This window comes from Medicago truncatula, chromosome 4 (assembly GCF_003473485.1).
Source record: "Medicago truncatula cultivar Jemalong A17 chromosome 4, MtrunA17r5.0-ANR, whole genome shotgun sequence".
NCBI lineage: Eukaryota > Viridiplantae > Streptophyta > Magnoliopsida > Fabales > Fabaceae > Medicago > Medicago truncatula.
Window position 1 is genome coordinate 31,510,936 of NC_053045.1, and position 122,652 is coordinate 31,633,587.

The 122,652-nt window shown below is 32.3% G+C and overlaps 12 protein-coding genes, 1 long non-coding RNA gene, 1 other non-coding gene and 1 pseudogene across 18 annotated transcripts; 6 read left to right on the forward strand and 9 right to left on the reverse strand.

Moving 5' to 3' along the window:
• The first annotated feature begins 299 nt into the window (after positions 1–299).
• Positions 300–4,599, forward strand: LOC11408748 (protein UPSTREAM OF FLC). 3 transcript variants are annotated; one of them, XM_024782859.2, is made up of 6 exons: positions 300–431; positions 523–740; positions 882–951; positions 1,034–1,864; positions 4,058–4,242; positions 4,280–4,599. In XM_024782859.2, the coding sequence occupies exons 2-5, from the start codon at positions 542–544 to the stop codon at positions 4,224–4,226; spliced, it is 1,269 nt and encodes a 422-aa protein (XP_024638627.1). In that variant the 5' UTR covers positions 300–431; positions 523–541; the 3' UTR covers positions 4,227–4,242; positions 4,280–4,599. The 3 variants fall into 3 exon arrangements, with proteins under 3 accessions (XP_024638627.1, XP_003606621.1, XP_013456080.1); XM_003606573.4 differs by having other exon boundaries at positions 4,058–4,599; XM_013600626.3 differs by having other exon boundaries at positions 4,061–4,599.
• Positions 4,600–16,120: 11,521 nt separating this feature from the next.
• LOC11410178 (uncharacterized) lies at positions 16,121–20,824 on the forward strand. Its single transcript, XM_003606574.4, has 6 exons — positions 16,121–16,308; positions 16,565–16,654; positions 18,679–19,707; positions 19,785–19,850; positions 19,955–20,153; positions 20,285–20,824. The coding sequence occupies exons 2-6, from the start codon at positions 16,652–16,654 to the stop codon at positions 20,347–20,349; spliced, it is 1,362 nt and encodes a 453-aa protein (XP_003606622.2). The 5' UTR covers positions 16,121–16,308; positions 16,565–16,651; the 3' UTR covers positions 20,350–20,824.
• A 1,633-nt stretch (positions 20,825–22,457) lies between these two features.
• Positions 22,458–26,912, reverse strand: LOC11412245 (ras-related protein RABE1c). Of its 2 annotated transcripts, XM_024782860.2 has the most exons (9): positions 26,700–26,912; positions 26,370–26,486; positions 25,255–25,327; positions 25,070–25,170; positions 24,860–24,925; positions 24,641–24,738; positions 24,205–24,267; positions 24,032–24,124; positions 22,458–22,825 (listed from the first exon to the last, which is right to left on the reverse strand). In XM_024782860.2, the coding sequence occupies exons 2-9, from the start codon at positions 26,440–26,442 to the stop codon at positions 22,748–22,750; spliced, it is 645 nt and encodes a 214-aa protein (XP_024638628.1). In that variant the 5' UTR covers positions 26,443–26,486; positions 26,700–26,912; the 3' UTR covers positions 22,458–22,747. The 2 variants fall into 2 exon arrangements, with proteins under 2 accessions (XP_024638628.1, XP_039689405.1); XM_039833471.1 differs by lacking the exon at positions 26,700–26,912 and having other exon boundaries at positions 26,370–26,632.
• Positions 26,913–35,783: 8,871 nt separating this feature from the next.
• Positions 35,784–36,403, reverse strand: LOC11412435 (acidic endochitinase-like; annotated as a pseudogene).
• A 5,065-nt stretch (positions 36,404–41,468) lies between these two features.
• On the forward strand, positions 41,469–42,190 carry LOC11426605 (probable histone H2B.1). Its single transcript, XM_003606579.4, has one exon. It carries the CDS (start codon positions 41,554–41,556, stop codon positions 41,998–42,000), a length of 447 nt encoding a protein of 148 aa, XP_003606627.1. The 5' UTR covers positions 41,469–41,553; the 3' UTR covers positions 42,001–42,190.
• Positions 42,191–47,998: 5,808 nt separating this feature from the next.
• Positions 47,999–55,906, reverse strand: LOC11416780 (probable histone H2B.1). The gene is made up of 2 exons (XM_003606581.4): positions 55,798–55,906; positions 47,999–48,632 (listed from the first exon to the last, which is right to left on the reverse strand). The coding sequence occupies exons 1-2, from the start codon at positions 55,807–55,809 to the stop codon at positions 48,198–48,200; spliced, it is 447 nt and encodes a 148-aa protein (XP_003606629.1). The 5' UTR covers positions 55,810–55,906; the 3' UTR covers positions 47,999–48,197.
• A 6,932-nt stretch (positions 55,907–62,838) lies between these two features.
• On the reverse strand, positions 62,839–63,545 carry LOC11417443 (probable histone H2A.3). The gene has a single exon (XM_003606596.4). The coding sequence runs from the start codon at positions 63,454–63,456 to the stop codon at positions 63,010–63,012; it is 447 nt and encodes a 148-aa protein (XP_003606644.3). The 5' UTR covers positions 63,457–63,545; the 3' UTR covers positions 62,839–63,009.
• Positions 63,546–86,152: 22,607 nt separating this feature from the next.
• LOC11407627 (histone H2A) lies at positions 86,153–86,509 on the reverse strand. The gene has a single exon (XM_039832747.1). The coding sequence runs from the start codon at positions 86,492–86,494 to the stop codon at positions 86,153–86,155; it is 342 nt and encodes a 113-aa protein (XP_039688681.1). The 5' UTR covers positions 86,495–86,509.
• Positions 86,510–87,390: 881 nt separating this feature from the next.
• On the reverse strand, positions 87,391–88,012 carry LOC11419991 (probable histone H2A.2). Its single transcript, XM_003606586.4, has one exon. It carries the CDS (start codon positions 87,931–87,933, stop codon positions 87,496–87,498), a length of 438 nt encoding a protein of 145 aa, XP_003606634.2. The 5' UTR covers positions 87,934–88,012; the 3' UTR covers positions 87,391–87,495.
• A 4,826-nt stretch (positions 88,013–92,838) lies between these two features.
• Positions 92,839–93,550, reverse strand: LOC25492478 (probable histone H2B.1). The gene has a single exon (XM_013600627.3). It carries the CDS (start codon positions 93,461–93,463, stop codon positions 93,017–93,019), a length of 447 nt encoding a protein of 148 aa, XP_013456081.2. The 5' UTR covers positions 93,464–93,550; the 3' UTR covers positions 92,839–93,016.
• Positions 93,551–98,328: 4,778 nt separating this feature from the next.
• Positions 98,329–98,402, reverse strand: TRNAV-AAC (transfer RNA valine (anticodon AAC)). The gene has a single exon. It is a non-coding gene; the product is annotated as a tRNA-Val (tRNA).
• A 77-nt stretch (positions 98,403–98,479) lies between these two features.
• On the forward strand, positions 98,480–102,339 carry LOC25492480 (THO complex subunit 4A). The gene is made up of 5 exons (XM_024782155.2): positions 98,480–98,792; positions 98,897–99,055; positions 100,855–100,923; positions 101,011–101,192; positions 101,852–102,339. Exons 1-5 carry the CDS (start codon positions 98,619–98,621, stop codon positions 102,057–102,059), a joined length of 792 nt encoding a protein of 263 aa, XP_024637923.1. The 5' UTR covers positions 98,480–98,618; the 3' UTR covers positions 102,060–102,339.
• A 3,796-nt stretch (positions 102,340–106,135) lies between these two features.
• LOC11437600 (glycine-rich RNA-binding protein 2, mitochondrial) lies at positions 106,136–107,300 on the forward strand. The gene is made up of 4 exons (XM_003606607.4): positions 106,136–106,312; positions 106,441–106,509; positions 106,592–106,698; positions 106,988–107,300. Exons 1-4 carry the CDS (start codon positions 106,198–106,200, stop codon positions 107,033–107,035), a joined length of 339 nt encoding a protein of 112 aa, XP_003606655.1. The 5' UTR covers positions 106,136–106,197; the 3' UTR covers positions 107,036–107,300.
• Positions 107,301–108,025: 725 nt separating this feature from the next.
• Positions 108,026–112,807, reverse strand: LOC11410183 (uncharacterized). Of its 2 annotated transcripts, none has more exons than XR_003011555.2 (11): positions 112,367–112,807; positions 112,201–112,285; positions 111,265–111,461; positions 110,449–110,531; positions 110,007–110,052; positions 109,829–109,885; positions 109,643–109,697; positions 109,458–109,558; positions 109,271–109,354; positions 109,058–109,191; positions 108,026–108,594 (listed from the first exon to the last, which is right to left on the reverse strand). XR_003011555.2 is itself a non-coding variant. In XM_003606609.4 (11 exons), exons 1-11 carry the CDS (start codon positions 112,445–112,447, stop codon positions 108,421–108,423), a joined length of 1,077 nt encoding a protein of 358 aa, XP_003606657.1. In that variant the 5' UTR covers positions 112,448–112,804; the 3' UTR covers positions 108,026–108,420. The 2 variants fall into 2 exon arrangements, 1 of the variants encoding a protein (XP_003606657.1); XM_003606609.4 differs by having other exon boundaries at positions 109,291–109,354; positions 112,367–112,804.
• Positions 112,808–120,667: 7,860 nt separating this feature from the next.
• Positions 120,668–121,349, forward strand: LOC112421415 (uncharacterized). The gene is made up of 2 exons (XR_003011742.2): positions 120,668–120,776; positions 120,881–121,349. It is a non-coding gene; the product is annotated as an uncharacterized lncRNA (long non-coding RNA).
• Positions 121,350–122,652: the final 1,303 nt, after the last annotated feature.

The window sequence follows — 122,652 nt, forward strand, 5'->3', positions numbered from 1 at the left end:
TCAAAATATTAAATTTTTATAATTTTTTATTTTAGATAATTAAAGATATTAACTTTCAAAGTTGTGCATTAACATATGTAAAATAGTTGAATGTAACATATATTTTGAAACGGATAGAGTATTAAATAAAACGGTAAAAGAGATAATAACGAAACTAAAACATAAATTTTATATAAAAAATAAATAAATGTTTAAACTTTAAAACATTAAATACAGAGAATTTCTAATAAAATATTTATATTTTTAGCATATTAAGGGTGCAACTTAACATTCAAATATTTAAAAGGTTCTTTTTCCTTATAAATACAGTTGAAAATCTAATTCAACATTTTCAACTCTAACAAACCAAGTAAAGTAACCATCGAACCAACCCCTGTTCTCTCTTTCTGCACTTAAACGCTCATTCGTTTCTCTGTTTTCCCGCTGCTTCGGTACATCGCTTTCTTTCTCATTAATTACAACATTTTACTTACATGTAGTAGTAACTCACTCACTTTACTCTCTGTTCCTCTCACAATTCAGGTTTTTTCAAAGAAGAGAAATGTCGGTGACTTCAAGCTCTAGAGGAAGACCAGGTACCAGAGAAACTAGCCCAGAGAGAACCAAAGTTTGGACTGAACCCAAACCCAAAACACCCAGAAAAGTCTCTGTAGTTTACTACCTCTCACGTAATGGCCACCTTGAACACCCCCATTTCATGGAAGTCCCTCTCTCTTCACCCCATGGTCTCTACCTCAAAGGTACGTACTCTCACTCATCTCTTTTAGCTGTGTCAGTACCGTGTTTATAGACACCGGTTAATGTCTTGCATAAGTTCAATTTATTTGATATGCTGAGTTTTGTTGTTGAGCAAAAAAAAAATTAATAACTCTCCATTTCAGATGTAATCATTCGTTTGAACCTTCTCCGTGGGAAAGGAATGCCAACTATGTACTCCTGGTCCTCTAAACGGTACCGTTTTACACAAACAACTCTTAAATTCAAATTCTTTTTATTACTATTATTATTGATTATTGATGATGAAAAATTGCAGGAGTTACAAGAACGGTTTCGTTTGGCACGATTTAACAGAGAGCGATTTCATCTACCCAACGCAAGGGCATGACTACATTCTCAAAGGATCTGAGATTCTCGAACATGAAACCACCGCTCGACCACCGTTGGAGGAAGAATCTGATTCTCCGGTGGTGATTACACGGCGGCGCAACCAGTCATGGAGCTCCATCGACTTAAATGAGTATCGAGTTTATAAGTCCGAGCCGTTGGGTGAAAACATCGCCGCCGACGCGTCGACGCAGACGGAGGAGAAACGGAGACGGAGAAGAGTTCTGAGGGAAGAAGATGAAGAACAAGAAGAAGAAGAAAAAGAGAAGAATGATGAAATTGAAAACGAAGGTGAAACAGAGAATCAAAATCAGAGTACGGAGCTAAGCAGGGAAGAGATTTCACCTCCGCCGTCAGATTCAAGTCCAGAAACACTGGGAACATTAATGAAAGTAGATGGACGGCTGGGATTACGATCTGTTCCTAAAGAGAATCCAACGGTTGAGAGTTGTCCAAGTGGAAGGATGAGAGCTTCATCGGTACTGTTGCAGTTGTTATCGTGCGGTGCAGTGTCTTTCAAGGAAGGGAGTGGGGCCAGTTCTGGTAAAGATCAACGGTTCTCGTTGGTTGGGCACTATAAGTCTAGACTACCCCGGGGAGGAGGAAATCATGTGGGAAAAGAAGTGGGGACATTGGTGGAAATTCCGGATTTGAATAGGGTAAGATTGGAAGATAAAGAGTACTTCAGTGGGAGTTTGATTGAAACCAAAAAAGTTGAAGCTCCTGCTTTCAAGAGGTCCTCTTCTTACAATGCAGATAGGTATGTGTCATAATGAATTAAACACTTTTTTTTCTTGCAAAATTTGTTTACACTGATGTGTGCATGTTTGATATCGCGATGAATTTGTTAAAATAATTGTTGTTGAACGTCTAGAGTAGAGTTCTTACAAAATTGGAGTGGTTTATTTGTCAAATTCGTTGTAAGTGTATGTTTGGTATCAATGTGAATTGATATAATCATGGTGAATTATCGCGATACCAAGCATGTTTGGGCTAGGTTAAAGGGTAATGCTTTATGAATATTTAATATTGGTTTAAACACACTATTCACCCCCTTAAGTTTGTAAAAATAGCGATTTTGATAGCAAAAGCGACCCCATATTTAGGGAAATATGTTCTTTTGACCCTTTAACATAAGGAAAATATGCTTTTTAGTCTCTTATCTTTACAAAAAGTTGCGATTATGACCCCTTTTTTGGGACACATTGCGTCTTCTCAATAACTTTGTAATGTTTAAAACCAAAATCGCAATTTTTTAAAAATTAAGGTGTCAAAAAATGCACTTAGCTTTGATATTTTGTAGTAATATTAAATGCTATTGTTTATCTAAATAGAGATATTATAATGTTGATACATGTGATGCACATCGTTGAAATCCTTTTGTGGAATAAAGTTTGTGCTGTCTAGTAATTAGCAACATTGGAGACTGTAGACATTGACATTCATACATCATTAGTTTCATTGAAGTTGCATAGATTCAATAAAAATATTGTGGCTAAGCATATGTTTATGTTTCTAAGACGTTGAAAGCATCTTGAGATTGAAGATCATATAAAAAATGTTGTTGGAGTTGAATATACTTTATTCTACATAAATATTATATATTGTAGGTCAGATCATAGGTTTAAGATTAACATATTGTATAATATAGTTTTGTGGGTCAGATTAGTATGTGTCTTTAGAACACAAGTTAGCATGACTCTTACTTTAATCTCTTTAGTCGAGCTCAATAGATGTCACTGCTAGTTATGTTTGGATTGATAGTTTTGAATGGCTAAGTATTCATTTTGGTGTATTAAACCTTTAAAAAAAATGAAAAACATAATGTGATAGATGATAGTATAATAACTCTTGTGACATTTTTAATTCATTGTTAGAAAAAATTTATACACAATCTTTCATCCAAACATCCTTTGAAACAGACATTCAGAAATTGTCCTAATTTAGAACATATCTATATTGGGGAATCAGATCTTTACATATAATATAAAAAATGCTGAACAGGAAGGGTTCCCACTTAGCTTCCCCTGTGTCCGGAAGTTGTCCATTCTTCTTCTTGTTCATTATGATGCCTCCTCTCTTCCTTCTTTTATTTGGCTGACAGTAATGACTCAAGGGTTATTATCATTTTTATTTTAGGCCTTTATTTTAATATACATAAAGTTGCCTTTCCATTGAATCTGAAATTTGTTTAATTTACACAAAGGAGAAGCTAGCAGCTACGGATAATTGTTTTTCTGTAACACAATAATGCTGATACATCCTGGTCCCAATATGAATGGTGAATAAATTATATACCTCTAAATTTAGGAGAGACTGAATTTGCTGCAGCATGCTATAAGCGATCTCAGCCATTAATTTTAGATTGGATGGATTAGATTACACAATTAGCTTCACACAGTTAACTGATTTTGGCCGTTGATTCAGATCCGACGACCAAGATGCAGTAACTGTGTCCGATCCAAATCCTAAATTGAGTTGACGGTGTAACTATTGTCATTGATTCCTTCCCTTTTACTTTGGCCCCAGTTAGTATTTGTCAGGTGATGTATGTAGGGTCCAATTTAAAGCATCCAAAGACTTCATTCATTTTCCATAAATTAACTTGACAGTTTGCCTCCCTATAAGTACAAATCAGTGGGAACTGGATGAATAAAAAAAGGAATTTCGGTCGGGGCAATGATTTCTTCAAATCTTCAATACATTTCATTTCAGATATTTCACTATGGACTTTGTTCTGTTTGCCTTTTAATACTACCATTTAATCAATCATGTGCTTGCAATTTGGCATATATTATATAAACAACTTGAATTGTTTGGTATCGTCTGACAAAATGTAATTATATGAGACGATGAAATATTATTCATGTGATTATGTCAGGGACATAAGTTGGATCAATAATGTGATTTAGTCTAACGTGTGGATCTGCATATGGTGTCCTCTTCTTTGCAGCAGTTCCCGGTTGCAGATCATGGAGCATGAAGGAGATATGGTGCGAGCAAAGTGCATACCAAGGAAATCCAAGACACTGCTAACGAAGAAAGAAGAAGGTACTTCAAGTTCCATGGATAGTGTTAGCCGTAGCCAACATGGAAGCAAAAGATTTGAGGGACAACAATAAGTTGAATAAGAAACTATGTCAAATTAGCAATGGAAGGTTGTTTTGTAGCTTACTGTCTAGAAGGGATTAAATGCTAAAAGAAGTGAAATTAGTGTGATGTATAATATTGACAGAGATAGGGTAAGTACTAATTAAGTAGGGGTAGTATTTCCACCTAGAGCTTTACAATTTGCAAGTCACAGGCACAGAACTATGGACAGATACATTAAGCAAGGATTATCATGTGATTAAAATACTAGTTTGTAGATCTTGTCCATTTTGATCTTTAGGTTTTGGCCAAAAGTCAGTGCCTGTAACGGTTGTTTTTTGTTTTCTTTCTTGGCTTTCTTGTGCCGGTGATAATTGCCTTTAGTGTATTATTTATTAGTGTTCATGGATAGTCTCAAAAGCTAAAGCACTGTGGTAGTAGTAGTATTTAACAATCAAATGTCTTGACCACGGTATGATAAACTAGTAATTTCTTTTTAATCAATAATAGACTTTTTCACTCTTTCTTTGACTTTGAAAGATATGAAATATGTTAAAGTGGTAATTTCTTTTTAATTTATTATAGACTATTTCACTGTTATTCTTTGACTTTGAAAGATGAGAAATGAGATTTGTTTAGATATTAATCAATTTATTTTCATCTGATCAGGAAATAAAAGTATTGAATTGAATGAGTTTTTCGGTAACACTAATATATTCCTATCCACTGACACTCTTAGTTGGGTCTGAGCAAATGTTTTTCTCATATGCCTACATTAATCAATTGCTTAACAAGTTGCATGCTTCCAAATTAGTCTAGTTTGATTCCTCTTTTGTAAACTGAAAAGTTTCTGTAGCCGTTTTTCTGGGTTTATTCGCAAATAAAACATAATATAATTTTCAGTTGTTCTAGTACATTTGTTTTCTATCATCAAAGTTATCTTAATGGTTTCAAGAATTGATTTAAGGTTTTGATTTTCATCCTTTGGTATGTGTTTGGTTTTGCTGTGGCGGAAATTGATTTTGATTATTAAAATAGTTCCGGCAACTATTTTTACAAGATGCTTAGAAATTGATTTTTTTTACTGTTTGGTTTTGCCGGAAGCATCTTGTAAAAAAACAGTAGAGTCAGAGTACATTAAAAAATGTAGAGACAGAAAAGAGACTGAAGTGAGTTGTGCAAGAGACAAATCTTAGGGAAAAGAGAGAGATGGAGGTGAAAGAAAAGAATAGAGAAAATGAGTTATCTAACTACCAACCAAAATATTTAAGGAAGAATTGATTTGACGCTCTATATGAAAGCTAGGATTTGAAACTTCTCATGGAATTGATTCTAAAAGAATGAATCGGTTTTATAAAAGAGAACCAAAATCCTACAAAATGAAGAAACCACGTTGAAGGGTGGGAGATGTGCGACTGTTGGCAGAAAACGCCAAACCAAACCGGCACTTAACATAGAACCAATCTTCCAACGCTTTTATTTTAGTGATAGTGAGAGAAAATTTATTTGCCTAGTGAATGCCATTTCAATTTTCAGTCCTTCCAGAATGATAATCCAAACTATATATTAATCTGATAGTTTTTTGTTATACTCAAATCTTACTTTTAGAAGTAAAGTTTTGAAAAATAAGAAAAGCTTTTACAGGAAACCTACATGAGAGCATGAAACTTCTCTCTTCGTTGTGTTACAGACTTGCAGTCACAACAATTTTTCTATATTCTTCCTTACATTGGTTAAATGATTTGTAACACTTCGCTCAAAGAGAAATTGTTACCAAACACCATTAGTAATTTCATAATTCAATAGTTTGGCAGGTTATCAGCGGTGTCCTTCTAAGAATTTAGATTACTTGCAATCTACGTTTTTTATCTGGAAAAATATATTTAAGCACATATGTTTACTTTTTAAGCAAGAAAATGATTACAAAATCTGCACATTTATATTCACCAATGGCAACACAATTTATGTGTTTATGTGATCAAGTAACTGTGACATTGACTAGACTATGATATCATGATTTATTGGTCCCCACTACTGGTGATTCATTTGATTGGGCTGTAACTACTACTACTCAACTGAAATGTCCTTATGAAAATGAATGCAATCACATCCAAATTTGAAAAATTGAAGGTCTCCCCAATTGTTTTGTTGTAATTGGCCTTGGAATCTTCCATTACTGTGTGACAAGATTATGAGAAAAATTACGGTATGGTCTTGCATCATGCAGGCAGTAGTGGATCCTATTGGGGAAAATTTTCACGACCTTAGTCCTTAGATGAGAACACGCTACAAAGCCAAGAGCATAATTTAAGAGGTGGCATTTTGTAACCTTGATGCTGGCACATATGACACTAAAGCTAAATTGGAGATCTATAGAATCATTCAGGGATCAAATTAATGTGGGGTTCTGACAAACACAAGCAAGGATTATTCGTGTGTGTTGCTTAGTATTATTTTATTTTACTTTTTAAACAAAAGTTTAAGGTGGGAGAATGGGGTTCTAGTTCAAGAGAGTAAAGACCTTAATGTTGTTTATAAAACACTTGTAAAGAGATTTGCATTTAAATCTCTCCAAAGACACTGCCAATTACTTATGTTAATTTTTAATGTAAAATAATTTTTTATAGCAATGATATTTTTACACACTTACTTTTCATACACCTATTCAACACCTCATTTTATCTATATATTTCTTTCTATCATGTTAACAATATATCACATCTATCACATATATCACATCATTCTTTTTATCTCTTTCTCGCTTAAGGTGTTAAATGCTTTTGGGAGTACACCAATCGTTTTCCAAACTAAAATATCATCGTACTCTCATTTATTGTTAATTTTTTGGTACATCATTTATTATTTATTTATCATATCCTTTTTTTTTTAACCCTTTGGTTTCCATGGAAGGAAGTCTGGTAATCCGGAGTTTGACCATAAGATAATTTGTAGTTTTTGAGTGAACAGTCCTTTTTTTTTTTTTTTTGACAAAGATTTAGTCCTTTTCTTTTCCCCCCACTCTTGATACATGCAATTTTTTAAGGAAACTTCAATTTATGAACAAATCACACAATACTTTATGGTATTGACATTTCTTATTATTTTGAACAATGTCATTGTAAATTTTCATTTATGAGTTTTATATTTAGGAAAATGTTAACGAGTGTTTCGGGATACTCTTTAAGGGTCATAAACAGTAATTTTTTATGAAAACTTCTTATAATAATACTTGTATCTTGATAAAATAAAAATAAATTTAAAATATACATATTTGAAAACTCAGTTTTGAATTTTTTTGAAGATTGTTGTTGAAGAACAATGATTCACAAATATCCAAATATGTCTAGTATTTGTTGTTATAATAAAAATAAATATTGACTAAATAAACCAACAAAAAGTAATAACTTTTTTACATTTAAAGCAATAAACTTCTTTTATTGAAAATATACATATTTGAACATGGCTGTTTAAGAATAATGATTTACAAATATCCAAATATGTCGATTAATTGTTGTTGTAATAAAAATAAATATTGACTAATTAAACCTAGTAAAGTAAAAAAAAAAAATTACATTTAAAACAATAAACTTCTTTTATTGAATACTTGATTAAGAAAAATCTTGTTTTCAATCTCAAATTCAAATTGAGTCACCTGATCACCTTCACCAACTATATAAGAACGTTATATGTTACTTTTTATTCACACAAAACAAAAACAACTTCTATTTCTATCTCTTTCTCATTTAGGTTTTAGTTTGTTATTGTATAACAATGCGCCTACGCTAAGGAACATTGATTACAAAGAAGGAGACGAAGTGGAAGTATGCAGCAAAGAAGGGTTTGTTGGTTTGTACTACGAACCACGATTGTTTCATGCCTTAAGAATGAAAAAATATATTACAATTGTGGTTTTCCTCTAAAGGGAAAATCTCACTAGGAAAACTCATATATTTTCATTCTCAAGGCACGAAACAATCGTGGCTTTGTAGTACGAACCTACAAATATTTCTTCTTTGCTACATACTTCAACTTTGTCTACTTCTTTGTAATCAACTTCCTTACCATAGGCGCATTGTTACACAAGAAAAAGTTATACACATGTTGTATTGTGGCCGTTGTAGGTTATTGGTGTATGTTGATCCTACTTGGTTTAAATATTGTAGAGGAAACGACGTTGTTGAAATGATTGGAATTCACAAAAGAGATGTTCTTAAAATTAGTAGGAGAATTAGACTTCGACTACGTCATCATAGATATCAATGATATCTTACGGCATCGTCCTATTTGGAAACAATAATTATGCTAATCACATCAAGATAAGCTCCAATTTTAACGACAATGTTGTTCTCAAGTAATGTGTGTCGCTAATCAAGTTGAATGTTATTTAGCAAAATTTGCAATTTCTTCCAACTATGATTATGTTTGGATTTAGGAGATTCCATATTGTAATTCCGAGGTTGTAGCATTTGATATATTGTTGGAATCTCTTTAAGGAATATTTGCATATAAATAAATAGTTGAATACTTGATACTTTATTTCCAATTCAAAAATAACTGCATTTCATATTCAAAAATAAATACAAAATCGGATAATTATAAATCATTATTGAGTTTAACCCCCTACATATGAGGTTATTATTAGGGGTCCCCCATTCATAGGAGAAAATTGGCATCCCTATATAGGGTTGTATCTAAGTTCCTGATTAATTTAAGAGTTGTGTTATTTGAACATCCATATATGTGACAACTTTTGTGACAACCAAAATCTTACAAAGGAAATGAGGTAGTGGCACAAAAACCAAAGCAATAGAGAGATAAAGTAAAAAGATAATGTGAGTAAGAGAGAGAAAGTTGTCACAAAAGTTGTAAAAAATGGTTGTTCAAATATCATTTCTCTTAATCTAATACGCGAACAAATTTGAAACAAAATGTTAGAATTACCGTGTTAAATGACTATTTTTTTAACATTTGGAGAAATTTTACCTATTTGTATATATATATTTTTTTTCAATAGATTCTTTCAACTTTATGTAATATCATTCGAGACATATCCGAATATTAAATATGGGTACATCTCCTTTTTAGTGCATATTTTAACATTTTAAATTATATATGATTAAGTGAAAACTTTTATGCTATTGAAATTTCTTATTATTTTGAACAATGTCATTGGAAATTTACAATAATCAATATTATATTTATACTTGTATAATAATAAAATTAAAATAAAAATAAAAACAAATTATAGATTACATATTTAGTTTTGAAAATCTTTGAAGATTGTAGTTAAAGAATAATGATTTACAAACATTCAAATATGTATAATATTTGTTGTTATAATAAAAACAAATATTGACTAAATAAATCAGGAAAAGTAATATTTTTATTACATTTAAAACAATAAATTTCTTTTATTGAATACCTGATTAAAGAAAATCTCATTTTAAATGTCATATTCAAACTAAGTTACTTGATCACCTCAACCAACTATATAAGTTATGTGTTACTTTGTATTGAAACAAAATTCAAATACACAACTTCATTTTATATCTCTCTTTCTCATTTAAGCTCTAGCTTGTTCTTGTGTAATAGTGCGCTGCAGTAAGGAACATTGATTACAAAGGAGATAAAGTGAAAGTATGCAACGATAAAGAAAGAGTTATTGGTTTGTACTAGGAAGCCACGATTGTTTCATGCCTTGAGAATGAAAAATATTTGACAATTGTGATTTTCCTCTAGAGTGAAAATCACACTAGGAAAAATCATATTTTTTAACATTCTCATTGCATGAAACAATCGTGCTTTCAAAGTATGATCCTCTAAACCCTTCTTCGTTGCTGCAAATTTCAATTTTGTTTCTTACTATGCAATTGATGTTCCTTATTGTTGTTGCATTGTTACACAAAAACAAGTTAGATGCATATGGTGTTGCGGTCGTTGTAGGTTGTTGATAGGGATGAGAACAAGTCAGCTTTGATAGGTCTGAGCCTGGCCTACGATTTTTTTTGCAAACTTGAGCTTGGTCTATGACCTTTCATAGGCCTATTTTTATGGCTTCGCCGAACCTATTTAAAAGTCTGGTCTGAAAGTCTATTTAAAGGCCTACTTCATATTAAAATCATTAAACATTCAATTTTGTCTACTTCTAAATAGGCCAAATTGGCCTTAAAGCCTATTTCATCGTAAGACATGTCTATTGCTATAAGGCCTTAAAAAGCCTATTTCACTATAAGGCCTCAAAGCCTATTTAAAAAGTTCATAATTTGAGTTTTTTTCTTGATTTTTATTCTAATATAAATAAAATTTTAATAATATGCATAAATAGGCTGACCTATCAGGCTTCATAGATTTTTTTTTTGATAGCCTAAGCATGCTCTATTTACTTAAATATGCTTTTTCAAAAGCCCAAGTTTGACCTTTTTCGTAAACAAGTCAGATCAGGCTTAAACAGGCTAGGCCGTAGGCCCTTGTAGACCGACCTAACTTATTCCCAATAGTAGTTGTTGATGTATGTTGAACCTACTTAATTCAAGTCTAAATGGATACAATAAAATAAATACTTGGATATCATATTAGTGCAATCAGGTTCATCAATCACAAACTACAAATGGGGTGATATCAATGGGGTCCCCACTCATGAGAGAAAACTAACATCCCTATATAAGATTGTGCATAAATTCACGACAATATAATAATCGAACATATTTGAAACAAAATGTTAGAATTTCCATGGTTAAATAATATTTGTTTTTAATATTTGAAGCAAACCTAATTGTATATTTTTTTTCTCTCTATAGATTCTCTCAAATGGATGTAATGTCATCCGAGATAATATGGATACCTCTCATTATTAGTGCTACTTTAGCTTTTGAAATTATATATGATTAAAAGACCCACGCCATACACGGGTTGACGTTACCAAAATAAATATATTTTCTTGTAAGAAAATTATATTGAGAGTTTCTTACTTGTAGATATAAATATGTAATTTATTATATATTTATTAAAACATAATTATTGAGAGAGTAATCCTTTTCTTATCCCCCACTATTGATCCATGCAGGTTTTGAAGGAAACTTGAATTTGATGAATAAATTAAAATACACTTTATGATGTTGACATTTCTTATTATTTTGAACAATGGCATCAAAAATTTGATGAATAAATAAATATATATTTCTTATTGTATTTGTATCATGATAAAATAAAAATATGTAACCAAAAAAAATAAAAATAAATAAATAAATTATAAAATATAAATATTTGAAAACATGAATTCGAAAATCTTTAAAGATTGTTGTTAAAGAATGATGATTTACAAATATCTAAATATGTCTAGTATTTGTTGTTTTAATAAATACAAATATTGAATAAATAAACCAAGAAAAGTAATATTTTTTTACATTTAAAACAATAATTTCTTTTATTTTTTGAAAGAAAATAAAAGAAATTATTTTCAATGTAAAACTCAAACTGAGTCACTTGATGACCTCAGTCAACTACTTCCTCCATTCCTTGATATATGTTGATTTTGGAAGAAAAAAGTTGTTTCACTTTACATGTCGTTTTGATAGTTTAAGGTTATGTTTTGGCAATTTTATCCTTGTCTTCCATTAATAATATTTCAGATTTTCCATAAAATAATTACACTCTCAAGTAGTAGTAACAAATGAAAACATTGAAAAAAAATTAAATATGCAATTGGTCTCTGCAAATAAGGCTCGTTTGACTTTTGGTCTTTACGATTTTTTATTTAAAATGACCCATACGAAATATTCTATCTTTTAAGAAAGTCCACAAACACGCTTTTGAGGTGATTTGGCAGTGTTTTGGACATGTGGTAGTTACTGATTATTCAACTTTTGCCACGTGGCGCTGACATAGCTTTTTAGTTATTTAAAAAAAACATTCTAAAAATTTTGAAAATTATTTTTGAAAATAAAAATATGAAAAATATTCATATTATTTAATTTTCAAAAATTGAAATTATATAATCTAGAAATTTTGAAAAAAATCTTAAAATATACTTTTGAAAGTTAAAATTAATTTTTTTGAAAAACAATCTGAAAATTATATATTCAAAAAATTTCGAAAATACTGACAATTACATTTTTTAACATTATAATTTTTCATATTATATAATTTAAAAAATATTTCATATTTTAATTTTAAAAAATTAATATTATGATTTTAAAAAACTATATAATTTTTCAAACCCTCGCCATAGTGTTAGGATCTACTAGAGTTCCCATCTGCTTCAGTTTTCCTTTGTGTTTAACCGATATATGTGATTCCCCTTAAAAAAGGTGACAAAATGTGATGGAAAAGAAAGGGAGAAAAAAGAATCAGTCGTTGAGAAGAAGAGGAACGTTGTTCTGATTTTTCTTTTTTAATTTGAGCCGAAGAATTTTATTTAGCCATGTGTCACACATCGACAAAACAAAATGGAAAACTGGAGCAGATCTAAACTCATATGTTATGCAATGTTCCTACCAATTTTTTTAAGCAAAAAGAAAATAGTTTAAATAAAAATAAAAGTATAAGACCGGGGACGTAAACCAAATCCAGTGAGATCAAACAAAAGTATAATAACAACTCATAAGAGGGCAATACAATAAGTGACAATCTACACTTTTTAGAACCAACCCTAATGGGTAAAAAAAGAGATTGAAAACCCAGCAATGCCATGTAACGCCCTCTTTAATTATTTGATTATTTTAATGAGTTTAGAATATACTTATATGATTTGTATGATTTATATGATTTATTTTGATGAGTGGTATTTTTTTATGTTATATGTTGGTATTTATTAGTATAATATATATATGATTTGTTGTAGAAATATATATAATTTGTTATAGAAATATATATGATTTGTTGTAGAAATATATGTTATTTGTTGTAGAAGTATATATAATTTGTTGTAGAAATATATGATTATTTAGTGTGGAAACATATATATGTTATAGAGATATATTTGTTATTTGTTATAGAAATATTATATATATATATATATATATATATATATATATATATATATATATATATATATTAGAATAGAATATTAAGATTTGGATATAAGAGAAAAATAAGCAGGTTAAAGATTTTTATAAATAGGAGAGACCTAGTTTAGAGAAAACATAACGTACGATCAATTTTTGGAGAAAAGGGAGAAAAAGCCAAGAGAAGAGAGAGAGATCTAGGAAGCTGCGATTTTTATATTCTAAGATAAGGGTGAGACTAACTTTGCAATTCTATTAAGTCTATGAATCAACGGTTACATTTAACATGAATTATGATGAGTTTAAGAGGAATCGGAAATTAGGTCAAATTGATAGAATTGATGATTAAACGGTGAAAACTTGTTAGAATGACGTAGAAATTGTTCCTAGACCTTAGATAATGTTTATGATGAATTTTGGAATCGAGATTAGGCTTAAAACCATGAGAGTTGATGATTTTTAGGTGAAACTGCACTTCTGCTCGTAGCGACATTCATCGCTCGCCTCCCGAGCTATGATCCTCGCCACGGCGAGTGATGAACTTCATCGCTCGCCACGCGAGTAACCTTTCCCCGCCTCGCGAGTTGCACGTTGCAGCTCGCCATGGCGAACACCTGAACTCGCCACGGCGAGCAGAGGCTCTCGCCTCGCGGGTGACCCAGAAACAGAGTGACTTGTTAGATTTTGCAACCTTTGTTGCACGAGTTGTTGAGGATTAAACCTTTGGGTAGCATTAAGACTTAATGAAGAGGTTAACTATAATCTCTGAAGCTTTTTAAGATCTGTTGTTGTTGATTATGATGTGATATAATGTTTTATGCATTACTTGAGAATTATTTGAATATTTAAGATGTTGTTGAATTGCAATTGATATATTTATGTCATGCTGATTTTGTATACTGCCTATGTTGCTGTTGTTATTTAACTAAGCTGCATGAGTCGTTCTAAGTTGTTGAAGATGTTCCAAATTATTGGATTAATATAAGAGGTTGTCGAGTTAAGTTGTTTAAGAGGTCGAGTCCATGCATTAGCATTCATTGTTGGGGGCTTGATGCCCTGGAGCTTTGTACTCACCACGTTGGAGCATTAGCTCAAAATAGCGATTGGGGCTTGATGCCCTGGAAGTATAATAATACTCAAATAGCGATTGGGGCTTGATGCCCCGTATTGGTACCACATTTATATAAGAGGTCTAAGTTGCATAGTCGAGTTGGAGTCGCATTTATCGAGTCAAAGATGTTTAAGTTACCAAGTTGTTGAAGCTGTGATTCTTTATATGAACTATTAAAGATGTGATATACGATATATTAATGTCTATGATGAATATTATGATGATTTTAGGTTGTTAAATATAATTGTTGAATTATATGCTTAATATTATTGTTTTGTGAAATCTCATCCCTTCTGCTTGGAAATGTTGATCTTCGTATGAGTAACTTGCAGGTAACCAAGAATAGTTGATGTCGCGTGAGCTTTCTCTCTCGTGTGTCTTAGGTGCTCTGATACGTAATGGGATGAGAACTTTGTTATTGCTTTTCTATTCCTTATGTATTGTTTTTGAAGATTTATGACTATGTTTAGATTGGATTTTTATGAGACATTTATGAAGAGGCCTTCGTGCCAAAGACTGTTTTAGTTATTGAATAAATTCCGCTGCGAAGTATTAAAGATTTTGTTATTGAATTTTAAAAGATAAATAGTTATTTATTCAGTTTATGATTTTAAGAAAAGAATGTGACATTCCGTTTATATGAATACTCTGATTAATTAAATGAAATTTTTACGTTGGGAAAACGGGGTGTTACACGCCACACTTAGATCGAACTCAACAACGCCACACTTAGATCAAACTCAAAAGGTAAACGATGACAATTTGAAAAGAAACTAACCGCGGGGGCGGCGCCGACGATGGTTTTAAGAGACCAAATATGGATCAAAACTGAGAAGGCCCGTATTGAAATCGAATTTTTCAGAAACCGAACAAGAACAAATATGGAAGCATGAACCACCATTGGAACGACACAATGAACCAACAAACAAATCTTGAATGAAGCCACGCCAGTCACCACAAGGCGGCGCCGGAAAGAACCAAACTTGTACCTAAACATACATGTTTTACGGTGAACAAACGAGATGACAAAGCTGCAACTAATTGTACCGCCAATGTAATTTGAATTAATATCCCTACTGTCTCAACGAGCTCAAACATCTGCATTTATAAGATATAACAACAACAATCAAATCTATCGTTATTATTAAAATACAACCTAAAGATCTCGCGAATGAGGTCATAAAAGTTGGAATATCATTTTATCTCTTTTACAGAGCTTCTTTCGGACAATTTTTCTTAAGCGAAATTCATTAAGAACAGACACATAATTCATTAAATTTCATTTCTGTATCCAATATAGGTTTGTCTAACTGATAAAGACCAAATAAACTTCTACAAAGATCTGAGTTCGAGTCTCACTATTGACGTGATAACCTCGTATATGGTAATACAACACCATAGTTTTGGTAAATTACATCATCTAACTCGTCTAAAACTTCTTTTTTTTTTTAGGAAACTCGTCTAAACTTTTTATCATCATCAAAATAAAAAATTCAATTTATGTGGACATTTCTTCTAAATCTCCATGCAGTAATAGTTTCTCCAATACCAACCAGCTAGTCCCGTGAGCATAGCTTGGTAGGACAATGTATTATTATATGTAGGATCGGGGTTCGAACCCCCAGACACCCCACTTATTCACCTTACAAAGTGAATTCTAGCCATTAGGCTACGTGACAAAAAAAAAAAAAAAAAAAAAAAAAAAATCACCAACCAATTACTTCTCCGGAAAACGGAGGGCTCAGATTCATCAAAGAAACACACGTGTAAATGATCGAGAAACCCAACCACGAGATTTCCTCAATTGAGGTTCATATCCTATTACCACCTAGATGAGGAAAAAATCGAGTGCTCCTCACATACCCTATTCCTCTCTCTTTCGTTCTGCTTTCTCCGCCGTCGTAAAAATCTCCGGTTAGGGTTCCGATCATCTCCGATGGTACAGATCGTGTAACCTTCCCGCTTCTATAATGCTATCAATTTTTTTCACCATTTTCTAAGGTAACCGCTTACTGACAATTCTTGAGCTCAAATATTAGCTATTATAATATTGAATTTTTAATTTTTATTTGAATTATATGAATTTTGTTTGGTGTATTCAATTTCATTGCTTGGTATGTAGTATCAGATTTTTTCTTGTTTATAATAAGTATAATAATATTAATCTAATGTGACCACTAATTCATTCTTCTTAATTACTTAATTTATATAATTAATTTAATTTTTCGCTTTTTCCTATGTTGTTTCGTTTTTGCAGGACCTTAGAAAGTTTATAACTTGAAGTGAAGAACAAATCTACAGTGGATTTTTCGGGAATATTTTTCACCTGCAAAAGTTGAATCAAATGGTATTTAAATATTTGTAGTTATGTCAGTTAGTTACTGTTTTGTTCGCTCTTTTTGTTGATTATGTGTATTGTACTTCCTGTGTTTCTCTATGATGAGCTAAATCTCTACAGCAAATAGGTCAAAGTCAATATTGTTAGTTATGTTAAGAGTGTAGACCCAATTCGGCCCTTCACAATTTTCTTGTAGCCCAATTCGGGTCTCTGACAACAAATAAACCCAAATTAGTCTCTGACATTTTAATAATGGAGACAAATTAGTTCCTATGTCAGAGGACTAATTTGGGTTTATTTTTTGTCATGGACTGAATTGGTCTGCGAAAAAATTGTGAGGGACCGAAGTGGGTCTTCACTCTTGTGTTAATGTTAATATGTTGGGCTATGTTTGTTATCTGAAATTGGAATCGAGGAGCTCATGAATATGATGCTTCATTTTTTCCTTTTGGGGCAGTGTTGAGAATTAGGCGGTTATAAAGTATAGGCGAGACAAAAGTTAGATGGGGCATTCACATTCTACGATTTAATTTTGAGGATTTTTTAGAGTAAAATTTGAGGGATCTCAATCGTTGGTGAGGAAATCAACCGTTGATATGATAACACACATGTATACGTAGAACAAACTATAGATTTGTATCCAAACCCTTGACTTTCTGATTGACAGTTGGTATCATTCACTTCTTCTTCTTCTTCTAAATTAGACCCTTTACTTTAGAGGAGTCAAATGCATATCATTAAGGGTATGACAGGCTTCATGTAATTGGATAAAATATATATTATAAATTCTAAATCATTAAGATATTATGCTTCTGTTTGGATAAACAATTTAAACAAGGGCTTAAAGGAAAATGGATTGTGAGAAAAGAAAGGATTTACATCAAAAGCTAATTTAAATGAGCTAGTTAGGAAGCGTATGAATTTCTTAATTGATGAGGAGGCTCAAATTTGAGGGATAAATCATAGGTGATATATTTAAATCATTTTAATCCCTTTTTTAGATTTAATGTTTAGTGTTATTGGCTTGGGACCTGGGAGTGTGCTCCTCCTCAAGGTCTCAGGTTCGATTCTCTCTAGTGCCAATTTGAGGGGGCTAGTTTAGCTTCTTCAAAAAAAAAAATGTTTAGTCTACGAGATTTTAGCAACTTGTAATCAACCTAGTTGTGTGACACAATCAAACCTTAAGTTTATCTTCTTTTCTGCTTCTTTTTCTATCTATTAAATTGTCACAGTCATATGTCATTTGGCATACATTATTAGATTTTTATCAGATTTTCATCTGTGCTCTTGCATCAACCACATTAGACCATGCAAAAGAGCACTTCACCCACGTCAAGGGTGAACAAAGTTCTAATACTAGTTTTGTTTTTGAAATTCTAATACTAGTGGAAATGTAATAGAAGCATGTAAGAGAAAAGAAAAGGGGGTTTCATCCACATCAAGGGTGTACAAAGTTCTAATACTAGTTTTGTTTTTGAAATTCTAATACTGTTAGAAATGTAATAGAAGCGTGGAAGAGAAAATAAAAGGGGCAGGTAACGTTCTACCATACAACTAGGATTCAATAGGTTGAGACTCTGGAATTTACCAAAGGAAATGTGGAAAATCATATAACCAAAATGAATGAGTTTTATCCCATTTTATACTCACCAAACCAAACCCTTCTTCTATAGCCCATAGGGCATTATGGAACTTGAGGGAGCAATCATTGAGGACTTCACCTATCCAAATTAGTAAGGTAACCCAAGAACATCTAAAAAAAGAATCACTTGTGAAATTCACGCAATGGTTTAATTTTAATTAACCCCTCCTCCCCTTGTATTTTATACAATGCAATAATAGGTCGCCCTTCCCCCCTATACTCTGCCATGTCGGGAAACTTATAGCACCAAGTTGCTTTTTTTTTTTTTTTTAAAAAATTATCCTCCTTTATCCTATGTCAGTTGGAATGATTAAATGAAATAAAGAAATAAACTTATTTTAGATGTACTATTGTATATGAAGCATTGTTGATTTATTTACTTTTCTTGCAGTCTTTACAAAACAAGGGATTCTGGATGGTCAAAGGATCTGGGCATGTTAGTGACAGAGAGCCGGCATTTGATAATCCTTCCAAAATTGAACCAAAACGACCTCATCAATGGTTAATTGATGCAACTGAAGGGGATTTTTTGCCAAACAAGAAGCAAGCAATAGAAGATGCAAATGAAAGATCTAGTTCAGGATTTTCAAATGTAAATTTTACTCCATGGGAGAACAATCACAATTTTCATTCAGACCCAAGCCACCAAAATCAATTAATTGATCGATTATTTGGGTCTGAAACCAGGCCTGTCAATTTCACTGAAAAAAATACCTACGTTTCGGGCGATGGTTCTGATGTGAGATCAAAGATGATCGCCAATCATTATGGAGATGGTGCATCTTTTGGCTTGTCTATATCTCATTCTACTGAAGATTCTGAACCATGTATGAATTTTGGGGGAATCAAGAAAGTCAAAGTAAATCAGGTTAATCCTAGTGATGTGCAAGCTCCAGAGCAACATAATTTTGACAGGCAGAGTACGGGTGATCTACATCATGTCTATCATGGGGAAGTTGAGACGAGATCTGGATCAATAGGACTTGCCTATGGCAGTGGGGATGCCCGTATCAGACCGTTTGGCACCCCTTATGGCAAAGTAGATAACACAGTCCTATCCATTGCTGAATCTTATAATAAAGACGAGACTAATATAATTTCTTTTGGTGGGTTCCCAGATGAACGGGGTGTTATCTCTGTGGGCAGGGCTGCCACAGACTATGAACAGTTATATAATCAATCATCAGTTCATGTGTCAACAACAGCTCATGAGAAAGAGTTGGAGGCATCAAATTCTGATGTAGTTGCAAGTACTCCTTTGGTGACAACAAAAAAACCTGAATCTGTGTCCAAGAATAAACAAGATATCAAATCAACAAGGAAAGAATCTCCAAACACCTTCCCTACTAATGTCAGGAGCTTGATATCTACTGGTATGCTAGATGGTGTTCCTGTGAAGTATGTCTCGGTGGCGCGGGAGGTAAATTTTGGTCTTTGTTGTCGATTTTTTCAATTTGAAAATGCTCCTTTATAAGTTATGTTCCTTTATGGATGCAGGAACTTCGTGGAATTATAAAAGGAACTACCTATCTTTGTGGGTGTCAGTCATGTAACTATGCCAAGGTTAGTAATCCATTGGTATACACTCTAACCAAACACCTTAATAATGGTTTTCAAATTTTTTATAACCTGTAGATTACCTATTGATTGGTGTTTTATATTATTAGGGTCTGAATGCTTTCGAGTTTGAAAAGCATGCTGGTTGCAAATCAAAACATCCAAACAATCACATTTATTTTGAGAATGGGAAGACCATTTATCAAATAGTACAGGAATTGAGGAGTACCCCTGAAAGTTCATTGTTTGACACAATCCAAACAATTTTTGGTGCACCAATAAATCAGAAAGCATTTCGCATTTGGAAAGGTAAAGAAATTCCCAACCTTTTTAAGCATAAACAGACTAACGGCTGCATAGGAAATGTTGAATTTTATTGTTTGGGCTTTGTTTGGTATGTCATTAATCCCCTTTTTGTAACTCTTGCCAATGGTCTTCAGAATCATTTCAAGCAGCAACACGCGAGCTTCAACGGATTTATGGAAATGAAAAACGTAACCTCTAAGTCCCCACCGTCTTTGCGCAAACTTAACTTAGGTTAGGTTCTAGTGTGAATAGAAAGATACATCAGTTTTCAGTATTTTTCATGTATCTTTGTTTAGCTCTGTGACTTTTGGTGCATTGTGTAACTTGTTGGTTTCACTCAAAAGATTGGAAGCTTTATGTAACTTATGTCCAAATCATTGGGATTGGGTGCTTTTACTGGCAGAATTGTCTAGCATAGTCTCTAGAAAGTATATTCTTGGGTGATTAAAGGAGCAAGACTTGTTAATTTTGGGGCACTGGACTCGGCTTGTTAAGTGTCCTGTAACATTTTTATTTGTCTTCAAATACACAAGAAAACTCAGTTGAATATTTTTATAGTTCCTCATGGGTTGATGGATTATGGAGAGGATTGTAAATAATTTCCGTTTGCTTGTGCATGTATTCATTGGCAAATGCTGATTTTACGAATAAAATGTTAAAACGAAATGCAAGAATTATATTGACTGGTTAGTATGAACAACTTCGCCAAAGTTTGCTTTGACAGTGTTCGGATAGTAGACACAATTCTTCATTTTGTGACCTGTGGAGTGTGGTAGTTTTGGTTAGCGTAGCACGCTCATTCTTTTATTTAGGATGAAAATTAGTAGGTCATGATGAATGTTCACAAGACCTTTTTAATTACAATAATTTATAATGAATGTTTTTATTTTTGGAAAGAGGGAATATACAAGAGTTTAGATAAAGGTACAATTTAACCAAAGAACATTAAAAAAAAAAAAAACAAGAAGAAGAAGCCAAAAACTACCAAGAGGTCAATCCACCAAAGATTAAGTTCATAAAAAATATTTTCTGCTTGGCTTTAATATGCAACCAAACGTGGATTTTCACGCGGTCAATGGTTTGAGATGAGGACATTCCTTGCAACCAAATAATGTTATTATGATCAGACCAAATCATCCAAGCGCAAGCTAGCCAAATGACTCGGAAACAATCACGGAGTTCCTTTTTAAAAGAAAAAGGGCCAATAAATTGTTGAGCATGGAGGACGAGATTATTTGACAAAGCACTAGATGAGCCTAACCAGTTCAAAATACTGTACCCAACACTCCCAGAAAAAGCGCAATCAAAGAGTAAGTAGTTTTGGGAGCTTTCTTATACTCCACAACCATGAAGAGAAGAAGAGGACTCTGCATTGATGATGCCCCTCTGAATGAAGTTGGTCTTTGTAGAAAGCTGATTTTGAATTAGTCTCCAGGAGAAAAGGGAAACCTTAAAGGAGTGTGATTGTTCCAAATCAAATTTTATAGGGGCAAATGACCATCTAACACATTCTGAGAGAGCAAATGACATGCTCCTTTAACAGAGAGGTCTCATTGTGATCAAGCCAAACCCTGCCTAAAACACTTTCTTGCAAAAGAATGTTAAAAAGCAAGCAGCATAACTCTGATAACAATTTTTCCTACCAAGCAAAAAGGTTTTCTTCTGCAACACCACCCTCCACCATTACCCGCCCAATCAGATCTAAATAGATCCGCCCCTGAAATTTGTTTATCTAAAGACAAATTAAATAAGATTTTGATCTCAAAAGAAAAAACCATATTGCAACCAAGGATTATGTTGTTTCAACGTTGACTCGCCACTACCTAATATCATGAAAGGAAAGTCATCAAACCAAAAGTTCTACTTAACCCTATGCCTTTTTTGATAAACTGCAAATTTCTCCACCAAATAGAAACTTTCCTGCCACCAGATTGCACCAAGTCAATCTGTACACAACATTTGTAATCCATTTATAATGGATGTTGAATAGTGCAGCTTAGAATCTACAAGCATTCATAGTTTCAATGACAATAACATGTTCATTTTTCTTACACGCGTTGTGTTAAATGTCCATCTTATTGTTCTTGCTTCCCAAAAGAATTTCAACATGATTTTTTCCAAGCCAAAAATGTGAGCTCTGAACAAACGTGCAGCCTCAATGTGTTTTTATGACTTTTCCAAACATCCAATAATATTTCGAAACAAGTTGAGTTACGACGCATAGTTAGTAGCTTATGGGTTGCATGTATATAATCTTTTAGTTTTGAAGTATCAATATTCATCACCGCATAGCCAATCAACAGAAGGTGCAATATTGAAATGTGTATGATGAATAACTCACCACTACACGCCATTGATAAGCAAGTTTATACAGTGAAAAAAATGGGTCCGTCCTAATCCCAATCAAACAGAGGTAGTTAGACATTCATTCACTACAATCACATTCAGTTTTTTGATTCAATATAAATCCAAAACTACTTATCACGCACAAAATTAATAAATAATGCCACATTGAAAACGTTGAGCACAAGTCAGCATCATGATTATCATACAAGTAATTTCTTCAATAATGTTGCCACCAACTTGTAAAAGTGTCCTCAACCACAGCAAGCAGATTTTTGTGCAGCCTGTCCAGACCCCGTTGCAGAGTCTTGGTTGATTTTGATGGTTGTTGGCTGCAATAAAAAGTATCACAAAACATTAGGATCGTGAGAAAGGGAGTATATTACGATCATCGTATTTATCTATGTAGGAATATCGTATCGTGTAAATAAGGATAATAGTATCTTCTATATGTATATATATAGGAGTTTGCTAACTTACTCCCACCCAAAAACATGAGGTGGGGTTTAGAATGAGAAAGGAGAGTTGTTTCCCACCATGGGAAAGTTAATTTTATCCATTCGATCAAATGAAGAACACACTCTTATCATACTCCATCAATACTAGATTAATTTTTACACTATCTTCCACCCTCTCTCTTCCATGTCCCCACTCACCTACCACCACCATCACCACCATCACCACCACCACCACCACCAAATAAAAACATCTGCTTCCATCATTCTCTGTTCTTACGCAGCCATCATCACCATAAACATCACAAACTCATAAACCAACAACATCAACAACTTGTTAACTCAAATAGAATTATTCATTCCTTGAAACCCCAATTTTTTTTTTAAACCCATAACCATTTGTTCACCCAATCCCTCTATTCCTCGTTTATATTAAACCATGACTGATATGTTCATCTTTAGTCCTTCACTATTATCATCACACTAATTCGAAATCTATGATATGATGCAATAAAAGTCCAGATGATCTGATGTTGGCTTATGCACATTATATATATATATATATATATATATATATATATATATATATATATATATATATATATATATATATATATGGGGTTTGCTAGGATACACCCACTGGTTTTTATTAAGGTGTGTTTTAGCAAAGATATAACTAAAAAGTTGTTAAATACACCTTAAGGTGAATGTTGCTAAAACACACCTAAAAAATAAGTGGGTGTATGTTAGCAACTCCTATAGGCATTTGCTAGGATACACCCACTTATTTTTTAGAAGGTGCGTTTTAACAAGTTATAACTAAAGGTGTAGCTTGCTAAAACACTCCCACATAAAAACTGGTGGGTATGTTCTAGCAAATCCCTATATATATATATATATATATTGTGTAATTATTGCTTTGATTTTGATCCGATATAATATCGACTCTGTATTTCGAACACACGGTTTTGCCCTATGTCTTTCCATTTTTCTCTCATTCAACAGGAGAGAAGAGGTTTGGTGACATGAAATGAAACTATGATGGGTTAAACACATGAAACAGATGAAAGATTATCAAAATACCTCTGCCTTGTTGTCAGTGTCAGCAAGCCTTTGTTTTATGTCTCTTGCTATGGAAAAAAAAACTTCCTCCACATTTAGATTTGTCTTTGCACTCTGCAATTGAGCATTTTCATGAGCATAACAACATAGAAGTTCAGAGAGTTTCCACATTTTCAGGTAAATACACCACTTACAGTTTCGAAGAATTTGATTCCATACTCATCAGCCAGTGCTTGGCCTTTGGAAGTTGGCACAGCCTAAAAAGAAAGGTAAAAGTACATAAAATATACAATCACGAACATCACAAATCTGACACACACACACACACACACACACAAATATACAAGAGAGGAAGCTCGCATTTGTTATTTATCAATTGATGGCACCAAATCAGAACTCAACCCTCTTCGAACCTCCCCGTCCGTCAACAAAAATGTTTAGTTCACTCACAGCAACATGGTTTCTTAAACATCCTTAACGATGCAACTCAACCTTCCAGTAAATTTGCATAACGACTATGATAGTAAATTTGACAACTGTGAAGGTTGATTTACAAAGGAGGGGAAACGAAAAAAGGGAGGAAAAGAAACATAAAGCAGCATTAAAACATTGCCAACAAAGTTTGCATACCCTTTTGCTTTCGTCCATATCTGCTTTGTTCCCTACCAGTATTTTGTTAACATTATCCGAAGCATGTTGCTCAATGTTGCGAATCCAATTCCTGATATCTGTAATAATTAGAAGCTAGGTGAATACTCCCATGGAAAAAAGAAAAAAAAAACATTGAAATTTTAAGAGTTTTGCACAGATCAGCAGATTTCAAACTAAAGTAACAGAAAGGAACATTACTGTTAAATGATGCTTCATCAGTAACATCATAGACCAGCAATATGCCCATGGCACCACGATAGTAAGCTGCAAAAAACAAATATTTTAGGAAAGTATAGCAAGTGTCGTAATCCAGATGCCAACAGCCAAACAGCGTGTTTCAATGTGTCGATGCAATATTACTAAAATTATTAATAACAAAAGAAAATCTATGAGGATCATAAACCTTACCTGTTGTAATTGTCCGGAACCGTTCCTGTCCTGCAGTATCCCAAATTTGGAGCTTGATCCGTTTGCCATCAAGTTCAATGGTTCTTATCTTAAAATCAATACTGCATTAAGGTACGAGTGTGATATTAGAGAAATCTTATGTAAACAAAACTAAACAGTTTTACTTCTAAACCATAAAATCATACCCAATAGTTGTGATGAAACTGGTAGTGAAGGAACCATCAGAAAAACGCAAAAGAAGACAACTTTTTCCAACACCTGCGAAGAACAATAACAAAATAAGTTTATAATTTATATTAATGGTAAATCCAAGTATGTTCCACACAAAAGCAACACAGTTATTCAAAAATGGCTACCAAAAGACATAATTTTGTAAACCAAGGTATCTCTGCGTGCAACTGCAGAGACACTAACCACTCGGGGTAATTGAGATCAACTAAAGGGGCTGACATCCCACAACATACTTTTTTATATACCCACTAGTCATGGATCGAACCCTGACCAAATGGTTAAGAGACCCAAACATCTATCCTTGTGTCATACTCATACCATACCATATCATGTTTGATATCAAAATACTTTGTAAAACATCAACCGAAACTAGAACATATACAAGAAAACAAAGCACAAGAACATCATGTAGAAGCAACTGGACCGCTTAAGGCCTAATTTTGTGTATTAAACAAATAAATTGTGGGTGATAGATTATTGAGATGCTATGGAGCACGGACACCGAACACGACACTGACTCGCCGATACGGATGATAATTTAAAAAAAATGATATAATTTAGTGTAATCATAGGTGTCATGTCGGTGTCGGACACCAATGTGTGATGCGTGTCCGACAAGGGACATGCCTAATCAGAGGAGTGTCCGTGCTTCATAGTTGAGATGTTATAGTATACACAGTTATAAGCTAAGGGAATGTCATATTCTCTTTATTGTAAACATCAACTATACATAATACATCTTACTTTGTCAATATTTGAGGTTACTGCAATTGTAATGAATAGATCACATAAAAGGTTAATCTAAGCATAATCACACAAACACAAATTTGTGAAGCAATGCAACCTCTTCATACCATAATTAACATTACAATAACACAAACAACGATTCAAAGAATGGGTCAAACTAGATCATGAAAAGATAAAACCTTTCACAATTCAAACCAAATCCCAAATCAAAAACAAGGCCAAAATCTATCACTAATCTCTTTATGTAACATTTATTTTACCCTAGTTTATATTATTATTATTATATGGTAAAAAATACATAGAAGGGGAAAAAATTATTTACCGCTATCGCCGATCAAGAGAAGCTTAATGAGGTAATCGTAATCGGCACGAGCCCTTGCCGGTGGAGCAGCCATCAAAACGAGAAATGAATCTGTTGAAAATGGTGTTTTTTTTTTCTCTGTGAAAAAATTGAAAATGCAAATATGGTGAGAGAAAGAGAGAGAAACGGATCTCCTCCAAAAATTTCACAAGTAGAGGAACATGGAGATTTTAGAGAGAGAAAATAACGGTGCTTATTTTTGTTTTTTCTTAATTATTTTATTTTTTTGAAAAATTAATAAAAAAATGATGAAATTAATAAAAGAGAAGGACAGGGAGAGAGGATTACAACCTTGTACTGTACTTTGAAGCTGCCTCTCCTATAATTGTGGTATATATTATGCAATACTCTTCACTCTCTCTCTCTTCTTTCTCTCTCTAAAATATTTATTGTTCCTCCGCATATGTGCAAGTGAATGCCAGCAATTCCCCCTCTTATGCAGCCAGCCAGATACAGACTTACAATATTCTTTCCTCTATCTATGCTATTTTTTCTTCTTCTAGGGATGGTTTAAAAAGTAGGCTCGGACTTGGTTAAGACACTAGTTTATTGGGTTATTGGTTAAATTGCATGACTACATTAGATTAAATCAGATAACGGGATTACATAAATCGTCTTTATATTAGGTTTGCATATGTATTAAATCAAATTGAGCCGATCCATTTACATAGATGAAAGTATGTTTGTCTATTTTTCTTTTCTATATCTAAATGTTTATATCATTTTTTTTATTGTGCAAACACGTGTTTATCAATTGCGATAGTAGCAAGACTAATATAAAAATTGAGAATCATTAATATAATGACAAGAGACGTTAGATAAAGCACAAACACAACATTATTGCTCTCTAAAGGAGCAGTAAGGGTGAATTATGTATGTACTTGCTCTCTAAAGAAGCGGTTATAGTGAATTATGTATGTACTGATGATACTTAACTAGAGAGAAAGTCGTAAACATAACCAAAATGATGAGACTATTGCCTAGGGATCACTCGTGATGGTAACCCGACCTAAATGATTGGAGATCTCAAAAAATAAGTTCAATGGTTAATAGCAAGTCATGAAGTGATATAAGATGAACATGCTTTAATAAATTAGAGAAACATGACTTCGAAAGCAATAAGAGGACGAGGTAATAGAAACTCTTAATGAGATATAGGATCGACGTGCCTAGTTATATGAGTACTCTTGATAGACCCACCTATGCAAATGTGAAACTAGGATCGGCTCCTATGGAATTTTAAGTCGGAATTCGTATAGCGTTTGTTAAACTAAGATAGACGAGCAAGACCATCAAAGCGCAACCTTTAGAGTACACATTAGAAAAAAGTTGTGTGTGAATTCTATGTTAGAGATAGAGTTTAAGATTACGAGTCACTCTTGTTGAAGCTGAATTTTACTCGTAATGCAAATGTTCAAGTCGTAGGACACATGTGCTTATGCACAATCATATAAAAACGTTTGATATTACAATTGAAACACTACTTTTAAGTTTAAGCGGGATTGTTGGAACTTTAGTTGAAATTGGAGGGAGAATTACGAGTAAATACCAAGTCTTAAGACTTTAAACTAGAGTGCGTGAAATGAAAAAAATAGTGGAAGTCTTACATGGGAAAATTAGCATAAATTAGTAGTGTTTACCTAACAGAAGTGAGATTTTAATGATGTGTCATTAGGGGTACCCAATTTTGTGAATGGAAGTGAATGCACACAAAAATTAATTACAACACGCGTGATGACTGGGACGTTGTATGTCTGGGCTTGGGCTTGACTAAATCGTAATTTTTAGGAACCTGAAAAATAAAGAAATCTATTATCTCTTGTGTGTGTTTGTTTTACTCTTCAAGTTTTGTCAGTTTTTTGCGCCCCAGGTTTCGCTTGACTTAACCAAGCCGGTTTCTCCTCCCCCAAGTTTAGTTTGGCTTCTTCCCCATAAAGGGCTCCACACAAATCATAACTCACACCAAATAATTCTATTGAGTTGTTGAAAACTTTTTCTCTTTTCTCTCACTTTCTGCTCGATGCATTTCTGAGACACTTTCTCCCCTTTCTTTATTGTCCATTCGAAATTAAGAGTGTTTTTAAGACCACAGACCCGTTGAAATAAAAAGCGTAGTCCTTTCGATATATTACGTCCTTTTGAAATAAAGAGTATTTTTAAGACCATAATCACTTTTATGGTATAATGTCCCTTCATAATTAAAAATTGTCTTAAAAGTATATTCTTTTTTGATATTTTATACCCTTGAAAAAGTTAAAGGTTAGAAAGGTAGTAACACCATATGTTAGTGGTCGATCTACCATAATAGAGTGATCACGGTACCACATTCGAGCGATTTCAATGTTAAATTTGAATGTTCTGAGTACCGTATTGAAAGTGTATTTCTAGAATGGATCTTACAATGTTGTAGGACACCGAGGGAGTTATAACTAAGTTGTGTTGTCATGAGGATGTCGTGATTGATAGTCTTCTTACATAATTTTAAATAGTACAACAAAATGTTATAAAGAAATTGATATGATCGTGACTCAACCTAATAATAATTTCAGCGATTAAAAAATATTTTTTAAAGTATGTTTTGAAAATCCAAAAACAACAATTACCACTATGCTAGCATGTTAAGTGTAGTGTAATATGTTTGATTTTGTAAATATAAATATTGTTATGATATTGACTTCTTTTAAGACCATCTACAATGGCCTATTGAAAATGAGAGAAGAGGAAAGAGGTGATGAAAGTATTAAACATGTTGAAAATCTGTGCCGAGGGACACGTGGTGCTTCCTGATTGACTGCTTGGATTTTTATCTTCTTAATTATTTGGACTCAATTATTTCATTGCAAATAATTTTTTATTTTTTATTTATTTTTACCAAAATTTGTGATTTTTTTTCTCTACAAATAGAGACTTGGATCATTTGATTTGGACACAGAAAAAAAAACCAAAATTTTCACTCTCTTAATCTTATTATTAGAGTTTCTTTTGAAGTTTTAGTCTTTGTTTACAAAAAAAACCAAATTTATTTTACAAAATTTTGTTTTTCCAAAAAAACTAAAAAATAAATAGTTAATTGTATTATTTTAATTTAATTATAATCGATAATTTTAGGTAATTATAAAAACAAAAATATAAAATTAAATAAGAATAGGAAATAAAAGGAGGTGGGGTTGAGTGTTGAATGAAAAAAACCATTGGAGAGGTAACAATTGAATGAGTATTGAATTATGAGAGAGAAAATAATGTGGAGTGTTGGGAATTGAAAAAGTGAGTGTTGAAAGGTATTAAATTTTTTTTACCATTGGGGATGGTCTAAGACTTACTTGATGTCTTAATGCATGTGCAACTTATTTTAAAATAATACTACCTCCGTCCCTAAATATAGGAGCCTTTTGCTAAAATTACGGAGATTAAGAAAATTTGTTGTAGTATTAAATTTGTATAAAATTACTATTGTTTTTACAATTTTATCCTTAAGAGAGAGAGTTGATTTATGTTTTAAATATAATATTTATTGTTGATTGAAGAAAAAAATGCAAAATAAATAAGGGTATGTTGGTAAAGAAATAATTAATGTACTTGGAAATATCAAAGGAGATTTATAAAAAGGGACAAATTATTTTTTCAAAAAGGTCTTATAATTAGAGACGGATGTAGTATTAATTATCTTCGCTACTGTTACATATTCACTGTGAAATTATTTTAACTTGAAATTGCAGAAAAAGGAAAATTATTCCACCATGTCACGAAATTAATTAAGTATTATTGCTTGGGCAATTTATATGGTACACTCAATAAAATTGAGTGTACCGGTACACCCATATATTAAATGAATAGTTTAATGAGTTATTTTTTTTAGAAAATATATATTTTCTATTGGTTACAATTAGAATAATTATATTTTATTTCTCAAAAGTGTCGGCAAATCAAAATTCAATTTTTTTTTAAATTTTTAATACCCATAATAGTGAATATTGATTATTTTTTTAGATAAAATGTTAAAATATTAGTATGATTCTTATAAAGGACGAAATGACGTTTTTTCTTATAAAATAATATTTTCTAAAATATAAAAGTTGATAAATATCTCTTTATTACAGAAAAATGATCGATAACTTATTGATTTATGAAATAGATGTACCAGTACACTTTAATTTAAGGGTGTATCATAGAAACTCCCTATTACTTGTATGGAGAATACTCTTTTGAAGAATCATCATTGTAAGCACATTTTATTGATGATTTTGTAATAAAAAATAATTTGAATCATAATGATTACATGATTGGAAGTATTAAGGCTTTTCTTTAATATTGATGATGACTATTTTCTACTTATGAGGAATAAAAAAAACTTTACATTTGATTAGCTCATTTGATAGGGATATCACATTTTAATATAAATCTGATGATGTAGGCAGGTTATAGATCTCTCTCATTCAATCAAGTTTATTTCCGTGCATACTAGTAATGATCACATTTTTTCCCTAAATTTGTATCCATGTGGCTAGCGTGTCGAACATTAAATATGGATATCTTATATATTCCTTAAAAAAAAAAAGGATATCTTATGTATGATATTCAAATATTAGTTCACCATGTTATAAAAGCCTAACTCTTCTGCTAGACTTGATCTTTATTGGTAAATTTGTTCAATACTTATTTGTCATTTATCATGAATAATCATCACAGAATTTTATATGGGTCATGCTAACTTGTGCCACAAGTTAAGGAACTGAAAAAAGAATTAGAAATAAATTTTAAATTGAAAAGATAAATGTTTAAACTTTAGGTGTTAGCATTTCCCTTAAACTATTAAGAAATAAAAACTTATTTTATATTTTATCTTTAATTTCTTAACTGGACACAAGTAAAAAATGCATGTTTATATACGTTTTTTTTCAAGGTGAGTATGTTAGAAATTACGACAATCCTATGTAATTTTTCAAAAATTACACTTTATAACTTTTGTAAAATTACGGTGGATCACTGTGACCAATCATGTCGACTAAGATATCATACATACCTTTTGTCCTTCTTGAAATTGATCCTCCTTCTAATAAATGCAAGATGAATGATTTTTTGGACCAGGCACAAGAATGAATTATATATACGTTTGATACAAATGATAACGAAAGGTAATGTTTTTTTTTTTTTTTGAATAAATAACGAAAGGTAATGTTAAAAATAGAAAAAAGGATACACCTATCTATAGGGGTGGGCAAAAATAACCAAAAATCAATTCGAACCGGTTAACCGAACCGAACCGTATCAGAATTAACTGAACCATTTAACCAATTCTTGAACCGAACCATTATTTTGATAACAATTCATTAACCGAACTGAACCGTTAGTAACCACAATTATCCGAACCAAACCGAACCATTAGCCTTATCTATTTTAAAAACAACTTATTCAAAACAACTTATTTTAAAACAGCTTATTTTATGCAAAACAACTTATTTTAAAAAACAGATTATTTTAAAAAAAAGCTTATTCAAAACAACTTATTATAAAAACAACTTATTATAAAAAACAGCTTATATTTAAAACAGCTTATTATATAATGTTTCAAAACTTAATGATTATTATGAAATGTGTCATTTTGTATGTCAATTTGATTAGCATTATAATGTGCAGTTGCAGTAATTGTAGAATTTAAAGATTATGTACCATAAGTGTTGCAAATAGGTCATTTAACCGTAAAAATATATCGTTGAACTAAAAAAATTATTCTTAGTAAAGTTACAAATACAAATTTTTTGTAATGATCATCGAATTATAAAATTCTTTCCGTGCATTAAAGCATTGCTCACGCCCGTTAAATTTATTTTGCTGCTTCACAAGCTAAACTTTGAGTATAAGCTAATTAGCTTTGTCATGATCTGCATCTGTAGTTTTCACTTTTTAGATAAGAAGCCGCTGCAAACATCACTAGTTAAAACCGTCAAAATATTTGTTATGAGTTTAAATTGCACCACTGTGCTAGATTCAACTAAATATTGTTCCAAACTAAGTAGTTTTTAAAATAAGTTGTTTTTTAAAATAAGCTGTTTTCACAAAATAAGTTGTTTTGTATAAAATAAGCTGGTTTGAATAAGCTGTTTTTTAAAAAGAGATCGTAATAAGCTGGTTTTCATAAAATAAACTTTTTTGAATAAGATGTTTTTTATAATAAGTTGTTTTGCAAAAATAAGCTGTTTTTAAAAATAAGCTGTTTTAAAATAAGCTGTTTTTTTAGAGAAGTTTTGCATAAAATAAGCCGTTTTTTTTTAAAAGAGATATTAATAAGTTGTTTTGCATAAGATAAGTTGTTTTGAAGAAATAAACTATTCTAGATTTTAATTTTAATTTGTTATTTTTTTTAATAAAAGTGGTTTTATTCATTGGATAAAAAATATTTATTTTGGTTCGGTTTGGTTCGGTTAATAGGTAAGCAAATGGTTAACCGAACCATAACTTAGGTTCAGTTTGGTTACTTCTAAACTTTAAACGGTTCGGTTCAGTTTTCCCGAACCATTTTATCAATTTGATTCAGTTCGGTTCGGTTTTGATGGTTAATCGAACCATGCCCACCCCTACCTATCTACGCTATCAACTTCATATCTTCTCATCCACCACTATTTTCATATACTTTTTGTACAATTGCACATTTGATGAAAATTGTACTCTCTTAATAATCTCCACGGCAAAGGAGACTTGAGATAAGCATTTATTGTTACAAATGCATACTAACTCAACAATTCCCAAATAAATAATGTGTGTTTTAGAAGAAAGAATAATTGTTAGCATGTTATTAGTACAAAGTTTCTAATGTGTTGTTCAACAGTGATTAATCTTTATCAAAGAATCTCTGGTATAAGGTGAATTCTCATCTTCAAGCCAAATTTTCTCCATTGAGCAAGAGATTAAAGTCATGACTACTTGCTTAAAAGGTCTTAATCTCTTATCATTTTTATCATTTGAATCAATTCATTGTTGGTTTCGGTTCCAAAATTCTACAATGTATAATTAATGGTGACTTTTTTTGTGATGCGTTGTCATCAATTTTATTTTTTTTATACGGTCAGCATACTAATGTTATATGATATGTACAAATGTTTAATTAATACAAGCTTTATCAACTGGTTAATTCAATGTTCTCCTGTTCGTTAATTTTAACTTCACCTTACCAAAAAAAGAAAGTTGCTAAAATTCAAAGCCACGTATATTCCCACTTAATATCCAACTGTATGCTGTCTCTTGGGCCATATCTTATCTATATTAATTAATTATATCAAAACAGGTAGCTAGTTTGGACATGTTAGCTGCCAACTTGCACCTCTTTACAAGAAAAAGTGTATAAAAATAAATAAAAAATTCAACTGATTGTGCAAAAGGTGAAAATATGTTAAAGAGATGTATTATTGTCCACAAAAGTTTTCTAAATCTTTTAAGAGATTTTCGAGTCAGGTTAAGTGAGGATAAAAATTTCTCCACTTTTCTAATGTTAATTTAGTTATGTTAACATGTTCATGCTTTATCCATCCAGTGTATAATTCTTAATATTTTATTACTAGTTTGGATTATCATATTGGGAGAAGGGTGCATTTTCGTTGAACACTTGTATAAAAATGTGCAATTGTTACTCACGTGCTCTCTTAATAGGTTTTTGCTATCAGATAAATACACAGGCGACCTAATTGTTACTCAATGGTATCCTTAACCGATCATAGCTCAATTCTTCTGTGTGACAAAATGTTTAACTAGGACCCAAAACCTTTCAGAAGGGGTTATGGAGGAGCTTGAGGTCTAAGAGAGGTTGGACATCATCTCATCTTTGCGCCAGAGATCTCGAATTAATTGGTTGACATAAGGGGACGCAAACACAAAATTCTTTCATGGAAGTGTTGCAAGCGGGAAAAGGTCTAATGAAATCCTTTATATAGAATCGAATGGATCGCTAATTGATGTTGGGGAGGAGATCAAAGAAGATATTTTCTTTCATTTCCCAAAATAGTAGTTTCGGGCTAGCCAAAGAAAGAGGTCATCCGTTAAATATTTTAATTTCAATAGAATTCAAAAAGTTGAGACTGAAGACTTAATAAGGGGTCTCTCCGAAGAGGAAATTAAGCAAGTTACTTAGGCCCTGATGGTGACTTTCGGTTTTTTAAAGAACTTCCAGGAAAACTTAATGGGTGAGTTTTTTTATTCATGTTGGAATTCCATGAGAATGAGAGTTTGGATAAATAATACATCCATAGCTCTAATTCCATAAAGAGATAATCCTATAAAATTGAATGATTTTAGGCCTATATCCTTAGTGGGATGTATGTAAAAGGTGCTATATAAGGTTTTGAGAAATATGCTTAGGAAAGTTATGGATAAATTAATTGCGGGAGTTCGGTCGACTTTCATCCAAGGCCGTGAAATCGTTGATGGAGTGTTAATAGAAAACAAAGTGGTGGACGAGGCAAGGTTGAAAGGAGAAATCATATTATTCAAGATAGATTTCGAGAAAGTATATGGTTCAGCCGATGGGGCTGGGCTTCTTGGAAATTGTCATGGAGAAAATGAGCTTTCTGATAGAGTAGATAGTATGGATCCTTGAGAGTATTCATTCATTCACTCTTATATAATATCAAAGCAATCAAAGCGATTTTGAAATTATTTGAATTGATATATGGTTTAAAGGTTAACTTCCATAGAATTTTTTTTGATAGACATCGATGTCAATAATTGGTTGGTGGACGTTGCATGTAAAATTAGGAGCATTCCTTTCCAATATATGGGTCTCTTGGTTCATATTTTTTTTCTCCTTTTCAAGAATTCAGCTGTTAAAGTATATGTCGTTTGATCGACTGATATATCATCTTCAAAATCCTTTTTGTCAATGATGGAAACTGAGTGTGGACATTTCCCTCAACCATAACTATTCACACAGTTTGGTTCCACGTTAACGTCCTTTGTTTTTGCCACATCTAAGTTCTACCCTCTTAAAAAATACTGATTTTTGTTCACATTCAATAAATTGGACTCAATTTTTGGTCAAGTGCAAAAGTTAGTCAAGTTTCATTGGTAAATTAATAATTGATTAATGAGTAAATAGACAATTACCCCCGTGGAATTGTAAGTTTAGTCAGTTACACTCTTAATAATAACAAAACTTCAATTACCTCTTGAAATTGCACAACGTTAATCAATTTACCCCCTTTGTCAAATTCTTCTGTTAGTCAGCATGACGTTTTGCAATATCTCTTGAAGTTTTGCACTTACGTACAAAATGTCTCCCGAACTTGAAAATTTATATATTTTTTTATCCTTAACTCAAAAGATATTAACGGCAAACAATTTCGGGGGGTAATTATCTATTTCCTCGAATAAATATTGATGACCAAACCATTAACTTTGCAGTCCACTTTGTACATCATTGAATCTATCCCGAATCATAACTCCCCCATATTTAGAAAAACTCTTAATAGCTCGAAGAACTTGAGAGATAAAAACATCAGAAGGAATAAAACCACCACTTGGAGCAGAAGCAGCATTTACAGAAACACATAAAAAAAACTTGTTTAGCTTGACTTGAAGTCCATTGATTTCAAGCATTAACAAGATTGTTAGTGTTTCCATTTGAGTATTGACATTGAGGATTATTATAAAAATGAACCTAAACATAATCTAATAAACCAGTATTAATAGCTGAATCCAAATAAGCATAAGAGTAAGGACATTGTGGCGCTGCAAATAAATAAACTTTGTGGTGCTTTTGCAAGTTCATCCCAATATTGACCATCACCAACTTCAATATCAAAAACAAGTTGATGCCTTTGCTTTGACAAGTTTGGATATCTTTACTAAAGTTTCTGCAGCCATTTGTGGATGGATCACAATGGCCTGCAAGGTTTAGTTGTGATTTTGGCCATTGCCAAAGTGGATAGAAAAGCTATGTTTATAAATTGGTAGTTGTTTGTGCTACAAGTCTCTGCTAAGGAGCCTTCATTTCCATTTTGGCCTTCATGGATAAGAAAGAAAAAAAAAAAATTAAGTTCGGGTGGTATTTTGCACACAAGTGCAAAATTTTAGGGGGGTATTTGCAAAATGTCATGTTGACTAACAGAAGAATTTAACGGAGGGGGTAAATTGATCAACATTGTGCAATTTTAGGGGGTAATTGAAATTTTGTTAATGTCGGGAGGGTAATTGACGAAAACTTACAATTTCAAATGATAATTGCTTATTTACTCATTGATTAATTGGTAAAATATTTTCAAATCATAAGTCCGACCATATTTCATAGACTTAATTTGTCCTTTCTATATGCTTAACAAACTTTTTTTTTTACTCAATGTTTAACACACATTCTTAATTATGATTAACACGGTTTTTCTAAAAATTATGATTATCCAACTGATGCATATCATGTGCCATTGGACATCAACTAACTAGTTCCACGAACCCATGAACCTATCCTGTTTGGCAAAGAGACTTAGAGGGGCCATTTTGTCGTCTTTCCCATCTAAAATCCAAGTTCCGTATAGGTTCAAACTTATAAGTTATAAGAGAGCATGGTGACATAATAAAGACTTAAATCCAAGACCATATAAACATTATTGTTTTATAAAAAAAAAATTAGGAGACAGCTGCATTATGTAGGCAATATAATAAAAAAAAATGAGAGTAAAGAAGTTCATTGGTGAGATTTTTTTTTTGTTACAATGTAACGAGACAAAAGAAAAAGAAAAAAGAGAGAGATAGTCGAAATTAAGTTCCAAACTTATCTTTAGGATGAGAGATTCCATGCCAGACGGAGGACAATTCCAGTGAATATAACACCTAGCATATGATTCTTCATTAGCCATAAAATTTGCACATATGTTTTGTTCCCTAAGAACATGCACCAATGTTGATTGACACATGAAGGATAGGAGTGAAAAGAATATATTTTTATAATTCAAATTAAACTATTTTTATGATTTAACGATTATGATTGATTGACAATATAAAAACTATTTAAACTAACAATATATATATATATAAATCAAACTTTTTTTTTGAGGGGATATAAATCAAACTTATGTAATTATATTGATTAATTAATTATGTTAATAATTCATAAAAAAGATGCCAAAGGCATATATGTCGAAAGAATGGGCCATCAAGTTAATGCTCAAAGTATATGCCAAAGAAGATCCTCTGTCTTTGCCCCACCCACCCAAAAGAAACACACACCTTCACCTTTATAGTTCAGAAAACCCTCCTTCTTTTCTTCCCTTTGAAGGCTCATCTATTCATAGCTTTTGTACTATATTTTTTCTATTGAAAGTTTCATATGGAAATTCGGATGGAAGCAAGAGCATGCAGCTGTGAGATTAACGATGTTGCTGATGATGAAGATGAAGACACAAATTCATGATAATCATCCAATGATAATTGCAAGTTGATTAACTTGCTTGATCATTTGGGCAACTGAACATCCTTTGGCAGTAACACTATTACAAGATCCTTGCTCCTCTACACCTTTATTTTTACGAGAAATATTTTTAAAATATTTCATACATGTTTAGATTTACGATGAGATTGACAGAATCACCAATGTGATGGTGATTTTGTCAAACTCACAACTGATCCAAACGTACACATGTATGCAGTTCCATGAAACAATATTATACATGTTATTTGGTGGTTGCTTACTATAGTTTTAAATTTTTGTTATGATGAGTGTCTTATTGTACACCATTTTGCATTGTTTTAGTCACTTTTTGTTGTTTTTCTTTTCATGTAATAATTTTGTTCTCTTTTGGTGTTTCAAAAGCTACCCAGAACAATGTGATATTTTATTGCGAGATGTGACTATGAAGGTATATTCTTATGTCTGCATACTCTTTGGTATTAACGTGGTATGATTAATTATAATTAAAGATGTAAGTGCCATTTGATTTCTTTTAGGTACGGTATACTATAATTTTGGTACTATTCAATCAATTTTAGGCCGAGACACATGAGAGATCTTGATATTGATTAATAATTTAACCAAATAAATCATTTAAAAATAACGAGCATTCTATCTGAACTAACATTTTCTTGTAAAATGACTATTTATTTTTGGGCTTCATGGGTTTTGGCTATATAATAATGCAAACAACCAAACATTTTCAATGACGAAAAGAGTTCTAATCTTGAATAACAACTTTCTTAGTCTGAGGATTTGATACAACTTTGTCATTTGTAGAGCGATAGCTTCTTTTATCCCCGCACCTTTTCAATTACTAGTGTCCTTGTCGCGTCTCATGCTGTCGTTATATTCATGGCGATGATAATGAAGAAGAGGAAGAGCAACCCCCTCTAGTTAGTGTCTTATTCCAGCCACGCGTACCGTTACAAGACCCTCATCAGTAGATTTCCCTGGACCTCATCCACGGCCTCTAAATCTGGTTGTTATGATTCCAACCTCAATTGCAGAAAGGACCTCCAAGCGTCTAGAAAGTCACCATGTCAATTTTATGTTTTGGTTTTGGTCACTCCATCAAGTATATGATTAAGCATCAACATAATGCACTAAAGAGCAAAAATGAATTTGATATGATTAAGTATCAATACCTAAAATGAATTTGCGAATAGAGATCAAAGATATGAAATATTTAAGGGGAAAGAAGAAACACAAAGATGAATTAAACATAGAAACCAAACCTCAAAATCCTTATACAAAGCTCCCTAGTGTTGGGTATTTGTATTGGCTGCATTGTTGCTAAAATAAATATCCTTGTTCTGTAAGTTGGAACCAAAGTTTCAACATGTGTTTAGGCGTCTCTGGAAGATGTTGGATGCGATGCTTCAACATCCTGGCACGGTTTAGTGTGCCTGAGTTCTCGCTTGTTTGTACGCGCGCCCTTTATTATTTAAGGAAACAATATTTCCTTAACTTATTGATCAAGCAACGCACATATTATCTAAGAATCAGCTGTAGAATATTTCTAAAGTGTATTTTATATTTTAGGAAATATTTAATATTGTTTGGAACGATCCTATAAATGTTCTGACATTTTAGGACTTTCCAAATTTGTTTCTGATTCTTGTTTTGCAGATTAAGCTGAACCGATCTGCATTGTTAGTGAAGCCCAACATATTATTTAGCCTAAGTTGCTTCAGTATATAAGGAAGACTTCAAGACCTAATTGTTCATTCAAACTGTCATTCTAAAATTTAGATTTTTAGGGTTCGAGTCTTCATGTATTCTGCTCTTGTATCGTTTGTGATGCAAGTTTAGAATCTAGTGTGTGTTCTTCTTGTATCATCTGTGATACTTGTTAGGACTGTTTTGTGAGTATTGATTACTCTTTGTACTACACCGAAATTGTGAAACAAGGTGCTAGTTGTTTGTGTTGGAAGGTAACTTCTACTTTGTTTTGGTTTAAGTCTGATAGGTCACTGGGGCAGTGACTGACCATTAAGATAGTGAGATGGGATATCAGATCTAGGAGTTCCTAGGTTGAAGTCTATACGGGTAGGTCCTAGGTCATATAGTGTAAACGAGGAGTTTGCTGAGAGCTATTGAATAAGGACTACACTAGTGGATTTCCTTCCTGGCTTGGTAGCCCTAGGTGTGTTTGTCACCGAACTAGGTCAACAAACTCATTGTGTTCTTTACTTTCATGTCTTTTATTTTTCTTGTTTTTATTTATGTTATCACGTGATGTTGAAACATTAATCATAACATTACAAATGCCGTAACATCATACAGAGCATATTAAAACAAGTGTGCTAGAATTTCACCTAGCCAACGAATTCATCAAGAATTTAGCCTTCTATATATTGAAGGTTTTCGCATCAAATTGAAATTCCACTAAGAGAGATAACAAACGAGTAGAATAAGTCCTAACTCCTAAAGCTCTGCAAAACCCCATTTAAAGCCTCTTCTCATGTTTCAATTCGGGTAAGACCAAGAGAAGGACTCAAAAGATGTTAGTTACCCCAGTACCTACTTATTAACATACAATTAAATAAAAATGCAATGCGAACACTATAAAAGATGCATCAAAATGCATTGATCAAATTCCCTCGCACTTAAGCTTTTGCGCTCTAAGCAGAACTAAGGTTAAGACACACAAGTTTTTTTTTTAAGGAAAAAGACACACAAAAGTTCAAAATAGATAACAAAGCAACTATGCATTTTTGCAGTTAACCTTAGGAATGTAAAGTAGCAAGTGAAATGCTCATACCACACAATCATGAATAACATCTTATCATTTCCAAAGCAAACAAGAAGACAAACCAACCAAAGAATGCATCATAAGTGATAGAATCTTCACAAGATATACGATTATGCCAAAATATTCAAAATATTATTTTTAATCGATCTGAAATTTTTCAGCAAGTTTCGGCACCCCAAAAAATTTTCTTTGTAAATTTTAGTCTTTGATTTTAAGTCAAGTCATGTATACTTATATTTTTGAATGACTTCTTATAGAGATGTTTGTAATATTATAACAAACTCTCCCACAAAAATTTAAATTTCTTTATGATTTTTAAGCGTTAAAATTTCATATAATAAACATGAGTGTAAAACATAATTAAAAAATGAAGAAACATATTTGATCATTTAGCCAAACAAAACCATATATGCGAGGAGATTTTAAGACTCAAACTTTTGTATTAGAATAATGCCTAAAGAAATTTAAAATTTTGAAAACAAAATCAGTTTTTATTTTTATTTTTTAATAAAACAAAATCACTCTTTCCATTCTTAAAAAAAATAAAAAAACATTTTTTCCATAATAAAACAAAAATGCTGTTTAAAAATCAAAACAATGAAGTGACCAAAAAAATCAAAAAAATGTACCGCGAAAAACAAAGGATCAAAATGGAGCCTGACCGGGGAAAAAAGAAAGAGGGTAAATGCGTCTCAACAATCCATCAACCAGCTCATCGATCCGTGTCATTGTTGAATCAAAACACGATCCTGCCCGTCTATCACTATCTCCTTTTAACGGATGAAACAATTCCACGTCATCGATCCGGGGCAAACTTCACTACCCAATAGAAACACGAGAATCGTCTTATATATTAATCAAACCGCATCAATCGTTCTTCATCTACATCCTTTTTTCTGCAATCGTTTGATTTTCAATTCCCAATTCAAAACCCTAACTTTCTTCCAACTTCCAAATTCTCAATGGCACCAAAGGGAGAGAAGAAGCCAGCGGAGAAGAAACCCGCTGAGGAGAAGAAGTCCACCGTCGCCGAGAAGGCTCCGGCGGAGAAGAAGCCAAAGGCAGGAAAGAAGCTACCAAAGGAAGGTGGTTCTGCAGCCGGAGACAAGAAGAAGAAGAGAAGTAAGAAGAATGTAGAAACATACAAGATCTACATCTTCAAAGTTCTGAAGCAGGTTCACCCAGACATTGGTATCTCAAGCAAGGCCATGGGTATCATGAACAGTTTCATCAATGATATCTTCGAGAAGCTTGCTCAAGAATCATCCAGACTTGCTCGTTACAACAAGAAGCCAACAATCACTTCAAGGGAAATTCAGACTGCAGTCAGGCTTGTTCTTCCTGGTGAATTGGCCAAGCATGCTGTCTCCGAGGGAACCAAAGCTGTGACCAAGTTTACTAGTTCTTAGATTTTCCTTTGTTGGGATCTTGTTTGATGTTACTTCATCGGATATTAGGGATTGTTAGAAGTTTTAATTAGTAGTTTTAGTTTTTTTGCTTTGAAGCTGTAATGAAGTAGTGAGATCTGGTTGATCCTCTTTGTGTATGATAATGGTGGAATTAATGACATTTAGTTTAAAAATTGTTTGTATTGTTCAATTTAATTTTCTGCACTTGTTCTGTAAGTTTTAAAACACTTTCAGTTAATGAAACCTGCATTATTTTATTAGGTTATCATTCTACAGAAAATGAAATTTCTATTTGAGCTGCTTCAAGATTTGAGCCAACTCTGTTTTGGATTGAGTTGAATTTTGAATAAATTTGCTAAACTTTTATACTGTAAATACTAAATACGTTTATTGGTTGTTTGGTTGTTTTTGATTTTGAAGAATAGATTGTAATTCACATCCAATACCATTTTATTTGCTGAGTTGGATGTACTGATTTCTAATTTTCACTGTTGGAATTTAAACATAGATTTTTAACCTGAAAAGCACAAGCTTAGATTCTGTCTTTTAAGCACATATCTTGCACACTTAACACACATGAGCTATTTTGATAAAAAAAGATTGAGCTATTTTGATAAAAAAAGATCATATACAGCTCAAGGCTGGATCAAGTATCAACACAGTGGTAATCTTTTGAGTGGTATTTGTAAAGACAATGATTACATTGTTTATGATTTGAACGTAAGTTACTATAATCATAGTTTGAGAGTAAGCATATGCAGAATATGCCAACTAGTTGCTATACATTCTACATAGCTTAGATATTTGATATCCATCATACACCCCAGTGCCATCCTAAATGAGTATGTAGAGAACTTCTTCATTCCAATTATTCATAATGCAATCCGTCAATGAACTCAATATAGTTTAGGGATCAAGTATTTTTTGTTGAATTTCTATTATCCAATTGATCTAATGAAATGGAAAAGTTAAAATAAATTGATAGGCTATGTGTAGATGCCGAGCCATGAGGGAGAGTCTCACCAAGTTGAATCATCACGCTAGCCTATTAGTAATTACACAAGTGAGTTGGACACAACATCTTCACCCAAAACCTCTCGCTCCCCCCACAAAGTCGAACAAGGACTCTCATACCATTGTTAGACCATGAACGAAGTCTCATTGGATTGGATCATCACATTGCACTAACATCAACTATACAAGTGAGTTTGACACCACTACTACAAGAAAAATGGATTTTCCGAAAAAAATATTCTCATAAAGAGCACTAATTTTCCTTGGAAAGGTTCATTTGTATTTCTAGAATTGTATTGTTGCCATAGGATTTTTCTCTATATAAGCACATGCTTATATCTTTGTTTATTAAGCACTTATCTTGCACACTTGCCTTTGTTTGGTTAGGGTTTCAATTCTAGCACCTCAAAATTGCTCTTTTTATGCCTACAGGGAAAATACACAAAGATATTTTTGGCTCTGATACAACCTTCACAACTCAGGTTGTATACACAAATATGCCTACACTGTATATACTATATATGAAGGGGATAGAGATTTTGGGCTAAACTTTTTATAGTTCAAATTATACCCTTAAACAAATTTTCCTATTTTAAATTTATATTGTTGGTGATTAAAGATAAGAGTTTATATTATATTTGATAAATTACTGTTGTCATTGAAAAAGATACAATTTTTACTTTTAATTTTAATTAAAATCAAAATTCAATCCATAATTTACGTGCATTAGCATAGTAAAAATAGCAGAAAGATGGACATTTGAGTGGCTCACTTTTCACTAGTATTTTTTTTTGAAAAAAAAAAACTAAGTTAATAATAATAATAATAATCTATACTCCTTTAAAAACAATAATAATCTATACTCACTGTATATATAGAAAGTAGACTGGTTTTGACTGTGTGATATATATACCCATAGTTTTAATCAAAATCAAAATTTTATTTAAACTAATTTTTATAATTTATACGCATTAGCGCAATAAAAAGATAGTAGGAAGACAGACACAAAGTGCACTGAAGACTAGTTTTAATAGTTAGTGGAGTACAATTTTGATCATTGTGTTTGCAAAAGTGTCTTTTACTTCATACATTTATGCAAAAAGAAGAAAATACCAACAAAAAAAATGAAAAAAAAAATACTTAGTGATAATTTCAAAGTAACAAATGATGTAATTTATAATTTATCATAAAATAATAGAATGTTACCCAATTTTATGTGATTATTAATAAAAAATACAATAGATGATAGAATCATAATACATAAATGTAAAAGGAGTTATAATTTACAATCACTTTGAATTTCGAACATATATAATAATTAACTCCTGCGACATGCACAATTCAAAGTGTCATATTTAATACATGAAGAATAAGAAAGATATGTATTCTTTGTAATATATATTAGTGGTTTGTGCATGTAGTTGATGTTGTTGTTTGTAATTGAAATACATGACTTCAGAAGTCATAGTTAATTCATGAAGAATGAGAAGGATATGTATTATTTGCTACATATATTGTTGGTTCGTACATGTAGTTGGTGTTTTCATTTCTGAGTGAAATGCCGGAGCCCAAGAGTCATGTTTAATTCATGGGTAATGAGAAAAAATTGATTGTGTAATTTATCTAATATTCAAAATTTATTTTTTGATTTAAAATCAATGATACATTAATTATGTTTTTATCTTTTCTTTAATAAATAAAGCATGCATTCACCATGGTTTGATAGGTTTTCTAAAATGATTCTCTTTGTCAATTGAGAATGTGTCAAATATGTTAGGTTTTTAGGGATGAAAAGTGTGTACCTCGAAGGAGGCTATGACTTGACATTTGTAGTAATGAATGATAGTTTTTAGTCTCTCTAGCCCTAATATGGAGAGATGTCCTAAAGGGACACTTGTGAAAAATTTAGGGAAGGTTAACCTTGGATTTGGAATGAGTGGCCTAAATTAGCTTTCGTGGTTCTGATCCAATGGATTTAGGGAGAGTTCAGATGATGGTTTGTGTATATGATGGTGGCTTAAGATTACCCAATCCATTGAACAAGTGAGCCTTGAGCCAGCCTGAAATAGTTGCTCATTGTTTATGATTGAAATACATGACTTCGGAAGTGATTTTGAGGGAATATAGTTTTGAAAATTGAAACAGCAATTTTTAGTTCTTGGTTCTTTGTATCGAAAGAGTGATTTTGTTTTATCCAATCAAACTCACATTAAAGTGCTTTTTTTTATTATAAATTAATTCCTAAAATATTTTAAAAAAAACCTAAATAATGTGAGTGAAAAAAATTACAATGACGATATATGAAAATTAAATCTTTTACAAAATTTTTTATTGTACATTATTTTTATATTTAGAAGATGAAATATATACATAATCTTTACCTCTTCATAAATAAATTACCATGCAAAAACGAAATTATAGAAAAATAAAATAAAAATATTGAAAATAAAGTATACATGCAAACTATGCTTATACATGATCATTGAAACTTATTTTGATAATTACACATTCAAAAACAATTTTAATTAACACAATACAAAAGTTACTTTTGCAATATGTATCCAAACATTTTAAACCAAACTGGTGAAGAAACAATACATACAATTTCAGACTAGGTAAAGCTCAACCCAACAACAGAACATGTCACTCAGAAGTCATTGATCTAGAGAGGACCCATGGATGTGTCTAAGAGGCAAACTCAAGTGATCAAATCATGATTGTGTGATGAAGATCATATAATGATTTGTCTATAATTGTCATTTAAGGTAAATTGTCCAACTAGACATTTTGGTCTACAAACCCTAATTCTCATCCTATAAAGGCTAACTCATGACTCGAGTGCATACATGCTATGCTATTCTAAACTCTAAACCTCACACTTAAGTGTTTGTAGGTACACTACCTACTTTGAGGACCATACATGTATCTAACATGGATCACGTTGATGAGTAAAGCAACAAACCGCATAAAAAACACCACAATGGAGAAGACAAGGGACCTTTTCATGCTGGACCTAACAAGGGATCCTTTCATGCTGGACACACAAAAGTTGGAAGGCATATTGAAGGATTCGATTGCAAAAAATGGGTTTATAAGTTGTTCTTACACAACCAGTGAAGAGACTGATAAACATATTGATGGATCTTGATATGAAAATGTTATGATTCAAAATAGCACATGAGAAAATACACTTGGAAAAATGTAATTGGTTGAGCTAAATAGACATGTGGCGTGATTGTGCTTAAACAGGGAAAGGATGATCACTAAGGGTTATGAAGAAAAATGATGAAAGTCTCTCCTCTCTCTCTTTGGTACTCTCTTTGAGAGTAATGGCTTAAGTCTTTGGACTAAGGGTGTGTTTGGTCCAACTTTTTTCAGACATAGAAGCAATTTTAAACTTAAAAGTTAAAATCATTAGCTTTAAAAATGAAGTCAAAAGTTGTTTGACAAATGTTGCTTTTTTTTCAAAATCTTTTTTATGTTAAAGTGTTTGATAATATTTTTTTATACCAAGTTTTTATGTTTTATACCAAATAAAGTGTTTGATAATATTTTCAAATAAAATGAATTAATTTTAAGAAAGTTCATATTTTATTATGCATTAATATTACAACAAATAATTATTTTTTAAATGAAACAAAAATTTAGAAATGAGAAATCAGAATGTAAATTATATTAAAAGGCCTGAATAATAACTCTTATTTCTTTAAAAAAAACATTGATTAAGTATATAAATAATGAACCTTTAAATTTACATCATAATATTTTTTTTTAAAAGTTATAATCAAATGCTAGTAATATCATTAGAAAATATTATTTAAATACTAATATACCATTTCCAGAAAAAGTACCACGATGCCAAAGAAAACCAATTTTTTAAATAAACAAATTAAATTAATTAACAAAAAAATACGGTAAAATAAATAAATACATCAATTGAAGAGCACATGACTTGGTAAACAAAATTGAGTTTAAGAACACATGACGTCAACAAAACCACTTTAACAGAAAAATTGCTCTCAAAATAAACGAAACATAAAATTCATGCTCATTGGAATTCTAAGGGTGGGGCAGGGAAAATAAGTTGTGCGTACCTGGTAGAAGTAAGTCTCATCACCTTATTTCAAAAGTCATATTTTCTTATTTTTCTTCTTTATAAAAAAGTCACTTTTTAATTGAAGAGCTTAATATAAATGTTGTTTGGCCCTGCTTTTACTTTGGAGTAGAAGATAAGTCAATAAAAAGCAGGCCAAAGAGAACCTAAGTCTTCTTCTATCTTTTCTTTAATAGTTCTATGTACCAAGAACATCAATTTTACCTTTCATTTCACAATCAATTCACAATTATCATTTTATTCCATTATCAATTTTAGGAACCATTACAGAAAATGCTTATTCATTGTCATGCTTAGGTCATCAAATGCTTAACATGGCTCCCTAGTGCAAATGGCAGCGAGGAATCTCCTTGAAAACGAGCAACACCACCCTGCCTCGTGGCCAGCATGGGTTTGGGGCAGAGAAGAACCAATACCAAGAACAAATTTACTAGTTTGAACAATGTGTTCATATATTAGCATTAGCTGGATATAGAATCAAACACACACCATGTATCTTTCTTTCTAAGCTCACCTCTGAACTTTCATGTATATATTTTGTATCAGATGTGTTTGTGCTTAAAGACAAAGGATATAAGCTTATCAAATTCTAATTCTCAGTCAAATTACAAAATAATAGTTATTAATCAATAAAAGACTACTCATCCAAAATTTTATGTAATTTAAGCTTTACTCATTACAAATAGGTGAGGTTTACTGTGTATAACCATCAATTTGTCCACTTATAATTAAACATATAGCAGATATCTTCTGCACAATTACAGCAAAAAACATCCTTAATTTTGCATCTCAGCCAAGATCAAATTACAGTGTCAGTAAAATTGATTAATTATAAACAATCACAACCCACAAAGGAGGAATCCAACTATATTTTATGAGAAAATGTATTCCGTCTTTGATACCCCTAGATCAATCATTCAAAACAGAGAGAAACCCAATTCTACAAGCAATTTTCATGTCAAATATCATTAACTCCATTTCTTACACAAAAGACATCAACAGATCCCATTAGTTCATTACAACTCAGAAAATTAAAACACTAAGAAACCAATAAACATAATCGAAATGTCTAAGAGCTAGTAAACTTAGTCACAGCCTTGGTGCCTTCAGAAACAGCATGCTTGGCCAATTCTCCAGGAAGAACAAGTCTGACCGCGGTCTGAATTTCCCTTGAAGTGATTGTTGGCTTCTTGTTGTAACGAGCAAGTCTGGATGATTCTTGAGCAAGCTTCTCGAAGATATCATTGATGAAACTGTTCATGATACCCATCGCTTTGCTTGAGATACCAATGTCTGGGTGAACTTGTTTCAGAACTTTGAAGATGTAGATCTTGTATGTTTCTACATTCTTCTTACTTCTCTTCTTCTTCTTGTCTCCTGCTGCAGAACCACCTTCCTTTGGTAGCTTCTTTCCTGCCTTGGGCTTCTTCTCCGCCGGAGCCTTCTCGGCGACGGTGGACTTCTTCTCCTCAGCGGGTTTCTTCTCCGCTGGCTTCTTCTCTCCCTTTGGTGCCATTGAAAGGATTAAGAAAAAAAGTTAGGGTTTGAGATTGGATTGCGAAATGAGAGTAATTAAGAGAAGGGTGTGGATGGAATGGAAACTGATTGATGCAGTGGTTTATATATAAGAAGGTTCTCGTGTTTCTATTGGTTACTGTAGTTTACCGCGGATCGATGATATGGAACTTTTTAGACGGTCGATTTTGGTTTGATCAACGACAATGCGGACGCTTTGGGAGATGAATGCCTGAGATGCGTTTTTACTTTTTGCCTTCAATTTCGAGTGGGTTAGTTACTTTTCTTTGCGCGCCCAAACCGAAAGGGTATTTCGCGGTTTAGTTTTGAAACAGTGGTTTTTAATTCTGCGAAAACCTTTCATTAACTTTTCCCTTTTGAATTTTTGAGGTATTTTTATATATTTTCTGTAATTCTATAGTATAAAAAAATCTTTTTATATGACAAAAATCCGTTTTATTAAATCAAATTTATTTATTTGATCAAAATAAAAATAAATAAAAAATTTGATAGATAGGCATGACACAACCTATTGTACATCAAGTCAGACTAGGTCATATTTTTTTCTTCTTCTTCACATATAATGTCAAAACTTTTTTACAAGTTTATGACATCATACAGACATTTATATGAAAGTCGAGGAACAAAACTATCTTTGAAGCTGATTCATAAAGGCCAAACAACCCAACTTTATTGATTTAGAGTTTCGTCAAATATATTGAAAATTGCAAATTAGAGCATCCTCAAAGTGGTCCAAAGTGGAAGGGCATTATCTACATATGATGGAAGCAGTCACAAGAAGGTTGGATCAAGTTCAACAGTGAGATCTTTGGATGTGTGGGTATTTTTTGTGATTGAAACATTAGATAGATTAAATGCTACACTAAGAAGATATGTGTGTGATGCCTTACATCCTGAGACGTGGTGGTTGTATTTGGGATCAAGCCTGACCTAGAGCGAGCATTTTTCTCATTGTATAGTGGAGAGCGACTTAGAGATTTTGATTGACATAATTTCTGACAATTTCAATGGAGTTATCCTTATTGCAGATTAGTGTAACTAGAAGCTTCTGAAGATGAGGTGACATGCAAATCAACCATACTTTGCGCGAAAGAAATAAAAGTGTTGATTGACTTGCAAACATTTGTATTACTGATAATCATTTAACTTTGCTTGTTTTAAATATTTCTTGCAAGTGAGCTTTAGAAGCTCTTGTTTAATGATATTTCTATGGTTTATATCCCTATAAATGTCTCTTTAATCTAGTTTTTTTTTTCTTTATTTTCTTTCTTGGATTGATTAAATATGTTTTTAATGCCTGCAAAATTACAAGTCATCAATTTTAGTCCCTACAAAAAATATATTCACTTTTATTCTTTATTTGCATTTATATATGAACTATTTTGGAGGACTAAAAGTATATATTTTTTGTAATTTTTTTTTATAAAACATGAACTATTCTTACAAACTACAATATTATGGAGGACTACCATTAAAATTTTACAGGGATTAAAAACATATTTAACTTGGATTATAGCCTTAAAAAATTAAATAAAAATAAATGCTTAATTGCATTTTTGACCCTCCTATTTTCATCCTTTTGCGGAATTGGTTCCTATATTATAAAATTAGACCGTTTTGATTACTCCATCATATTTTTTAACTAAAAAAGATGATGTGATAGGTTTTAAAAAGATGATGTTATGATATTAAGATGAGAAAATATTACTCCCTCCATTTCTTTTTAAGTGTCGTTTAAGGATGAACCAGTTTTAGTTAGAGAGATCAAAAGTAGATAGAGGGATCAAAAGTATCCAAAACCAAAACTGTCTAATTTTAAATATGAGAACCAGTTTTACAAAACGGTGAAATAGGAAGACAAAACTGCAAGGCAAAAACAAAAAAGAAAGACAGAGAGAAACATGGATCATGTAGACGATGTGTAGGTCAGAAAGCACAATGGAGAAGGAAATAGAAACATTCCTCAGAAAACTTTCCTTAGTCGCCATAGCCATAGCTTCACTAACACTCCTCATTCTCTTCCTCCAAATCCCCAACACCCGCGTCCCATCAGAAGCACCATCCAAACCCCACCTCCGCTTCCCCAAATCCACCTGCGACTTCACCTCCACCCACCTCCACCTCCCCTCCCACAAGAAAAACAACCGTCTCTGGTCCTCACGCGATTGGAACAACAAACTCCATTCCTTCTCCCGTCTCTTCCTCCATATTCGCAATCTCGGTCTTCTTCCTAAGTCCTAACCATACCAAAATCCTATGCATTTCCACTGGTGCAGGTCATGAAGTCTCTGCATTACAGAAACTTGGCGTCGAGGAAGTTACTGGCGTCGAGCTCTTAGACTCTCCTCCTCTTGTTAGCCGGGAAGATCTGCATAATTTGCCTTTTTTTACAATGCTTTTGATTTTGCTTTTACTGCAAGATTTGATGAGGCATTGTTTCCGGCGAGATTTGTGGCTAAGATGGAGAGGGTTGTTAGGGCTGGTGGTGTTTGTTTTGTTCTTGTTGGGGAATGTGGGGCTAATGAGGTGAGAGAGGTTGTGGGTTTGTTTAGGAATTCAAGATTTGTTAGCTCTAGTAATGTTAGTTTGGTTGGAATTAGAATGACTAGTATTCTCTTGAGAATTAGAAAATTTTCCTAATTCATGCTTATTTATAATTTATTTGTGTATGTATATTTGTTCTTGTTAGATTTGTTTCTAATTTATTAGTTGTTACTATATATTGTTGAAAATTCTACCTTCCTTGCAGTCCACCACCTAGCAGTCTAATTGCAGCATTTGCATTGCCTTCATTGTTGCCTCTAACACCTTTATTGTGTTGGGTGTGAAGAGGGGGATTTAATATGTCAATGCTAAGGGGCTTTAGATTATAAAGCACAAACATAGGAATCAGATATGACAATAACACCAGACAACGGTCATATGAGAAAATGAAAGTAATTGGAATAACTCAATATGCCGGTGTTGTATCGGTGGTGTTGTCAATGACACATGTTATATGACACACCCTGCATTTGGTTATGTTTCGCAGCATCTTCTGAATCAAATGTCTACGACACTTGAAATTGTTAGAAAAGTTCTACCGTATGAATGAGTGTTATTGGACTGAGTTAAAATTATGATTTTTTTTTTTTATATATAGAATCTTGGGAATATGGAAGTCTTGTGTGCGAGTGAAAGTATTGGAGTTGTCCTCTTTTTGTGGAGGTAGGTTTGGTCTAATTTGCAAGATGGTCAGTATCAGTGTTACTGCTATTAGGGTGTTTCACTTTGAACATACATTAGGATATTTTTATTGCTATGATTTTTAATTCATCCTTCATAGTTGATAGTTTTATTTGTAGGCTTGTTGCATACGAAAGATTGGTTCATTTAGACATTAAATAAATTATCCTAACCCATTTGGTTTTTGAGCTGCACTTAAGGTTCCTGTTCTTAATCATTTTATGAGCCTTTGGTGTAACCTTTTGGTTCATGTTAGTGACGGCTCCTTTAATTTGATGGAATTTTGTTATGGTATCTGCTAAAGGTATGTTTGGTTCCACGTTATGTGAGAGTTTCTTGGGTCCCTATGTATATTCAACGTGAATTTAGAGAAATTAGAGATTGTAAGTTTAACCGCTGTGCTCTCAGACCCGGACGGGCTAAGACAGTGTAAGACATTCTCTTTACATGCATATCATATTACAATACACTGTAATAAAATTATGATTTAATCAAATATATTTTCAATTTTAGCATGTTCTAGTTGCAAATCACACTAAATAGCCAATACCAAGCTATAACCAAATGTCATGAATATTTAAACAATGTGGTATGAACGTGGAGGTGGAAACATATTTAGAAACATTCAGTTGCTACTTATTTGTAATTAGAAAAGTGTCATGCATTTCACCCAAAAAAGTAGAAAAGTTTCGTACATTATATCAATTGATAGACAATATGAATGAATCGTCCTTGAGCATTTCAACAAGGTTGATATGGTGATGGCTGCTTCATAATGGCAAGGGCGAGTAAAATATCATTTGAATGATCCAGAAATAATTGTTCCATTTGTCTTACAGAAGCTTGACAGGAAGTGGTTTTCGTTTGATTCAAATCCACTTGCAAAGAGTATGGATCGACAGTTTACTGCGACACCTCAAAGATAAGTTGAATTTTTATTTTTTTTCTAGTTATAACCAAATGTTGGACATCAAACACACCTTCAATCTGATGTGTTGGTGAGGTTATAGAATGCATCTCGCATGTGGTACAGCTGTAATTTAAATTTTGGTGATTTTCACTGCAGCATCGTCTAAATAAATGTCTGACAAGTGATATTGTTAGAAAAGTTCTGCTGTATGATTTGAGTATTATGACTGAGTTAAGCTTCTGCTGTTTTTTTTAAATATAGAATATTAGACATATGGGAAACTGTGGTGTTTGTGTGGAAGTTTTGTAGTTGTTAATGTTCTTGAGGAGGTAGGTTAGATGAAAACTTGCAACATGATCTGGATCTATGCTATGCCATCAACTGATGAGATTCTATGAGCCATTGCTGCTTTTGATTGAGTTTTTTAATTTAGTTTTACATTAAGATATGTTATTTTCGTTCGCGTTTTCAACTTATAAGAATGATAATTGTGTGATATTTTGATACCCTATGCAATTAGTGTAGTAACTTATAGATCATTTCATGTTGGACTGGGAGTGTTGATATTGATTTGTAATGTGTTTATGTAGTAATTTTGATTTTTTTTTGTAACGTGTTTATGTTAGAATAGAAATCTGGTTGCGATGAAGGATTGCACCAAAAGTCAGGAAAATCTGGTTTGGATTTAGACTGGGAATAAGATCTGATCACTGGGATTAAAGACTGGTTAATTAATCCACATGATTAACACAGTTGATAAGGAAAATCTCATCTATTTAGCATCCATATCCTATAATATATGGTTTGCCAGAAATCTTCACCTATTTGAGTTGAATTTAACCAAGCAACTTCAGTTACTCGTCAAACAGACACCAGCAGTACCACTAGTAGCATGAGATCTACTTGCATGCATAACAACAAAAACTGGAGAAAACCTAATTCTTGAAGGTTCAAAGTAAATAGTGATGTTAATCTCAGTCAAGTAGGTACCTGGGGTGTAGGATCGGTGATACGAAACGAAGATGGTGAAGTGTTAGCAGCTGCAACCTGGACTGTCAAGGGCTTCGATGATTTCACAGTTGCGGAGGTATATGCGAGGTATAAAACTGTCAAGTTTGCAGCTGAATGTTGTTTCAGGAAAATAATTCTGGAATCTGACTGTGAGAAATTGGTTTAGATTCTAAAGGAAGAGGTAGAGACTCCTAGGAATTATGTTGGTAGTTTTGTAAATGGTATCAGCAAAATCTTCACTATTTTGAAGAGTGTAGGTTTAGTCATATCAATAGAATAGGCAAAGGCAATACAGTGGCCTATAAGCTGGCCCATTATGCCCTTTCAGAGCCTAATAGAGTTTCTAATAGAGTTTGGCTAGAGGAAACTCCAAATTGTATTGTTCCTGAAGTTTTAAATGATATTCTACACTATTAGCATACAACCACATTTTGAGGGTGTGTAATATTAATATGCTTATTTTTGCAATCAAACAAAATGTGTAGAACAGTAGAAGTAAACAATTACAAAGTTATTCTGTTGTATGTTGTTGATCTACTTGTAATCGACATGTGGAGTATTTACTAGTTTGAATAATGTGTTGATATATAGCCTCGTCCTTGTGCCGGATATAGAATGAAACACAGCATGTCATTTTCTCTCTAGACAAGCAATATCTAGACACCCTCGTCATAAGCACGCAATATCTAGGACAAGCAAATAGAGCCCAAAGCAAATAAAGGAATCTTCTTTAATAAATCATTTGAAAACAGAGTGATTCTGAATCTTGAAAAAAGGTTACCAAATAACACCATACAAACATTGTTGAATTCCAATATCATTAATTCCACCATTATCATACACAAAAGGATCAACCAGATCCCATTACTTTGTTGCAAATTCAAAAGAGAAAACATACTGCCAATTCTTCACAAGATACGCGAAGGAGAACAATGTACTACAAATACTCTTTACAAATACGCTAGGTTTGCTCTTTATGTGTATAAACATCAGTCTTGTTCACCTCAAGCAGAAGATAGGCAAGTCTTGTTCACTTATAATCAACAAAAGGCAGAATTCTTCACAAGAATTACATCAAACAATCTAAATTTTCTGGACAGGATTACCTACTGTAAAACACATGTAGTTTTGCATCTCCACTAGTTCAAACTTCAAATTACAGACTCAGTAAAATTAATTAATCATAAACAATCAATGCACACAAGTATTCTGCATCACTAGAGCACTAAACACAACTTTTTGCCAAGTTATAGAAAGAAATAAAATACGAATAATTCTTCATATTTTTTTGGCACAGTTTAGTAACAGATTACAACAAACACAATGCAGATTTTGTACACATAAATCATTAAAATAACAATAGCACGAGTCTTGTATCTGTAACCCAATTGTACCACACAAGCAAGTAAAATATCATTAATTCAACCACTTTAATACACAAAAGAATCAACAAGATCCCATTAGCATTACAACTTAGAAAAGTAAAATACTAAAAATTTAAAAAACCTAATGGTTCATGTCTAAACACCAAAACTACCACAACAAAGTTTCAAGTCTAAGAGCTAGTAAACTTAGTCACAGCCTTGGTACCCTCAGAAACAGCATGCTTGGCCAATTCACCAGGAAGAACAAGTCTGACTGCAGTCTGAATTTCCCTTGAAGTGATTGTTGGCTTCTTGTTGTAACGAGCAAGTCTGGATGATTCTTGAGCAAGCTTCTCGAAGATATCATTGATGAAACTGTTCATGATACCCATGGCCTTGCTTGAGATACCAATGTCTGGGTGAACCTGCTTCAGAACTTTGAAGATGTAGATCTTGTATGTTTCTACATTCTTCTTGCTTCTCTTCTTCTTGTCTCCGGCAGCTGAACCACCTTCCTTTGGTAGCTTCTTCCCTGCCTTTGGCTTCTTCTCTGCTGGAGCTTTCTCGGCAACGGTGGACTTCTTCTCCTCAGCTGGTTTCTTCTCCGCTGGCTTCTTCTCTCCCTTTGGTGCCATTGAGAATTTGGAAGTTGGAAGAAAGTTAGGGTTTTGAATTGGGAATTGAAAATTAAACGATTGCAGAAGAAAAGTAGACGGTGATGAAAAACGATTGATGCGGTTTGACTAATATATAAGATAGCTCTCGCATTTCTATTGGCTAGTGAAGGTTGCCGTGGATCGATGACGTGGAACTTTTTTATCCGTTAGAAGGAGATAGTGATGGACGCTCAGGATTTTGTTTTGACACAACGATGATACGGATATATATATGAGCTGGTTGAAACGTGTTTTCTATTCTTTTTTCCCCTAATTTCCAATGGGTGTGGGATTTATCTACTCCCACTTTTATTTCCTTGTTTTCGCGGTTTACTTTTGAAAGAGTTTTTTATGTTTAAAGAAGCCAAGCAAAACTCCACTATTAAGAAAACAGTGATTTTAATTTTGCGAAAATCTTTGTTGTACAATTTTTTTAGGGTTTTACTTTTATATTTTTCGGTAATTATGTTATATATAGTATAGTTTTTTTTGACAAGATATATATAGTAGGTGCCCACTAATATGAACCCTATTTTTTCAGGTCCATCGATGGTCCTCTTCATGTGACTGTCTATAGCAGGTGACATGCGGTCCCTTTCAAATTTTAAGTTGTGTAATTTAGTAAATTAATTTATTCATTGTTTTTCTCATCCATTTTTCGAGTTTACCATTTAATCGATGTCTTGTTGGAGATATATCATACAATGAAATAGGCATCATATATGTCTTCTTAATTCCAATCCAGATCACTAAAACTCCACTTCTAAATGGGTATAATCAAAATGAAAAGAGAACCTAATTTCTCAACAAGGAAAAACAAAAGGTGAAAGCTTTCAATTTTAGACTGAACATAACTCAATAAAAAAACAAAACTCAGTTAAATTGCTAAAAAAAATGAATGACTTTTTTGCTAACTAGAAAGTGACTGGCTATACTCAGTCATGTAAAGAGGATCATGGGTGGACCAAAAAATATGAGGTCCATATTAGGGGTTACCTATATAGTATAGTTAAAATTCAGGTTTTTGCTAGATTACCCTCTCTTATTTAGAGGGTATTTTACCCTCTCATGATATCAACCAATCAAAATGTAATATACATTGACAACATTAAATGTCATAAATGATTCAATTTTTTTTTTTCTAAAAAAAGAAACAATTATAATCATAAGGTAACTTATAATACTTTTAATTTTTATTTAATTATAGACATGATTACATTAGAGATCTTTTATCTTATTTATTTATTACATTTGGGTCCTTTATCTTTATTTTTTTTCGCTTAGGTCTTTTTTTTTTTTTTTGGTCTTAGATGAAGTGGTAATCCACTGAAAATAAACTCACACACAACTGTAAAGTCCCGGGTTCGAACCCGGGTCACAACGTCCGGCCTTGCAATTTTGGCATTTGCCAGTTGAGCTAGGACATATACATCCTTTTTCTCATTTTTTTATATTAAAAAAATACATAATTTTATTTTTTAAAATATCTTTTTATTAAAAATGAAACAAATCCAGAAATATGATGAAGATGTTCATCATCTTCATCTTCTTCCTTTGAATCTTCATCATCTTATCAAAAAAATTTCTACAAAATATATCTCCAAATATCATGAATTAATGTTATATTCACCTCAAATCTTATTTTAAACACAAAAATCAAACCCCTATAGAGAAAGAGATTAGTTTCATCACAAAAAAAAATTAGTTATATAAATTGTCACGCTGTATATTATTATTATTATTATTTTCTAACTCAATATTCAAGTCCGACATAAAATTAACCCCAAAATTGATAGCAACTTTGCACATCAATTTTGTTGTTTCCAGAACAATCTTAACTTTCATAAAGCCTAACCCTTCTGCCAGTGACTAAGCCTCCACCATCCGCCTTGCAACATTTGTGAAATTAAGGTTTTGATTTTTGTGTTTAAAATAAGATTTGAGGTGAATATAACATTAATTCACGATATTTGGAGATATATTTTAGTATAATTTTTATTTATTTAAAGAAGATGATGAAGATTCAAAGGAAGAAGATGATGAACATCTTCATCATATTTTTGGATTTTTTTTTCAGTTTTAATAAAAATATATTTTTAAAAATAAAATTATGTATTTTTTAATAAAAAAAATGCGAAAAAGATGTATATGTGCTTTTAAGAGAGATAAATGACCTAAACGGGAAAAAATAAAGACAAAGGACTAAAGTGTTACAAATAAATAAGATAAAGGACCCATAATGCAATATTGCCTTAATTATATCTAGGTGTTCAATCTTAATTAATTTACAGTACATGACTTGCTTAGAACAATTAAAATTTCACATCAAATTTCTTTCATCTGAATGTCCTTAAATTTATCAGTTATATTCATAAAATTTATTCCTCCCATTTTGATTGTTCAATTTTGTCGTTCCCAACTGCCGCATTTTTCAATTTTCGTGAGAATCGTCATGATTTCAAATATCGTGAGAATTGCTGTTATTTTCAGTACAACGTTAGGTATGATGACTTGATTTTTCTTTTTGATTTGATTTTTCTTGGTTGTGAGGTAGTTAATTATAACAATTGAGTAAATCATCCGTTGTACTTTGAGGACTGCTAGCAGGTGTTGCCGCTGTGATGTTGTGGGAGTTTGCTAGCATTTTTTTGGTTGCTGTTGAAATGGTTATGTGATGAGGCTTTTGTTCTTTTATTTGGACTTAAAGGCTTTTGCTGATAGTGAGACAGGTCTATGCGTGTTAACAAATTTTATTAGGTTGGCTGCTTAAATAAAAAAAAAATAAGTCACGATACCTGACGCGGTTCTAGAAACAACGATAATTCTCATGATAATTGGAAATTGCGGCAATTTGGAACGACAAAATTGAACAATCAAAATGGGAAGAAGAATGAAAAAGAAACAAAAATTGATCAATATGGAAGAATAAAGAAGAAGAAATTTGAAAGAAGGAGATGTTTTTGTTCTCACGTTGGGGGTTCTGGAATGGAAGAAATTTTATGAATGTAAATGATGAATTTAAGGACATCGAGATGAAAGAAATTTGATGTAAAATTTTATTTATTATAAGTCTTGTAGTGTAAATTAATTAAGATTGAACACCTTAATATAAAAAAAAAAATCATTTGTTGTTTCAAAAAAAAAATTAAATAAAAATTAAAAGTATTAAAAGTTACCTTATGATTAAGATTAACTCTCCTTCAAAAAAAAAAATTAAGATTAACTCTTTTATTTTTAGAAAAAAATCTACTCATTTATTTGACATTTAATGTTACATATGTATATTACATTTTGATTGGTTGATATCATGAGATGGTAAATTACCCTCTAAACAAGAGAGGGTAACGTAGGCCTCACCTAAAATTCACTTTATTGAATAAATAAAATAATAAAATTATCGAACAACTTAGTTAGGGGTCCATAACCACAACTTTTAAAAAGATAGGGGTCCAAAAGTGCAATTAAGAAAAAAAAACACTGTCACAAGCCATTTTTGCCAAATCATCCACAGAAAATTTGCTTCTCTCTAAGAATATTGTACTTAGAACTTCCCAATCCTGCTCCATTTAATGTCTAATGTTTTGCACTATACTCCGACCTGCCACACCGTCCCTCATTTACTAGCCGAAAGCGTAGAACCACTAGCAACTCAAAATGAAGCTCGATCTTATGGAAACCAGCCAAATTCAAACCTTCAAAAACTATCCAAAGTTCCGCCACTTACGCGCTACTTAACCACAATCTCTCCAAAAAGACACAGATCCATTTGCTATTCTCCCCATGCAACACTCCCTCCTTTATATGTGCCACCGTGATCAAACGGATCCAGCCATGCCAGTCGATATTTTCCAAAATTGTCATTTGTAATTGTAGTGTTTTGCATGGAAGCAGTTTTAGCACCAGCCACGAGACAATTAACAAGCCTGTTAATTTCCAGTCAAGGATTACTAGGTGACACAAAATCCTCATCATGCATCGTTCTGTTCCTCCAATTCCACAACGTATGACATGTCGTCTCCCAAAAGCCAGTCCGATTTCAGACCTCCCGCTCACTCAACGCCGTATCCATACTCATCTCCAACCATTGCTGCAAATCTGCGTTGAAAAGTTCCTTATGATATCTAGAATTAACGGTCTTAAGCAAACAACCATTGATATGGGACAATCGCGAAGAACATGCAATGTCGTTTCGATAGTATCTATTCAGTGTATGCAGTTCTGAGATGCATGACTTGCAATCTGCTATTACTTAACCGTCTATCTTGTTTGCGCAACCACACAAACGTACTCTCTCTCGGGCATTATTTTTCAACACCCCCATCCAATAGCTGAAAATTGGTTCAACTAAATCACCACATAACTCTTTATAAGCTTGAGCAACTGAGAAATCACCAACACGCGTACCAGGCCCTACGCACAAACATCGCTACCATAATCAATATTTGGTGGTGGGATGGCTCTAAATCTGTCCAGAATTTCAACAGGGAGCTACCCTTGCAAATTATTCATTCTCCACTCCCCGTGCTCACTGACAAGCTCTTCAACTTTAACATATTACATGCCAATTGGGATATTAATATCAAGGTTGATCACTTTTAATCTCTAATCTAACCAACAATACTTCTCAGCTTGAACTGATCCACCATTTCAATTTTCAAATAATCCAATGCGCCAAGCTACTAACATTAGTTATAATTTCACTTTATCTTTCCACAAACTAGAATCATTGTTTTTGCTACAACCTCAACCAATAACAAATTTTCACTATCATACTTTCTTCTTTAGATTCTACAACATAGAGCATTATCACCAGTTTTCTATAATATTTGTGATAATTTGTTTTCAACAGAATGTTACAAGTAGCATCCATAATTCTCTGCAATAATTTGGTCACTGAACTGCAGAGTATTCCATAACACTAGAGTAGGAGAAACAGGTCTCAAGCTTTTTCAAAAATGTAAACTAGTACACATTGGCAAATGAACTTTAAGGTATAAATCTCTTCTACTAAATTCCTATCATAATATTAAGATCTTAAAATGCTAAAAACTAATGGCTTCTTCTCTCCTTTTGGTGTCATTGAATGGATTGGAATTTTTTCAATTAAGCTATATCAGCAACTTTTCGATTCTATATACTTTTTTGTATTTTAATGAAAAACTTTAGTGGCACAATAATCCTAATAACCATCCTCCTAATGCAGTGTTTAGAATTGCGGTGGACAGGCCATCAATGATGTCTAGGCTGAAGCAAGAATTTCTAGCTTTGTAAAGTCACGTTGAAGTGGCATTGTGACGCTAGAATTCAATTGCAAACGCCAAACCAAACAATTATTAAATCATTGAGACTGCAATAGTATACCACCAGCTCATGTGACATAAAGTCTGTCAAACATCTATTTTTCTACCTTTTTTCACTGCAAAACAAGTTGTTCTTTCCTTCTTTTTTTCTAGAGTTGTTGCCAACCGTATTATTCCCCTCACTTGAAACTTTCATTATTTGTTAATTTTTACAACTTAAGTTCTCAACAACTTCACTTGGAAGTTCACTTTTTTTTCTTTCTTGCTAGCTTGGATTTCTCGTTGTGGCTACTGAAACTGTTGAGCTTGCATCTGATCATGCTTCTACAGCTCATGAGGTTCGTTCGTATTAACTGTTTTCACGTTCAAAGTTCTTGTGATCTTAAACATGTACCAATTGCATCTAGTTTTAATTTTAATCACAAGTTATTTTGAACTTGGATACATGTATTTTGAAATCGTAGTAACCACTACCTGCGAGACAACATGAAGCTCAATCTTATGGAAACCATGCGGTCGAGCCAAATTCAAACCTTCAAAAATTCCCAAAAGTTCCGCCACATACGCACTACACACCCCCAATCTTTTCGAAAAGATACAGATCCATTTGCCATTCTTCCCACGTGACACTCCTCTGCATCCAGCAAGACTCCCTCCTTTATATGTGCCATCAGTGTTAAAATGGATCCAACTACTTTCAGGGGCCTAACACTTGATACTTTCCAAAACAGTCATTATATGGTGGTGTTATGCTCAGAAGCAGTTTTAGCCCTAACTGCATAACAATTAACTTGCCAAGGATTACTAGGCGACACAATATCCTCATCATGCATCATTTTGTTCCTTCAATTCCACAAAGTATGACATGTCATTGTCTAAAAACCAGTCCAATCCAAAGCTTCCTCCTAACTCAATACCATATGCATCCATAATCAACCCCGTTAAGCCACCATTGCTAAGGGACAATCGCAAAGAACATGCGATGTTGTTTTGATAGTAATTATACACTTGTGACAGTTTGCAGTTCACAGATACATGATCTGCAATCTGCTATTAGTAAAGAGTTTATCGTGTTTGAGCAACCACGCAAACTTATTCCCTTTGGGGCATTAAAATTACACACTCGCACCCAATAGCTGGAAACAGGTTTAATTAAACCACCACATAACTGTTTACAAGCTTGACTGCTTGAGCAACTGAGAAATCTCCAAAACTCACACCAGGCTATGCAGAAACATCACCACCCTTGCAAATCATTCACAAGTTCTGCAACTTTTATGAATTCGCATAACAATAGTTATAATAATATCATGATCAATCACACTTTTAATCCCTCATCCAACCAACAATGCTCCCAAATAATCCAATTTGCCAAGCTACTTAAGATTATACACCATAATTACACCAATTTTTTCCCTAAACTAGAATCATTCAATTTTGCTAAACCCTCATCTAATAACAAACTTTCCTCTAGAGATTCTACAAAGAGCATTATCACCAGTTTTTTATCATATTGGTGACAATTTGTTTTCAACAGAATGTTACACGGAACAATAATTCTCCACAATACCCGCATATCTCCACTTCACTCCACAATTCCCTAAACTAACGAACAAGTAACAATTAGCCAATGAGCTTTTAAAGTATAAATCTCATTTACTAAATTACTATCATAATATTAAAATCTTGAAATGCAATAAGATTCGAGTTTATAATATTGAAATTGAATAATTTTCATTGATAGATAAAAGTCCTAAAGGAGAAATGCAATAAGATGGAGTTACATTATATGAAAGCACTAAAACCGATTTATATCACATAAAGTAACCCTAGTCTTAGATATAAACACAATCATCTAAAGATTGAAAACAGATCAGATCTAAGCCTTCTTTGGAGACTTTCCAGCCTTCTTTGGCTCCTTAGGAGCAGTTTTTTCAGTCTTCTTAGGCAAGAGGATGGGGTTAATGTTTGGAAGAACACCACCATGAGCAATGGTAACACCATTAAGCAATTTACCAAGTTCTTCATCATTCCTAACAGCCAACAACACATGCCTTGGAATGATTCTATTCTTCTTGTTATCACGTGCTGCATTTCCAGCCAACTCAAGAACCTCAGCAGCGAGATATTCAAGAACTGCTGCTAGGTATACTGGAGCACCTGTGCCTACACGCTGAGCGTATCTTCCTTTCTTCAAGTATCTACCGATTCTTCCAACCGGAAATTGAAGACCAGCTCTGATGGATCTTGTCACCGACTTCTTCCTTGGTCCTCCTCCCTTCCTTCCTCCTGCTCCCTTCTTTGTTGTCTTGGTGCTTGCCTCCATTTCAAACTGAGAAAAATTTTGAGAGAAAAAGAAAATTTGAATGCGGAGAAGAAGGAATGTTTTGGTTTGAGAAATTGAAGAATGAATTCAGAGTGTTGCAATGTGATTTATATAGGAAAGAGTTTTCGTGTTTCTATTGGCTAATGAGGTCCGTCGCGGATCGGTGACGTGGAATTGTTTTATCCGTTACATGGACTGAGAGATAGACGATCAGGATCGTGTTTTGACTCAAGTATGACGCGGATCGATGAGCTGGATAAAACGTATCTGAAGACGATGTGGAAGAGATGCATTCTCTTCTCCCTCTCTATTTTTCATTGCGCACACAAATAAAAATCAGGACTATAATTTTGATTTTTGTTTTTAGTTAAAAAAAAAGTCATTATCTGTATATATTTCTTTTTGCTTTTTTTTTTTTTTTTTTATTGTGTTAACGCAGGTAAATTATGAATAATATTTTATGTAAAACTTTGATTTTGATTAAAATTATAAATATAGGTATTTATGACTTTTAAATTGTAACAAACTCAACAAATCATATTTATCATTTTCAATGACAAATATAATATAAATTCTTGTGTACAAGATTGAAGGGGGTATTTTGGTAATTAACATTCAAAAGAAATTTTAATCAACAATACCCAAACAATATTTCTATGGTGGAGTTTAGCAAGGGAATGGAGAGTTGTTTTCCACCATGAGAAAGTTTTTTTCAACCATTAGATTAAAGAGGAGTATTAATTTTATCATGGATTGCCTACACCATATTTTTTCCTTTATCTTTTACACTTTTTTTTGTTCAGATCTGGAATTTTTTTCTTTGATAATCCGGTAATCATACTCTTGCGCTCTATCAATTTCAACATTGATTTCATTATGTTTATATGTTTTTTCTATTGCTCTATTACGTATAAGGCAAAAAAAACTCAAGATCTGGAATATTCTCATACAATAGGGTCACCAATATTCTCATGGACATGAACATTCTTGTTCATATTCTCAAAGGGTAGTTGAATTTCTATTGCTGCATTTTCATTTCTTCTCCTTCTTCTTCTTTTTGTGGTACTTGAAACCTTTGTTTCATTGTTGTTTGTGATGTTTTGAACTACATAGTTATGTGTTTCTAATGAAGTTTTGCACATGATTGTAGTAACATTGTTGCGTGTTAATAAACAAAATGATCCAAATGATGATGATGAAGCTAGTTTGGATTTTGATGGGATTCTATCACAGAAGAAGCAAGTTGATGATCCAAATGATGGTTAAGTATATAAGCATGGAAAGAAAAAAAATATAGATCTGAACAAAAAAAATGTAAAAGACAAAGGAAAAAATATGGTGTAGGCAGTCCATGATAAAATTAATACTCATTCTTAATCTAATGGTTGAAAAAAACTTTCCCATGGTGGGAAACAACTCTCCATTCCCATACTAAATGCCACCTATTTCTATACATGAATCACTTTTGCAATACATGTATCACAACATTGTAAGAATTGAAATCGTTAAAAAAAAATATTTATATAATTTTCCATTAACTAATTGTCTAAGTGTATAGATTAAACTCATGCAAATGAGAAAACACAAAAATAGAGTATGGGGTCATTCACTATTTAGTCTAGTAACATACACAATTGCGACTATAATCATCCAAGAGCTGATTATTGAAAGAAGCACAAAAGATGCTAGAACAGAGATTCGATTTGGTCCTCATAATTTAATAGCATCCCAAAATAATCGTTGAAAAAAATATCTAAATTAGTCTCTGATATTTTCATATCAGAATAAATTAGTCCATGTGATTTTAACTAATTATAATAGAGAGAATAATCTATATTCACAATCACATGGAAAGAATGTGTTTGGTCAAAGCAATTGTGTCTCACACGCCATATGTTAGCAATAAGCTCTAGAGAACGAGTCAGGTTTAAACATCCTCCAATGAGTTATCATCCGGTAAAACACGTAAATAACATATGTAATGAAAATACAAGAGTCTTTGAATCAACAATCTATCGACTCACACTCTGGAAACAAAGTGAAAGCATAAACAAAGAACACAACAATATATATAAATCATCATCTCGTACAAAGATCTTCAATAAATCAAGATCGACAATTGAAGAAACATAACAATCATCTGCAGATTGGCCCTTAGTAAAATAAAACGTAATTTTTTTTGTGTAGCTAAATTTTATTAAAAAAAATTAGAATCAGAAGAACTTCTAAACATGAAAGGAATTAAAAAAAATTAAGTGAAAGAGGTGAAATTTATCTAACGGCGTTGTTTGGATTTGTCACTCCTCTGTTGTGGAAAAGGGTAAAACGAATGGTTTATGCGAAGAAAAAAATGATTGTTGTGATTCTTTCAATGAAATAGCTTTCCAAATTGACTGATTAAGTGATTATACAAATTAGAGGTGGTTTGATAGGATCCGATTTATGTACAAAAAGGAGAACTAGAGTCTAGAAAAAAACTCAAACGTATACTAAAGAAAGAAAAGTATATAACATATATATATTTAAGTAGGGGGTGGGTATTAGATTTAATTTTTCGTTAGAGGCCCGTAGTATTTCGAGGTCCAGCCTAGTTGAGCACCTTGCATCCTCAAGGTCGGGCCTGATCATCTTGTACGAATTTAAGAAAATAAAGCAAGATCAACAACCCATATTGAAAGAAACGTCTAATATATGAGCATTTAACAGAACAACTGCAAAATCAATCAACCGTATGGCATTAACACAAGACATAGAGATTGATCAACTAAAGTTGAAATGTTTAATCTCCATCGAGTATAATTAATACAAAAAATCATGAGAAGACAACTTTCACATGTCCCTTTGGTGTGTTTAGTTATAGGAGAATTCCCTTCAACAAGGGTAATAATCCTAAAACTTTCGAGAGATGTATGCAAGTAATCTTCAAAAATTTAGTTAAAAATGAATCTAGAATTTCATGGATGATTTCTCAGTGTTTGAGGAATCCTTTGATGGTTGTTTGAAAAACATAGAAATTGTACTAAAATGGTGAGTTGAAACAAATTTTGTTCTCAACCGGGAAAAATGTCACTTCATGGTGGCAAAAGGTATTGTTCTACGACACAAGATTTCTTCCAAAGGCATTGAAGTGGATAATTATATATACTACTAGAAAAGCCTATTAGACCTATCAGGCCGATCCATATATGTGTAATTATATATATTACGTTATATAATACACGTGTATTAGCCTCTACAAAATACATTATATAATACACGCGTATTAACCTCTACAAAATGGATGTGCTAGCTCTACAAAATTTTATTGGATATACATGCAATATATATGTTAATAAAGTGGGGGAAATGGATGTACATGCTTTACAAAATTTTATTTACCATTTAGCCTTTAAAAAAATATATATGTTTATTAGCCTTTTTATAATAGGTCAAATGTTATATTTAAAATTGTTAGCACATTATTTCAAAAAAAAAAAAAAATGTTAGTACAAATTAGGCTTTTAGATAGGCTAATAGGTCAGGTTTGACTTTTAAAAAGGCAAAGTGAGGTTTAAAATAAAGCCTTTGACATGCTAATAGATCAGACTTAGACTTTAGTTTTTTCAACTAGGCCTGACCTATTTAAACAAAGTCCGTCTTGGCCCGGCCAATTCTCACCCTTAATACTCATAAACCAGTCAATGTACACCATACAAACATTTTAGAAGTCATATACTCATAACCGATTCAACCATTTTAATACACAAAAAGGATTGATTACTTCATTTTTAAATTATAATAATCAACACAACACAAACCTAAGACCAATTTGGGTTGGTATGATGGTGTTAGATTGCAAGCTTGAATTATACTCCTCTCAATGTCTCAGATTTGATTATCTCCATCCATAAATTTTGACATTAGTTTGGTCATTAAACTACAGGTAGAAATACTAATAGTGTAGCAGTGTATAACTTACAATGCAAGTAATATGTGTTTTTACAATGCAAGTAATCTAACTTGAATTAAAAACTAGCATCCTCCCTTAATTCAAGTTCTCTAGCTTCACCATTCCAATCATGCATCTTAACTTGACAAATCTGTCAATCTTTTCATCTTTTGTAAGCACATCAGATAGTTGTTCCTCAATGGGACAATGTATGACCTTAAGCATTTATTTATTCACTTGTTCTCTGATAAAGTGAAATATTGCCTCTATGTGTTTACTTCTGACATGCAACACTTGGTTTTTAGCTAAATCTATAGCATATTGTTATCAACGAGCAACGCAGTAAGCTTGCAAACTTCTATCTTCAGTTCTCTTAACACATAATCCAACCATATTGTTTGACATGCAGCTAAGCAACCTACTTTATACTCATATTCACCGGTTGAAATAGTAACCACCGGATGTTTCTTAGCACCCATGATATTGGAACATCAAGGAACTTAAACAAGTATCCGGAAAGTGCTTTTCTATCTTGCTAATCTCCACACCAATATGCGTCATAATAAGCAATTAGGTTCATAGTAGCTCGACTGGAATTTGCAGGAAAAAATATGCCATAATCTAGAGTTCCCTTGATGCATCTCATCATTGTTTTAGCTGCAAGCAAGTGAGAGCTTCTAGGTTCACTCATGAACCTGCTGATTATACCAACATCATAGACTATATATGGCCTGCTATAACAATGACAAGTGTGAATTATCATAAATATCAAGGGCATATTTTCAATGTTATTTTGTGTAAGAAATTATTATATTTAAAATTGATGATACCATATTAAATATGTATGGCAATATGAAAGTAATTGATCCTTTCAAAAAAATGATCTTGATATTGTAAATAATTCAGGTTATCAGGTATGTTTTATATTATTACAAGTTGATAAGTGTTCATGGAGGAAAGTGATAAAAAATATTAGTGATTTTTTGTTCATTATTTATTTTCTATTGTGATATTTATTTGAATTTATTATGGAATGTATTTACACATTAAACTTAAATTTAACACATAATTTATGATGCATGTATTAGTTATTTGATAAATAAGTTGAAAATATTTGTGTTATATTTGATTTTATATTGAGTACATGACTTATCAAAATAACTAATAGCATTATGATATAAATATTGGTTATGACAAATCTTCATGATCAGGTTTGTTCTTTCTATATATAATTGATTGTCAACGGTGGATATTCAACCCGCACTTTAATAGTATCAACTCTTGGGTTCAATGGAGAAAGTACAATACCTAAATTATTAAGTCTTGTGACATGGTCGGTATCACTGGTGTCAATGATCCAAGGAATATGAATAAAATACTTGAATTATCATGATGTCGAGTAGACGACTCAATAACATTGGACCGATATTGTGGTTTATAACCCGGAGGAAAGTCGTGCTTGAAATAACAATGCTTAATAGTGCGACCAAGTCTAGAATAGAAAGTGCATTATTTTTTATGACCGTGACTTCCTGCATGAGATCTGCCACAACCTCACGGGTAAAAAATGTCTCTACCATATGTAGGTATTTCTTTTACATTATACAAGACTGTAGGCTAAAAGGATGAAGTACTGGCCAAATGATCTTTTTGCTTAATAATAAGGGAGAAAATCTCACAAATTGAAGGCAAAGGTTTCATGAGCAAGATTTGAGATCTGGCTATGCTATAATCAACATATAACCCTTTCAGAAAACGGATGACATACTCAATCTCGCATTGGTTGCGCATAATTCTAAAGGCATCACAATTGCATCTAACATTGCAAGATTGGATAGGGATTGAACGCAAATTCTCTAAATTTTCACAAACAATTTTTGTGTCGGTGAAAAACTCATTAACATATCATTCTCCTTGTTTCATGGAGTGAATTTCTTGAAGGAGATCAAAAAGTTTGAAATGAGTAAATTTGGTAAATTGGTGACACAGGTTGTCCCACAAAACTTTAGCATTGTCAATGTACACGACACTCTGTGGAGAAAGTGTGCGAGTAATCCATGACACGACCATGCTATTACAACACTCTAGATAATTAAATATGGGGTCGTCTTCCTTTCGTGCAAGTAAATTGCCATTTATGAACTTGATCTTGTTCTTTGATATGAGGAACATTTCATATTGCGGCTCCATGAATGGTAATTTGTGTTATTTAATTAAGGTGAAACCAAAACTTGGCCTATATTTCAGCAGGATGAAGATAACATGGAGATTGAGTAAAATCATTGACAGGTTGGTTTCAAAGTGGAGAAGTCAGAATGAATCAGTGATGATTTCACATCATATTCAGCAGAAGAATTATCCATGTCATCGAGACTTTAGGGTCAACGACGAGAGAATAAAAAAAATCGGGAAAACCAGAATATGTTCTAATACCATATTTGAAATGTAAAAGTATTCTCTTTGGGAAAATTGCTTGAGAAGAAATTACAGAGAGTGGTCAAAATTAACTCTGTAATAAAACTATTAATGGCAAATCTACTCGAATAAAAACTATTAACTTGCTAATAAAAACTAAGTTGACCTCTAATTTTATAGGTGTGAGTTAATCTCCTAACAAACTTTGACACCAGACAATCCTGGTTGGGGCATTCATTTTTCATCTATATATAAAACGAGAATCATACATTAATTAAATCCATTTTCTTCTACAATAAAGCTTATTATTACTTTCTCTTGCATACAAAAATGTCCAAAGTCATGACCTTAGCGCTGCTCATGCTCCTAGTTGATACTCTTCCTACCATGGCGCTTTCTGAAGAGGTTAAGAATCTTCCCACCACTTACTCTCCAACCCATGTTCACCTGACATTGCCTTCCACTCGTAGAAGCATGCAAGGGGTCTTCAATGTTGTTAGTGAAGGTGCAGATAGGATTGGTGAAACTGCAAAAGATGTTGGAAATATCGCGAATCAAGGACAAGATGTTGTAGATGCCGCTGAGAAAATTTCTCATGCCATCTCGTCTTACATTCCTTCCAGTTATATTATAATAGTTATACTAGTTAATGTACTTTATGTATGAGGAGGATAATTTGATTTGTTGATGTGGGTCTAGTGGAAATGAAGATGCAATGTTAAGTGTTCATTTTCTTGGATTGTTTGTTTATATGGGATGGCTCCAAAGAAAACTATTAAATCAGGGGTTGTTAAATTATCATAACACCCATTTAAGTTTTTAACTATATTAACTATTTCTTTACTGACTTATTTCTAAACACTCAATTAGGGGCTGGAAAACATACATATATGATGGGAGTATAAACCAACCCTCTCCTCTCATTTTGTCTAAAAAACTCTCCTCTCAAAAAATAAACAAATTATCCCTCTTGAATGATAAACTTGTAAAAAAAAACTCAATTATCAACAAATTTAATATTTCTATCAACTTTCTTAATTAATTATATTTTTAAGTTAGCTAATTATTTTAAAAGGTTAATTTATATGTAATGACGGTGTAAATCTATTTTGCACATGTATCCAGTTAAATAACACCCTAGTGCCACTTTTTTTAGTCAATTTCATAAAACATCTCCATAAATATGTACTTGGTATTATTTTATTTGATTCATGTGTAAAGTAGTTCTATATTGCCACTATATATAAATTAATTTTTTTTAGATCTTTTTTAAGAAATAAAAAATATGATGTGAATATAGTTTATCCAAAACACACACATTATATATACCAGCGAAAAGACGCCCACGTTTCCGCTCTTTTTACTGCGCTAAAATTTGAAAATTATAAACTATGTTTTTTTTTTTTTTTTTTTTTTATGAAATTTTAATTTTGATTAAAACTAAAAATATAAATGTTTGTTGCTTTCTATAGTTATAACAAACCAGATTAAACATGATTATCTATTTCAATAACATCAACTACAATCTTTATTATAGAAAAAATTGTTTAAGGGTATAATTGAGATAATAAAAAAGTAAGTATAAATATACTCATTTAGCTTGTTACACTTTTTAAATGATGAAGAAAAAAAATCAGACATATGTATATCCATATCGTGTTTGTTATATATAGTACCTGTAAGTCCAAGATGTTGCAAGCATTAGTAGATGAATTACTATTGATCATTAATTAGTAATCAACAATTTAAAAATGCATCAAACATTAAAATTAAAATTAACTTTTTCAAAAAAGTCAGTTTCATGACTGCACTGTAGAAGCTCCCTTGTAATATTTAAATTTATTCTTATCTATTTATGACATGTGTTATTTGTATTGAAAATTGAGGGCATTTTTTGAAAGAAAAATTCAGCCCAAAAGTGTTGAAATGGGTAGTTTTCTCTATTTTTGGAAAGAAAAAGTTAGTCAAAAAATGCTAAAAGGGGTAGTTTTCTTTATATGTAGTATAGAAAAATTAAACATGATTATCTATTTCAATGACGCCAACAACATCTTTATTATAGAAAAAGTTGTTTAAGAGTATAATTGGGATAATAAAAAAGTAAATATAAATATACTCATTTAGTTTGTTACACTTTTTAAATGATGAAGAAGAAAAAGAATCAGACATATGTATATCAATATCGTGTTTGTTACATTTTTTTAATATTTAAATTTATTCATATCTATTTGTTACATGTGTTTGTATTGAAAATTGAAGGCATTTTTTGAAGAAAAAAAAGTCTGCCCAAAAGTGTTGAAAGTAGTAGTTTTCTTTATAGGCTTAATTGCACTTTTGCCCCCTATTTTTTTGTCAATTGTGCAATTCTGCACCCCATCTTTTTAAATGAACAATTTTGCACCCTCTCTTTTGCCCCCTTTCGATTTGATGACCCCTCATATGTTTCAGTGTTGATATGTCTCATTTTGATGACGTGTCTTCAATTAATGAAGTCCATGTGTGTAAATCGAATTTTAAAAAAATAAAAAATTAAATAAATTATTTAAAAGAAAGGGAGTCACGTGACCCTTCAAATCAGAATCCCTAGTTTCCCACCACAACCCCCAAATCAGAATCCCTAATTCTCTAAGACTTCTCATCTTCTCCCATAGCTTCTCATCGCAAATCTCAATCTGCTCTTCTGCACCCAAACGAAACCATAATCATCTAAACCATTTCAACCCGTTTTCATTTCTCTAAACGAAACCAGAAACTTTTGTTCGCAAAATATATTTTCCCAGCATCTTCACCCTCCTATCTACGAAGTCCAATAGTGTGAACTATGCGTGAGCTAGCTACAAATTTCTTCTTTAAGGTTGCAAAGAAGTAAAGGTATTTTCCATGATATGAATGGAAAGCTCCAAACTCTTCCCAAATCTCCCATGGATTCTTTGTGGTACTGAACAAATTGTATTCAAGAAATGTGACATGATTTCTTATTGGAAGAAGAGTTGAGGACCATTGTTTCAAAATAAGAAATCTGGTGAAATAAAATTTTAGAATCGTAAAAGCCATGGGAGAAAATCAGATGTCATAGATAATTAGGGATTTCTGATTTGGGGGTGCGGTGGGAAATTTGTGAGGGTTAATGAGAAAGGGCACACGTGACCTCTGCCCTTGAAACTAATTATTTAAATATTTTTATTAAAAAAAATCAATTTACACACATGGACTTCATTAATTGAAGATACCTCATTAAAATGGGACACATCAGCACTGAAATACATAAGGGGCCATCAAATCAGAAAGGGGCAAAAAAGAGGGTGCAAAATCGCTCACTTAAAAAGAAAGGATGCACAATCGCACAATTGACAAAAGATAAGAGGCAGAAGTGCAATTAAGCATTCTTTATATATAGTATGTGTGTGTGTACTGAAGATGTATCAAAATCTCTTCATCTCTTTCCATGTTCTCTTTCAAAATAGCTTTCCTGCTACCTCTCCAAAACTCCATGGAATACAATACATCCTCCTTTAACGAAGCTTTTAAACCGTCAATTTAAAAAGCAAACAATTTTTGTCAATATTTGACTGATCCGTGCAAATTCAAGGACGAATTTGATGATTTACTCGTTCTTATACTTTTTAAAAACAAAAATTGTTGGATACCAACAATATTAAGCAAACAAAACTAACCCCAGAAACCCCGAAGAATAGAATGAGATTAAGCTTGTGAAAAAAAAATGTGGAAACTGATTTAACCTAAAAAACCCATAAAAAAATAGAACAAAATTAAAACCTAGAAGAACATAATGAGATTCAACCAGTTCTAGAGTTAAAGAAATAAAGGGTCTTTAATTAATCAAAAGTTTTATAGTTATTTTGTAAGATAACTATTATTATGTTTGCGGGTATCCCAGCTTGTTGGGAGAAATTGCAGGGAAGAACCAAGAAGTAGGAATGCGTAATCATGTGTGAGAGAGAGAGAGAACGAGAGGAGAAAATGGTAATCATGAAGGAGGCACATAGAAAAAATAAAGAAAATAAACAGGAACGTGAATGTGTGGAGAAAATGCCATTGAGGGAGATGAAGATTAAGGGATAGAGTGTGACTCAATTTGTAGTGACTAATTAAATGCTAACCGTTGATGTGTATCTGATGGTTATTAATGATTCCTCTCATCTCTCACATTAACTTCTTCACTCATTTGATATATTCTCTACGTGTGTGTATCTATATATCTTACTATTTTATTTTGACAAAATTTGTGACAATGTTACTGCATATGTGTTCCACGAATTTCTATTATTGGCATGACCATATATTAGTGTATGATGATTGGTTTTGAATAGTGAACGAAAGAGGGAGGCACCCAAGCCTACCCCCTCCCTGCATCTGCCCCTAAGGTGATGTGAAGGATGTATGTGGATGTTATGGCCTAAACCCCTAAAAAGGAACGAACCTAAAGTTAGGCCACCCTAACTTGTTCTTAAAGTAAACTTCTTGCAAATTACTAGGAATGGTGTGCCAGACAGTGAAAGCAGTTAAGGAAAGACCAATGTTAACTAAACCATCTGCACAATGGCTGTAACGCCCTAGCTATTTATTTAATTATTTTACTATGTAGAGTATATATATATTATTATATATGATGTTTGGTGATTTATGCGGAGTATGTATATGCATATATTGTCATATATGTGATTTTTGGGTGATTTATGTAGTATATTATTTTATTATATGGTTTATTTAATAATAATTAGAATAAGTATGAAATAATAATTATTTTGGTGTTTGGGGAATTAATAGAATTTATTTGAAATTAAAAGGAATTAAGTGTAATAATGGGGAGTTGAGAAGGCAGTTAAGATAGAAAGTTAGAGTCAGAAACACTTTTACGTGAAACTGACAGTTTTTGGGAGAAAGGAGGGAAGAGCAAGAGAGAACCAAGAGTTGATCATTGCTGTGCATTTCTTCTTCAATTTCTAAGGTAAGGGTGAGGTTTACTTCAATAGTGTAGACTTTAAATTCTGATTTTGAGTTTAACAGGTTTTGGTGAAAATTGGGGATTTTGGGTTTTATGTTGAAATTGTGGATTTTGGAGTTGTGAGTGTAAATTTGATGTTAGAAATAGGTTCTAAGTACATACAGAAAGTTAATTTGTATCTGTAAACTGATTTGGGGAGTGATTGGAAGAAAAATGGGATTTTGGGGAAAAACCAGTTTTCTGCCCGTACTGATGTTCATCGCTCGCCTCGCGAGCATTCATGTCTCGCCTCGCGAGTGAACAACATCATCACTCGCCTCGCGAGCAGTCCAACTCGCCATGGCGAGTAACCCATAATAAAACTTGATTTTTGAAAAGTTGTTATAAGATGTTTTGGGGATGGTTTAAGGTACCTAGATGATAATAAAGAGGAATGGTGAAAGTTTTAGGTTAAAAAGATGAATAGGGAGCTTAGAATTGGAGTTTGAGTGAGAAAATGTCACTTTTTCCCGAGAGTACCTGATTTTCACTCGCCTCGAGTTCGCCTTGAACTCGCCATGGCGAGCTAGTGTTTTTGTGAACTCGCCATGGCGAGCAGATGTGCTCGCGAGGCGAGTTGCACAGTTCCTGAGTGCTAACTTGCTTGTATGATTAGTAGTGGTTTGAGGTTGTTGGATTTGAGCATAGTTATATTTAATTGTGCATTATTATAGATTGATGAATTGCTGGTTGTTGTTATTGCTGATGGCTATGATGTATGATTTATTTATTGAACCACACATGTTGTATTAATTGGAGTCACATGGAGTTGCATTGCATGGTCAGTTGTATGTAGATATACACAAGTAGGTCCATTGCATATGCATAAAACAGCGGTGAGGGCTTCGGTCCTGGAGTACTAGTTGCTCAACAGCGGTGAGGGCTTCGGTCCTGATGAATGCTTTAACCATTCAAAAGCGGTGAGGGCTTCGGTCCTGATTGGTACCACATGCATATTGCATTTCATTAAGAAGTCTAAGATGGTGTCTTAGCAGCGGTCATGTCATTTGCATGAGTCTTGGTTGTTGTTTTCAGTTATTATCTGATGGATGATGTTGGTGTTGAATATGTGTTTATAAATGTATATATATATTCATTGTGATTATGGTGTATTGTTGATGTTGTTGTTGCTTGTGACTTATACATATATATGTTTACAAGATTTTGTGTTGTTGATTAGGGTGTTAGATTCAATTGATGATTTTAATATCTATATTTATTGTTGTGAATCTCACCCCTTCTACTTGAAAATGTTGCCCTTCCTATGGGTAACTTGCAGGTGATCCTGAGTAGTAGGTGGTGGCTCAAGAGTCGTGTTTAGGGCTCTGATACGTGGGATGGGAATTATTATATTATATTATTGTTGTTTTCCTTTCCATGTATCGAATTTTGGAACTTGTTGATGTGGCCCTTTGTTGGTCGACTTATTGTTGTTTAGGCTTAACGCCAAGATGTTATTGGAGACTTAAACCGTTGTTGTTGTTATTGAAATGCAAAACTTTCCGCTGCATGATTTTGAAGTTATGAATGATGTTGAATTAAATAGTTTTATTTTCTATTTAAGAATTTTGAAATGACGTGTAGCATGCCCGTTTGTGGAATTACTCTGATGTATATATGCTGAGTTATTGTTTTTGGGTAACGGGGTGTTACAATGGCTACCCTCTTTGAAAACATGAGATACAATGAAATTCATAGAACTTAGCATGTTCCTTAAATTACAAGGCACCTGAGAGTTTTTGTTTAGAACATGTACCGCCATTGCATAATCAAGCTCAAGCCAAAGATGATGCCAATCCTTTTGATGAGTAATCTCAATTGCTCTCAAAGCTCCACATAATTCAGCCTGAAAAGCATTACCTTCTAAGTTTTCAGCAAAGCACAAGATCATGTCAATTAAGAATTTGTATCGATAATCTTGAAAATTGATCCGTAGTATATTAGTAAGATTGACAACCCAAAATTCTTTCTCCGTTCTTGGCAGTACTAATTGCTTATTTCTTAATTATCGTTAATGAAATTTAAGCATGAAACCTAGGATTTTCTAATTCTCCCCTTTGGGAACGCCACAATTTTAACTAGGTTGACTTGTAGAATATGTTGCCACAATGTTAATGGAGTTTAGAAACTAGTTTCTTAAATCATCAGTAGACACCACATAACTATTGTTTTACTAAGTTAATTCCAACAAATACGGAATGGGGGATTCAAGGATTCCCTAATCGCCGTTAAATCTCTGAATCACAAACCTTACCACAATTTTTGGAGAAAGTGTGTGAGTAATCCACGACACGATCATGCTATTATAATGCTCCCAATAATCAAATGTGGGGTCGTCCTTCTATTGCAGGTAACTTACCATTGATGAACTTGGTCTTTTTCTTAGGTATGAGCGCACATTTCATGTTACGACACCATGAATGTTAATAGGTTTTTTCTAGATTACCTTTGAAGAATGGTGGGTAATTTACCCACCAACCAATGAAAATGAGCAATTTGTTGGTGGGGTCAAGATAGTTCATGGATACCACTTAAAAATGTGTTTATGTGGCTAATGTGTATTGGTTGGGGTAAATTACTCACCATTCTTCCATGGGTACCCTAGTTGTCACCATGTTAATTTGTTTTATTCAGTTGAGGTGAAATCAAATCAGAGCCTAGATTTTCAGTAGGATGAAGATAATTAGGAGATTGAGTAAAATCATTGATATGTTGGTTTCGAAGCGGAGAAGCAGGAAACGACGATGATTCTACATCAAATTTAGAAGAAGAAGAATCATCATGGAGTCAAGAATTTAGTTCAACGGTGATAGAATAAAGAAAAATTGGGAAAAATACATAATATGTTCTAATACCATATTAGAAATGTAAAAATATTCTCATTGAGAAAATTACTTGAGAAGAAATTACAGATGGTGGTCAAAATTAACTATGTAATACAACTATTAATGGTCTAATTAACTATAATAAAAACTAAGGTTCGTCTAACATGTGCAATATTGCATGTGCAATATTGCATATATTATATAGCAACTAAATGTAGTAACTTTTTATTGAAAAACAACAATAATTTATTAAAAGGCAACATATTTATATAAAATGAACAAGTTTCAAAACAAAGTTACTATTTTAAAATTCTCAACATGTGCAAATTTGCACATAATAGAAAAACCCTAAAAACTATATTAACTTGCTAATAAAAACAAAGTTGACTTCTAATTTTATAGATGTGAGTTAATCTAACAAACTTTGACAGCAGAGAATCATGGTTGGCGTCCATTCATTTTTCTTCTATATATAAAGCAAGAATTAGACATTCATTACTCACATCCATTTTTCTTCAATAATAAAGCTTATTTTTACTTTCTCTTGCATAAGAAAAATGTCAAAAGTCATGGCCTTAGCATTACTCATGCTCCTAGTTGAGACAATTCCCACTACGGTGCTTTCTAAAGAGGTTGAGACTCTTCCCACGACTTACTCTTCTACCCATCTTCACCTGACATTGCCTTCCACTCGTAGAAGCGTAGAAGGGGTCCTAGGCGCTGTTGAGGAAGGTGCAAATAAGGTTGAGCAAGGTGCAAATAATGTTGGGGCAGCTGCAGAAGATATCGGAGAAATCGCAAAACAAGATGTCGTAGATGTTGCTGGGAAAGTTTCCCATGCCACCTCTTTTTACATTCCTTCCAGTTATATTATAACAGTTATACTGGTTTATGTAGTTTATGTATAAGGATAATAAATTTGGATAATGAACAATTTTCCATTGTAATGGGTTTGGTTATATCTCTTTTGGTCATATCTCCTTATTCCCATGTCAAAGACATGTTCTTTTTTGGGAGTTTTTTTTTTTTTTTTCCATAAAAAATTCATGGTGAGAAACCTCTTTTAATTCTTCAAGCAGTTGGTCTCTTAAACGAATGGAGAATTTTTCTTTGGGAAAGATAAGATCAATAGTAAGAACCCCTTAAATATTCTTACAATCAACGGTCTCAAAGGAACCCGTTTAATTTTTAGAGTTTTTTTTTCTTCATTAAAGATTTATGAGTCTTTGGTTTTTTCTTCACAAAAAATTAATGGGTCTGTTAAATTAATCAAGAAGAACGAAGAGGCATGATGAACTGGGAAAATGAAATTGACTGGACTACATAAACCAACTCACTGCTCTAAAAAAAAAAAACCAATCATCTTTCTTGAATGATAAACTTATAAAAATAAACTCAAATATCAGTAAATTTAATATTCCTACCAACTTTTTTGATTAATTATTTTTAGAGTTAAATAAGTTTTTGATCCTTGTAAATGTAATAAATTTTGTTTTTAGTCCCCATAAAAAAAATTACATGTTTTGGTATCTATAAAAAAATTCAGCACATAATTTTAATTTTTGTTAAATTAAAATTTGTTTGATTATGCATAAATTTTTGAATGATTTTATACATACATGTTAAGAACATCATAGGAATTAGTAAAAATAAAATTTTGATTACAAAAAATAAAAAGAAAGACAGTATTGATAATAAGAATTAGAAAACAACTCAGAGGATAAAACATAAGCAAAATCAAATTTTGATTACAAAATTGAAAACAATGATCAAAAGGCTGATTTATACAATCTAATATGCTCATTTTAAGGGGAAGAATAAAAACAGCTTTTTAAACATACAAATCTTCACCATTGCATAAAAATAACCAAAGAATATATTTCAAAAATAGAAAATCACAAACCTGCGAAGAGTTTCGTTAATCTGAAAGATTTCAAGCAAGCTTTGTTAACCTAATAACAACAAAATTGAAAATGAATGAAACAATTTCAACGAAAAGTAGAGCAAATAAAGAGAAGAAGAAGAAGATTAATCGTGAACCTATAGAAATCATAGAGAGAGAGAGAGAGAAATCGAGATAGTGAGAGAGTTGAGAAAGAGAGTGTTTTGCTCAGGGGTATAATAGTAATTTCATCCCAAAATTAATGAGATGTCCGAGCCCACTGTAACCAAGACTTACCTTCAACACCCAAAAAAACAACAACTACTAAAACCCCACTTCACCACCTAAATCAAACTCCATCATAAAACGACCACTGAAACAACGAAATCCATAAACCCTCTTCCCTCTCGCTGCTCACCCAAAATTACACTCCTCTAAATCAAATAACCCCTTCTCATCACCTTAGCTGAGGCACACCTGAAAGGGTCCTATTCCAACACGTAGGCGTCCACCACACCACTACAACCACCACACACTACCACGCAAAAACTAGTCACATAGTGTGGGAAACGAGTAAATTAAAATGCTTTCAGACTTCTCACTTCATCTGAATAGAAAGTTAAAGTGAAGATTTTCAAATTGTACATAGTGTTATATAGCTAACTACTCTAACCAACTGTAAAAAAAATATATCACTACTGAATTAACAACATATTGCAACTGATAAAATCTTTAGTAAATAATGTAGTGAAGTCATGATATTGAATTTTAGAACATAACATGATAGTATTCCATTTTGTTTGTCTGCTAAACACTAACTCTGTCATTTGCATGTAAATGAACCAGTAATGATTCCACATGTGGTACATTTATATGCCAAATCAATTTTTTGTTGATGTGTTAATGCTTGAAAAGTTTAACGGTTAAATTTAAGTTGGTTTTGACACCAACATTTTGTGATGTCATGCACCAGGAATCCCAAATCAGAAACCAACTTAACATGACATGCTTGACCCCGGTAGAAGACCTACGTTCTCACCTTTGCGGTTTATAGACAAGGGTCTTGTTAACCGGTGCCATAGGATATTGGTTAAGGAATTTATGAATATAAATTTTATTTTGGAAATATAAGGTGTTACTTTTAACCAAATAATTATTTCATCATTTTTTTGTGAAAACTTCCTTGTTTCTAAAGACTTTGCATTCCCCTATAAACAAATATCTCTTAGAACAATACTGATCATCGTATATATTATTCTGGCATGATCAAAAGAATCAGTACTTCATTGCTCTGCACATAAAAAATTAAGTGACATTAGCAATAGTATGGTTATAAAAATTGCACAATTAATATAGGGTAACTGCAATATTATTCAGCATATGTACTAATGGGGAAATATGAAATAGTTACTGAACTATCTTCTAAACCCTGGTTTATAGGAATAAGTTTATCATTTATATTAGTACTATCCAGCTTATAGAAATTAGGAAAAATATCTCCTAGAGTGCTTTAAGTTTAATGTTTATAATACGTTAATTTTTAAGTTTTTTTTTTTTGTTAAATTGTTCATTTAAGTTTTTTTTGTTATAAATTGATCTTTTAAGTCATAATATATACACGATTATCCATTTTTCAGTCAACTTTGTTAAAAAGTATTTATAGATCATTTAACATTGAGATGGTAAATCCAAAAATGTTTGACATCAAACATGATTACTTACGCATATTTTCTTCCTTTGTTTTTGAATTCAATCTTAATTTTACATTCATACTATCAACAACATTATAAATCAAATAATCTATTAATTTTATTTCAATCAAGGTTGAATAATAATATTAACTCTAGTTTTGAGAGCAATGAATTTAAATTTATCAACTTAACATTGAACGTCCAAATAAATATTTGTCAACTGAGTTTGACGAAAATAGAATAATAGTATAGATATTTTTTTGACTTAAATGATCAATTTCTAACACCAAAAAATGTAAATGTAAATGACAAACTTATTATAAACATCAAACTTAATGATGAGAAACCATACTTTATCTAAAAATTATTATGCAAGGGCAATGCATTTAGAAATAATAAAGTGTATCATATCACATGAACGAAAAAAGAGCAAGTGGGATTTTAGACCCTACATGGATGTCCACCGGTAATCAACTTGGCTGCATTTTTGTTTGTTCATGAGATTTGATATCTGTTACTTGCTCTGTTACTTCCTAGTGTGCTGCAACGACCAGGTATAAAGTAACACCCCTGAGTGAACTTTCAAAGAAGTTGCACACGGTTCATCGAGGATAAAGTAAAACAGCTTAGAAAAACAATCAATTATAATAAAAAATAGTACAATAATATTCGTATTTTAATTTGATAATGTGTTTACCCACACTTCTATCATCATGTTGCTTTAGAGATTTACTTCTTTTTATCAATTTCCTCCACTATTTTCATGATAAGCAAGAGAGAGAATTGAAATACAAATAAAAAAAAAGCAAAATAATTTTGGTTATTTTTCCACCGCCTGTACGTTTTTGCCACGTCAACTACGACAAATCAACAAAGTGAAAATGGGTACGGTTTGGTACGTACGATACGAGTATCGCGTATCGTACGCGTATCCGGTACGGGTACTTTTCCATGTTTAGAGTATCCATGCTTAAACTACCGTAAAAAAATAATACAACTGAACCTACACCTTGAAATCAAATTCCTTTTGAGACAGCTCACGTGAGGTTGTAATGCAGTTGTGTATGAGTTGTAATTGGCTGTGATAGAATGACATCATCCTTATCCATTTGTAGCTTTACCATAATGTTCTCAAGAACATTCTTTCTTTGTAAAACAATTTTGTTCTTCTTTCTTTAAGGCACGTGCTTTTCCAATTCCTTTTTAAATGCAAAGGCATTTATGTAATCATAAGATATTCTTTCCATTTATGTCATATTAACAAAGTAATTCACTTCGTCTCCATTTACTCCGAATTTTAAAAAATTGTAAAAATCAATCATTAGTCATCTGAAACATTCAAAACTACAAATTAAACAATAAGTTATGCGAAAAATGATATAAATGAGTTTTTCATAAATGTTTCCTATGAGATTTTAAATGTATCCTATGAGTTTTCTTTTTCTAAACGTCGGTTTATATAAAATTTAGCGTGAAACCTTTTTTCGATATGGTTTATTCTCATGTTATGAGGCTCGACATTGGCTCTCGGTGTTAAAAAAAGTCGATTTGAAGCGATTCCTCCAAAATTCATTATTGTTTAATTTGTGGTTTTGTATGTTTCAGATGTCTAATGGTTGATTTTTAGAATTTTTTAAAATTCGGGCTAAATTGAGGTCAAGTGAATTACCTTGTTATTCCATAAACACACCTGGCGCATTCGTAAACCGAAAGGCATCACTTTATACTCATAATGTCCATAACGTGTTCTAAAAGTTGTCTTATGCATATCTTCATCTTTCACTTTAATCTGGTGATAACCCAATCTCAAATCAATCTTGGTAAACACACATGCACCCACTAACTGATCCATCAAGTCATCAATTCTCGGAAGTGGATACATATTCTTTATCGTTACTTTGTTCAACTATCGATAGTCAATACACAATCTCATACTACCATCTTTCTTCTTAATTAGCAATATCGGCGCTCCTCAAGGTGAAACATTTGGTCTTACAAACTTTTTATCAAGCAAATCTTCTAACTGTTTCTTCAATTCAGCCAACTCAGAAGCTGACATACGGTAATAAGTACAAAGTATCTTCTTCTGGTAAGACATAGAGAATATTTTGCTTCTTGATTTTGTACCAAAAAGTCCATTTATGTCCTTTTGCTTATTTGCTTTGATAAGGACGTTTTTAACTTGTCTTTTGAGCAAAGAACTTTCTTTCTTATGTTAAGAACATTCTCATGAAACATTTCTCACAAAATTCATCAGTAGATAATAAGTTAAAAAAACAAGTATTAAATGTTTGTAATCTTTAAAACATCAAATAAGGATTTTGTCATCAACAGTTTTGCCCCCCTATTTTGCCTCATTCTGGATTTTACCCCCCTATTTTCAAATTCGGAATTCCAGCCCCCGTATTTTACATTTTTCAGGATTTTACCCTCCCAACTAGATTTAAACATAATTATGTTGATGCGGCAGTATTGATGTGAATTTTAAAATATCATCTTAGTATCCTCCTAATTAATTTTATTTGAATGAAATATTATTTTATTATTTATTTTCTTAATGAATTTTTTTTAATAATTTAAAAAAAAACTAAAAAAAATGCAGGAAATATAGAACAAAAATTCATAAAACTAGAAGAAATAACACTTACTTAAATTGAAATGGGTGTCAAAATTGCCTTCATAAAATTACCCCCAAATTCGGGTAGCATTTGGGTAACATAGAGTTGGGTGACATTGGTGACATTGACCAATCACAATGTCACAATGCTTGTGAAAGAGAGAGAAACACAAGCATTGTGGCATTGTGATTGGCCAATGTCACCAATGTCACCCAACTCTATGTCACCCAAATATTTTCCCCCAAATTCATAATGAAAAGTAAAGAAAATTGTATTTTTTAGAGGAGGACACGCATCATTCACTTCAAAACACGCATCCTTAGAACTATTTAGGCCAGGTCCACACATCCTTCACATCACCTTAGGGACGGATGCAGGGACAAACATGCATGGACTTGGCCCCCTCCCTCTTTCATTCACTATTCAAAACCAATCATCACATATTAATATATGGTCATACCAATAATATAATTAGTGTCCCACAAATGCAATGCAATACTTGGGCCCCTCCCTCTTTCATTCACTACTGGAGCTAATTATTAAGAGTAGTGATATATGTACAATCATTTGGAATAATTTTGAAGACAATTATCATTTTTTTTTTTATTGGTACAAAACAATAGAGAGAAAAAGGAAGAAGGAGAAAAAAAATATATTATGAGTATGAAAAAGAAAGTTATTAAAAAGTTGTTTTACAAATATCATTTTTATATTTTTTTATCAATAAAAAGAGATTAAAAAAAAATTATCACCAAAGTATCACTGGTCTATCACATGAAAGGAAAAAGAGCATCTGGGTTGCAGGTTTTAGACTATGACATATGTCCACTACACAAGTAGTCAAGTCAGGGACCCACCCACCCCCACACAACTTTGTTGCACTTTGATGTACGAAAACGCGTCAATAATGTGTATGAAAATTGAAAGGAAGTAGTCCCCAGCCCCACACTCTGCTGCTGAACTTTCAAAGAAGTTGCACATAACATAGTTTATCAAGAGTAAAGTAGAGAAATGTGTTCTATAAAGCAAAGGTTAAGACATTAGTCTCATCAATTTTTCTTCTACAATAAAACTTATTTTTACTTTCTCTTGCATATCAAAATGTCCAAAGCCATGACCTTAGTGTTGCTCCTCCTCCTAGTTTTGTCTCTTTTCACTACGGTGCTTTCTGAAGAGGTTGAGACTCTTCCCGCCACTTACTCTCCTACCCATATTCACATGACATTGCCTTCCACCGGTAGACGCATGCTAGGGTTCGCCGGCGTTTTTGAGGAGGGTGTTGGAGCAACTGTAGAAAAGCATGGTGAAGAAATCGTAAAACACGCAAAAGATGCTGTAGACGTTGCTCAGGAAGTTTCCTCTTCTTACAATCCTACCAGTTCTTACCCTCTTGCCAGTTATATTATAACAGTTATAATGGTTTATGTACTTTATGCATGAGAATAATTTTATTTGTTGATATCATTGTAGTGGATGGATCGTGGATTGGTGTATCAAATTGCCAACACTAGATTTTCTGCTGAATAATGGCAAATTTGTTAAGTTTAGTTAGATTTTATTACAGTTTGTTAAGTCTGTTGTCAATAAGTTTGTCGCTCTCTTGTAATATGTGGTCCTATATGTGCTAGTAAGCTATTGTAATAAAATTAGATTTGTCATGTTCATGGTAGTATCTGAAATCTTTGTTGCACAACTTTGAATTCATAAAATGTCTTTATTGTTGAAGCTACTTTACTTCGATTGCTTTTTCTTATCTCCATTGTATCATTTTTATTATGGCTTCAAAAATGTAATGAAGATTGTTATTCTATGGCATGAGATCGTTGCAACACCTGTGTCATCGATTAATAGTTCAGTGAACCCTAAAATTCCCCAAAGTACATTGTAGATGGATACTGTTGTTGAAATACAGCAATTAACATCCATAATTTTCTGCAATGATAACATTCAAAGTCTCAAAAAAAAAAATTGTGGACTATGGTAAAAGAAGCAGGACGATTTTAGTAGAATTGCAACAAGAATATGGCAGATTTATTAGCTATTTACCGCAATCTTGGAATTACATTGCAGTTTAAAAATTATGGTAAAGTTCTGTATAGAGTCAATATTCTGATCTTTTAAACTCAGGTTGGTCGAAACAGGTCTCAGGTTATTTTAAAAATATACTAGTGCAAACCTAACAATTGGCCAATGAACACTTCTAATAACGAAATTATAGAATAGAAAGATTTTTTAAGTCAAGTATCATTAAATCCACCAAACTCAAACAAAAAGATCTCATTACTGATTCAAAAGCAACAAAAATAAAATACTATAAAATATCTAACTTTTCCTAAAGATCCAAGCCCTTCTTTGGAGACTTTCCAACTTTTTTGGGAGACTTAGGTTCCTTAGCAGAAGCAGCTTTTTCGGCCTTCTTAGTTAAAAGAATACCACCATGAGCAATTGTAACACCTACAAGTAGTTTCCCAAGTTCTTCATCATTCATAACAGCAAACAACAAATGCCTTGGAATAATTCTATTCTTCTTGTTATCACGAGCTGCATTTCCAGCCAACTCAAGAACTTCAGCAGCAAGATATTCAAGAACTGCTGCCAGGTATACTGGAGCACCGGTTCCGACACGCTGAGCATATATACCCTTCTTCGAATTAGTTTTTCGCTCTTGTAACATGTAGAACTATATGTGCTAGTATCAGTCGCTCTGTAATCTTTGTTGCACAAATTTGAATTCATAAATTGTCTTTATTGTTGAACTACTCTACTTCGATTGCTTTCTCATATCTCCAATCCCCAATTTTTTACCTAGTTTACGACTCAATTGAATCAATTTTATATCTTTTTCATTATGGCTTCAAAACGCTCGTCTAGCAGCTTGAACCATGGAGGATCCACCAACAGCAAGGTTATTAGAATCTTCGGAAAGTTCTATACCAAGTCAGTATTCTGGTTATATACAAAACGTTCAGAGCAACAGTCTAGGTACTGTAATTGCTTCTCTCCCCTTAAACCGGAGCAATTTATCATTCTTGATCGCGATGCATTATGTTCCAAGAACAAAATCCACTTTATTAATGGCAGTTTGCCAAGACCATCTAATGAAGATCATGACTCCAAGACTGTTGCAACACCATGGTTATGTCATGGATTAATAGTTCAGTGAACGCTAAAATTGACTGAAGCATGTTCTAGATGGATGCTGTTACTGAAATTCCCCAATGATTTGGTCACTGAACTACAGAGTATTCTAAAACACTGCAGCACTAAAAAAAAAAATCACTGGCCTAGGCTAAAAAAATAGAGCTTATTAGCAAACTTCTAACAAAGGATATGGCATACATTTTAACTATTTACCACAACGTAAGCTTGGGATTGAACTGCATTTTTGAAAATTGTGGTCAAGTTACATACAGAGCCATTGTTCTGATTTTTCAAACTCAGGTTGGTTCAAAGTTCAAACAGGTCTCAAGCTATTTATCAAAAATGTAAACAACTGAGCAATGAACTTTTAATGCGTAAATCTCTTCTATTAAATTCCTATCATAATATTAGAATATAAACTTAAAGAAATTGTAGAATAGAAACAATTTTGAAGTCCAATCTCATTAAATCCATCATATTCATAGACATAAAGTAGAGAAATACTAATTAAATTATCTAATTGTTCCTAGAGATCTAAGCCTTCTTTGGAGACTTTCCAGCTTTTTTGGGAGACTTAGGTTCCTTAGAAACAGCCTTTTCAGTCTTCTTAGGCAAAAGGATTGGGTTGATGTTTGGAAGAACACCACCATGAGCAATGGTAACACCATTAAGCAATTTACCAAGTTCTTCATCATTCCTAACAGCCAACAACACATGCCTTGGAATGATTCTATTCTTCTTGTTATCACGTGCTGCATTTCCAGCCAACTCAAGAACCTCAGCAGCGAGATATTCAAGAACTGCTGCTAGGTATACTGGAGCACCTGTGCCTACACGCTGAGCGTATCTTCCTTTCTTCAAGTATCTACCGATTCTTCCCACTGGAAATTGAAGACCGGCTCTGATTGATCTTGTCACCGACTTCTTCCTTGGTTCTCCTCCCTTCCTTCCACCGGCTCCTTTCTTGTCCATTTTGAACTGAGATTTTGAGAGAAAGAAATTTGAATGCGAAGAAGGTTTGAATTGAGAATTTGATGAATGAATTTTTGGGACGATGCGGTGGGATTAATATATGAGAAGGTTCTCACGTTTCTATTGGCTGGTGAGATTTGTTGCGGATCGATGACGTGGAATTGTTTTAATCCGTTAATTACATGGCATCGAGATATGAAGATGGACGGGGAGGATCGTGATTTGAAAAAACAATGATGCGGATCGATGAGCTGGACTTGTGATTAACATATAAGACGTTTTTCTCGTGTTTCTATTGGCTGATTAGGTTCCTTGCGGATCGGTGACGTGGACTTGTTTTATGCGGTGTGATTAACATATGAGATTTCGGATGCACATTTTCCCTTTTTTTTTTTTTTTTCCCTGTTCACTCTTAATAAATAACTATGCATTGTGCCAAACAAAATAAAATAAATTGCCATGCAAAAAATAGATTAATGAAGAAAATATAAATAATATGAAAATAAGTATATATATTGGTAATTACACGTTCAAAATCAATATTAATCAACATCATCCAAACAATATTTTTATACAAAAATCACTTTTGCAGTACATTTAAACAAACATTTTAAGAATTAGAATAGTTCAAAAAAACTAATTATTGATGTCACGATAATAAAAAAGTTAAAAGTCCCCATGAACTTAGCTTATTTGGTAAGGGATAATGCACAATATGTGCAGGGGTTGGGGTTCGAACCCCGAACACCCCACTTATTCATTTTAAGGTGGATTTTTCAAAATCACTAGACTATTTGACCAAAAAAAAATTAAAAAATAATCGTTCATTAATCGATTGTTTAAGTGTGTACACTTTTTTTTTTTAAGAGAAATTGTGTACACTCAATTCGTGTAAATAAGAAAACCCGAGAAATATAGTCCAAGTATTTTTGAAATAGGTATGGTCTATGTTTTTGGAATGGCATTTATTTTTTCAAATTAGCAATTAGAAATCACATTGAGCTAGAATCTTAGTTTTCAAGCTTCTTCATTTTCACGGTGGGCACGCTTTGAGCCGTGTGTTTGGCTGCTCCACCGCCAAATCAAACACTCACATAGTCTAAGTTATTGACCATCGATTATAGTTAGGGATGTTCAAAACTGAACCAAATAAAAAGAAAAATCGCAAACCGAATCAATCCAAACCAAAATCGCAAAAAACTGCATTTGATTTGGATGTATTCGGATCATTTTTTTACTCAACCGCATGGTTTGGTTCAGTTTGCAGTTTTGATTTTACCAACCGAACCAAACCAAATCAAATCGCAATATAAGAAAAACATTAATTAAATACATATCATCTAGACCAATACTCATTGAGATTCAATGAAACTTTAATAAAATGAAATATTATTTTGTTATGTTAAGTTTCTTCTTTGTTTTATCTATCAAAAATGTATTTATGTGCTACTTGAACTCTTAGAAAATTATTAAAATTTTAGTTTTTTGAATTTTTTACAAAATAGGATTATTTTTTGTCCACGTTTTAATTTGTTCTACGTAGTTGGGAACATTGGTAGATAGAAATAAAATTATAATGTTTGATGAAATTTAAAACATTGTTAAAAATATGTTCTGTTTTTACTTTTTAATTTGATTTTAACGTTGAAAACAAAAAAGAAATATTGTCCAAAAAAACCGCAACAATCGATCCAATCCAAACCGCATTGGTTTGGTGTGGATTATATTTTAAAAGTTAACCGAACCAAACCAAACCGCATACTTATTTATCTTGCAGTTCGGATGACTTTTAACCTCAAAACCGAACTAAACTGCACCGCAAACACTAACAAAAGCAATTGTAAAAGTAGCACAAAAAATTGGTCTCCTCCACTTTTCTCGTAGCCTAATTCAATTACCGACAAAAAATAATATACAAATTAGTCCATAAAATTTTAATACAAGAACAAATGAGCTTCTGTTAATTTTGACTCGCTAAAAATCAAGTACATGTTTTGATTGGAGTGATTCTAATAAAATCACGTAATGTCATCATGGTTTTAACAAAAATTACACCTTAAAAGCTTCAACAAAATCACAGTATCATTTTTATTTTGTCAAACTCAATGTGATTTCAAAGATGAATTAAGTAGACAAATCACATATGCTTGATCCAAAAAAGTTGAATTTCTTAGCAAAGGGGCTTCTTCCTTCACTCCTGAATTTTCTTTTTGTCTTTTTTGAATAAGCAAAATGTATTCATACAAACCTAATCCAAGACAAGAAGTACAAAGACTAGATCACCAAAGCAGCAACATTTCAAAGTTTCTACATGTGCAGGAAAAACCATACCTATAACATCGACACTGTACAAAATACTAAGCCTGGTAATAGAGGCGCCCAAAACTAAACAGATAAGTGACAACTCTTGAAATTTTACACTGTATGGTAGAATCTTCATTGTCATCTTTTTATTTAGCACCAACAAACAAAGCAAAATATAGTGTGGCGGAAGCAGCTAGCTCTTGAATTTGAGTCTGCTAGTTGGAGGGTCAATCCCTCTGATCAAATACTTCCTTCGTGCATGACTACCACAATGATTCTTTATCTCAATGTACTCTAGAAATCTATTGCCTATTAGAGAGACATATACAAATAGAGTATCAATTTCTCACTTCTTTAGGTCAATAATTAATTAATAGTAATTTAACAAGAAAATAGTTGATGTAAAACCAAAAATTTATGTAATTTAATTAAGTCTATTCTACACAAACTGGTGAGGTTTGCTCTTAATGTGTATAAGCATCAGTCTTGTTCATTTCTGATCATCATAAGGCAGAATTACAGCAAACACATCCATGATTTTCTGCAACAGTTTGATATATTACAGCAAGCATAATGCCAATTCCATACACTTACCATTAAAATGAAAAACTTGGTGAAGATAATTTTCTGCAATGTTTCGGAATAAATTGTAGAAAACTCTGAATATTTATGACAGAGAAAACTCTAATTAAGTCTTAACTTGTGCTAAAGTTCTATACATACTCAGGTTAACAAGCTTCTCATTTTTCATGCTTTTTCAAAAAAAACATATGCAAGTGCACAACTGACTTTGGCTATTGAACATTTTAAATATAATTCCCTTCTACTCAATCACTACAAAAATTAAGAGCTCGGGAAGCATAGCACTGAATTATGTCAATCATTCTTAAGCAGCTATGATAAATCCAATAATATTAATTTTTTGTTAAGAATAAGTGTTCAGTCTTGGCTAACTCTGGTTCATAGATTCCTTCAAATATATTGTGCAAGACACATTTTCAAATCATAATTTTCATTAATTCCAGCATTATAATACACAAGGGGGATCGAGTAGATCCCATTAGTTCATAACAGCTTTGAAAAGGTAAAATTTAAAGAATTTAAAAGTCTAATGGTGCTTAAACTAACAATCCAGTAAACAAGAACTCCAAAACAGCGACGACATAGTTTCAAGTTTAAGAACTTGTAAACTTGGCCAATTCACCGGGCAGAACAAGCCTGACTGCGGTCTGAATTTCCCTTGAAGTGATTGTTGGCTTCTTGTTGTAGCGAGCAAGTCTGGAGTATTCTTGAGCGAGCTTCTCAAAGATATCGTTGATGAAATGATTCATGATTAGGGTGCTTTGATCATCTTCTATTAGAAGCGGTAGTTTCAGACATTGGTCTTGATGCTGTCTTAGATGAACAGCCAGCGAGCTTATTGTTTGTAGAAGCTGTATTGCGGAATTTCGCCTGGTGTGGTGTGTGTGGCTAGTGGCTACCTTACAGAGTATGAGTCAGTTTTGTGTCTAAAGAATATAGCTAGTGCTGCGAAGTCTTGGAAGAAACCAATTTTTTCATTTTGCTTCGCTTCAGCCGTTCAGCGGAAATATCGTGGGATACATATTGTTTCTACAATTTTAATCCTTGTAAACTTTATTTGGCTATGGTGTTGTAGATTTATTCGTATGATGTGATCTTGGAGCCGTTGTTTGGTTTGTGGGTCGTCGGTGAGCAGAGACATTTTAGGAGATTGATGAATGGCTACACTAGACCTGAGAAAGAACTTAAATGATTTCCACCCTCTTCTGAAAACGCCATGCTAAATCCTAACCAATTTGCTTTTACGTACCAAACTCTTGAGGAAAAAACAGACATTCAAAACTAGGTGATCAACGGATTTCCCCTCACCATAACCAACCACTAACGCAAACTTGATCATTACTATCCATAATCCCCCACCTCGCAAAATTAGCTCTGGGTGGAACTTTTTTAAGATCGTTCCCCCTTTGCAATATAGAATTAAATTTAAACAATATGTTGATATATCCTTGAGCTGGATATAGAATCAACACAGCATGTGATTCTCTCTCTGGCTCACCTCTGAACTATCGTGTGTGAATGTTAAGATGGTATGTGCTTAAAAGACAGTATATAAGCTTGTGCTTTTAATGAGAAAAAAACTACATTTACAAATCCAGTTTTAAAAATACCAAGTTACACAGACAGATAGAAATTTTCAAAGTTCTAATATTAAGAAATAAAAATTTGTCCATCAAACTCAACAATTGTTAGGCAATTAAAGGTTAATTCTTATAACACAATATGAACAATTATAAATCTTTACAATATACACAGATTCTGTAAAATTTATTCATAGATTACAATCAATTACAACCAGCTGGTTTTCAAACAAAAAATTACAACCTAATTGTCTTGCTTCATCCATGACGCAAGCAAACTAAGTTAATGTGAACAGTCAGATTTCTCATCATAAGCACACGATATCTAGATATATAATTGAATCAGAGCAAACTAAGCTGTGTAACAGTTTTTACGGTTAACAAAATTCCAGAACTCATGCTTTCTGATAAAATTTAAACAGATGCACCAACAACCAAATTGAACAATACAAACATTTTCAAAGCCATATATCATTAATTTCATCAATATGATACAAAAAAGAACCAGCCCATCCTATTAGTTCATTACAACTTTAAAAAAAGCAAATAACAAACTACAAATTAAAAATATCTAACGATTCTTGAGCACAACAAAGGCCACCGATTTTCTCTCAGATCTAAGAACTAGTAAACTTGGTCACAGCCTTGGTGCCTTCAGAAACAGCATGCTTGGCCAATTCACCAGGAAGAACAAGTCTGACTGCAGTCTGAATTTCCCTTGAAGTGATTGTTGGCTTCTTGTTGTAACGAGCAAGTCTGGATGATTCTTGAGCAAGCTTCTCGAAGATATCATTGATGAAACTGTTCATGATACCCATGGCCTTGCTTGAGATACCAATGTCTGGGTGAACTTGTTTCAGAACTTTGAAGATGTAGATCTTGTATGTTTCTACATTCTTCTTGCTTCTCTTCTTCTTCTTCTCTCCGGCTGCGGAGCCACCTTCCTTAGGAAGCTTCTTTCCAGCCTTTGGCTTCTTCTCTGCTGGAGCTTTCTCGGCAACGGTGGACTTCTTCTCCTCAGCGGGTTTCTTCTCCGCTGGCTTCTTCTCTCCCTTTGGCGCCATTGAATTGAATCAGAGAAATTGAGAAACTGAAACTTTGGAAATAGTTAGGGTTTGAAAATTGAGAAAGAAAATGATTGTGAATTGGAAGGAGATTGAAGTGAGCTATATATAAAAGCGATTTCACGTTCTGATTGGTTGTTGAAGATTCACACGGATCGATGACGTGGATTTTCTGGTGTTTTTTTATATATCTTTTTTGGAAAAGCGGTAGAGTGAAACGGTATGATTTCCGATTCTTCACATGGATTGATGAGTTGGCCGTTGCCATTTCCGTTGAATTACTGTGTAAATGGACGGTTGAAATTACGTTACTATATTTTCTCATCGGATCAATTTTAGTAGTACTGCTTTTCATTTCCATTGGCGCCTAACTCTCAAGGAACTTTGCCTCCACTACATTTTTAAATTTAGGGAAGCAATCAATTTGGTTCATACAATCAGTCTCTTTAATTTGTGCCAAATATTAATTTTTAAAATTTATAATAGTTATTATATATAAAATAAATACGAAAGTGTTTTATTCTAGGGTTAAATATGTTTTTGATCCCTATAAATATGTCAACTTTTCGTTTTAGTCCCTCTAAAATTTTCCTTCAACTTTTAGTCCTATAAAATTTTCAATCACTACTTTTGGTCCCTATTTTTAATTTAATTTATGTATTTTTTAATGAAATTGTGCAGAAATGTGTCAAATATTCTAAAAACAATTCCTAAAAAAAATTAGATTTTTTTAACAAAACACAAATTAAATATGAATTTTTAACCATAAAGAATATAAAAATTCATATTAAATTCATGTTTTGTTAAAAAATTCTTAATTTTTTTTGGAGTCATTCTTATAATATTTTGAATTTTTCTGGAAAATTTTATTAAATAATATGAATTCTACATATGAGTTTACTTTAAAAGAGGGACCAAAAGTGAAGATTGAAAACTTTATAGGGACTAAAAGTTGAAGGAAAATTTTAGAAGGACTAAAACGAAAAGTTGACATATTTATAGGAACCAAAAACATATTTAACCCTTTATTCTATTCACTGTTGTATTAAAATATTGAGCTACTTAAAAAGGTGAGTTGTGTCAAATTTGTCAATTATATAAAATTAATCCCTAAATTATAGTTTAATCAAGGCTTAAATATGCATTTCATCCCTGTAATTATAGGCCATTTGATTTTTCATCCCTGAGCTTACTAATCATCCCATTTTGCCCCTGTAAAAATTACCCATTTAAAATTCCGTCCCTCTTCCTGATTAATCACTGCCACGTCATCAAATTAGCAAAATGGCATGGGAATGGACAAAAATACCCTCAAATTAATCTTCTTCACTCCTTCAAGCTTCCCTTGAGAAACCTGATTCATTTTTTCTTCTTTGAGAAATCATCAATCTCCCTGCTTCATTCTTTTTCTTCAAGTTTCCAAACAGAACACATGCAATAAAGCGATAGTGAAAAAAGAAAATGAACCAATAAAGGAGAAGGAAGATGAAACCTCAATCCAGACGGAATTGGTAGTGCACGTGGTGGTTGTTGGAGGAAGGAGCTGCTCGTGGCGGTGCTCTGATCAAATATGACGGTAACGGCGACGTAGATCGATTTACGGCAGTGTTGAATGTGATTGATGTTGCAGCTATTTCCACTCATTTCTATAAATATGACGGTATCAGCCTTTTTTTATTTTTGGATATGGGTGATGGATTTTGATGAGTTTGAACACGTTGATATTGGAGGTTATGGGTGGATTATTAGTTGACGATGAAGTGGAAGAGGATGAGGAAGAAGGAGGGGTATTTTTGTCCATTCCCATGTCATTTTGCTAATTTGATGACGTGGCAGTGATTAATCGGGAAGAGGGACGAAATTTGAAATGATTAATTTTTACAGTGGCAAAATGGGAGGATTAGTAAGCTCAGGAATGAAAAATCAAATGACCTATAATTACAGGGATGAAATGCATATTTAAGCCTTTAATCAATATAGTAGTACTTTGTTGTACACTTGGTTCATCAAATACTAAATGAGAAAGCCTCCCAAGCAGTGAAAGGTTAAAGGAAGGTTAGGGCATCTGAGTGACGGAATCTAAAGTCCACTAATTAAGTGGGTAGGTCTTGAGGACCTTAGATTAAATTAAAGCTTAGTAGAATTAGACAATAATGAAGTCATTTGGGTTAGACTTGTGTTGTTGACCGATCATCGTTCTATTAAAGAGAATCACACATATGCTAATTTTTTTCATACAAAAGTATCCAAAGAGATATAAGGGCATCTCGAATGGGATAATTGATCTTGGTTGCTGAACTTGATTTTTGTGGGCCTAAATTGCCACATTTCATTTAAGCAATCTTAATCAATTTTCCTTCAAAGGTGATTTACACGGGGTGTTTCTCCTTCTAAAATGTTGAAAAACGTGTTGGACGTGTTTAAAACATTAATGTCATTGTTTGAATCCGTAGTACCAAAAAAATCATGTCAAATCCACAAGTCATATGATGCAACTGCCTCAAGCATGATCGTTGGTTTCCCATTATCTCCTCGACAAAATTGTCATTTCCAAGCCATTAGACAATTTTCCCGTTCCCAATGCATACAATCAATGGAACCTAACATCGTACTTTAAGCAAGCATTTAGTGTCTTCATTGTTAGGCCATTTCAAGTACTAAGGCCCAAAAATTGTGTGCACTCATGTTACAAACCTCTCTAAACACTCCAGACACAATCATCCACACCATCAGCAGGAACTCCATATGCTAACAAACGAAGAGTGACAATGCACTTCTGCAGTGGTGAAAGGCCTAATCTACGAACTGCATCAACCCTTGTTTGGAAGTAATCATCATGATTTCTATGGGCTTCAACAATTCGAAGAAACGCATGTCTTCGTATTTTGAACCTTCGGTGAAATTGATCGTCTGCGTGTACAAGATTTGCAGAGGAGTAGTCGTTAAATAAGCAAGTATGTCCTTCTTCACGACTTTGATTTATCACCCTTATTTTTTGTCTGCGACTAGTGTTGTTTTCAGCTTGTTGCCCTTCACGTATCAATCATACCACTTCTCTTGCAGGGTTGTCCTCAAAGCATTCATCTTACACTTGGTTCCATATTGCATCGGAGTTAGTGTTAGGATCCATTGTACACATGATATATGAAAATAAGAGAATTATATAGTATTAGAAAACGAGAGAAGGTTGAATAGATGATAGGATTGGTAATGTTCTCTTAAGTTGGTTGTTTATAACGGCTAGTTTTTTAATGGCTATTTTTATAACGGTTAGTTTTTTAACCTCTAGTTTTATAACGGCTAGTTTTTTAATTGCTAGTTTTATTAACAATCTTAATAACATTTACATATAAATTCAAAATTCAATTAACTTGAATGAACACCAACGACTAAATTTTATATGAAATGATTGAAATTTAACTTGAATGAACATTAAATTTAAGTTATACGTAAATGATTTTAAACTTGAACCAAACTTGAATTAACCCTAAACGATTAGTTTTCATTTGAAATTATTATAATTAGATAGATTAAATACAAGCTTACAGTAATAAACAACAATACACTTATATGAAATTACAATATTTAATTAATTCATTCCTAACATATGCCTAATACGATTACAACAAAATTTATGATCTCAAAAGTGTGTCTCATACATAGTAGTTGTAACATTTACGATGATTTCATACCACTTTGCCTCATTCTCACCCTCCCTTGCCTTTGCATCTGCCTCCTTATAGCTAATGAAAATGCTAATAGTTGATAATATTATAACATATATTCTCATAGTATATATTTTATTGTATTATATAGTAAAATATAAACTTTTAAATTTAATTCGTATTACTCCTTCAATTTTTTTTTTTTAATTCATATTACGTTCCTTCAAAAAAGAAATCAATCCATATTATGTATTTTTTAGTGTCAATTAAGTTTTTAGTCCCTATAAATATTTACAGATTTGTTTTTAGTCCCAATAAAATAAAGGGTTAAATATGTTTTTGGTCCCTATAAATATGTCAATTTTTCGTTTTAGTCCCTCTAAAATTTTCCTTCAACTTTTAGTCCCTATAAAATTTTCAATCACTACTTTTGATCCCTATTTTTAATTTAATTTTTGTATTTTTTAATGAAATTGTGCAGAAATGTGTCAAATATTCTAAAAACAATTCCTAAAAAAAATTAGATTTTTTTAACAAAATACAAATTAAATATGAATTTTTAACCATAAACAATATAAAAATTCATATTAAATTCATGTTTAGTTAAAAAATTCTTAATTTTTTTTGGAGTCATTCTTATAATATTTTGAATTTTTCTGGAAAATTTTATTAAATAATATGAATTCTACATATGAGTTTACTTTAAAAGAGGGACCAAAAGTGAAGATTGAAAACTTTATAGGGACTAAAAGTTGAAGGAAAAATTTAGAGGGACTAAAACGAAAAGTTGACATATTTATAGGGACCAAAAACATATTTAACTCTAAAATAAAATCACACTTTTTAGTTTCTGTGACATTTTCCTTAAGCATTTTAAGAACTAAAAATGTTGATGAAATTTTTTTATAAGGACTAAAAATGCTAATGGTAAATTTTTATAGGGACTAAAAATGCTGATGGAAAATTTTATAAGGATTAATAAGTGTGATTTTATTTTATAGGGACGAAAAACAAAATTATGAATATTTACAGAGACCATTTACTTAATTAACCCTATTTTTTTAAAGAATAGTTAACTTGTAAAATAAAAAAAATGGATAGTTAAATTTTGAGTTTTTTTATTTTATGTAATAGTGCATATTAAATGCAAAAAAAATAGAAGTAAATCAATATGAATGCAAGAAATCAAAATAAAACACATGGCTTCGCCCGGGTTCGAACCGGAGACCTTCAGTGTGTTAGACTGACGTGATAACCAACTACACCACGAAACCAACTTGTCGCTTCGTTTCAACAAACTGTATATATAATGTAACCTATTACATTGTCTCTTATTTCCCTTTATTACGCTGCATATTTCAATTATCCTATTTTCTTCTCTTCTTCTCTCTCACAAAAAAAACTTCACAACCCCTCGACGAAACCCTAACTTTTTCACGATCCTTCTTCTTCCTCTTCCTCCCTCTCGTTGAACTCTCAAAATCACAACCATGTCTGCAGCACTCGATATGACCCTCGACGACATCATTAAGAACAACAAAAAATCCGGATCCGGTAACCCTAGAGGAGGCCGTTCCAGACCCGGACCCGCTTCCGGACCTGGACCCGCTCGCCGTATTCTTAATCGCGCCGGTAACCGCGCCGCACCTTACTCCGCCGCTAAGGTAACTAGCTTGCTTCTCTCACTTGTTCAATTTTTGTATGGTTTGTTTGCTTTTTGATTCCAAACCCTAATTTTTTGTTTGGATTTGATTTGTTTTGGTTTTAGGCGCCGGAGACGACGTGGCAGCATGATTTGTATGCAGATCAGCATGTAGCTGCGGCGGCGTATCCAGCAGCTCAAGGTGGTCGTGCTCCTTCTATTGAAACTGGAACCAAGCTCTATATTTCTAATTTGGATTATGGTGTTTCCAATGATGATATTAAGGTATTATCTCTTTTTCAGCATGACATGTTAATATTAGTGAATTTTGTTAGTGATTTTATGTGTATGTTATTCTAGTGATTTATAGATCCATTTTTATGGCCCTGTTTGGATAATCAACTTATAGTGTAAGCGATTATGTATAAGCTACTCCAAAATGAAAAACTATTTTTATAGCAAAAGATAAAATGAAGTTAAGTTGTTTTCTTATAAGCTATAAGCTGTTTTCATAAGAGATCTTGAAAAACTTATGAATATAAGTTGAAAATAACTTATTAACATGTCATAAGCTTTTTTCATAAGTTCTCCGAAACAGTCTTACCATACTTATGCTAGTAGATAAGCTCAAATATGCCAATCCAAACCGACTTTTTATGGTAAAAGGTATTTAAAAAGTGATTTAAGGAAAAGCTATGGAAAAAATCATAAATATATGCAAAGGCATTTTTTTCCTCTTCATATGATTTAATGATATTAGTGATTAGTGAAGTAGTATCTGGAAATTTGTTTGGGCACCTGTATTGCTATCTGATATTGTGTGAGAGTATGCTCGGAGAGTGGGAAGGTTGGGTTTTAAATTAGTCTAGTTCTATGGTGCACAAGTAAGATAGTGTTGTACCATGCCCATTTTTTCCACCATTGGATTAATAAGTTCCGCCACATCTAACTTGATCCAATGGTGGAAACAAACATGCTTATGGTACGACTCCGACCTCATTTGTGCACCATAGAACTAAACCAGCATTTAAATCAATCTGGATTTTTGCTTGATGCTATAACTTTTCTTTTCTTATGCGCTCAAGATGTTGCCACTGACTTTAAATAAACATTTTTATGCAGCTATAGCTTGTAGCATTGTTCATGCATGTGGAATTTGATTTCTAATTGGCTTCTCTTTTTTAACTTGTGAAAAAAAGTATTTCGAAATAGTAGCTTATATTCATATGATTACTGGCTTCTATTAGGGTTTGGGTCATTGAATTTGAATTTGATTAGCTTATGTTTACGTGTCTCAATTTTTTCAGAAGCTCTACATATGCTTCATGATAAATATTTTATAAGCTTGCAATGAGTATTTTATTAGCTGTGAATTCTAAACTTCTTATAATTGGAAAGCTCCCATATGTTTAAAGCTAGTCCAAGCAGGGCTTATACAAAGAAGATAATGTATTAGTGTGCTTTAAAGTAGTTGAACGTAAAATGTACTCTTACATTGCAGCATTATCGGGCTTTAAAATCTTGAGGTGCTAGCTAGGTCTTTAGAAAAGAAGCTCAAAATTTAAAAACGTGAAGTACAACATCTTTCTATTTGCATTGATATTCTTTTACGAAATCAATGAATTGTTCAAGCATGCAATAAGTTACCCTAAATATTAAAGGTTCCTTTTACCAATTCATAAGATGCTTGCGAGCTATTGTTCGAAAGTCTGATACTAGTTGTTCTTTTAACTTGCTGTTTTACTCCGTTTAGCATCATAGATTAGTGACCAAGTTATATGGCTTAGATTTCAATTGTTTTAATGTTGTGATAAATGGTGCTACCGTCACATCTTAAATGTACTATAAAGGCACTCTTACGGCACCTAGCCTGTGCCCTGTGTGCCTTAGGCATGCCTTCAACTACACTGATCTGCCTTCCTTCTACCCAGAACTAAAACTCAATATGCTTACTTTACTATTTTAGTATTTGTGAAGGAAGCCACCTATTAGATTGTAATTTTGCATTCTTTCAAAATATGTGAATATATATAGGCTCCTTGTTTTACAATTAATATTTAGAATTCTATTTTTACATTATGCAGGAGTTGTTTTCTGAAGTTGGTGACTTGAAACGGCACGGCGTTCATTATGACAGGAGTGGCAGATCGAAGGTATCTTTGTCCAGTTGGCTTAATTTGGTCGTTCTGATCAATTCTTTCTGTCGTGCTATAGTTTAGAAAAAAAACTCTTTTTCATAGGGTACCGCAGAAGTAGTCTTCTCACGGAGACAAGATGCTGTAGCTGCTGTGAAGAGATACAACAATGTTCAACTAGATGGGAAACCAATGAAGATAGAGATTGTTGGAACCAACATTTCTACACCTGGTGCGGCTCCTGTTGTAAATGCACCCATTGGAAATTTTAATGGAATTCCTCAAAGGTATTCACTGGTTTCTTGAATGTGCTTTACTGATATGTTTTTTGAAGTGCAAACCTTTCTACATTCTATTTGCTTCCTGTATGGGGCTAATTATTGGATACTCAAATGGTGATTTTGGGTGTGCACACGTGTGATTTAATTTTTGTTTTATCCTTGCTGCTATACTTGATTAACTCATACTTTACGATGATCACAATCAGTTGACATCTGTTATTTGTTGTCCTTGTTACGAGGAATTTTCAATCTTTATAATGGTAAAAAGCTTTTGGATTCAATTTTCTGAGTCAGTTTTTTCCCCATTCTTTGACGTATTGGAAGTATACTATCAACTGTTCTTTTCATCCTTTGACTTATTGGAAGTCTAGACTGTTTTTTATATCCCCTTGTTGGACCCTATATCAGTAAATTGCTGCTAACAAATTCTGGTCGCTAGTTAGTTCTAAATACCCTGTGCATATGGATGTGAGTGTACCATGTTTCTTTGTTCTTAATAACTGTGTTCCATTTTTGGATCTCGTTTTTTGAAATTTTAATTTGAATATTTTTGACACACAGGAAACCACTGATACTGTTGCGAAGAACTTTTGTTTGACTGTATTATTAATTTGGTATTATTTTTCATGCATTAAAAATAACTGAAACTTATCTGTTTTGAGCAGTGGGCAAGGCAGAGTTGGAGAATTTCGAGGGCCGGGAGGAAGAGGTCAAGGCATTCGAAGAAATCGAGGACGTGGAAGAGGTAGCGGTGGACCCCGTGGTGGTGGTCGTGGTGGAGGTCGTGGTAGAGGCCGTGATGATAAAGTATCTGCAGAAGATCTTGATGCTGAGCTGGAGAAGTATCATGCTGAGGCCATGCAATTAAACTGAAGGAGTTATCTTAGTTCTGTTTTCTTCTTGCTTTTACATCTATGGTTATTAGGTGCGCATTGTGATGGATGACCACATATGTTTATGTATTTGGAGCCCTATGTTTTAGGGAAGGGAAAAAACTTGAGTGAAAACTGTTGCTTGATATGGAGTTTGGGCTTCTGTTGTCTAAAATATTCGTATTCCTTGGGAATGTATGAACTTTGAGTTATCAGAAGTCAGCTTGTAATGTGCATGCACTCTAGGTTACTTTCATTGACGTTATTAATTTGTTTATCAACAAGTGGATTAATGAAGTGGGAGGTGGGAACCATGCTCTCATCTATCAATGCACAGAAAAATCTTTGGCTGCAAAATGTGGGATGCTGCAGATTTTACTCACCACTGCCTTGTTATGATTAAACTGTTACAGCGGAATCTTCAAATAAGGTAGATTCCCGCCACTCCTACCACAACCCTATCCCAAAAGAAGTAATATTTCATCTTTTATTATTTCTATGCTGGTTTGATATATATATATATATATATAAGCTTATAATAAGGTCTGTTATCTTGAGATCTTCCTACTTGTTATAGGGGAGTACATCTTTCCTGACTGGTAATTTTGGCATATATTATTTAGCAAGATGGAACCTATCATCTGTTCTGCTTGCTACGCAGACTCTGATTGTGCTGGTCAAGATTCAGGTCTGCCAACAGAGATAGCATTCCCAGCTCGGGAATTCCAAATGGTCTACCATTGGAGTTAACATTGTGACACATTCATTCATAAAGCTCATCTAGTTTCTCTATTTTGGGATTTGAAATGCACGGTGAACTTGCATTTCTTGAACTGTGGTTGGGGTGAAGTGCGTGCTTGTTATTTTCCACAAGCTATTTACCTTAGATTATATTGTATGGGGTGTGTTGATTGAAGTGCTTGTTATAGGGTGTTAGATCGTAGTGTGGTTTAAAATTAATAGGCGCTGCTGAACAAAATTGCTGTTATATTATTCAGGGTGGCTGTTCAAATTGACAGGCGTCGGTATATGCCTCCCTATTTGTTGGAAATACGCTTAAATTTAGATTTAAGCACATAAAGTTGTCTGTATAAAATGATAACAATGTAATATATAATTAATAATAAAAAATATTGATGGTAAAATGATATTAATATTTTAGGTTTTGAATATAAAAGTTTTTCATAACGAAAGGCATTTGAAAGAAAAAAAGCTATATGTATGTGGGTGACTAAGTCAGCCATTAGTACATGTTACAATTTTTTTCCTCGTAAGTTATTAGAGACACTTAATGTTCCTACCACTACCCTTGATGTTATTAGAGGCACTGTTAAGCACTATATGTAGGCAGTTCTCTAACATAGGTTCACACGTTGAGTGCTTAAGCTAGAACAAATTCCGTCAATAGATGTAACAACTTTTACAAGGGAGATACTAAAAAAAGAATAAAGTAACAACTTTTGCATTGAAAATTGTACGGTTATGAATTAACATAGTTGTAAATCTCTGGTGGATGACTTATTTAATCTTTTGGTTGAGGTTGGATTTGTAGTTTTGTTCGAATATAGATTAGTTTGCTCGAATTTCTAGATTTTTGAGCAATGTACTAATGTAGGGCTTTTAGATATATCAGAATAACTAATTACAAAGAATAGAAATACCACTTGATGCAAACCGAATAAATCAAATATAACCACAAAAGCAATATTGATTTTAGAAAGAAAATGTTGAATTTGTCTCCATTTTCAAAAAGTAAATATCAAGGCCGGCCTAAGAACCAACCCAAGAAAAGTCTTTAAAAAATTAATTTGGTTATAATTTATATGATAAATTATAGACATTTGCATAACTTAATTGATTATTAGAAAGGTCTTAATTACTCTTAGTCATGAATTCAAATTCTTGTCTCCACAAATATATTTTATCATTAAAACATTATTTTTTTTTATCATAAATTCACCGTGTTTACCTCTCATAAAGAATTCTACTCCCACTGTTTTAAAATTACTGTCATTAAAAACTTTTACATGGATTAAAAAATATATTAAAAGCACTAAAAAAAATAATATTAAAAGCACTCAAAAAAAAAATATTAAATTTGTCAAAGGCCTCGACACAATTAAAAAATAATAATTAATTAATTCATTATAAGCCAATGAACTTATAATAAATACCTTATAAATTACACCTCCGATCACTACGATAAACAAAAATTCACATTTTAAAATCATTCAATTAATGATGTACGTAACTTATAGCGAATAAGTTTGTTGATTAAATTTGTAATATTTACTAAATTAGTGGTTGAATTAACTTATAAATATACGAAATCACATAAAAATTATGTTTAGTTGATATGTTTTGAGAAATAGAGATGACTCAAGCCTTAGAAACCAGGCTCGTCTAGAAAAACAAATTTACGGGGATGTATTGGATTATGATTCTAAGGAATTTTAAAAGATTTTTTTTTATCATGAAAAAGTCTTGTGGTATTCAATCAAGACTCTTTCCAATATAAAAAAAGTCTTGTATTATTCAATCAAGATTCCTTGTCATTTAAAAAAAGTTTTGTAATATTCAATCAAGACTCTTAATCACTTAAAATAAGTCTAGTGGTATTCAAAACCATTCAAATTTCGAAGGATTGTTTAATAAATCAGAATTTGATGGATTTTGTGGGATTTTCTAGTTAAATTTTAACGATTGTTTTTACGATTGTTTTTTTCTTTTAAGATTTTACTATCTCTCCCTCTCTCTCCTCCGTTCTCTCTCACTCTCTCCTTCCTTCTCTCTCTCTCCTCCCTTCTCTCTTACTCTCTCTTTTCCTCTCCCCTCTCTCTCTCTACCTCTCCCGTAAAAAAATAAATAAAAGAGTATTTATTGAAATTTTGTGAAAGAGAGTGTTATGATGTTTTTTTCAATTTTTTTTTTTGAAGGAAGATATTTTTTTCAATTATTTCTTAAAAATTCATAAAAATCTGTTGAAATCCATAAAATCATTTCAAATTCTTTAAAATCTTATGAATTAAATCTATTGAAATCCTTAATAATCTTTTAAAATCATCAAATTAATCAAAATCCTGCAGAGTCTTTTAAAATTCTTAAGACTTTTTTAAACAAAAATTGTCCTTTAAAAATCCTAATCCAATACACCCTCCTTAGACAGACATATTTTCAAACAAAAATTACAGAGTAAATAGTCAATTTCCCCCTTGAAATTGTAAGTTTCATCAATTACCCCCTGAAATTAACAAAACTTCAATTACCCCCCTGAAATTTCACAACGTTAGTCAATTTACCCTCTCTGTCAAATTTTTATGTTAGTGAACATGACATTTTGCAAATACCCCCTGAAGTTTTGCACTTATGTGCAAAATGTCCCCCGAACTTAAAAATTTATATTATTTTTTTCTTAAAAACAAACAATTAATAGTTAAATATTAAAACTAACTATTAATTTTGGAGTTTGGAAAAACTACATACATATATACATCAAAATAGGGAAAAATGTGTATTTTTAAAGTGACAATAATGGTTATTTCTAATAGACAAATTATTATTTTTAGAGGTTTATAAACAAATTAATAATCAGATTTTAATTTATATTTTCTCCTTCACCATCTTAGTCTTTTAACTCCTCCAACTCCTTCAACAATTTGCTCAAACCATTTAAACTACACAACCCCCAATAATAATCCACAAATCATCTCATTATTGTCACTTTAAAAAATACATAATTTTTCTCATTTTGGAGCCTATTTTGATGTATATATGCATGTAGTTTTCCCAAATTCCAAAATTAATAGTTAGTTTTAATATTTAACTATTAATTGTTTGTTTTTTAAAAAATAAAATATATAAATTTTTAAGTTTGGGGGGCATTTTGCACATAACTGCAAAACTTCAGGGGGTATTTGCAAAACGTCATGTTCACTAACAGAAAAATTTGACGAAGGGGGTAAATTGACTAACGTTGTGAAATTTCAGGGGGTAATTGAAGTTTTGTTAATTTCAAAAAGGTAATTGATGAAACTTACAATTTCAGGGGGGAAATTGACCATTTACTCAAAAATTACACGAGTTGAGACTGAGTTTCTACCTCACGAACCCGTTATTCCCCTTTCCTGACACTGTTCCGCATGTTCGTTCATCTTACTTCCTCCAAATTAATAGCCACGATAGCAAATACTAGGACTCTTCCTCAATTGCTCCTATGCGTGCGCCATCATTCATCTACCAAATTGTTCATCGCAGGTTTTCTCCTTCTCCAACCCATTTCATTTCTGGTTTTTTTTTTTTTTTTTTTTTTTTTTTTTAATATTCCTATTCGAAATTAATTTTAGCTTTTCAAATTTAAATATTTGGTTTTGTTTTGATTGAAGGGCTTTCCTATAACACGAATGAAACTGTCCTAAGAGACACCTTCGAACAACATGGGCAAATCATTGAAGGTAAAATTATAGAACAATAATTTTTCAAATGTTTAAGATCCCCAAATTGGTTATGTTGGAATTAATTAATGTTTTTGTGTAGTTAAAGTAATATGTAACCACAGGACTGGAGAGTCAAAAGGGTACGGATTTGTGAGGTTCAATTCTGAAACTGCAGCTGCCACAGCTCGCAAAGAATTGCACGGCCAGGTAATGGAGATTTCATATTTTAATTTATATCAATTAAATTGACACTGATGACCATTTTACAATCGAGAGGTTTGAACTTCATCTCTTGAAGTTATAAAGGCTGAACTATTATCATTAATCTCACACTTCAAGTGTTAGCTAGGTCATCACTATAAAAAACACGTTTTAGATTCATTGCATAATTGATGTATTCTTAAAATTGCATGGAGTATTTTAGCTATAAATTTTTCTTTCATTTGTTTTTTCACCCAATGTTGTGAACCTTTTTTTGTTCTTAATCATTTCTCAGATAGTGGATGGTAGACGTATTCGAGTGGGTTATGCACACAAAGGGTAACCACCAAGTATTTCAAGCAATTCACAAGACTCCAGCAGCTACAACAAATTCAAACTCTAATTTGATACTCTGTTTCTGTATTCTTAGCTTGTAATCAACTAGCGGAATTTTGAATTAATTTGTTTTGATACTCACCAAATGCTAGTTTACTAATTAGCATGTTTGGAATGGTGTTTACAATGGCTTTCTCGGGTTCCAATAGTAAATTAACGTGAATATAAAGAAGCTGCAATTAGTAGCATTCGGTAAACACACGTTTTTGGTTTATGCGGCCGCCAAAACAAACGTCACTTAGTACTTGTATGTTTGTTTGGGCATGTCACTACTCTTTCTCACATTCCATGGCTGTTTCACTGTGAATATTGAGAAGATTCAAAGTAAACACACGTTAAGTGAAAATCTTTTACCACTTAACTCTAGTTTGGAGTTGAGTCGTTTGTTTGTGTTTATAAGTTTATTACTGTATGCAAACATCTGGATAACAATGTTTTAGGTGGTTTCGGTTTTGTCAAAAATTTGTTTGAAAAAAATGTTTTGCAAAAATTACCACTTATTTTAAATTTGTTTGAAAGACATGATTCCAAATCACAGGTCTGTCGCTCCTGCAAAACTCGGGTCTATCTCTGCAATTCAATAAACCCTATTTACAACTCTCAATTGAAGAGACCGTGAAACCACATTCTAATCTACGTATATATGCATAGCAGAGTTTTGATCTTAAAATAGAACAAACTGTTTGTATTTCTCGACAGAACAAACTGAAACTACGATTTATAATAGAAGGGGATCTAACCATGAACTTCATAGGATCTACACTGTAAATACAAACTAATTAATCTTCATAGCAATCATTATTAAATAACCATTTTTCAAATTAAACAAAATTATAATAGATTGTAGACTACAGAATTGAGTTCTAGATAGAAGAAAAGCCGTGGAAAAAGTTAATAACGATGAAAAAAAAATCTGAAGATTAAAGTCACACAAAAGTAATTAATTATTCAGACCAAAAATCACTCATTAGCTATGACAGAATACAACATTACAATCTTAAAATCTTATACAGTCTTAAGTCTCATAAAGCATTGCAGAATAGTGTGCTAAAGTTAAAATAATTGTCTCAACAAAATGAATCACAGTTCCTCGTTTAGTTGTTTTTAAGTGGTCTTTTATTTCCTCACATTACTTGGACTTGTAAACCTATTCTAAGCCATACAGTGAACAAAATATACATCTCATTAACAAGCTTGTTTTTTACATATCACATCAGGTGGAAAATAAAGAAATATCAGAGGGTCAAGAAGCAAGGCATTCGAGCTGGTTGGCAAGAGATGACTCGGGTTCTATGCATGTACATAATACCCTCGAGACATATGGACGTACGTCTATTGTGTTTTTGGTTTGGAAACCTTTTCCCACGTAGAAAATATCAACCTGAGTAAGGAGTAAAAGATTGTACGAACGCAGGAAATCACAAAGTTCCAGCAAGAGGATGGCCAATACCATGGATAAAGCAACCTGAAGAACAGACTAATGAGATGCCGAGGGTACTGCCCAACCTGTATGATACCATAAAAACAACATCAATGTTTATTTAGCAGACAAGTACCTGGTGTATGCATGAAGATTGTGCTTGTGCTTATGAATTACGGTGTTATACTTGTCTACCACTAGTGCTATGTTGCAGGCTAATATAACTTCGTGGCATATGCATAAATTTTCCCTTTAAGAAATGAGTTAAAAAGGGAAAGAGTAACTATCTGGTCATTTTTTTAAAAACCATTAATATTTCCTGTAATCAATTGGAAATTTAAACAAAATGCATAATTTACTAGTCATATAATACCACCCACAAAAAAGACCTTAAAAAGCTTTTAATTGAACTCAAATATTAATGAAAGATGGGACCTGGAAAATTTTACTCTTGACAGGAAATGTTTTTTAGGGCTGGAGAGCATGAAGCTCTAGCAATTTATTTTAATTTGGTTTAAATACCAATTATTAAACAATAAAAATTCTAACCGGAAAAAGAAAATCCAGTGATTCCCAGGCAGCATGACGAACAGCTCTAGTCGGGTACATTGGACCACCAGGAGAAGTAAAACTATACAAACAAGTTTTCAATCTCGTACTTGTCGTCATTCTTAATTCCATACCTGTGCCATTAGCATAAACAAAAGAATGGCTTAGCTGAGTCAGGTTGAAAGAAGAATACTCCATGTCCAATTATTGCACCTGAATGGTTGATGTAGTACCCTGAAGGACCTTAATTTCTGAAAGATAATGCAGCAGCACAGGTTCCACCTTTAGCTTTTGAAGCTGGTAAAAAAAAAATCAACACCAATGATTAAGGGTAACATAATTTCTTCAAATCAAACAGAGGATATGGCTCTCATTTGTGAACAAGGTGATTCAGATGTACCTGATCAGTAAGTTCATTCACAAATATATCTGCAGGACCGCCAACTAAGAAAGCAGTTTGGAAAACAGGGCATTGTTTCAAGAAACTGTCAACTTTTCCAGCTGCAAAGAGGATAATATTAGATTTATAAAGACCATCGCATCATTATTCACAGGCATAGGCTAATTACTTCTCCGAATGGCTACCTGAATTGTAAAATAGAATGAACCTCGAGAGCAAAAGATACATATCTCGCTGAGCCTGATAGTTCAATGAAAAGTAGTGTGTTTCAGAATGCCATTGCTTGCGACAAAAGTAGACTAGCTAAAAGTCCTATAAATAATTGTTGGCTGCATTAATAAAATCCCAACACTAAAACTGATAGGGTATACCTGGAGAGGAATCTTATTCAATCGAGTGTGGTCTAATGCAACATCATCCAAGAGGTACTGAATTTTAGGGAAGCACAAAGAACATGCAGAAGAAATGGAAAAAGAAGCAATAATTACAACCTTAGTCAGATGATACACATCAGTTAAAATAAATATAGGATCCCACTAGAATTCTTACACGAAATATAGACTGGAAACGCCTTGTATTTGTTTGAATGTCAATCCTGTACATGGCACCAAAAACAATTAAAGCAATTCCCTGATTGATTTTCCAAATATGGTACAATGCCCACTCTATCATAGTAGAGGTTTGAGCCCATGAAGACAGTCTTACTAACATTTGGCAAAATTGCCAAACTTTGGGTTTTTTAATGGATAGGATAAGGTCATATTGGATTGCTATTGAATCGGCATAGAAAGACTATTGATAAAATCATGTAAAGCAAACAATCTTTTTTTAAAAGATAATAAAGAGAACCCACATATATTATTATTACTCATAGAATGATTTTTAAAAGTGAACAGAATTGTAACTTATAAATGCCAGCCAATCCAAATCCACCTTGTCTTTTTGCAAAATTTTAAGTAACATTTTAATTTATAACAGCCTGTATTCATACCAGAAAACATTTGTGGCACCTTGAACTAGGGCAGATGAATACCGAAGTAGCACTTCTGGATTATCAAGGTGAACTTCAAACATCTGTATAAGTGTATAGCGGAGTTAGGACTAAATAAAAGAGCTTTCACAGTGATTCTTGAAAGTCAATTAGAAATTGATAGGAACTTGAATTTCTTTTGGCAATATGGAGATTGACTCCTTACAACAAATGAAAGTCTATGTAACCCCTCAAAAACAGAACGGAAATAACAGAAATGAAATATACCCAAGAGGACAAAACCATCCCAACTCAAACCAGTAATTTGTAAAAACATCACCAAATTCTCATAGCAACTTCAAAATCATGTTTAGCCAAAAATTCAAATATAGAACATGCATTAGTTCATGATTAACTAGAATTTATAAATCTCAGCACTCATATTATATATGTCACTCTATAAATAATTATACTGGATATGTCACTTATCTTACATACTATATATTTGAAATAGTATGCACTGGGTTCCTAAGGATTAAATCTAAAACCTGTTTGAAACATTTGACAACCAGCTAAGAGAAAAAGGGAGTTGTGAGCTAATCCAAATGACCATAACCAGGTTCAGAGACACTGAGCGTGCTTCCAGAATATCATACAGTCAAATTGAGGAAGTTCATATTTGTCAGAATGTAACCATGTCATCAAGAGCGACTCTTATATTTTGTTGAAATGTGAATGTTCAAATTCAAAACTAGCAATGAAAGGCCATACTATCACACTAAATAAAAATTCCTTTAAGAAAGCAAAAAACAATACGGAATATACAAGCTTACATACCCATTTGTGAAACAGGAGGCTAAAAATATGCGAAGCAAATGACTGACTCCAGAGTTGGACAATCATGTCAAGGACGGGTTTTCCACTTTCAGGCACTTGTACAAAGTAGTCAGCAAGCACATCATAGAAACACAACGGACCATCCATGGCGTAATTTACAGGAGAAATGACATCTTCTTCCTTGTTGAAAATTACATCTGTCATTGTAAATAAAGAAAACCTCCACTTGGTAATTCTTGTTTTGCAAATAAAAAGAGAACAACCACATATTCATCCATCCCCTATCAAGAAAATAAAGATTATTGACCCCTTCTTTAGATTCAAATATACATTTGTTAGTTCTGAGTTCCATTGTTACATATTCTACTCATTTAGTATGGTTATCAATCGAGATTCAAAAGACCTATTTTTTTAATCTCGAATAGAATATTATTATGGATCTCAAAAGACATTACCAATACAAATATGACATTTTTAAGTAAAACCATGTGACATAGAAAAATTATAAGCTATATATCATATACAGACATCAAGATCCTTACATTTAGTAATACAAGACACATAATCCAAGACATGTTCATAACGTTAATCCTTACATGAAAATCTCATTTTAAACAAGAAAATCATCATCTTCCAAACAATGAACTAAAAACCACCATGAACATGCAAACAAGATAAACCAATTGAACACTGTAGCAATGACTCTTCAAATCAAAGGCGTGTCTGCTATCCAACACATGCAATTACATCACATTCAATTACATTATTTTCTTAAATTACTACAGTGTCGATGTGCCAGTGCCAGTGTAAGTCAATTAAATTATTTTCTTAAATTACTACAGGTGTCAATGTGTCGGCGTGTCCGTACAAGTGCCTCATAGCTATTGAATCAATAAACTATAATCATAAGATTCAAATTTCAAAAGCTACAATTACCTTTGGCTCGATCATCAACCTCTAAAGCAACATCAGCAAAAAGCTCCTGCAACAAATTACGCCTCTGCGACGAATTAGCCAAGGCCTGTAGCATAAAGAAAAATTAATCAACTAAACGCATAACAAAAAAACAAAAAATCATTTTTCTCGGCATCGAAAAACTCACCCGTTGAAGCTTCTTATGGATCGCTTGAGAAAGAGCATCGAGATAACCGGAGTTTCTCGGCAGCGAATTAGCGTCGGACATTTCTGATCGGAATCTGAATCAGCAAAAACCCTAGAAATTCTAATCCCGATCCAGAAACACCTTTATCATTTTCTAGAATCTTCCAAATAACAATATTTAATAAATAAATCGAAATTAAATTATTTTTTGAAGTGTATGAAAAATGAAAAACACAGAAGGTTCTTTTCTTTCTCTCTATTCTGCAACCGCTACCTTCTACTTCTTCCTTTGTTTTTTATTTTATTTTATGGTAACTTGGTAAAGGTATTGAAGAATAGCGTAGAAACGTGGAAAACAAAAAAGAGATGGTGAATGATTGAATTGATGTTGTTGGGACACGACACCACACGCTCTGATAATGTGTTGTTTTGAAATGGATGCGGTGGCTCGATGGAGTGTTTTGTGGTTTTGGATAATGGATAATGAAAATGTGACGTGGCACTTGCTTAAAATCAAGAGAAACGATATTTTTATAAACATTTTATAACACTTGACAATTTTTTCTCTTTTACTCACATTATATTTTCACTTTCTCTTTATTACTTTGATTTCATGCCAATACATAATTTTCTTTATAAATATGTTTTTAGTCTTTATAAAATTGGGAACTTTTAAGTTTAGTATTTATTTAATTTTAATAATTTTTTTAGTTTTATAAAAAAATTACTTTTAATTTTAGTCCCTGCTAAAACAAAGTTTGTTTAATTATCGGTAAACTCTTAAATTTTTGAACGATTTTTTTGAGATAAGTTTAGAACACTGTGAAAGGTTCATTACTAAAATTTAAAATTTTTTAACATGAAACAAATTAAATATGAGTTTTTAAATACGTCAAAAATTAAAGATATAAGTAATAAAATCTGGACATAAGAATCAAATTTTGCGATAATTTTTTGCAGAGGAACTTTTGGTAACGTTCTTGACACGTCTACAAAAAAATTATTCAAAAACTTAAGACTTTAAGCATAAATTAAACAAATTTGCATTGAGCATAGACTAATACTGAATGTATGTTTTTTTTTTTGTAGGGACTAAAGAACTATTAAAATTAAGTAAGGACTAAACTTCAAAAGTCTCGATTTTATAGGGACTAAAAACATATTTAACCCTTGATTTTATCATGATTTATTTACGCTGTACGTTTTTTATGGTTCAAATATATGGGATTTAACGTGCAAAAACTCGATCAACAAGGACTTTCATTTTTTTTTTGTCAAAACATATCTTTACTCACCAACCAACATAACCGCCAAAAACTCGAGTTAAGATCCTCTCCCTTTCATCCATTTGGAGAGATATAAACACACAAAAAATTCAAAAAATTAAAAAGTAATTAATGATGGTGGGATTCACTCAATAGTAGGACCCACCATCTATTTTATGTGTCTATCTCTCCCCAAATTGCATACTCCATTTATTATGCTAAATGGAGAGGATCTTTACCCCAAAAACTCAATCAATCAACTGTAATGGCGATTTTTTTTCGATTGAGTACCATGATTTAAGGAAATGAAATTTTATTAAATATCGATTGAAACACGGACATTTTATTATTTTTATTTTTTATTTTGAAATTTAATTAGAGTAAACCCATTAAATAAAATTGTTTACCCAATGCCATGCTTACGGATTGTAAACCATTAAATCACGAGCATTTTTTTTCTAAACAAGAATCAAAATTGAACTTCTCCATAGGAAAAATGCAAACAAATCACATAGATCAGGTCATGATATCACTAGCTTTATGAATTAAAAAAGAAGCGGAGATGACGCATTGAAGGGAGGATGAGGGCGGTGGGAGTGGACGTCGGTGAGAGGAATCGACAATGAGGCTGAGAAAGGAGGCACTGGAAAGTCTGATGAGGCGGTGACAACAAAGGAGGCACTAGAAGGTCTGATGAGGTGGTGACAACAAAGAGTAAAATTGTGTTCTTGATTAAATTTAATGGCTAAAATTAACTTTCTCATGAAGAAAAAATCTTTTCCTCACCCGTCCTAAATGCCACCTCTAAGAAGTTACCATTGATGATTGGTATGAATTGTTGTTCTATTAAGAACAAGTGGAATGCATTTAACATGCACAAAACACAAATTTGTGCACCATAAACAAATTACTTTTTCACATGGGTCAATTTGTTTTGACCATTGAATTAACTAAAAAACATGAGCGAAAATAATTCTAGTTGTTTTTTTTTTTTGTGACAAGGGACAAAAACACATTTGTTAATTAAAATTTAGGAATCTCTGTTGATCAATGAAATTTAAACAAAGGCTTTATATATCACATGTACCGTTACAACGATAAGAGTTATAAATCAAAATCTCAATCCAAGAAATTAAGTTGGAGTAAATAGTCAATTTCCCCCCTGAAATTGTAAGTTTCATCAATTATCCTCCTGAAATTAACAAAACTTCAATTACCCCCTGAAATTTCACAACGTTAGTCAATTTACCCCCTCCGTCAATTTTTTTTGTTAGTGAACATGACGTTTTGCAAATACCCCCCCTGAAGTTTTGCACTTATGTGCAAAATGCCCCCAAACTTAAAAATTTATATAATTTTTTTCTTAAAAACAAACAATTAATAGTTAAATATTAAAGCTAACTATTAATTTTGGAGTTTGGAAAAACTACATACATATATACATCAAAATAGGAAAAAATGTGTATTTTTAAAGTGACAATAATGGTTATTTCTAATAGACAAATTATTATTTTTAGAGGTTTATAAACAAATTAATAATCAGATTTAAATTTAAATTTTCTCCTTCACCATCTCAGTCTTTTAACTCCTCCAACTCCTTCAACAATTTTCTCAAACCATTTAAACTACACAACCCCCAATATTAATCTACAAATCATCTCATTATTGTCACTTTAAAAAATACATATTTTTCCCCATTTTGGGGCCTATTTTCATGTATATATGCATGTAGTTTTCCCAAATTTCAAAATTAATAGTTAGTTTTAATATTTAACTATTAATTGTTTGTTTTTAAGAAAAAAATAATATAAATTTTTAAGTTTGGGGGGCATTTTGCATATAAGTGCAAAACTTCAGGGGGTATTTGCAAAACGTCATGTTCACTAACAGAAAATTTGACGGAGGGGATAAATTGACTAACGTTGTGAAATTTCAGGGGGGTAATTGAAGTTTTGTTAATTTCAGGGGGTAATTGATGAAACTTACAATTTCAGAGGGGAAATTGACTATTTACTCCAAATTGTTGCGAAATAATGAAATTATTTTAAATGAGGATTTTGTATCTTTTGTTACTTTTGAGTTAAAATAATTGTGTGTTTTGAGATTAGTTCAATCTACTTATTATATTATAAAAGTAAGTCCCTAGGATTTTACCATTTTGCTCCTTGGAAGGGCATTTTAATAATTTCCTATTAATGGGGTGTGGTTAATGCCACCTCATCATTTTAGGGTGCATTCCCCATTTTGCCCTTCACCATTTTTTTTAATTATTTTATAATTTTTATAACTTTTATAATTTTTATTTTTTTTCAACTATTTTTTCAATTTTTTCACCCAAATTCAGTTGCTTCTAAATTGCCGTTGTGGGAGAATAAGATATCGTTTGATCCGGCTTTTTTCCAACTTCTCTACATTTTTAAGGAGAAGTTAGGTCAAACACACTATCAATTATTTTAATTTCAATATTGTTTAATCATCACAACGTCACAAATATTTTTATTGACGCTGTCATTTAATGATACCAAATATTTCTATTTCCTTTCTTCAACCTCGCGAATATATACACACACACATTAATGTTTAAATTAATATTTTATGTCCGTCTGTCTGTTTTTTGTTACGCTAATGCATATAATGTTTTTTAGTATTGCTTGGTTGAGTGCTACCTCACCGATTTTTATTAACTATTTTCCAATTTTCATATTTTTAAAAACTTCTGACTATTTTCCAATTTTTTATTTTTAAATATTTTCTAATTTTTTTTCTCACAAATTCAGTTGCTTCTACACTGCCGTTGTGGGAGATTAAGATACCGTTCGACCCGTTTTTTTTTCCTTCAACTTCTCTGTATTTTTAAGAAGAAGTTAGGCCAAGTACAATATCAATTAAGTACTTACTAAAAAAGGTACTTTTTTAATGCATAAAATTGAATGGAATGAGCTTTGGCCAAAAGTTGTTGAATGCTACTTCAAAAAACTATTTCTCGACAATTTATTTCACAATCATCTCTCTTCAATTCACGTTGGAAACCTTTTCTTTTATTTTCAAATATTATATTTCAATATTTTTTTTCTTCCATTTAAGTTTTTTTTAGCCGTTCCATTTAATTTTTTAAAGGAGGTTCCATTTAATTTTATTACCTTTTTTTCAAAGAAATTTTATTATCTTTTTATCACTTATATATTTAATTTAAATATCGTTTAATTATAACAACCTCACAAATATTTTTATTTACGCTATCATTTAATGATACAGAATATTTTTATTTTCTTTCTTCAACCTCGCAAATATACAGACACACATATTAGCGTTTAGAGTAATACTTTATGCGTGTCTGTTTTTTTGTTACGCTAATGCGTATAATTTTTATAAAATTTTGATTTTAATTAAAAGTAAAATTGTAGATGTCTTTTCTTCAAAAAAGGTATAGATGCCTAAAAAAATTATGATTATGTTATATATATACACACACACACACACACACACACATAAAAGGTATAGATGCCTAAAAAAATTATACTTATCTTTTATATATATATTGCACCTTTATATCATAAGAAACTATGCATATCTTTTTCTTATTCAAAAAAACTAAATATTGCTAAATAGAAAAGGTATTATTTTCTATTTTGTCAACATCAGATGATAGAATTTTGTATAAGTTTGATAATGACCCAAAAAATGTCATTCCTTATGTAGTGGGAATATTGTTGATGTAACACTATGGAAAAAATACTCCGTAGCTTTATCATTTACCATCTATTTACCTTGAGTTCCTTGCTTCCATTTTGTAGTCAATGACAACCCAAATATATGTAACAATTGGTCAGGTTCGAGGTTGCTCATCAACCTACATCATCCGGTTGTTGAGAAGTTTAAGACTTAGTAAGTTTGCATTATGATTTCACAATACAGTGTTAGAGTAACTTATTATTTCACAATCCGATTTGATTGTTTTTTGACCATGTTTCTTGAATTGTCGTCATGACTTTAACACTTCTCAAGCTCAAAGTCAAACTTCAGTTAAAACTTAAGTCAGAGTTCGACTTCTTCTCAACGTACTTCGTACAACGATTTTTTCAAACTGTCACATGTTAGGCCAATTGCTGAATTTATAAACTTAGTCAATGTCTGCTTTTTTTATGCACAAACATGCTTTGAGTTTTTTTACGCACAAATTAAAAATACATATTGCATTATTCTTTATTTCATGTGCATAATTTGTGTTAGGAAACATATTGCATCGCTATTTGGAAAACAACTAAATTCAATCATAACCAGTTTGGATTGTATTATGAGAGTTGCACCAAATGTTCGAAGACATCAATGTCAAATGGTGCTGGCTATATATGCACATGCGGAAGTGATGCTTAATTTCCATTTGTTTCAACAATGTTAATTGGTCAACGGGGTGCATATAATGTACATGCATGCGTTTATCTAGACTTTATAGGAAGATAATAGGATAATAAATTAGAAGTCATGTTACATTTTCTTTAGCTTAAAATCAGTTATGCTACCTTTATTTTATAAATTATATGTAACTATATTCGCATACATCTTATCCATGTAAATATGCATTAGACTAATATTGCAGTTATTTTTCTGTTTAGCATTTCCCAAACGAGGTGTCAAGAACAATTCTGAAAGGAAAGCGCAAAACAATCATTCTCATTGATGACCAGACACAGAGACAGTATAAATGTCATCTCATTACCGCCGATAGAGCAAGCTATGAAAATTACTTGGGTGAGCAGTGGTTCAATTTATGCAGATAACGAGTGATGGAAGAAGGTGGTAAGCTCATCTTTGATCTCGAAAAGTCACAAAAGAACTTGCAAATTCGAGTTGTTCCAAAGTAGATCTTTGTTGTTGAACTATTTTAACTTCTACTATTTTGATGTATCGCTTTGGACTGTAGTCGTAAACTATCTTGACTTTGGGATGTCATCTGTTCTTTTCATTTTGTCTGATGTAAGTATTGGCAAAAATTCCCTTTTGGTTAGTCTATGAAACTTGCAATCTCTTTTATAAACCTAACTATTATGTAACGTTAATCTGTACATTGTTGGTTCCTTCATTGGTTCCAATTAGTATCATGTTAATTGTAATGTTGTTTTCCTAATCTCTTGAGAAAAATAAAACATGCTATTTTCCTATTTACAATGCTTTGGTAAATGTTTTATAAATGTACATATATATAACTTCTAATTAACACTGCAATTTATTTTGTACCTAGCACTTCTAAAATGAGATATCAATGACATTTCTAAAAGGAACACGGAAAACAATCACACTCATCGACAAACAAACTCAAAAAAGATATAAGCGTCGCTTGATAACGGCAAAGAGAGCAAGTTACAAAAAATACTTAGGCGGCCAATGGTTCAAATTTTGCCGAGAACATATGTTAGAGGTATGTGATAAGTTAATTTTTTATCTAGAGAAGCCGCCTAAAAACATGCACGTTCAAGTCATTTCCAAATAAAGATTTGGTGTTCATGATCTGCACTTTCAACATATCACCTTAACTTTAATCCTAGACTAGATTATCTTCACTCACTGATGCTACGTCTTTGCTTGATTTCATTTGATGTAAATATGAGTATTACAACAAAACTCTTTTTTTATAATTTTGGATAATATGTAAATTCACACATCATTGATTTCTTTATTGGTTCCAATAGTTTTCATCCTAAATATTATGTCAATTCCTAATCTTATAAACTGATTATATGCTCTCTTAATCAGCCCATACATATTTTATGATGAATCACAATGTTCCGTCGTTTTAACATCTCTTCTTTCAATTTTTTTTTTTTATCGAATACGTTATTGAACTCGTGCGAAGCACGGGTTTGTAACTAGTTTACAAAGAAAATGCATTGTAATTTATAATTAGGGATTGAGGTTCGAAATACCAAAGAAACTTCACTTGTTCTATTATTTATATACGTAATTTAAAAATACGATATTAGGATCGTAGGGTGTTACACTATTATCAGAGGCGAAAGCAGAATTTCAGATGGCATGGGAGACTTCGGGGTGGGGTGGGGTGGGGTGGGGTGAGGGGAGGGGTCAGAAAAGCAATTTTCATATGGGTAACAATATGATCCTAAAAGGTTCATCCCGTTTATCTCATGGTTTTCCAACAAATAAGTCCACCCCAAAAGCAGCATAGTGTTTCTCTTTTGAGATTATAAAAGGTTAAAATATAAATAAAAAGGTATATAATGAGATCTCGTTATTATCTTGGTTTCGTAATTCTTTGTAATAAAAAAATATATAGCGAAGTTTGATAAAAAATAGGTCGCGTTCCTTTAAGTTAGTCGTTTGTAACAAATTAATCCTTTAAATTTTTTTGTTTGTAACAAATGAGTCCTTTAAGTCATAAAATATTTACAATATTACTATTTTTTTCGTCAAACTTCGTTGAAAAGTGCTTACGTACCATTTAACATTAAGGCATCAGGTCCAAAAAGTGTTTATGTCATCAAACAAGATTACTTGCATATATTTTCTACTTCTTGTTTCCAAATTCAAACGTAATTTTACTAAGAAATGTTTCATGAACAATATTATAAATCAAGTCATCCCATGGATTCCTTTCAATCAAAGACTCAATAATTTACCTATGAATCATAGTTTTGAGAGCAGTGAATTTGAACCCACCAACTTAACATTAAACATCAACATAAACACTTTTTAACCAAGTTTGAAGAAAGAGGGTAATGGCGAAAATATTTTATAAATTAAAGGACCAATTTGTTGCCAAAAAAACTTGAAGGACAAACGTCCAACTTAAAAGACTGCAAGAGGTATTTTGCCTAAAAAATAATGAACTTTGAAGATCATCAAAAATTTTATGTTAAATCTTTACTACAGTTAATGATCAATTGAGTGAATTAAAGGGATACACGTGAAATATTAATTATAAAACATTTAACATTAATTTCAATCTTATAAATAAATGGCTTCTTGCAACTCTTAAGTGTTAAAACCTATTTAATTAAAGATAACAAATGATGATTTTTTTACTTATAAAGCGATAAAAAAAATCAATTTATTACATGCAAAAGTGAAAAAATATGGCTCATATTCTCATGTTTACTTATGTTTTGATCATTTTTCTTTTTTCATTTAGAAGTATGACATTTTTGACACAATTTACATTTTTTTTCTAATTTATCTTGGATACAATATTTCATCACATTTTAGTAAAAAAAAAATCTTCTTGTTTGACAATGTAGGTAAATTTTCATGTAAGACAATATTTAATTGTCCAGCCCTTGTATATCATCAACATGCGAGTTGCCTTGATGGTTTTTGTTGGTACGAGGAAAAGTTTGAGGATGAATGATGCAGAAGGATGTTCTTTCTTTATTACTATTCTGCTGCAGATTGTGTTTTCTTTTCTCTTTGCTAATATCCGTTCTGTGTTGATAACATAAAGCAACCACTGCCTTCTTCTTCTTCTTCTTGTTATGATCTTTTCTTAAAATATATTTTTAATGTTAATTTTTACATTGTAATTTGATAATTTATTGAAATAGCGTAGTATCTGGAAAACCAAAAAGGGATGATTGAATTGATGTTGCGACATGCTCTGATGCAAAACTAATGTGTTTTTTTTTTTTTTTTCTTCTTCTGAGGAATTTAAAACTAATGTATTGGTCTTGGATAATTGATAATGAAAATGTGACGTGGCAGTGGTATGAAGTTTATGACCAACTTATATTATTCGCATATTGGTGGATAGAAATTGGTTTAATATGTACATGTTGTTTAATCATTCAATGTTATTCTATATTAATTTGTTTTAAAATAAACTTAAATTTTAAATGATTTTTGTCTATAGAATTCTTATCCAACCAAAATCTATAGTGCTCAGGAACTCACCTATTGATATTTGTTGGAAGAAAAAAAACTTAATTACAATTCATGAGATATTTTTTTGTATAGTTCTTAATTAAATTTATTATGATGTTTTTAAATCTATAATTTTCTCAAAATTTGTTATATATAAAAAAGATGTATATTTAGTTAAGAACCATGTGAAAAGTCCTATTTGTTGTGTTGTTAGTTCGATTAAGACATAAATTCATGAATGAGATTCTCGTAGAAGATGGTAGTATTGCCTGCCATAGGTAACCGATATGATAATCAAACGATAGTAGAACATGAAATTAAGAGAGCACTAAAAACAACTGGGATCAAACTTATTCTAAGAAAATTGGTTACACTTTGTTTTTGTTGAAATAGATTTACAAAAGAGAAATAAAAAATAGAGAAATAATGAAGAGAGGGATAAAAAAAATAAACTTGGTACTTTTATTTTATTATTTCGGAGAGAAATTAACGGAAAGACAATCTTTCTATATTTGTTTTTTATGGAGTGCATATGGTATGGTAAACCTTCCGTTCCGTAACACTTCAGATAGATTAAAATGAAAATAAAAGAGAATACAAAATATCAAGGAGACATACACTAAACCTAATAAAACTAATATAACTATTTGTTAAAAAAAAAAACTAATATAATCAGTCCAAAAGTCCAAACACAATTCAAATGCAAGAAAAGTGGTCAAATAAAAAGCACAAACTGAAGAAAAAAAACATGCACACATACGCTCTCACACACACATCACAAGCATTAGCAAACCAACGTATGAGTTCGAAACCATATAGAAAAATGCACGAGCTTTCACATCTCATGGTTGACGAATGAACTGACCATCAACACAGAAACATATCGACATACCATCAACTCATTGCAAGGCAACAAACAATACGGCTCTTTCGAGTCAAACAATCCAAACTCAAACATAAACAACGAAGAGGATATCACAATAGTTCGAAATCAATTGAAAGAGCTGACACATATATTAAGACGACGTTAACGCGATGGAGATAAACCTTAACATTGAAACTTGCATACCTCAACTAAATTGGAAACAATCAGCTAATCAGAGAGAATAAAACGCCTATCACGAACCCAGGGTGACGACACTGTAGTAAACTA

What these genes read in the sequence shown, in the direction of transcription:
- LOC25492480 (XM_024782155.2), top strand. Translation starts at nt 98,619, where the DNA reads ATGTCTGCAGCACTCGATATGACCCTCGACGACATCATTAAGAACAAC. An exon ending in CACCTTACTCCGCCGCTAAG is followed by an intron (nt 98,793 to 98,896) that starts GTAACTAGCTTG and finishes TTTTGGTTTTAG; the next exon opens with GCGCCGGAGACGACGTGGCA. An exon ending in TTTCCAATGATGATATTAAG is followed by an intron (nt 99,056 to 100,854) that starts GTATTATCTCTT and finishes TACATTATGCAG; the next exon opens with GAGTTGTTTTCTGAAGTTGG.
- LOC11412245 (XM_024782860.2), bottom strand. Translation starts at nt 26,442, where the DNA reads ATGGCTGCTCCACCGGCAAGGGCTCGTGCCGATTACGATTACCTCATT. An exon ending in AGTTTCATCACAACTATTGG is followed by an intron (nt 25,171 to 25,254) that starts GTATGATTTTAT and finishes ACCTTAATGCAG; the next exon opens with TATTGATTTTAAGATAAGAA. An exon ending in GAATCAAATTCTTCGAAACT is followed by an intron (nt 24,125 to 24,204) that starts GTAAGTGGTGTA and finishes GCTCAATTGCAG; the next exon opens with AGTGCAAAGACAAATCTAAA.
- LOC11437600 (XM_003606607.4), top strand. Translation starts at nt 106,198, where the DNA reads ATGTTCGTTCATCTTACTTCCTCCAAATTAATAGCCACGATAGCAAAT. An exon ending in TACCAAATTGTTCATCGCAG is followed by an intron (nt 106,313 to 106,440) that starts GTTTTCTCCTTC and finishes TTTTGATTGAAG; the next exon opens with GGCTTTCCTATAACACGAAT. An exon ending in ACATGGGCAAATCATTGAAG is followed by an intron (nt 106,510 to 106,591) that starts GTAAAATTATAG and finishes GTTTTTGTGTAG; the next exon opens with TTAAAGTAATATGTAACCAC.
- LOC11410178 (XM_003606574.4), top strand. An exon ending in AGTCATGTAACTATGCCAAG is followed by an intron (nt 19,851 to 19,954) that starts GTTAGTAATCCA and finishes TTATATTATTAG; the next exon opens with GGTCTGAATGCTTTCGAGTT. An exon ending in AGCATTTCGCATTTGGAAAG is followed by an intron (nt 20,154 to 20,284) that starts GTAAAGAAATTC and finishes AATGGTCTTCAG; the next exon opens with AATCATTTCAAGCAGCAACA.
- LOC11419991 (XM_003606586.4), bottom strand. Translation starts at nt 87,933, where the DNA reads ATGGACAAGAAAGGAGCCGGTGGAAGGAAGGGAGGAGAACCAAGGAAG.
- LOC11417443 (XM_003606596.4), bottom strand. Translation starts at nt 63,456, where the DNA reads ATGGAGGCAAGCACCAAGACAACAAAGAAGGGAGCAGGAGGAAGGAAG.
- LOC11408748 (XM_003606573.4), top strand. Translation starts at nt 542, where the DNA reads ATGTCGGTGACTTCAAGCTCTAGAGGAAGACCAGGTACCAGAGAAACT. An exon ending in CCATGGTCTCTACCTCAAAG is followed by an intron (nt 741 to 881) that starts GTACGTACTCTC and finishes TCTCCATTTCAG; the next exon opens with ATGTAATCATTCGTTTGAAC. An exon ending in TCTTCTTACAATGCAGATAG is followed by an intron (nt 1,865 to 4,057) that starts GTATGTGTCATA and finishes TCTTCTTTGCAG; the next exon opens with CAGTTCCCGGTTGCAGATCA.
- LOC11407627 (XM_039832747.1), bottom strand. Translation starts at nt 86,494, where the DNA reads ATGTTACAAGAGCGAAAAACTAATTCGAAGAAGGGTATATATGCTCAG.
- LOC11410183 (XM_003606609.4), bottom strand. Translation starts at nt 112,447, where the DNA reads ATGTCCGACGCTAATTCGCTGCCGAGAAACTCCGGTTATCTCGATGCT. An exon ending in GTTTCCAGTCTATATTTCGT is followed by an intron (nt 109,886 to 110,006) that starts GTAAGAATTCTA and finishes CCTAAAATTCAG; the next exon opens with TACCTCTTGGATGATGTTGC. An exon ending in AGAAATTAAGGTCCTTCAGG is followed by an intron (nt 109,192 to 109,290) that starts GTACTACATCAA and finishes CTAATGGCACAG; the next exon opens with GTATGGAATTAAGAATGACG.
- LOC11426605 (XM_003606579.4), top strand. Translation starts at nt 41,554, where the DNA reads ATGGCACCAAAGGGAGAGAAGAAGCCAGCGGAGAAGAAACCCGCTGAG.
- LOC25492478 (XM_013600627.3), bottom strand. Translation starts at nt 93,463, where the DNA reads ATGGCGCCAAAGGGAGAGAAGAAGCCAGCGGAGAAGAAACCCGCTGAG.